Source organism: Micropterus salmoides, unplaced genomic scaffold, assembly GCF_014851395.1.
Source record: "Micropterus salmoides isolate LMB-PRFRI ecotype aquatic unplaced genomic scaffold, ASM1485139v1 Ms_hic_scaffold_8, whole genome shotgun sequence".
Taxonomy (NCBI): domain Eukaryota; kingdom Metazoa; phylum Chordata; class Actinopteri; order Centrarchiformes; family Centrarchidae; genus Micropterus; species Micropterus salmoides.
In genome coordinates this window covers 28,001,836-28,122,272 of record NW_024044570.1, presented here as the reverse complement: position 1 = coordinate 28,122,272, position 120,437 = coordinate 28,001,836, and the positions used below count along the sequence as shown (strand labels likewise).

General features: G+C 40.4%; 3 protein-coding genes across 10 annotated transcripts; 2 read left to right on the top strand and 1 right to left on the bottom strand.

Moving 5' to 3' along the window:
* Window positions 1–383: 383 nt before the first annotated feature.
* Window positions 384–30,231, top strand: zgc:173742 (DNA topoisomerase I, mitochondrial). 2 transcript variants are annotated; one of them, XM_038707215.1, is made up of 20 exons: window positions 384–548; window positions 817–947; window positions 2,222–2,276; window positions 3,789–3,835; window positions 8,972–9,091; window positions 11,670–11,757; window positions 11,879–12,006; window positions 12,160–12,275; window positions 13,783–13,904; window positions 17,082–17,204; window positions 17,343–17,530; window positions 17,870–18,014; window positions 19,622–19,765; window positions 20,328–20,513; window positions 23,476–23,544; window positions 27,290–27,404; window positions 28,088–28,215; window positions 28,372–28,472; window positions 28,727–28,876; window positions 29,883–30,231. In XM_038707215.1, exons 2-20 carry the CDS (start codon window positions 832–834, stop codon window positions 29,983–29,985), a joined length of 2,244 nt encoding a protein of 747 aa, XP_038563143.1. In that variant the 5' UTR covers window positions 384–548; window positions 817–831; the 3' UTR covers window positions 29,986–30,231. The 2 variants fall into 2 exon arrangements, with proteins under 2 accessions (XP_038563143.1, XP_038563144.1); XM_038707216.1 differs by having other exon boundaries at window positions 396–486.
* Window positions 30,232–30,592: 361 nt separating this feature from the next.
* On the bottom strand, window positions 30,593–33,378 carry hsbp1b (heat shock factor binding protein 1b). Its single transcript, XM_038707225.1, has 4 exons — window positions 33,230–33,378; window positions 31,926–31,992; window positions 31,555–31,681; window positions 30,593–31,105 (listed from the first exon to the last, which is right to left on the bottom strand). The coding sequence occupies exons 1-3, from the start codon at window positions 33,272–33,274 to the stop codon at window positions 31,560–31,562; spliced, it is 234 nt and encodes a 77-aa protein (XP_038563153.1). The 5' UTR covers window positions 33,275–33,378; the 3' UTR covers window positions 30,593–31,105; window positions 31,555–31,559.
* Window positions 33,379–33,438: 60 nt separating this feature from the next.
* On the top strand, window positions 33,439–99,553 carry si:dkey-246g23.2 (solute carrier family 66 member 2). Of its 7 annotated transcripts, none has more exons than XM_038707219.1 (6): window positions 33,439–33,630; window positions 37,209–37,455; window positions 38,071–38,204; window positions 72,541–72,757; window positions 86,358–86,475; window positions 97,343–99,553. In XM_038707219.1, exons 2-6 carry the CDS (start codon window positions 37,247–37,249, stop codon window positions 97,406–97,408), a joined length of 744 nt encoding a protein of 247 aa, XP_038563147.1. In that variant the 5' UTR covers window positions 33,439–33,630; window positions 37,209–37,246; the 3' UTR covers window positions 97,409–99,553. The 7 variants fall into 7 exon arrangements, with proteins under 7 accessions (XP_038563147.1, XP_038563149.1, XP_038563146.1 ...); XM_038707221.1 differs by lacking the exon at window positions 33,439–33,630 and adding an exon at window positions 33,725–33,850; XM_038707218.1 differs by lacking the exon at window positions 33,439–33,630 and adding an exon at window positions 33,725–33,877.
* Window positions 99,554–120,437: the final 20,884 nt, after the last annotated feature.

Here is a 120,437-nt window from a genome sequence, read left to right as displayed (position 1 = left end):
CAGTGACGACACAGGTTTTGCCAGTCAATGACAAGACACATCATCTGTTCAAGTTACATAAAAATGAAATTGATTGAAATAACTTTTAAAATTTGACATATTAACCTGTCCCACTCTTACCACATTATTGCCACACCAATCCATATTATAGGCATCATCCTTTCGAGTTTTGTCAGATCCGTGATGTCACAGAGATGTTAAGTGTTTTGGAGACTCCAACCAGTCGTCTCTGTGACACCTAAACCCAAGCCCTGACATGTAGTCTTATGTTTTATGCATAGACTGTATATAAAAAGGTTTCATGCCTAACCCCAAGGGGAAACGGACGTCAAATACAAGGACAGGTTACAGAATCAGACGGGTCACAGAACACGACGCAACACCACTCAAGCTGGCAACTCTGGGAAGTTCCTCAGCCAATCAGAGTTCAGCTGGAATTGACGCCTGGTCAGCTCAATGCTAGCGCAACCCGGGCGCGTCCATCAAGTAAATTAAACCGCCTAAAACGTTTGTGTTTGTTCAAGGAATATAATCCAGTCTCACAAGTGGTCAGTGAGTCTTATACTATTACATATTTTCACTCGCTAGCCATGTTTTTTTTAACTTGATACGCCAACGGGGCTATATATTTGCTTAATTAGCTAACTAACCGTTTTGCTCTGGTGGCGTTAGCTAAAGTTAGCTAGCTAATTGGCTAACTTAGAAACTTAGCCAAAGTTCTTGTGTTTTTTTTGTATTGTGAACCCGGGTTTTTTTCCCAATCCGTTAATGAAAATGTTTTTTTGCCAACCATTTATTGTTCACTTTGCTCCACAGAGGTGCGTGTGAGATATGGGACGAGAGAAGGATGTTAAAGGAGAAGGGAAGCCCAAGCACAAAGCAAGGAAGCTGAAAACGCTGAGTGATTATGAAAGCGCTGCTGCAGGGGGAGATGCGACCAAGAATAGGTGAGGTGTGTGTGTGTGTGTGTGTGTGTGTGTGTGTGTGTGTGTGTGTGTGTGTGTGTGTGTGTGTGTGTGTGTGTGTGAGAGAGAGAGAGAGACAGATGATGTAGCACTTAGTAATTATTCCATCGAGAGCAAGTCAAGTGCCACTACCATTATCAAGTAAGGTGATTCATGTACGGCTCCCTGTCATAATTTCCAAGTTGGAGCATCTACCTATTAGGTTATATATGCATGTGACCTGACTGCAGCACATGATCCAACATCTGTTCAGCATCACTGCAGGCCACACATCAAAGTTGCTATTTGCATGGATCCCGCATGTAGCATTGCCTTTCATGCTGTTCAAATGCGAAGACAAATTCCTTTTGATAAAAAATTTATACTTGCAATGGTGATAAACCGGATGAGAGTGAGAGCCATATGGCAGTATGTGTGTGCTCCTAAAGAACAGACAACAAGGCGCTACTGAGAGACTGCCACGCTGGCTGAACTGTCCAGCAGGCTGGTGGTATTGAGTGCGTGCATTCATTTGAGTGACTACAGTGGGTACTCCATCTTCATATGAATAAATTAATTTACCTTGATTTCTGATGCGTTTATTACCATGCATATGTGAGCAGACAAATAAATGTGGAGTGATCTGTCATTGGCTTGTGTAACTGATGAGAGCAGGGAGATGAATAGACACCTGTAAGCGCCACTGGCAGTAGAGCAGGCAGCTTTCTGTGACAGCTAGCCTCCTGTTATTTCATGGCACACTGACTGAATTACTGATTAAGGATCAACTTATCCTCATCGGCTATAAGGCTCACCGAACACATTCCTGTGAGCATGAAACCCCCCCCTTTAAATGTTGTACTGTCTTAGTCTGATGTTCAAACCTGGGAATTCTGAATAAAAAAAGAACAGAGCTGAGGGATAATTGCAGCTCAATGTCATGTTAAATCCATGGGTGGAAAGGTCAAACTGAAAATAAACCTGTTCAGAGCTGTAAGGGGATCCTCTGAGACATTGCTTGTGTGATTGGTGGCATTTTATAGTGTTGCCTAACTACAATGATACTAACCAGGTAAAGACATGAATCTAGCATCAGCCATGCACTTGATAAAAGTGCAGCTCAAACTGTCAGTCATGTCACTGTAAAAGGGGAAGCAGCGTTCTCCTCGCAGTTCTACAATATTTCTCCAACTGCTCACGTGTTACAAATTTTGCATCGCTGACGAGCCTTTTCTTTTCTTCTCATCCCTGTCCCATGTTGACATCCTGATGAGCAGTGCAAAGACAACTAAATCTACAGAGAAAACTGATATTGGAAAGTCTCATAAGAAGGTAAATCACTTATTTTCTTCTCTTCCCCTGTGCTTCATGTGGTCAGATGTGGCTTGACCAGATGTCCTGTGTAGTCCCCAATATCTCAATGGAAATTTGGTGTCATCTTGACCAGGGGAGGGATTGTGTTTGCTATTTGAGTCCATCTATAACTCTTGCCCTATCTGGAATTAGCACATGAAATACCAGGGTGAAAATTCCTGCCCCCGTTACCCACTCACTCCACCTCCAGACTGTCATAGCTACAGTATGTGCAACAGCTTGTCCTAGTAGGTTACATTTATTGTATTTATACCCCATAACATTGGCAGGGTTTGTTAATATGCCTACCCATAGCCAGACCAATGGGAGAAATTCTCTTACTGCTGTGTTTACTTGCCCCAATACACTGAAAAACTGTGTAGCAATTTAAATATGTTCACAAGATCATGCTCTCAGCTCCTAACTAAAAGCCTCAGGTCAAGGACATGTTTACTTGAGTCAAATTATGATATGCAACAGTTGTTCCCTCCAGGAGTCCTGCGAGATATGACATTACCACGTGTTAGGTCTGAATGATTTTGAAAATAATATCTAATTGCAGTTAGTTTGACTGATATTGCAATTGCGATATGATTTGCGATATGAGAGGGAATGATCATTTTAATAGTTTATTCACATTTTCATTGACAACAATTCTTAAATGATTATGGTGTGATTTGTTTTTGCAAGGAGCTGTAGTGTTTCCCACATAATGACAGACAACTAGTAGCTCATTTCTTATTTCACTATTTCAATTATACTTCATTCTCCACCTTATTATAGTGTTACTCACTAATTTAATCGGCTCCCTTTCCCTTCAGTTCTCTTTTCCCCACACGCTCACACATCTGCTGGAAACACAGCAGCGTGCCCCTCCTCTTTCTGTCTCTTTCACTGTATGTGTCGGCTCTGTTGACTTTCTCCATCAGCAGTAGGCTATACTTTTTGAAGCAGCAGGTGCGCCGCATGTGGAGGAGGCTTGTTAACGACGTAGCCTATGAAAATGAAACTAATGTGGTAGCAAGCGAATGACATCTGCACTGGTATGTTCACTATCGCTGTACTTGGTCCTGCTTGTAAAATGTCCACCTTGTCTACTTCTTGTAACGTAATAGATAACGTAATAGACAACACTCTGTGTTTTTAGCAAAATGCTAAAATTAGTCACCACATATACTTTGGTGGCCAAAGTCTAAGTAAGGAAGCCAAAGTAGTCTGTGTGGGAAACACTGATCTGTACCAAACAAAGATGGTTTCTTAAGTCTGTAGAGTGTTGGCCAGGACTTCTCTGCATGACGAAACACATTTTACACATCTTGCCTTTTAACAAATATTGCACCTCCTGCGATTTAAAAATTCCTGTAGGCCATATTGCATATTGTTTTTAATTAATTGCTCAGCCATACCATGTATGTTTGTTTGTATGTTAATGTTGAATACTTAATGCATACTACATTTGCCTGTGTTGAACTTAATGCATTTCCTCTTCAGGTCAAGACACTTAAAACGGAGATCCTGGAGTCAGACAGCAGTCCCAGGTAGGGATGATGTCCTATTACCAGTACACTGTATCTTTATTAAAGGCCGTGATGATAAGGATGATCCGAATGTTCGGCTACTGAAATTCATCGGCAAAAAATGGCAAAAAAAGCCTAGTAAGTCAAAAGACCGAACAAATTTTACTGAACAATTACATTGACATGTTGGCAGTGTGGAAGCATTTTTAAGTATCCGAGAAAGATGGAAAAATCACCGGACACTGTTCTGCTGAATCGTCTTCTAGCACATCCACTCCGTCTGTGGCTGACTTCTTAGAAAAGGCAACAAACCATATGACCTGCTTTGACTGTTTCTGTCACTTGTTTGTGAGGAGACGAGACACACCTAAATTCAGAGTGCACACATATTCAAGCCTTTATGGTAAATAAGCTGACAGGCAGGTTAGCGACTTTATCCTGTCATTTTCTCTCTTTACAAAGACACGTGTTGCAGTATGAGAGTCCTACCTGAAGAGAGGCTATGAAGTCTTCATTTTACGATACGAGAACCACATACGACATTATATATCAAATTGGGTCGGATTTGATGAATTTAGTGTGATGATACACATGTGACAACGTCCGGTTTTCAAAATAAGGTGTCTATACAGTATGGAAATGAGATTAATTGGATTATATTCACAGAAAGTATAAAACATATTACATGTGTCCATTAAAAGTAAATGGACATGTAATTTACTTTTAGTCTCTCCAAATACTGTGGGAAACTCTGAGTAAAAAGAATAAAAAGCACATTTTGACTATTTAATTTATGCATTGGTAAAAAATGGCCAAAATGTGAATGTTCGGCTTCGGCCAAGAATTTTCATTTCGGTGCATCCCTACGTGATAATAAGCTGACATGCTACTATTGAGCGATTGTGTCAGGAAATCTTATTTTTCTCTTTCTTTTTTTCTTCTTCCCTCCTCCTTCCTTTTGGTGTTCAGTGGCCGTGGAACTAAGCCATTCCCATTTTATACATTGTGTTAATCAGTCTCACAGAAAATTAATTTTACTCTGCACTGAAGACAAATATCTGTGACCTGTCAGGAAAGTAGTAGATGAGAAGTCATGCTTTGAGTAGCTTGATGCTCAGCAGGGACATTGCCTGGGCTGGCAGACTTTGGCTGAAGGCCTGCTGTGACGAATCTGTCTCGCAGCAGCGTCTCCACACAGTGGTTAATGGATTGTTTCGCCAACTGAACTTACCAATATGTTGAGTGACATTTCAAAGGAGATGCCAGTTGGAAAAACTAAATAAATTCTGGCTTTTAATATTTCTCTTAAAGGTTTTTTTCCTCCAGAAAGTCTGAGGTGGTAACTGTACTAGTTGAGTGGGTTTCATGCAGGGAGGAAAGTTAAGGCCTTGTAGCAGAGTTAGGGAAGAAACATAAGGCTATTAGAACCACTGACCGTAAATGTCAATGGATGCAGTGACCCACCCTCCTTTTGTATAGCTTTTTATGGATTTTTCTCACCGGGGGAGTTTACCAAAAAAAAAAACATGACCATTTCTACCATATGTTTTTTCCCACCACATTGAACAGTTGAACTGAACAGCTTGGCCACAGCACACACTTGGGTTTCCAAAGTAAACTAAAGAGAAAGCAGGGAGAATGTTAGACAAAGGCTTCTCCTATATGTCTAATTTGCAGTGAATTTAAGTAGGTTGCCTATTGCAGTGGTTAAGAGCATTTTGTGGGTCAGTATGAATGTGATTGTGAACCATTGTGACACCTACAGGCCAGCAGTGGGGTTTCTGCATTTTCTTTTCACATTTAAAAATCCCTTTGTCGCTAATGGGAGGTGATGCACCAAGCCTTAAACAAAGGGAATCAGTTGGAACTAATTTAGTCTCTGTGGCTTTTTTTTGGCCTATACTTTCCCGTACATTGTAGGTTTTTTGTCAACTTGATATCTTTAATGAAGAATATCGTAAGTTTGATTAAGTACTGCAGTCTCTGATTATGTTGTCATGCGCTTGTGAGCAATGCAACTTCTGTGAGAAGTAGCTGGAAGAAAACAAGTACTGTATACAAAATAATAGTGCATTAATTAAACAACATTATGTTTTGATTAAAGAAACTGTGGTGCATAAAGGTCAGTGTTGAAATGAAAAGGTGGCCCCAACAGTCACCTTGTTTTGTTTTCTACTAACATACAGTACATTACATAACATACAGATTCTGTTGGGCCCCATTTGATCTCTGTTTTCAACAGCTCCCTATCTACTGGTTGTGTCCCTGATTATTTTAAAACGGCTTGCGTGAACCCACTTTTAAAGAAACCTGGTTTAGATCCCTCCCTCCCACATAATTTTAGACCAATTTCAAAACTGCCTTTTATTGCAAAGATTCTAGAAAGAATTGTGTCCAAACAGCTGCTCACTGTACTGGAAAATAACAAATTATTTGAAAAGTTTCAGTCTGGTTTTAGGAAGTACCACAGCACTGAGACTGCCTTGCTTAAAGTCACCAATGACCTTTTAATGTCTGCTGATGAAGGTATGTGCTCAGTCCTTGTACTCCTGGACCTTAGCGCTGCTTTTGACACCATTGATCACAACATCATGTTAGACAGACTGAGGCACTGGGTGGGGATCTCTGGTACTGCCCTAGAATGGTTTTCATCCTACCTGTCAAATAGGAAGTTTTGCGTGTCTGTAAACAACTATGTCTCCTCATTCTGTCCAGTTAAATATGGTGTGCCTCAGGAGTCGGTCTTAGGACCCATTTTGTTTTCCTTGTATCTGCTTCCCCTTGGACATATTATCCATAAACATGGCATTTCTTTTCATATTTATGCTGATGACACACAAATATAATGCCCGTCAGATCCACAGACCCTGGAATGCTGAGTTCACTTAACAACTGCCTTTGTGAAGTTAAAAAATGGATGTCAAATCCAGCTGAACTCAGACAAAACAGAAATCCTGGTCATCGGGTCTCAGCAGATGGCAGTACAAATACTGCCATCTGCTGGTTCCCTAGTAAATCACATTAAGCCTGTTGCAAAGAACCTTGGTGTTTGGTTTGATAGTAATTTAAATTTCGAGCAGCACACCACAAAGCTTGTTCAATCATGTTTTTATCAACTTAGAAATATAGCAAAAATTCGATCTATGTTAACTTTTAAGGACACCGAGACCATTTTACACGCCTTCGTCTCATCACGCCTGGATTATTGCAACAGCCTTTTCACCTGTTTAACCCAAAAATCTATTGATCGACTCCAGACTGTCCAGAACTCAGCTGCCAGGCTTTTAACCAGAACAAAGAAATATGACCACATTACTCCTATTTTAGCTTCATTACACTGGCTCCCAGTATGTTTTAGAATTGACTTTAAAATTCTATTGATCACTTTTAAAACTCTTCATGGCCTCTCGCCTTGTTATATTTCCGAACTTTTAGTCCCATACACACCAGCACGTACCTTGAGATCCTCGGGCAGAGGTCTGTTGTCTGTTCCAGAGTCTCGACTGAAAACTAAAGGGGACAGAGCGTTTGCTGTCAGGGCCCCGAGGCTCTGGAACAGCCTGCCCGAGGAAATCAGGTCGGCTGAGTCAGTGAACTCTGTGAAGTCCCTTCTTAAAACATACTTTTATAGGAGAGCCTTTCCCGATCTTATTTGACTTTATTTTATCCCTTTTATTTTATTGTATTTTACTAATTTTATATAAATTTTTCATGCTCTTATCTTGTTTTTTTTTTTGTATTATTCTTTACACTTGTTAAAGCACTTTGTAACTTGTTTTTGAAAAGTGCTCTACAAATAAGGATTATTATTATTATTACATAATGATCTGCACTGCAAGAGTGATCCTGTCATTATGTTGAAATAGGCCTTTTTCTCAGCAGACATTTTGACTTATCATAAAAAAGCACACATGTTACTAATAATATTAACAATGTAGCAGTTAGCCGTTACAGTGAGCCAGCATATACAATGCCAGCACTCTGAAACTAAAGCAGCTAAATGGAAAGCAGCTGTCATTAATTTCATTACTTCTACCTGTGCTTTTCCAACTGTGACCTTTGGCAATGAAACTGTTTTTTAAAGTGTATAAAAATAGTCTTATTGTATTTTAATCCTATTTTCTTACAGTAAGCTGTTTCCTTTGTTTGATCTTTTGAAGTCCAAAATGTATTTTCTCTAGAGGTAAATCAAAGGTCCCATATCATCTTTGTTTTGCGTCTGAACTTGAACATGTACAGTATTCACTGCTCAAAGCTCATTACTCTCAATCAGAAGCCATCGGAGGTCATACTGTGGAAGTGAAGAGAGAGTGCATTAGGCCCACACAATGTGTACCAGGTAGCTGCCGCCGTAGTGGCTTGTAATTGTGACTCCGTAAGCCAGTTTGACAATTATGTGCTACAGTTTTTCCCATTTCCGTCTTAGCTTAGTGAATGAAAGGAGAACACTGTTATTTATTAGCAGTGGTGACTAATTTGTTGTTTTTTTAGTTTGGGCCATTTCCCTGCCCACCAGTTCCTCACTCTGCAGGGAAATCCTGCAGTCTGTGATTATTATTTTTTGCAGTTGCTGTAATTATATCATTGGCTATTACTGTTTCTATAATGTTGCTTAATTACCGTCATTATATGTGATTTCTTATGGTCAGTGTGTCATCATTGGATTTCTCTCTCTCTCTCTCTCGCTCTCTCTATTCCGCATGGAGGGTAATTTTGTCCTAACTGTGCAGCCAGCAGTGGGGCAGACAGCAGTGAAAAAGAGCCATTAAGCTTTTATTCTGCCTTGTTATTAGCTTGTTAAGTAGGGGCTAATTCAAAGTCAACAGCTCAAGTGAGCTCTTGTAGGACAAAATTAAGAAAAAAACAGAGCAGTTAATAAGATCTTAGAAAGTTTGTTTGTTAAATTGACATGAAAAACAGTGCTGGAGTTTTAAGAGCAGTGAATGTTATTTTACCATGAGCTCAACTTCAAAGCTGCAGTCTACCAAGTGCCTTTGTGTGTTTAGACATAAAAAGAAGTGTTACTGCATGAGGCTACAAAGCAGACTTGTCATTGTGAAGGAAAAAAAAAAACATTAACAGTTTTTACAGATGACACGTTCACACAACTTTATATTATGTATGGACAATGACTGTCCTCTTCTTTTTGTGGTTTAGCGAGTCGGTGAAACAAGAGCCAGAGGATGACGACTTTACTTCAAAGAAGAAAGGATTGAAAAGGAAAAGAATTAAGGATGAGCCTGTGGACGGCCCTTCAACATCCAGCGCCACACCTATGTAAGTCTGGCCAGGTCTTTGTTTGGGTAATAAAGTTCTTGTGGCACACAAGTTCATATTTGTGTATAATACAATGCTCATCATTTAGGGAGCATTGAATCATCACATTATAACATCAAGTCAGTTAAACATCAGGGATATACATTTTTCCAGTTAGGAAGCATAAGCAATTGTGAATCAGTGTCACTTGTTTTAGTGCAAATGAAAGTGACAACAGGTGCACGGGAGAGCCAACAGCAAGACAACCTGCAAAAAGGGAACAGTTTTGTAGGTGGTGGCCACAGACAGTTGATCTCTCTTTATCCTTCCTGACTGATTATTCTTTAGTTTTGCGTTTTTCTAGTGTCCTTGTCACTACTGGTAGCATGAGGCGTTTCCTTCAGCCCATTCAGGATGGCACATCCATACGTGTGAATGTTGTGAAGGTTTGCTGTGTCTTCCAGCACAGTCTCAAGAGCATGGAGGAGATACCAGGAGACAGGCCAGGACACAGAGCTGGACAGCGCCGTAGAAGGGCATCAACCCAGCAACAGGATCGGTATCTGCCCCTTTGTGCGAAAGAACCGGAGGAGCACTGCCAGAGCCCTACAAAATGACCTCCAACTGGCTGCTGGTGTGCATGTTTCAGACCAAACTGTCAGAAACAGACTCCATGAGGGTGGAATAAGGGCCCGAAGTCCTCTAGTGGGATCTGTGCTCACAGCCCAGCACCATGCAGCTTGATTGGCATTTGCCAGAGAACACCAGAACTGGCACCATTGGCGCTAGGGCTGAATGATTTTGGAAAATAATCTAATTGCGATTTCATTTTTTACCAACATTCCGATTTAATATGCCATTCATTTTTTCAGCTCTTTACCTTCTGTATTATTCAAAACAGACAAGCAATAAACCAGTGTGTAGTCTGACCAACAGATAGATAGATTAAACACTGTTCTTTCTTGTAGGCCAGGCCTGTGTTATGATGAAATTAGGTGATGCTTTAATTGCATGAATTATTATTCTCAGCAATGGTGGAGAAGACTTATATAATTATTATAATATGAAAACGCTAATTTGAAAAACAAAGTTTACCAGTGTGAACTGTATTATACAGTAAGCGCCCAATACAAAACCCACAGTTCAACCACCAATTAAGGTTCTTATCTCAGTTCAAATCTCCTAGGAGTCCATCTCTCATCAAAAACCTCAAAAAATACTCAGTTTGAGGTTCAATTGAAAAGTTAAAACGAACGAAAATGAAACCAAGTGATGCCTCTCGTGTTTAATAGACAAGCTTAGTAATTCTCCGACAACACCGGAGTCCCCCCCCCCTCCTCCCCCGCAGCCTCCAATGCTAGTAAGCATGGCCTCTTCCGGACTTGTGGGTTTGGTTTGAAACGCTGTTACATAGATAGTTACTGAGCTGGCTGGTGGCTGTGTGTGTGACACAGGCGCCGATCGCCACAATACGCTTACCTTACTACGCATGTCTTTCTGTTTCTCCTGTCTGCCTAAGCGGCAGATGGCCAGACAATTTCAACCACCAGCATCACCAATCTACCCGCAGGTAGCAGGTGCTACTTTCATTCCCTGTGTGACACTAATGTTTCTGTTGTGTCAGCTACTGTTGAGCTTAAGGCCATTGTACAACAAGAAGGCGCAAGGTACAGCGTAATATTCGAAGTTGATGCTTCCTCTGCAGACTGGTTTACTCTCTTGTGTCATGTGACCAGAGCGTAGCCTTTGCGATTAGAAAATCTCGTTTTATCATATCGCAATAATAAATGCAATTAATCATTTAGCCCTAATTGCCGTGTGCGTCATGTTCTCTTCACAGATGAGAGCAGGTTCACATGTGAAAGAGTCTGGAGACGCTGTGATGAACTTTATGCTGCAGCATCATCCAGCATGACTGGTTGGCGGTGGATCAATGATAATCTAGGGGAGGCATATCCTTGGAGGGTTGTGCAGATCTCCTGCATGCCCAGCTTCATGTGTCAAAGTGTGTAGGCAGTTCCTGGATGACAAAGGCACTGATGCCATTGACTGGCCCTCACATTCCCCAGACCTGAACCCAAATTAAACTTCTGGGATGTTATATATTGGTCCATCAGACGCTGCCAAGCTGAGCAACAGACATTCCAAGAGCTCACTGATGCCCTGATCCAGGTCTGGGAGGAGATCACCCAGGACACCAATCGCAGTCTCATCAGGAGCATGCCCAGACATTGTCGGGAGTGCAAACAGGCACACTGTGGCCATACACCACTAAGTCATATTATGAGTTGGCGTTATGAAAATCATGCAAGTTCAACCTGTGATTTCATTATTTTTAGGTGTGATTTTTGAATCTGGCCCTCAATCGGTTTGTGATTTTGGTTTCCATTGACCTGTTGTTATGCTATTTTTTCCCCAACAAAATTATACAATGTACAGTAAATTTGAACTTTTAACTATTCATCATCTAGATCTGATGTGTGAATTAAGTGTTTCCTTAATTTGTTTGAGCAGTGTATTTACTGTTGTTTAATGAACATCCATGCATTTATTTCATATTGTATAAGCTATTAGTATTCTGTCTTCTGTTTACCTGCAGCCCAAAGAAAAAAAGAAAGCAACATGGGCAGGAAGAAGAAAGAGGCGAAGAAGCTCAGAAAAAGAAGTCAAAGAAGAGAACAGAAAAGGTAAATATCTGCCTTCCTGAGGTAATCTGTCTCCATCAATAAAACTTGCGCTATATGAAGTTTGCTGCAAATGCAGTTCATGATGGGAGTGTTTGAATCTTCAGTGTTTTTCTTGGTACAGGCGGTAAAGAAAGAGGAAGGAGAGCAACCAGTCACTAAAAAACCTAAGAGGACAAAGGAGGAGATTGAGGAGACAAGACAGCTGAAGATCAAAAAGAAGAAGGAGGAGGAGCAGAATCGCTGGAGATGGTTGGGAAATGCTACTCTCTTCATTTTGATATGACCTGGACCCACCTCCAGCGCACACACACGCACAGACACACACACATGGGGAAACCAGAGCACAGCGATTTTCACTTTCCCAAATATGTCCTCATTTTTTTCATCATCTATCTTTGTCAGGTGGGAGGAAGAGAAGTACGAAGATGGGGTGAAATGGAGGTTTCTTGAACACAATGGACCCTACTTCCCTCCTGACTACCAGCCTCTGCCAGACAACGTTCACTTCTTCTATGGTGGTCAGTTGAGCATGGAAGAAAGTGTGAATGAAACATGCTTGAAAGGGTTTTATACAAGTTATTTTTTGACACTCCATATATTTTCTTTGACAGTAATTTAAAATCTTGGCACTTCACGGGTGTTTTTTTTGAGTACAAAGTACAAAATTCATAAATTTCAAGTTCTCCTATGTAACACCTCTATTTGATGTTTTTCCAGCTTTTTATGAAGACTTGTTGATGTGTGCCTTTTACAAGATCAGCATAAAAGCAGCCAAAAAGAAAATAAATACACAAACATAATTTAAGATTAGGTTAAAAAGAATGAATTGGTGGTACAGAAGTAGTGATACCAACAAACAGCGCAATTCATCAAAAATACATGGGAATTTGTATAAACACAAGTTAAAGCAAGTAAAGAAGTAAAACATAGTATTTAAAGACTTGGTGTAAGACATACAGTGCAGAATCAGTGACATACTGCACATTAATTGAAATATATCATCTTAATGATACGAAAGCCTGTTTTATTAAAAAAGTGCTCAGAAGCAATTTAAAAGAGGATATTAATTTCTCAAGTCACATACACACCCACCTCATGCTGTGATTGGCCAGCTGTGTGAAGGTCAGAACGGAGCCAGGGTTTGAACTTCTCTCTAGCTCCTTTTTTCCCCCTTTCCTGACACAATTATTTTTGTCACTTGTTTCGGGTACAGCTGACCGTACTAATGCCTTCCAGGAGAGCCTGTCCGAAAATGTGTGCTGTTATCCCCATATTTAACTATCATCGAGCCTCCTCCATATATGTTGTGCACAGTAGAAGAGGAGTCATCCCCCAGCAGGACAGTTGGCCTTTTAAAAATGCATCAAAGCAATGCTGACTAGTTTTGACATTGAAGAAAAAGTGTGAAATTGCGTGGCTTTCACTCCAGTGTCACAAGGCCACTTTCCTTTTGTACACATTTGGAAACGGGACAGACAAATTATGCTGTAACATCAAAAGTAGCCCATGGAGCTTTAAAATCGTGCTGGAATAATGTAGATTCTCAGATTTGTGGGCGGATCTTTGGAGGCTAGCATACAGGCACACACAAACACAAGACACACAGAAATGGATCTTTAGGACACAAAAGGTGTACTGGGTCAGGCACTGATTGATGACTGTAATTGCTTTTGCTTTGTTTAAGAGTCTACCCACAATGGTATCCTACAGGGATTTGATTTGATCTGTTAATTCCTGTGCCTGCATGTACTTGTTTGGAGCTCACCCTTAGTAGTGGGACTGAATGTAAATCTTTGTCCTTGTCTCTGAGCCTCTGTTAATTCATGGATTAGTCAGGACTCTAGAGGAGCTCAGGGTGGCTCTTTCAGCATGTGGGGTTTTGATCTGAGCCCCCATAGGTGTGTGTTTTGAGTTTTGTCATTCATAGTTGTTTTTGTTTTTTTTGGAACATACAAGTTAGGACTTCAAGGTCATAAATGTTTAAGAATGCCATGTTGTATTGTGTTGTTGTTTTGTGTATTGCAGGTAAGAAGGTGAAGCTGAGCCTTGCAGCTGAGGAGGTGGCGTTGTTCTTTGCCCAGATGTTAGACCACGAGTACACCACCAAGACGGTGTTCCGGGAGAATTTCTTTAAAGATTGGAGAAAGGTAAAGCAAGAAGGCGTCATAGATCTCAGTCAGTTTTAGAAGGGGGTGGGGCTCACTCCTTACTGACCCTCTAAGCCAGTGGTTGGCAATAGGCGGCCCATGGGCCAGAACCGGCCCACCAGCAATAATGTGGCCTCCGGCCAGATTGCTTTGATAGCAGAAAAATAAAGAAATTGATAACGGCTAGTGCTGCAATAGATCTCAGTCATGACAGCTACAGTTACTCACACAATCACTTCCACGTGATTTTGCCTCTAAAATAAAAGCGTGACAACATCTTTTCAGCAATGTTTCATGTCGAGTTTATTAAGAGCTTTTACTTTGAAGAGTTCTGAAGGACATTCAGAACAGTCTCTTGACACACCTCTGAAAAAGCCGTCAGTAAACGTGTGATTGGATTCCCCTGAATTCTTGCAGGGAAATGTCCATAGGTTTATGAATGCGGATCGAACGTGCACACATCACTGCAGCACATGCTTTATTGTGAGCATGTGCAAAAGTGTCCTTTTATTCAATTTGTTTAACAAGGGAGAAAAAATATCTGCAGTAAGGTGGAATTGATCTTACAACCTACCTAACGGGAGTCCCGCCCAATACCAACTGAGCTAAACATACACATGATTTGAAATCATTTGACTTTGTTCTGGCCCGCCATGTTATTTGCCGACCCCTGCTCTAACCTGACACGTGCAGCTCAGAGGTTTCTCTAGAACTACAATTGAAATCAAGTTAAATGAAATGAATTTACATATTTACGTTAAGACAAACACAAATACAATATATTCCCATGTTTTTACTTTTATTAACTGTTAATTCAGGGGAATCATGCAGCATCAGCCTCCCATAATGTAAGCTCCAGCAACCTTGATAACATTCAGTTACAGTATTAGTTGTCTGTATTCCAGCTTTGTCTTAAGACTGTGACTGGTACCTGGTGTCTGTCAGGGTGTCCTCTGTATAGAGAAAACACTGTGCCAAGCCCCAAGGCATATCATGCAGAATTAATTTTGCGCTGCTTAGTGCTCAATGCACTTGAAAATACGATTTGTGTGAAGGCATTGATATGCTAATCCATACAAGTAGCTCCCCTGCATATGAACAAATCCAATTAAACTGTTTTATTATAGCCGGAAAAAACTCTCCTCGCTCCACTGCCCTCAGTGCCCGCCCACTGTCGGGTGTCACTCATGCTTAGACACGCAGGCTGACTGCGTTTCCATACTGTCAGTGTTTTGTGTACAGAGGTGCGCGTGTGCGTGCTGATCTAGAGGTATGTTTCTGCATTTCATCTCCTATGACCCTTGATGACACAAGTGGACCAGGTCAGCACAGCTCTCAGAAAAGCTTGATGGTTGAGAATGGTTTCCTTTAACCTTAATGAATGTGTTTAGGTTAGATGCTCCTTTTTGTCTGTCAAATGGTGTTCCCATATAAATCTTCCTTATATTATGATTTAAGCTTCAATATGATAACTGTTAGGGTCGCTGTGCTGTTTTTCATGAGCACTGCTGTAGGGCTGCAGATATTGATTATTTTAGTGATCAAGTATTCTACAAATTATTCAATCAGTTCATCGAGTAATCTGATAAAAAATACTTTTGTGCCGACTGTATTTCTTAAGGAAGCTGAAGAAGGCCGAATTCCCGTGCCAAGTCCTTTTTTAGCTTTTACAGAGGAGAAATGGAAAGCATCCTGACTGAAGACATTGCTAACTGGCATGGGATGTGCACGTCCCAGGACCGGAGGGCTCTGCAGCGGGTGATTTAAACTGCTCAGATGATCATTGGTCTCTTGAATCAAATCACATTGACTTCACTTGTCCACAGCTTAAGCATGATGTGCGACTGTAGTCGTGTTTGCGGAACAGTGTGCTGTATATAGTTACATGAAGCGAAGCATTGATGCAACAAATTTGCATTGATGCCTATTAGTAATTGAGTTACTCCAGTTTCTCGATGAATTGTTTCAGCTCTACACTGCTGTAGTGATGAGTGTGCACAATAACATAAAGATGTCCAGCTCATTGAAAGCCCCGTTCATTGTTTACTGTTACTGTTAGAGCCTGTCGAGGTCCAGTATGACCTTTAAAAATAGACATCCAAAAAGGGATTTTGCTCTACACTGGGAAATGTTGGCCTCTATTTTCTGCTGCAATAGCTCTCTTGCCCGACAGCAGGAGGCCATATTAAAAGCCACTCATGTTGTCATGACATTTTAGCACCAGAAACTTCTGAGATGAACCATAAAGCCTCCGCTGAAGTTCTCTGTATTGCTGCCCTGTTAGCGACCTCTTTGATAGGGTGACCCCTTGTGCAATAACTTCAGAAAGTTGACAATTAAAGTTGAAACTCGGCTGCTCTGCTGCATTGCTGTGTCAAGACTGTTTGTTTAGCTTCCTTGGCAGTGGCCTTCTCAGGAGTAAATGGTCTATACTCTGGCCTTTCATAACAATACCACTTGATTATTTTTCTGCCCACACCGCCTCCATTAAACAAGTAATTAAACAAAAGGTCGCTGATCTGCTTTGATCATGCTCGTTTTACATGATTTTTATGAAACATTATTGTTGTGACGCCCTATTTCACAGACCAAGGTTCTATACTCTTTATTATTAGCTCTTTGTGTATTGAATAAAGCAGTCGTGTGCACTGCTGTTGTCTCTTTCTTCTTTCAGTACAAGATTTTGACTCTGCACATAGGAAGTGTTTAGGTGTGAATGCTTTCTGTGATCAGGATTGAGGTTTTCAGTTAAAAATGCATTTGGTTTTATCAGTATTTCCCCACTGTAACTATTGAACTGTGGATAAAAATATATTAATCCAACTGCTGTCATTGATGAAGTTTAATTATTCTGGCATTCAAGGATACTTGGGCTGCAACAATTATCTTCATTATAGATTAATCTGATTTGATAAATTGGAACCTGGCCTCTACGTAAGCAGTGTAAAATGGATGGATGACTCAATACATTTTTTTCTGTCAGAAAATAGGGTAAAATACTCATCACTTTCACAGAGGCATGTTTCATTTTTGCTTCATTAATGACTGAAGACATAAATGATCAAAAGTGTTGATTCACCTCTAATTGTGTAATTGTTTTATCAAGGATATCTTTATGCAGCTATAGTGTGTGTGTGTGTGTGTGTATAAGTGTTGAATACTTTTTTGTCTGTTTAGGAAATGACCCATGAGGAGAGGTCACTGATACAAGATCTTAACAAATGTGACTTTGGAGAGATGCATGCTATGCATAAAGCCAAAGTGGAGGACAGGAAAAACATGACCAAGGAGGAGAAACTGGTAAGGTTCAAGCTTTCTTTCCTCTGCTGTTTTACACTTCCTTCTGTTAGTGTCTAAAAAAGGTCAGTGTAGACAGTTTAGGTTGTGTATAATTATTTTAATCAATTATTATTTGTTTTTGTTTTATTTCTGTTGTAGGCTGTGAAAGAGGCCAACCAGAAGATAGTGGACGAGTATGGTTACTGTCTGCTGGATCACCACAAAGAGCGCATCGGCAACTTTAAGATTGAGCCTCCAGGGCTGTTCCGGGGTAGAGGCGAGCATCCCAAACAGGGCATGCTGAAGAAAAGGATCCAGCCGGAGGATGTCATCATCAACTGCGCCAAGTGAGAGTTGGGCAAAGGGATCACACTGCCTACAGAGATGTGTGACTGTAGTGATGCATAGGTGAAGTAAAAGCTGGTGTGACAAAAAGCTGGGTTTTAGTAAAACTCCCATCACCCTCGCCGCTACAAACCCAGCTGACCTTGTAGCTGGGCAAAGAAGTCCTCCATGTACAAAGGGTTTAAAAGCTTTCAATCATTGGGAAATAATTTCAGTCTTTTCAAAATGTACATTACCATGTTTCTTAGTATGCAACAAAGTGTATCTGTGTTTGACAGCTGCACAGCCATTGGTAATACACTGCTACAATGTATGTACACTGCGTTCTCTTTAATCCACAGAGAAGCCCGTATCCCCGTGCCGCCTGCTGGTCACCGTTGGAAGGAGGTTCGACATGACAACACTGTGACATGGCTGGCCAGCTGGACTGAGAACATCCAGGGCTCCATTAAATACATCATGCTCAATGCCAACTCAAAACTCAAGGTAGCCTGTCCGTCTGCTGCAAACAGGCAAAAATGCTCCTACATATATATCAAAGGAACATGAATCATAACCAACTATTTATTTTTTTATTTGACCAGTTGTTTTGTTGCAGTTCAGTGACAGGTAGGCAGTCTCTGTTCAGTGGTATGTGTGATGATCATGTGGCTTTAAAGAACTCAAATTTGATTGAACACTAGGTTTTTAGATTGGGTGTTCAGTTAAGAATTACATTTACCCAACCTTCCCACAAGCACCTGAATGCACCATTCAAGTGTTGCCATAGCAGCATCTGTACTGAACTGCTCCACTCAACAAAAATGGAACTTTGACAATGTGACACGTCATGTTATTCACTGCAATGGATAATATATCTCAAAATGAGGCCGCACCAAGGCCCGAGTCTTGCAATAGGATGCTGCAATCGTTACACAAAAATACAGGATGTGTAAACATTTCCACAGCAATTTATGCTCATTCTGAATCTAGTCCCTGTACAATAACGTTTTTGTAAACCAAGGTATATATTTTTTTAAAACAATTGTTAAGCAATTCTAGTAATTTTAATTTAAAGGTTAAGGGCATAAGATTTAGTGACATGTAGCGGTGAGGTTTCATACGCTGTTTGAGGTTTCAAACTGTGTAGGACAGCTACAGTGGTTGACAGGACAAAAGATGACGTCATCTGAGACAGCAGAGAGTTGCCAGTCAAAAAATATTGTTTCTTTAGATAGATTTATTAAGAAATTATATTTACTTAATTATTCAGTAAAACCAAATGTTATTGGGACAGATAACATGGAAAATGTAAGCCAACAGTGTGTCACATTGTCACATTTTCTGCATTACAGTCCATTATAAACCACATAATGGATGTAGCTTATACAAACATTGACAAGGGGAACACGTTACTTCTCTCTGTGATTATGGACCCTCGCCAAAACTGCCTCACAGCAATAATATGTGGCCCGCAGCCAGACTGTGGTACTTGGCGGCAGGAAATAAAAATAAATAAATACTTTGATAGCGGTGCTGAATTAAATCTCAGTCATGACAGCAACAGTTCACATAATCACTTCCTTTTTAGTGGATTTGTCTGCAAAATAAAAGCGCAAGAGTGTTTTTTGCAGAAAAGTTTTTTTTTGAGTGGAATTGAGAGCTTTTACTCTGAAAAATTGCATTTCTGTGAATAGATCCTCAGAAATATTACACATTGGACCCTTACAAACAAACTATAAACTATTTACAAATCTAGAAAGGCCAAGTTTTGTTTTAAGTGTAACCCTGTGAGTTATCCCATTTCTGTTGTGCTCTCCATTTGCTCACTCCTCCTCTTCCTTCTTTCCATCCTTCATTTAAAGGTTAAGTTATTCCACTGTTAGTCTCTATGACAATATGTGTGTGTTCACTGACGGTGGGTTTAATTGTCTGAAGAAATAAACAGCACACGACGGGCAAAGAGTATTTTGTCTTTAAAGTTGTGTGTCTTTATATTTGTTACCTTTTTTTATGATATAACATCCTGTATTTGTGTCATGTAACAATATTGAATAATGTTTTGATTTAAGGCTTTTCAAGTAAAATTACTTTGTTGTCACCTATGAACGCAGGGAGAGAAGGACTGGGAGAAATATGAGGTTGCTCGGAAACTGAAGTCATGCGTGGTCGACATCCGTAACCAGTACCTCCAGGATCTCAAATCGAAACAGATGTGCACGCGGCAAAGAGCTGTGGCCCTCTACTTCATAGACAAGGTCTGATTCTGAGCCGTTTGCTCAAAGAAAAACTTTTGAAGTAAAGATGCAGCAATTAGGATACCAAGTACACACCAGAGCTAGAGATAAACTGCTGTCAGTTTCACAGAATCTCCTTGGTGCATAGCTCTTGTTCCGAGAGCCTCGTGAACAAATTGGAAATCAATGCGATGTGTCTTGATTGCCTTTTCTGTTTTGTCACATAGCTGGATGGAAGATATTTCTGCAATGAGAAAAATGGATTATATGTAGCCATTTTATTCTAGTGACCCCAAGCTAATTATCTCAGTCTGTCAGTGAAATGACAGATTGACTGTGTGATTGCTTTTGGCTCATGCCAAAGACTGTTAAATTCAGATTGGTTTTGTTGTGTTTACAATGCAGCTCTTTATTCCTGCTTCATGTAATGTGTGTATGTGTACATGTATAGTAGTCATCTGATTGGCACACGCTTGTTGTGTGACTTGGAGGGGGGATGGTGTTGAAAGTGCAGGGGAGAGTATGCGTAGATCTGACATGTATTTATCTCTGTATCTCCTGCCCCCCTCCAAAAAAAAAAAAGCTTGCGCTGAGAGCTGGTAATGAGAAGGAGGAGGGAGAGACGGCGGACACGGTGGGTTGCTGCTCGCTCCGTGTCGAGCACATCACCCTCCACGAGCAACTGGAGGGCAACGAGTGCGTGGTGGAATTCGACTTCCTGGGTAAAGACTCGATTCGGTACTACAACAAGGTCCCCGTCATCAAGAAGGTAAAGGATCAACAACAAAAGACACTTCTACACACACATCGAGTCCTGCTTTCAAGTGTTTGCTTGGACATGAAAATATTATTCTGGAAACAATAATCTGTACATTCTCTGTAGAAGACCTCAGTAAAAGAAGCTAATATAGAGGCCGGCCAATGCAATACACAGCCAATATATTTCATTATAATAATCGAGGTTTTGCCCTTTGGGTTTTGGCAGAAATCCCTGCAGAGAAGGTCACTTGCATACATATCGACAAGCACACGGAGCCCGAGGCAGAGAGGGACCAGAGAAATGTCCTCGGGGCACAGTTGTAGATTGGATTCCTGCGGCTCTGGTGGTTTCATTTGTCTGTCTGTTAGAACTGTTGAACTGCCCCTCTTTTCCAGTCTGCTTCTCTTGGAATACATGTTCACGGAGGTGAATTCTTCCTCGTCGTCATCTAAGCATTATGAACTAGTTTGAATATTCTGGTCATCCAAATACTTCTAGTACAGGTCAAAACACTTTAACACTGTTTCCTATAATGCACCTCAGCTGCATCTGTCATTAGACCTCAGTCTGCCTGTGAAGTGCCCAGCTCTTTTAGTCCACACCTCCGGTTTGTAATTCAGGTTTTCTGTTCAAACTTTGAAGTCCCAAGCCCAAACATGACATCACAATAACCACAGGCCTAAGAAGACATTACACAACAGTATACCAGAGGCTGAGTGGTACTCCTTGTGATGTGTAAACTGAACTTCATTGTTTTAATTTGTGCACCTTTTAAGATCTGCAGTGCTATTGCCATTCAGAGGTGCTTTTCAGTGTGCAAAGATTGTTGTAACAGGAGGCCTGTTGAAACTTCCAGTTGCAGGACTTGAGGTTGTTGCTGGGGTTTGTGACTACTTTCTATATTGAAATTCAGTCTTTCTGCTTCCCAGCATCAGATATTAGGAAAGACTAAATAGTAAAGAATTAGTTGGTGTTACTGTATAATTGTAATTTTAGTTTAGGACTAAGCTTTTCTTCGGCAGTGCTTCATGCTGTCAGGTGTCTTCATAGTGTATGCTAATGTCAACGGGACAGACTGCCAGCAGTGGGTATTTTAAAAAGAACAAAGTAATTAAGTATTGCAGCAACCCTTGTCAGCTGTTAGTTTACCTGATAAAGTAATTGCGTACTGCAGTGAGCAGGTTGGCTAATGTCACAATACAAGAAAACAAAAGGTCTCTGTGAACTTTTTAAAAAATGTTTTAATCTTGTTTAGGGGTGTGTGTGTGTGTGTGTGTGTGTGTATAAATTTCCATCCCCTCCTCTGGTGTCAGTCCGTGCTATCTTCTATTCCAGAGATGGAAAAAGAAATGTTAGCACCTGACAGCCAAGTGTTTTGTTTCCTGGCAGAACCTATAATTATTCAAATGAGAACATTCAAAAGCAACACATTAGCTAGAATTAATTAGTCCCTTGCATATTTTAGCATCATCAATTCCCAGGGATATCAGTGAGATTGCTGCTAAATGTCACTTGGAATAAAATGGAACAGGGATGTAATGAAGGAATTTCCATTTCTAACCTCTGAAGGGGTTCGAAATCGTTGAATTTAATACTCAGGGTTATATACGTGGCTTATATACTGTACGTAAAATTGCTATTTTTGCAAAAAACTATCTGCATGCAGAGAACATAGGGCACAGGAAACGGATAGAAAAATGGCAAAGTGGAGGCTTGCTATGCATGATATGGGCCAACAGTACTGTCTGTGCCATGTGTAATTAAATGGAAAGAAGACGTTAAAATCACTGTTTCTCAGCAGAAACGGGTGTAACCATAAGGGTTAATAATAAGCCATCCAGATGAACACTTGTGTGCATTTCCCAACCATGAATGCACAAGGCAATGACTGATCACCATCTTGGTGCATCTGTTTATTGTATAAAAGCAAGTATCTACTTATTACTCAATTTGAACACCAGTTTGAACGCTTAATGATTTAATCAAATAACCCCGGAGTGTGGGGACACCTGCAGATGCATAAATGTACTGTGTTGGGTATTTTCAGCCTGCTGAATGTTTAGCTATTCATTCCGAAAATGATTATTTCCATTCTTAAGACACACATGCACCCAAACACATCACTAAACCAATTAGTCTTGCTCACTTTGGTGTCTAGGCTTCTCTGAGACTTTTAGACAGACACTGATTTACATTTTCATCCCAAAAACACTTGCACTTTGCTTTTTATATTTTCAGTTTATTTGCCATGGGGGACAAAATTGCCACACACGTCAGCCACTGAATATGTCAGTGTATTTTATTAAGCAACACATCTGTTGCTATTAATTGGTGTCTTGCATATTTTACTAGCTTATTTGGGGAGCGCTGCATCTGTGGAACCCACAGAGTTGCTGGAAATGTCAGATGTAATTGTGCCAATTTTACTCCACTGGCTCTTCTCGGAGATGGACAAATGATGCCAGGTTCTCTCTCTCTCTCTCTCACACACACACACGTCTAACATGCATTATGATGTATTTGGATAAGAATGTGATTTTATCGGTTATGGTGATTCTACATCTGACTTGTTAACTAGCCTTTAAAGGATACCTTTTTGCTTTTTCCGTTAAATGTATTTACATATTGAATGCAATTTAACCTCTACTGTAATATTTCAGAACAATGTCCTAATTGCCCCACTTGGGCCAGTGATGTTGGCAATTGATGACTACCAACTGCTTGACTGGTTTACTGTGTTACAATATTAATGCATGAATGCCCTTACTACGATATTTATAGCGCTCTAGTAAAACATAAACTTTACAGTCATCGGTGCAACACCAAATTTCCATTCCCATTTTCAGTGGTTAGTAGATAAGGTAGTTAACCTTGGATTGGGGTGAGACATAGCAGATAAGTAAATGTTAATTTTTATGGTGTACATTTGGTAGAAAAGCCATTTGATCAAATTTGTCTGGATATCTTTCAGGTTTTTAAAAATCTTAAACTGTTCCTGGAGAATAAGGAACCTGGAGATGACCTCTTTGACCGTCTAAATGTGAGTGTCTCATTAACTCCTACTACATTTATTTCTTCATGTTTTCAGTGATTTTAGGCATTTGAACCTTTTGTGAAACATTGTTACAGCGAGTGCACTATATTTTTGGTGTTAAAGGAATTAATTAAAAGAAACAAGTATAAGTGAGTGCGCTTTATAATTGCCAAATTTGTGTAAAAGAGTATTTGAATGTTTTCAGGGCTGTGTCAAATGTGTGAGAAACTCCCCTGAGGTGTGTAATATTAGAAGAAAAGGTAGAAAAAGATAGTGAAAGCAAAATACAATTACTTTTACTTTTTCTTTTTTTTTTTTTAAATGTTTTCTGGAGACAGAAGGCTGCAGTAAAGGAAAAGCAGGGACTAAATTGTAAGGTGTAAGAGATGAGATTGAATGAGGATGAGCCATTGGTGTGAGGAGATGAAAGGAGTAAAGTGAGGAAACGGGAGGTGAGGAGAAGGGAGAGAATATTGGAAGCGGGGAGACTGAAAGCAGAAAAGGAGTTTCAAAAGAGAGAGGGGATGGACTCTAGCAGATAAAACTGAAACGGCGCGAGTGGAAATTGAAAGTGAACATGCTGGGCGGATGAATTTCCACACACAAAAATCTGGCATCCTCTCAACCTCTTCCTCTAGCTGCAGGCAGCAAGGCCACACAGAATACAGGAGTTGTACACATGGTTATTTCACTGCAGGGAGACGCGGGGCTTCTCAGGGTGCACTCAGTCTTTATAAAACAAGAGCATTATTTGTCTCTTTAAGGCCAGAGCCCAAGATTATCCTTGCCGAGGAAACATATTCAGAACCACTGAATATACAGGCTTCTTCTAGTGGAAACCAGACTACTGCTACAGCAGCTCACAGCCTGGTGACCTTGGGTTAAGTGCCATGATTGCTGAGAAACACCTTGTCTTCTGATGCACTCAAGGGAGACAGTGTTGTAGGTTGGAACGTATGCAACAGATGAATGGTCACATCGCAGGAGAGGGGTTTAATGAAACAGAAGGAGAAAGGGATGCAGATAAGAATGCACGAGGAAGGACTGAGAGCCAGTCACGTGTTGATATACAAAGATTGACAGGCAGGGAAAGGACAGCGCAAGACAGGACAGGAGCAGAGAGAGGGTAAGATGAAGAGATGGTGCAATTGAAGGGAAGGAGTGCGGTGCCTGCCTCTGCTCTCTGCCCTCTAGTGTGTCAGGAAATGTCAGGGTGTGTTGGAGGTGGAATGGTAATGGCTGCTGTGGGCAGGACTGATTGACACCCGCAAAGGCCAGGCCACTGAGAGAGCGGAGGTAGAGGGCGTGTGGAGGAGTGGACAGAGCGGTAAGGAAAGTGACAGCTGGTCCAGGTGAGGGGAGGTTAGGAGAGAGAAGGTAGGAGATGGCTGGGAACGAAAAAGGTAGCTAGGGAGAGAAGATGGAGGGAGAGAGAAAGCAAGGGGGTACAGTTGACAACCAGGCAATGGCTGTAAGGCCGAGACGAGGAAGGGGAGGAAGATGTGGATATAGGATGGAAGATGAGTGGTGGAACTGTAGCGTGTGCTGCTATCCTCACCTAGCCTTATGTAGAGAGATGGTGGGAAACAAAAGCCGAAAATTGGGCCTGAAAAGTAAATAAAAAGATTCCAAGACATATTGTGTGAACAGCCTTTCTGATGTTTGAAGCTAAACCAACTAGCCTGGTGAGTGTGGTGTTAAGTGGTCCAGTACTGCTCACTAGGAGGTGACACAGGAGTGGATTTTAACTCTTGCCCCATCCCACTCCCACAAAAATACTTCTGTCCCGTCCCTATCCCTGAAGAATGACTCCTATCCCATCACATTCCTGATTTATTTTTTTATCACAAAATAGCATTTATTCATATTAAAACAGATCTATGATTACCGTCCTTTCCATCCATGTTAACCTTTTACTCTCCCAGTTCCGTGACAAATCGTGAAATTGCCTCCAACCCCGTGGGAATCCCACAGCAATCCCATGACCCACAGGATTCCCGAAAAAATGTCAGCCTCTACCGCTCGCATGTATGATCATGATCATTCAAATCCAGCACAGGGCTTTGTGTCCCCTCCCTGTCCTGCTCTGTCCTGTCTCTGGCCACCTTTGAAAACCGTCATACTAAAATGCTGAAATGCTGTATAATGTTATATTTATTTTGCAGAAATAATGTACAGTGGAGTGCAATATACATGGTGGTGGTGGTGGGCATGCACTTACACACAGGCACTTACACACACGTCAAGTTGAGGTCTGAGTGCCTGATCTGAGCTGAACATGCAGGCGTTTTTCTGAAAGCCTCCTCTCCAGAGTCCACATCATTAGAGCTACAGGACGCACACTGTCTGCAGTTTCAACTGTAACCTCAGCTGAATTTCTTTAACTACATCTTAGTCAAATAAATTAAATTACAACCTGCGGTGTAATATAGTCCCTATGAGTTGCTTTATTTGGGCACATTTCATTATTTTCCACTCTATTGTACCCCTTTCACCGTTTATTAGAAAGGAGTGTGTGTGGGGTTGTGGTTGTTTTTTTTTTTTTCTTTCAGGGAACTGATGCAGAGAACACCCAAATTGGACCCAGTGAAAAATGAAAAGCAGATCATCATAGCTAGTTTAGAATGGGAACCATCAGTATTTCTCACTAGCATTAGTTGGCATCACTGTAAATTGGCTAGCGGTATGTTAATGAGAAAGTCTAGTACATAGCATCCTGTATTATAAATAGGAAATTACAGTTGCAGTAATCACAAGTGTGACAAGTAATGCCTGAGGAGATGACATACACAAACAAACACACATTTGTACACACACGATACATCATGCCAAGAGAGTTAGGGGTGTCATATTTGCCTCTCAGACTTGCAGACACCATCATTAGCATTGCAGGGGCAGTGTTAGTTGCTGTTGTGCCTGCCTTGCTAATGAGGTGTGTGTGTGTGTGTGTGTGTGTGTGTGTGTGCCTGTGGTGCTCTCCAGTGCATGCAGACTTACATATACGTGACACCCGTCCCTCATCCTCATGTTTCAAATAGGCTCCTTCAGTGAGATACACACATTCATGCAAGTCTGTGGCTCCAAACAGGCGGGTCCTGACCCGCTCTGATTAAACCAACCACATCATCATTTTAATCTTCATCAGGCTCGACCAAATGATTTTTTCTTTTGCCAGAGCTGTGAGCTCACCAGCAAGCTCATCTGGACGCGTTGTTTCAAGCCTGTGTGCATTTCATCTATGTTTAGAAATGCATGTGTCATCTGACAATCAAGTCCATGTGTTTGCACACCATATCTGTGTGTGTGCAGTGAGCATATGTGTTTATCTTGGCGTTCACACCAGTGTGTGCCCTTACAGTGTTCTCCAAAACTCTGTTTTATCTATTTGATGTTCTGTTGAAGCTGCAGCCATTTGACAGGAGCTAATGGCTATCTAACCGCTGTCTGTAACAGCTGGAACTTGTTATAATACCTACAGAAATGTCAGCGAAATGGTACTGTGATCTTTTTTAATCTTAAAGCTGTAATGGAATATGATGATAATGAAGGCAGATATTTTATGTGTTTTGTTTCTTATGGTATATCTCAGATGCTTTTAAACACTGCTGTGGGACAATGCCACAGTGCCACCTAGTGTTAGAGTTTTGATGTAGCTGGTATAATGGTTTTGGGATGACAGTGTATTTGTTGTATAGCACACTAATGTGAATGTGGTGTTCTTTGTCTTTCTCCTTACTGTTTGTCATTGCAGACAAACATGCTGAACAAGCACCTGAGTTCTCTAATGCCAGGTCTGACAGCAAAGGTCTTCAGGACATACAACGCCTCTATCACCTTACAGGAGCAGCTCAAAGAGCTCACAAACAGTAAGCTGCACACACTCACTACACTGTAAAGCATTACTAACATTACATAAATAGCTTTATAAAGCACTGGCTCATATTCAGCAGCTAGACAGGCCCCAGTAGCTTTGATCAGTCTGACTGTTATCATTGTCTTATTACCTGGCTGCTTGTGTCATGGAGTCCCATGATAAAACTGCCACACTTCTGACATGTTTTATTTTTAGCTTGCTCGATTGAAGATATCCAAGATGTCACTGAGCTTTTCCAGCCATGGCAGGAGTACATTATCACTGTACCCAGTGCTGTGCGTCTCTGCCTCACTCTTATCAGGGTCCCATTGGCTGCCTCTGCCACAGTTTTTCATTCAGAGATAGACGTGTCACACACTCTTCTCATCTCTGGATTGCCACTGAGAGCCAATCTGCAGGTTGACATGTGCTTGTTGTGTGGACCCCAGGAAGATAAGATGAAGCTAATAAGGATCTGAATAAATGAAATGGAAAAAGTAGCAGCCTATAATTGTGTGTATGTGTGTGTGTTCAAGGTTGTGATTTGTGGTGCAGATGGTGGGTGGGCAATAATAACACGAGGGACACCAGCGTGATTTTATCTTTTAAATTTGCGTGCATAATTCTGGTCTGATATGTGTTCTCAGTGGGATCTCCCTGTTTAAATACAAATTACTGTTCTGTCACCCTCCAAAGAGTCAGACAATGTGGCAGAGAAACTGCTGTCCTACAACAGGGCTAACAGAGCAGTTGCTATTCTGTGCAACCACCAGCGGGCACCACCAAAGACCTTTGATCAGTCTATGGCTAACCTTCAGGCCAAGGTAAGAACAGCTTGACTTGGTTTATTGACTTGGTTTTTTTCTCCGTGTAATATTTTCTTTTTTTAAGGAAGGCCAGGGCAGAATTCAAGAGACTGTAAACTTTTCTAACCTTTTCATATGTAAAAGCTTGCTCATGTACTTATGTGCTCCACCCAGATTGATGCTCGAAAGGAACAGCTGGCCCTAGCAAAGACGGAGCTGAAACAGGCCAAGAAGGAGGCCAAGACCAAAGGCAGCTCAGATTCCAAGCTGCAGACGTACGTGTTACAATAGTGCATGAAAAAACCCAGCAAGCTGTGGACATTAAAACGATTAGAAATGGTTGAGAACAATTGTAAGCTGCATACGCCTCTTCAGTGTAGACTAAATCACATGCTACACACAAGTACTGACAGAAGGGCACCGTGTAGGTTGTTAGGTTGTCCCATGTGCTTACAAATCAGGAGCCCTATTTCTGCCAGAGGTGTCTGACTCTGTTGCATCTGCCTTTTTGTATATATTTTTTTGTCAGGCTGGTGGAGCGGAAGAAGGCAGCAGTGAAGCGCTGTGAAGAGCAGTTGCTGAAGATGGAGGTCCAGGCGACTGACAGAGAAGAAAACAAACAGATTGCACTGGGTACCTCAAAGCTCAACTACCTGGACCCACGCATTAGCGTGGCATGGTGAGTGAAACATGGACACAACCTGCACAACCTTGGTGAAAGTTCTTACACATACACTCCTAAATTCCTGCATCTGTGTGCCTGTGGATCTGGATTTTCAAGTAGAACTACCTGAACCACCTCCACCTTTGGCCTGTGTCCCAAAGAAAGTTTATTGGGACAGCCAGCTGATTTTGGGCTTGCCAATATTCTGACCCTGGTTTACTTGTTATCAGTGCAAATCACCATGGTAACCTGAGATACACGACCAACCAGGCAGGTTCAGCTCAGTGGATCTGATCAAAATGTGTAAACAACCCACCTACTGACCAACTAATCTCTCTGGATAAACAGAGTCAGCAGTACAGCATTTATAGTAAATTAATAACAAAGACAAAGCAATGTGTTTACAGATCATTAGACTCACTTTGCTTTCTATGATAATTTATTTAGAGATATAAGGAATGTTGGTAGTATAACTGTTGGTCTACTCTTGCTCACAAATAGCAGGGGGTGACTTTGTAGAGAATCTTTTCTAGACTCAGTAAGATGATGATTGTGGATGAAACATAAATGCTGTAGCAGATTTATGCTCTGTATATTTATGCTTTGTTTTTCTTTCTTGCCTCAAAGCAAAATGTTACTTTACGCTATAGTTTTCTTCAGATGTACATTACAAGCACTAATCTCAGTAGTCAGTTTCTTTCCTAAACACACGCTATACTAAACAAAGTATACAAACAAAGTAGCCCAAAAGGTCAACTGTATATATAAGGCGGCCCATAAAATAATTTACGTAATCATAATAATGTACTCTTTTATAGCCCATTCCTTGTATTAATGTTATTTCTACAGTGTCTGTAGTTTGTATTCTGTGTGTGTGTGTGTGTGTACTCCATCTGGATAGATCTCTGCTGCTCTTTCAGAGAAAATATTTTGAGACTCATTAGAAGATTAACTGGTGGGTTTAAAAGAATATTTATTTTGCAGGGAATACTCAACAATCTTTTTTTCCCCATTTGTTCAGGTGTAAGAACATGGAGGTACCTGTAGAAAAAATCTACAATAAGACCCAAAGGGACAAGTTCGCCTGGGCCATCGACATGACTGAGGCAGACTTTGAGTTCTAACTTTAAACCTCCCATCTCATAAGCCGATACTAATATGCAATTGAGGAACCATTCACTTAATACATATAAGTACTTTAATATTGCATTTATAATATGTTCATATGCCACTGATGTACTTGATGAGATTGTGTGACACGATTTTTTCTGTTATATGCTTTTGGCACTTTATTTTGAAGCTCGCTGCTGTTTTGTTTGTAAATTTTGTGTTTGCATTCATTTGAATAAAGGTTCCTACTATGCAGTGAAGTGAGGAAGGTGTGGTTACAATTAGCCTAAAATGTTACTTTTGAGTGGACAGTTTTTGCAAATCCCTGATTCCATACACATTAAATTAAAAACATGTTATTGAGCATTATAAAAGATAAATTCCAAATTTCCCAGCTTAGTTGGCCCTTAAGTGTAATAGTAAAATGACATATCAATACATTACACAATACAGACCGAAAAACATGCAACAATGAGACGTTCCAGATCATTTGCATTTTAAAATACACCCACGGCTTGAAAAAATAAATACAGGAAAACACTGAGCACCTCAGTTAATTATTTCTAAGAATTCACTTAGCACCTGGCCAAATATTTCTACGGTAATACATGACAAACAGCATTGTTCTTAAATAGCTTTAATAGAAGAAAATCGGTCAGAATTGGAATGCATCCCCCACACCTTGGTAAATAACAGTGTGGTTTGTAAAATGCTTCAGATGTTCACTGTGGTCATTTCACATCAGTGGAGGTGGAGGTTCAACCGGCCTGTTAGCCTGCGAGTTATACTTATCACAGGCACACAGCACAGGCTTCAAAACTTTCCCCATCACCTCATGGGATTTAATTAATTACAACAGATGATGGCAGCGAAATAACCTCCAGGCTGGCGCACAAAATCCATAAGTTGCATTCCTGCACGTGAGCATTTTTAATTTGTGAAGGGCATATCACACTATTCTAGCTTACAAATAACTTTTCATGTCATTACATAACTGTAACCGTTTATCACAATATTCAATATATAAAAAAGCATTTTACACTACTACACACCAAATCAATATGTCATTTTCAGAATGGAAAAGTCTGCTGCTCCTGAATGTAGGACTGACTTCACACTGTGTTACTTAGGAACCTGTGGGAAAGACAAAAGAAATGTTGTAGGACACTGGTTCAAAGACAGTTTATTAATTCATAAAACACATAAGCACGCTTTTTGCCACATTTAAATGCTCTTGTATAGTGCCTTTCTAGTCTTTTCGACCACTCAAAGCACTTTTACACTACATCTGCATTCACCAGTCATTCACATTCATACACTGAGCCTAAGTGCTCAAACGGAAACTAGCATTCACACTCATTCATACACTGGCGGAACAGCCGCCAGGAGCAAATCGGGGTTCAGTATCTTGCCCAAGGACACTTCGACACGCAACCAGGGGGAGCCAGGGATTGAACCGCCGACCTTCCGATTAACGGCCAACCCGCTCTACCTCCTGAGCCACAGCCGCGATTTACATATGAAAAGGCATGAATAGAAGCTATTAGCTTATACTGGTGTTGAGTCTCCCACTTCCTTCTTACCGTCATTATGAACCTTGACCCTCTTTAGCCTTTTCCGGTGGTGCCTCAATCTCTTCAACACCAGCCTGAGTCATCAGGTCGGCGATGTTCTTCTCCAAGTCATCAATACGTGTGCTCATCTCATCAAGTGGACAGGCAGTTAAGGCACAAAATTAACTTAAGGACTCACCAAGTTACTCTTAGATGGGTGAAATAAAACACAAGTCAGTCTGACAGTCTATACTGATTATGAAAGTAAAACTGTAGAAGATGTAAAGAGACATGAATGCAAGAAATCACCAGTGAGACATCAATCCATTTAAACTAAAATTCAGAACCGTAATGCATTTAATTAACGAAGAATTGCTTGATGGCACTTTAAACTAGGATATTCCTCCCGATGATCTGGTCTGACATGGTCTGGAACTTGTCCTGCATCTGTTGCAGCAGTGTCTGGACCTGCAAAAGAAACCGCACAAATACTGTAAGTGCACCAGTGAAGCCACAAACAAATAATTCTACTGATCCCAGTTGGTTCACTGAAGATGGCAGCAGTACATTAAATTTACCAGTTTAATCTGAGGATGACATAATCAAGAGGATTTAAATAGCTCTCAGTGGACTATTCACTTTAAATGCTTGTGCCAGTGAAAAACGCCAACTCTAATGCACCGTGCCTGTGGTCTGAATGATTTAGAAAAGCAGCAGGACAATAACAAAAGTACCTAGTTTCCTTGGCAACAATGTAAAAGCTCAGTAACCATGGGAGATGAATCTCTAACTCACTGTGACAGGCATGTGTGCAGAACAATGAATGCACCATAAATTCATACTATGATGTATTGGTCAATTTTCTGCCGATCACATAATGTATTTCTGTCTATTATAGTGCTTTACAGTGGGGCGTCTGTGCCCCCAAACTGATCAATAGTTTAATTTCACCAAATGTGTTGATAAGAGGAACTCGTGAAACCCCAAATATAAAAGGTACACTGAGCAATTGTGTTACTTTCACCAAGTGTGTATTTCTGTTAAAATTAAGATTAATTAAAAACAAATAGAAAACTAAATAGTTACATTTACACAACTTTTTGTTGGAGTTTTTACAAGACAAGGTCGGTAAATATAGAAGTGTACGTTACAGAATAAAATTAAGAAAATAGGAAAAAGAAGCAAAAACTACAAGAGGTGATAAATATGTGTGTGGGGGGGAACTGAAGCTTAGCGTCTCTTACTGATGCTAATATCCAATATCCATGACAACATTCAGAAACATTAGCCTGCCTCAGCTGCCGTATGCTATATATGCAAAATAAAACTGCACATATTGACTGAATTGGACACATTACTATTAGAGCAGGAGTGCAGAAATATCGCTACACGGCCGCATAACTTCTGTAACGTTAATGCTACGCGGTTTACTCGCTTGTGATTTGGTGATGTAATTTAAAGACCAACTGAAAGTTACATAACGTTATGAAGGAAAAACTAAAGTCAGGGCTTAAGTGAACAGGCTGAAAAAACTCCATCAACATGTTTATAACACGAATAACTACCATGAAATGCTATGGGTGCTCATTACTATGCCAAATCTTTGCTAGTCAGCGAGCTAACGATAGCTTGCCATCATTAGCATTGTTATTGCCACTGCGAGCTAGGCTACTGTAGCTAATGTTAGCCTTTCTTCACGACTCACCACGTTAGTAAGGTCCTGCACCGACTTGGGGTCCGTCTCAGCCATGCTGTGGTTTAAAATATTATCAGTCACTTCACAGTACTACAATTCAAAAAGCGATTATTTTTGCTATCAGGCTCGAAACTGTTCAAAATAGATAGCAGTCTAGCAGTCTCCCGCACCACCCACCGCACAGTCAGCTGTTCTACAACACAGCCGAGTCTCGCGAGAGCTGTGTTACAGTGCTAAGAAATGTGGAAGTTTGAGTTTTAAATGGGCAGCATGTACAGTAGAAAGTTACGTTTACTGCTTATGTCCTCGAGAAGACCATAAAAGGCTCTCATTCATAGTATTTGTTCGCCAGAGTTAGGATGCACCCTATGAAGAGCCCCACCGACCTGCATGTTTAATGCTGGAGTTTGGTAAGGCTGCAAATTATCCTGAACAACGGTGTGTGCCAAATGAGTAAATGTAAATGTAAATGTGTCTCTCAGTGCGCGCGTGTGGGTTCCTGTCTGCGCGTGCATGCCTATCCTCTGTTGAGAAGGAGTTGGGATTTGAAAGTTGGAGCTGCCAGGGAACCCATGGTGTTTTGACGCGGAAACATTCGCGTGCGTGTGTGCGGGTTGGTGTTTTGATAAGGTAAAGGGAGGTGAATGAAGGAGACTGGTAAGTAAAGTTGGAAGTTGTCAATGTTTTACCTATAATATGTTGAATGTTCAATTTTGCCTCTTAACGGAGATAAATGAACAGACATTGTGTGTGTTGTGAGCGCGCTTTTTAAAGCTCTTTTAAAACAACACGCATGCTTTCTCAGAGCACGTTTGTTTTGGGTTACAGAGAAATGTTTAGCTCAGAGAAATTGTGAATTAGGCACGCTAAATCTTCTCCTTCTAATAATGACTTATAACGGTGTAATAGATGTGTACTGTGTGTGTTCAGGCATGTTAGTGACCCAACCCCATAAAGCTATGCTTTGCTTACATAACAGAGCATTTTCTTTACTTAGGGTGGCACGACACGTTTAACTTAGGCTACTATGCTGTGATGGTTTACTCCCACTACCAGGTAGAAGGAAATAGCGGAAGACGCATTGGCTTGTTAAATCCCGAGTAATGTTCAACTGCAGGAAACCTCTAAAAGAAAAAGTGGGTTGTGAAGGGCTGCAATTTTGCATTCACATTACATTGTTAATACGCTTAATTTTTTGAAAAATGCTCTAAATGCTCTGTAGATAAACTTTGCTCCATCTGATCCGTCGCCTGGCTCCATCCTTCAGACCAGCGAGGTCTTGGCAGGAATATTGCCATGCTTATGTCCTTAGCTGAGTTAGGTGGAATAACAGATGTCTCATGAGCAATCAGACACCGTCCATCTTCTGGATAACTCTCTGAGCTCCAAGTACAGCTGCATTTGATGTTGTGTTGAAATAGCCTGTTATCAGCAATCAAACCCTGTGTGTGATAACAAGTTACCACCAGAGAAGCTGTTGGTGAAGGTTTTAAATTTGGTCATGACTAAGTATTTCTTATTGTGGTTGCTCCTGTTGACTGCCTCTCTAAGCTGTACCGAGTGACTTGCAGACTGACACTAGCAGGCAAACATGTAAGTGGAGTTTATAATGATGCCGGCCCTTTGTTTTAGATTTGACAATGAAAATCATACTGTTAAGTGACACTGTTATTAATACACAGCCACAAGAAGAGTCATACAGTCACACAGGAATCACACTTCTCACCTGCACTTCTCACTATTTGCTCAGAATTTGTCGTGGTTTTTGTGTACACAGCAACATTCTGGCTCTTAATTCAAACACGTCCACTTGGCTTTTCCACTTTCATGGAGCTGTTTTCAGTTTTAGAAAATCACATTGTCTGAAATATAATGAACCACTGTGTTCTTTCTGTAGGGTGCTCTGAAGAAAGAGACTGTCCTTGTCCCTTTAGAAATTGGTGTTGTTATTCCCTCCTCAAGAATGCCTGCTAACGCCACAGTTTTAACACCACTAACACCACTAATTTTAAGGAACTGAGATAGTTGTAATGGAGACAAGACAGCTGTGTAATGTTGTATGTTTAACTGTGTGAACACTCAGAGTGAAGAACCTGTGTTGTGTTTGCAGTCAGTTAGGAGGAGAAGACACTTGACTGGCATTTTAACTCGTTATCTCCGCACTATGGCAGCTAATGCTGACCTCCTAACTGGCACACCTCAGCAGTGCCCCCAATATCTGGCTGTCATTTCTGCCTTCACCGGCTATTGGCTATTTAACCTTTCTTGCACTCCACTTCCTCTCTCTCTCTGGGACAGATCTTTAACTTCATTTCCCCAACTGTCATACCCGCCTGGCTTTGTGGTTTCTAATTCATCAAACATACGTGTACTTTTCTGTTAATGTGTGATCCTGTATTACTGATCATGTCTATGTAATTGTAGAAAGAAGTAATTTCAATGGTCTAGGGGCAGGTGTGTCCCGCATAGCCAAAATATATCTATATAAAGTAACTACAATTTTGCACTCACATGGTAGTTTAACAGCGTTTAATGTACACACAGTAGACAGACTAACGCATGGTCAAGAGCTGAAACATGTATACGGTTTTGTTGCTGCTGCGTTGCACATTAAAGATTGATAACATTTTCTAGTGTTTCTAGATTGAAACGCTGATTTTTGACCCAAACCATAAGATCCCACTGATCAAGCAGCACCTTGGCTCTCTGGGCCCTTCTGTCAAATCCAGCCTCAGAAACCTAGGGGTTGTGTTTGACCAGGCCATGTCCCTGGAGACACACTCAAAACAGGTCATTCGAAATTGCTTTTATCACCTTAGGAACATCTCTAAAATCCGCAAAATGTTGTTAAAGAAGGATCTGAAAATGATAATTCATGCTTTCATATCGACAAGACTCGACTACTGCAACGCTGTTTTTACCTGTCTGAATAAGTCTGCTTTGAACAAATTGCAAATTGTTCAAAATTCAGGTGCCCCTCGAAGTTCTCATATTACACCAGTCTTATTGGACCTCCATTGGCTCCCTGTAAAATTCAGGATTGATTTTAAGATTTTAGTGCTGACTTTCAGAGCCTTAAATGGTCAGGCCCCACATTACATCCTGGACCTTTTGAAGCCGTATTCCCCTGACCGCACTCTTCGGTCCTCTGGCCAGAACCCACTTGCAGTCCCTAAGACCCGTTATAAGACCCGAGGGGACATGTCATTTCAGTCTGTTGCTCCCAGACTGTGGAACACTCTGCCCCTGTCCATGCGTCTGGCAGACACTGTTGTCTCTTTTAAAAAGGATCTGAAAACATGTCTGTTTAAGAAGGCTTTTGGTTGATGGGTTTTCACTAGTGTCATTTTAATTTATATATTTATATACATTTTATACTGTTTGTTTTTATTTACTCTTGTACAGCACTTTGTGATTTTATCTGAGAAAAGCATTTTATAAATAAACTTTACTTACTTACTTACTTACTAGTGTGGATGCTATAACAAAATGTCTTAGATGAAAAGGGCTAGTAGGTCAAGGGTTAGGGTATTGTTAGTTATGTTAAATGTACATTTTATTTTCTCTAATGCTGGTTTGCACATTTTTGGCCATTCTTAAGCTATTGGCTTGCTTTAATTAGGTTTTCTTGTGGTGAGAGAGAGTTTTGTGCAGTCAGCAGAGACAACAAACTGGTCCATACATAACTGAGGCACTCACATCTAAGCAGCCTAATACTTTTTACTGCTGTTGGTGCTCTTGTGGAATGTTAATTTCAGGCCCTGGTATTGCCATCTGGCTACTTCAGGACATCCATCAGTGATAACTAGGGCTCCACAATTAATTGAAATATTATAGAAATTGCAATATGGCCAAATGTAAAGGTAAAATGTGTGACAAAACGATGTTTATTTGGTACCTCAACAAATGTAACATCATCATGATTATAATAGCTTTTTTAGGGAAAATGAAATAATAATTGCAATATAATTTTTCTTTTGCCTCCCAGGAGCAACATCTGGACGCCCCTGACTGTCTCTTGGTGTGATGGATGCAGAGGTGTTGCTGCAGGAGGAGGACATGGAGGGCTCGTGGATGCTGCTGTCCTGGCTGGCGTCCTGCATCATGGTGTTCGGGGGAGCTTTGCCCTATGTGCCACAGTACCAGGAGATCCATAGGAGCAGCACCAGTGAGGGCTTTTCCACCAGAATCTGCCTGGTGCTGCTCATAGCCAACATCCTGCGCATCTTCTTCTGGTGAGGAAGGCCTGTGTTGTGTTTTTTTTCTGTCTACTTTCTTGCTTTCTTTTTTTTTGCCCTTTGGAAGCCACAGGTCATTTTCAAGTTCATTCCTCAGATCAGACTTGGCGTCAAAAATTAATGGAATAGGAAAAGAATCACATAATACAATGAGATTGATTATATCATCTGAGCCATATGCAGTTCACTTTGAGGCTTCTTCCCAAATTGTTTTACACATCAGGCAACACAGGTCATTGTTCCGATTTGACAGACAGAAGAGGAAATTTAAGAGATTCTTTATGGAATTTGGGTATAACGTGTTGCCTATAAGGCCTGTCTTTGCTGCTTATAGCCTATAAAACATGTCCTGTAATAAAACCAGTAAAATATACAGTATATATAATATATATATATATACAGTATGTGTGAATAATTATACCCATAAAATTAAATAGAATAATATTGTGTGTTAACTGTGCTGTTTGCATTTTTTTCCTTATTATTTTTATTTTTATTGCATATGCCATATGAATTTCTTGTCTAACTGTATTTTTAGATTGCACTCTATAAGTTCTCTCCTATATATCTAAACTCTGGAATGTGATTGTTGTTTCGTTTGCGTCCCTGCAGGATAGGGAAGCAGTTTGAGCTCACCCTGCTGCTCCAGAGTGTGGTGATGATCCTCACCATGTTTGCCATGCTCCACCTCTGCTGCACGGTCCAAAACGCCAACCGAGTGAGCACCAAGCAACACCGACTTTCAGGTGACTTGCTCTCTGACAAAGAAACATCTTGGCTGACAACAGTAATCGTTTAATCGCTGTCATTTATGTTCAGTAATTACAAAGCGGGTAATAAACAACCTGTCCAGCATGCCACTTCTCTGTGTCAGCAGTTTAGATGCCAAGTGCTTCAACTCCTACTTCTTGCCAAAAGAGGGGGCCATTGGAATAGCTTAAATAGCAAGGCTGCTGTTTTCAGAATGCCTTACCTCTGACAGCCACTAACCTGATGTTCATTTGCCTTATTCTTTATTGAATAGTTACTTTAGGCTCTCTTTCTTTGTGTTTACATGTTAAAACAGATGCAGCTGTATACTTCACTAAACAATCCATATCCACATCCACATTAATTAATGAAGTCATGGATATTAAGATATGTAGGAAAGTGCAAAGCAAAGCACAAATTCCCTCTGGATATATTAGTTACAGTACTGTCACACACAAGATTAGTCTATTCTGAGCACAGCTGTGTGTGTGTGTGTGTGTGTGTGTGTGTGTGTGTGCGTGTGTGCGTGCGTGCGTGCGTGCGTGTGTGTGGTTAAGGAGGAAGTGGATGAGCCATTGGTGCAGGGTAAGAGAGAATTGGAGAGGGGATGTAGAGGGCTAAGTTTAAGCAGACCAATATCAGCATCCACTGTGCATGTGTGTGTGTGTGTGTGTGTGTGTGTGTGTGTGTTTCATGTATCTTGAGTTCAGAGGGAAGGAACCCATCCAAGATTATTTTCAGGGTCACTCTTTATAGGCTTCTGTCTTTTATGGGTAATTGTGTTTTTCTTTTTACAGACGTTCGAGTCGATTGCTTTTGCAAATGGGCTGACAGAAACTCAATCCATATTACAATTTTTATTAGATCACAGCCTATGAAGGGAAATTGAATGACGGGATCTTGTAATACTCCGATCGTGCAGAGCAGAATGCGTTATTAAAGACATAAATTATGAGTGTAAATAATGAAGTACAGTGTTTGATTTTATGCTGATTGATTTTCAAGGAGGGAAATATTTCTTTATTAGGATAAACAGAATGTGTGCCTGTTTGTGTCAGTGGCCATTCTTCTGAAGTGAGTTTTCAATGAGAAACTAGAGATTGCCTTGGTGTTTGGACAGTTTGAGAGTAATGATCATCGCTATCTTAGGCATCTGTGCTTCTCTTGTCTCAGCAAAGAGCTGGTGTATTAGTCATCGGATGCCCTTTTTTTTTTATTAAGGCCCACGCTTAAACTTCTCATGGCGAATATAATAATTTATGGCGTCTGGTGGTGGATTGCGTGTTTTCTCTGAGGGTGGATAATTTTCATTGGCTTTATATATCTATCTGTGCACATACATTGTAAATTAAATCTGCCTGTTAGCCATGTGTATTCTCTACGTTTAAACAGGGTTAAAAACAGAGAGAGGATCAAATCTTCACACCTGAGTTTGTCCGTTACGACCCCGGTTACTAAAACGCAGCATGACCACCCTCATCAGGGCCCCTTCTCTGAAAGGCGGGCCTGAGGTCCGGTTTCACCAAGCACGGATACGATGGGGGATGGTGGGGTCAGCCCAAGAATAGATCAGAACAGCCTTTCGTCCCAACTGTCCGCTCCGCCCCCTCCGTCCCTCCATCGCAAGTCTTTCCATCAGATCAGGGTCATCTCTATGTAGTTTCTTCTCCCCAAGATGCATGTTGGCATGATTTCTATTTTTGAAAATCTTTCATGCTCAGCTCCCTTTCCTGTCATTCTCCTGCCACCCACCCAGCACCATTCTCTGCTCTTTATCTTACTCCTTGTCCACCTCCCATCTTTTTTCCCACCTTCCTCCACTGTTGTTCTTCTGTTCTCTCTCTTCTTTGTGTCCTTCTGTTGCTGTTTCACCTGCTCCCACCTCTTCTCCTCCTCTTCCTTCCCCTAACTTCTCCTTCCAGAAGGGCCGTCTGAGACAGTCCACATGTCCTACCTACATGTGTCATACCTGGGAACACCTGTTCCCTACATACTGACCTCCTTTTCCAATTTCCGAAAGACACACACACACAGGTACAACACAGACTGAAAGAAAAGTTTGAATGGAGATGTCACTTGTCTGTGTAACTTCTGGTCATGCTGCTGATTCCTGTTACATGTGTTGTAACTGATAGTGCTGATATGTCACCATTTCTGCTTCCTTTTTTCCATACATCTGAAGGCATCTCTTGCCACGTGTATATTAGGTGTTTTCCATGTTTTACTAATATATGTCTGCTGAATTCTGTTCTGTGTATCACCTATGGGCCCTGCGATGGCCTGGTGACCTGTCCAGGGTGTACCCCGCTTTTCGCCCAATGTAAGCTGGGATTGGCTCCAGCCGCCCACGATCCTGTACGCAGGATAAGCGGTTGACGACGGATGGATGGATATCCCCTATGGGTTTAGTGTGCAACTCATGAAATCTGGCTTGCTGTCTTCCTCCTGTATTCAGGTGGGCTCCGACCAAGCTGTTTCTGCAAAATGCTGCCATCCCATGTATTGTCCTAAATGCTTTGGCACAAGTTGAATGCGCTTAAAAGAATAATTTTTAGGCCTTTTTCAAAATTGGGTTTGTTTGTCTGATTCCCAGCCTGAGTTTAATTGTCTCCTCTCCCCCAAACCTGCTGGTCTGCTTTCATACTTGCTTACTGTTGTTTCTGTCCATGCTATGTTTACGTAATGCTTTCCTCAACAAATTGTAGGCGTTTACCATTGCTGCCAGGAAACAATGCTGGATCCCTTTCTGGTGTTCTGCTGGCAAAATGGAGAACAATGTACAGGTGGAGCCGTGCTCCTCGTCCACAAACCTCCTAGGAAAGAAATGTTGTTTTGCATCAAGTTGGAGTCGTGTTATTTTACTCTCACATACCAGCGAGGTATTTTATCTCTACTGTTCTGCTGTTAGCAATGAAAGAACGGCAGTAATGTTATCATGACATGTGAACAAGAATGTATTTCTTTGTATTTCATTCAGACTCAGCAGTCAGGCTGGAAGTGATCTCAGTCCACCTTTTCAGGTTGAACAAAAATATCTGGGTGAAAAAAACTCACATTCTGTACCTTACAACACACGCATATGTACATAGCTTGTTGATGTTCACGTTGAACATTGTAAATTATGCACAGCCAATTTTCTTCTCTTGACCACGGAAGCACAAACTGCCCGTAAGACAAACTTTTTCAATCGTTGCCTTTTCATTTAAGTGGAAGCTGAGAGAGAATCAACATAATTAGACTGGAATTGAATTTTCTAGCCAGGCCACATTCATTATCATTAATGAGTTTGAGCAGGTATGGACTGGGTGAATTTAACCTGGTGATGGTGCTGTAACTACAGAATGAAAAGTCAGCAACAACAGAAGCTACTTTTGATCAGTGTCAGCATTGTTACAGAGCCCACAACAATGTTATTCTTTACATAATCACCAAAAGAGGTAAAACTCCATAAATATGTATATATTTAATAGTGAAAATCAAATCAAAATAGTAGAGCCCTTGTGCTTCCACAGAGTCTTGGTCTCTACACTGAGCTGACTCAGAGTTATGACTTTGCAGTGACTTCCAGTGGCTGCCCAAGGGTGCCACGTTAATAGTCCTGGCCTTATGATACAGGGATTTGGAGGCTGATAGGGGGGTGAGGGGAGGGAATATGTTCAAAGGCAAATGTGACCTCAGGCTAAGTGTCAGGCTTGGTGCTGTGAAAGTGGGAAGTAACTTTGAAAAAAGTGGAAATAGAAAGTTCAAGGACTGGGGAAACAAAGGGCAAACAAGGACATTCATATTGCTTAATTCTAGTTTTCTACGAATTATTTAAGTGTCAGAAATTAATAGAGTGATTGATATATCCTGAATAAATAAAATGACCTTGACTTGACTTGAGCAACCAGAAGTAATATCCAATAAAGAGTGGAACAACATCCTCCTCTATTGGTTTGATTGGGTAAAGTAGAACCTGACCACTGAAACACATTTCATCTGAGCTCTTAACGATTTTTTGTTACCTGTGAAAGCAGTTTATAGTCCTTAAATTTTTTTACCCAAATTTAACCAGCCAACACTCTAAGCTCTCTCATACAACTCCGCTTTGTGAGTCACCTAGCGAAGAGCCGCAACTGCAATAAAACATCCTGTTTGTGAGAGCCAGCGAGAGCTTACCACACCATAAACGGAGGAAGAGATGGGAGTCTTGATAGGTGATGTTGACCCAGCGGTCATCCTTAAAACCATTACCACTCAAGTCGTGAAAGCAATTTCAATTTGTTCTAGATAACCTCCTTGCGAGAGGTTAGACAGGGCTGACATTGGACGTGTGATAAGAATTGTTTTCCAGGATGTGTGCTCAGTCAGTGGTTAATTCATTGTCTGTAATGCTGCAAAAACTAACTTTCATTTACTTTAATATAAACCAGACAACAACAAGTGATCACACATTCTGTTTGCTAGCTTATTGCCTCATAAATTCACACCAGTTATCTTCCGTGCGCTGAGCAGTGGTACCTCACTTAAATCATTCAGGCTGAATATTCATTGAGGACCAACTTAGTTAATGTGGCGTATAGCCTACTTTTGAAATAAATGACTGAATCAACAGATACATAAGCCTAACTACTTCTGGGGGCTCAGTGCTTTTTTCTCATAATGAGGGAAAGCTGAATATTTTACTTTTTCACTTCCAACTCACCAGGCTGCACCCGAACTTGTACTTGCTTCCTGGGGTACACTACGTCCACATTACAGCCTTGTACAGCATTAGTGAGTTGTGATCCTGAGTCAGCGTACCACTTTGAAGGTGAAAGTGTTTGCGTTTCCTCAGATTAATGTGGGACCTTTGACAGCATTTGAAGACAAACATTTGGGTTGAATCTATATGTGTGCCTTGTGTGTGTGTGTGTGTGTGTGTGTGTGAGAGAGAGAGTTTCCTCGTGTCTAATGTGCTGGAATTGTGTGTCTTGCATATGTGTGTTGCATTTGTTTTTAACTTTGACCCAGTATACTGTCAATGTAAGGTCATATTCTAAATGGTGCAGTGCAGAGTATGATGGCTCTGCTACTCACTCTTGTCTGCAACACTTTGGCAGCACTGCAGCGGGAACAATCAGCCTGCGTAACAAACACAAGCACTGTCGCTCACAGTGACACAAAGTCAGATGCTGTGCATCGTGACCAATTCATTTACAAATCGTACAACACACAGAAAAGTGTTCTGCTTACTTTCAACATCAAGTGTGTTTAATTAAACTCCTGATAACAGACAAATTTAATTAGCAAGTCAAATGAAGTCAGACAGGTGAGAGGTGCTTTATTAGCAGTCGAGCATGTTGGATTACTTGGGCAGAATGTTTAAAAAATGGAAATAAAATAAACTCAGAGGGAGTATTGTGGAGATAATTTTTTTTTTTACTTGGATGTTTTCACAGCAGCTCACAGAAGAGCCGCAATGTGAAAACATTTTCCTAAACCAAAGATAAGTCTTGTAATTACTTTTTGGATGCTGGAAGTTGTTTTTCCCAGTCATTGTTTTGTCTGGTTTGTCGCCAAAGTGTGTGACACATTTGAAAGTAGGAGCGGCTGCATGTTGGTGGATATTAAAACTGTCTTGATGGCTAAGGCTGCTGTGGAGCCCTGAAGGTCTGTTTGTTGTTTTCATGTCTTGAAATGAATTATATAACTTTGAGGAGTACATCTGATATTCTCCCAAGTGTAATACATAATATTATACATAAACCAAAATAAATGATGGCTGAATTTCATTTCGCTGCTTCAATTTCAGTGTCCTGGTATTGTTCGTGCTGGCTCACTGTCACTGCTTACACTTAAACAGAACAAAGCCATCACTAATATTAGTAACACCTGTGTTTTTCCTTGGAGTCAAAAAGTCTTTGCTTTTTTAAGTTTTCCTTAGCCACTCTGGTAATATCTGTGTAAAGGTCTTATTTTTGACCATATATAGCTTGTGAATCATATAGCTCGTTCAGTGAATTCGCTGCTGCCCATTCTCAAATGACTAACATTCCTGCAAGCACTTAATGCACCAATCAGGACTTCGAAAATAAAAAGTTTGGACTTTCAAGAAAGTTTAAACCAGTTGAATTTGAAAGCCCTTAGCACACATTAGACTCTAAACTTCCTTCATTCTGGTCACTTTCTATGCAATAAAATAACCCTATCTAACAGCAAATCAACTTGTGGTAGAATTGACTTTAGAAAAGGTGAAACAGAAACAAACATTTTTCAATTTAGATAAAGGAATAATGGTATGCTTTGCATAATATGACATGGTTAAATATAGTTTATTTGTCAAGTATGGTTGGGTATCAATTCAATTTTATCGATTCTGATTCTATCGATTCTAACTCCTTCACTACTAATCCTGTCACTGCTCGATGACTTTCATCCACTTTCTCCTTGCTCATCTTCCCCTTCATGGCTAATGTGAAAGGAGTTTCTGTACTAGAGGGGTGTCTCTGGGGATTCGTATCTAAGAAAAATATATATTGGAATAATTTGTAGATATCATTCATTTACCTTCAATATGAAGTAGTAAAGTGAAGGTCAGCTCATCTGTGTTTTGTACCTGAGTGAGAGACATTGCTGTTAGCGTTCTGGGGCGTCATCATAGCTAGGAGACCGCACCATAATGAACACTTTGCATTCTTTCAGATTTACACTGTGTTAAATTAAATGCTTTATCATACTGAAGGGGCTTCCTCCCAAAATATCCTTACTGCAGGTGTTGTATTTTGCTGTGTTGTTATCTTTTTGGTGAATATAAGCTAAACTTTTGAGCATTTTCTGTGGTCCGCCATGGTCCAGGAATGTAAACAGAAGTACTCTTGCATGCTTAGTTGATGTTGACAAAGTGTACGTGGCAGGTCCTGGCAAATAAGTGCAACTTTTATGGACTATAAAATGCTCTGTAGTTCACAGAAATCTGACCCGCTCTATCTCCCGAGCCGCAGTCTCAGGAGATAGAGCGGGTTGCTCGTTAATTGGAAGGTCGGCGGTTCAGTCCCCGGCTCCTCCAGGCAGCATGTGTGTCCTTGGGCAAGATACTGAACCCCGAATTGCCCCCTGGTGGCTGTTCCACCAGTGTATGAATGTGTGTGAATGTTAGTTTCTGTTTGAGCACTTAGTGTGTGAATGTAAAAGCGCTTTGAGTGGTCGAGAAGACTAGAAAGTTGCTATACAAATACGGAGCATTTACATATAAACGTGTCTTAACAAATCCACCGTTCTTTGAAACTTGGAACCCAATGTGCTAAAACATGCAAAACACTGGTGGTCCTTTAATGATTTGTGAATTCAGAGGGTGATATCTAATTTAAAAGAACATTCACCCAGAATCTCCTGATCAGTCAGTTTCATAGGTTAGCCCAAATCATTTATAAAATGATTTAATAGAGATACTTTTCATTAGACAGTTCACGCTAAGTGTGAATCTGAATGTGTCCCACCTGCTTGAGAAAAGGTCACATCAACCAGAATAGAAACTTGCTAAGGGAACATTTAATGTGGAGAAAATGTCTCAGCCTCTCTCGGAGGGTCTGCTCTGATACCTTGTGATATTTATGGATGTGGGTTAGTAATTTCTGAACTTGTCTTTGACCCTGCTGAACTGGTTGTGTCAGTCAGGACAGTGTGTCACCTCGTTAGACCAGAGAGGGAGGACATCTCAGGACATGTTGTGCATCTGTTTGTCTGTGGATACCGGATTGTGTGTGTGTGTGTGTGTGTGTGTGTGATGTGCTGATTAAGACATCCATATATCGGGGCTGCCAGATGACTGCTAACTGGACATGAAGTCAATACCTAAGGTTAAGTTAATGAAAGTCCATCCTCAGCTTGTTCAGTGTGGCAGAACTGTCTCTTTAATATGACAAAAATATCATATCACATTTTCTTATATGGTTGCCTATCACCGTATGTATAAATAATGCTGCTGTAATTATTGAAAAGTATCCTGATACTGAATGAAGCTTGAAGAAATCGGAAGGTTTGTTTAGACTCAAAATATATTTTAAGTTACCGTAAACAAAAACAACATGAAAAGGACTGCAACCTAGATCTTATTTATTATCAGTATCGATTCATCTGTTGATGCGTTTTTCTTTTTCGATTAATCATGTTGTCAATAAAATAAAATGACTGTTCTCAGAGCCCAGGGTGACATCATCAAACACATTGTTTTGTCCAACCATCAGTCTAAATCCCCCCCATATAATGTACAAATTCCGAAAGTGCATTACCTCGATCGAAGAAATTATATTTTTGTTGTAGTTTCCTTGTCAGGCCAGGGGCAGTGGCTTGTGGCATCCTGGAGCAGGGGAAAACACACATTTCCCTCCTCTCTCTTACTCACATTTTTGCAATATTATTTCTCATCTTCTCTTGAATTGCTTGACCTCTTCCTCGCATCACTGCATGCTTTCCTTCAGTGAGGAACCAAACACCTGATAGTTTTAGAGGTTTGCAGCTTTTCTGTTAGGCAAGCTGGTTGAAACCAAAGGGAATCACAGCACAAAGACAGATGATGACTATGACTTAAATGCATGAAGTAGTTTACAACAAATCTGCTCATTATGGACAAGCTGTACCTCTTCTGTCAGTTGAAATTGTAGTGGCATTGTCATACCACATAGTAATGTCTATAAAATGCCTCCAGCAAAGCATACAACGTGAATGAAATTGTCCAATGACTTGTGCAATTCTTGGAGGGTTAATGCGCATTATTTAGTCCTTGACTCCACAATGTCAAGGAGTCAGCATGATAGACACAGATCCCTGGGAGGTTTAATCTCATTATTACTTCATTGAGTCAAACTAAAATGAGATTGGCCTCCACCTTTGCACCTGCGCTCTCTCACAGCTTTGTTGCTCAGTGTGTTGTGCTCTGATCAGACCCGATCAGAGGGAATGAGTGATAGAGTTGAACGTTAAAAACCCTCTGGCTCCCTCATTAAGAGAAAACTCATTCTCCCACACAGGCCGAGAGACACAAATACTTAGTTGCTGCATTGCTGTATAGTCCTTATTTCAGTGGATAACTGGCCAGATATACATTATCTAGGGAGTTTAGCTTGTGTGGGCTAACGCTCCCAGCATCACTAAGTTTGTGAGTCACTCATGAGTTTGAGAGACTCTAGGTTACCCAACTTACAACTCAAACTTGCCATGAGATAAAAACTCATCCTCCCATAGAAAGTTTTCTAACTCTAAACTCCACAGCAATTCTGGGATGATCTGTTTTGTTCAGGAACAGGAACTCTCTGCTGTGTGCATAGTAGTGGATATAGCTGCTTTCCCGCTGTCCTAATTGGAGAGGTGATGCTGTGCCCTGGGCACTCTGCCATCCATGCGACACTAGACTTGCACAGACTTCTCTGACTCGTCTCCAACATGTCACACCGTGCTTCCTGAGAACATCAGTGCCTGCAGGACTGCCCTCAAACCCAAACACACACACACACACACACACACACACACACACACACACACACACACACACCTGTAAAGTCAGACCATGACAAACATCCAAAACTGGCTAGAAAAAGTTAGTCTGTTGTTTGCTGACAGTCTGTCTCTCTTGCACGCTGTTTTGGGTCAGTAATAAGCAATAAGTTCATGTTGGAAGCTAAATAAATGGACATTTGCAAACTCCGCCATAAGTCTGCTTTACTTAAGTCCTGATATGGTCAGTCACCATCAGATGGATAGAGCAATAATCAAATTGGGTACACATTTTTAATTGAGTTAGAATAGAATATTCAGCCCTTTAACAAACCAGCAGTCTACTCTGAGTAGCCAAGGTTCCTCACTGCTCCACAGATGACCCATGCCCCCACTGACGTGGAGAAGTATTGCTGGAAAACATGCCCTATTTCCCGAATGTAATTAACACTTTGACTCTGGAACAGTGGGCGCACTGAATGATAAGCTAATGTCCCACTGCAAGATGCTGAACTCTCATTCAGGTAGCAGACTCAGTCAGACTTGAAGTACGGGTAGCATACATCTTTCAGAGTTATTGGCCTCTGTCAGCAAGGTTTTGCAAATCAAGCGTATTCGATGTGTACAGGACTTCTCTCAGATGTGTTTGCACATTTATGAACAGCAGGACACCAACCGTCTCACAGCAAGTTGGCATTTAGACCTGCCAGGAAGTGTGTTTTAATAATCTGACTTTATCAGTAGTCAGATCAGCTCCTCCAGGGAACATTTCACTCTCTCTGCTCCACCCTCTTTTTGTTTGTCATTCTTAAACTTTATTCATTTACTCTCACTACCCTGTCTCTATGTAAAACCTCCGAACCTATACAATTTTCTTCTGTCTGAACTGTTGAAGCAAGCAAGTGGACACTGATGCAACCTCATAGCAAGAACATGCTTGCTGATACTCGTAGTCCATCTACATCATGTTATAAAAACAAGCACTGAAAGCCAGTGTTTGGTCATCTACAAACAGGAAGTACTGAATCTGTGAGAAGACATGTCCAGATGTCCATACATGGTCAGATTCTGTAGTGTTTTGACTAGGCCCGGTCAGGCCCAGTGCCTGTTAATTAGGCATGTGTGTGACAGTGTGCAACATCAATCTGTGTTGACTGCTGTTTGCCTTAGATGGTAAAATATTTAGCCATGTTAGCCTTCCATTGCCACTCACCCAGTATTATAATTGCATAAAAATCTACAGGTATAAACAGTCCCAAAAAGGGTAATAGACATTATCTTATAGTGATAACAACACACACACAAGGAGAAGGGAACAAAGGAAAGTTGCCCGTTAGTGAGGAAGGTCAATGGACATTCTGTTTAAACAATGACTTTTAATGAGGCACTACTGTGCTAATTACTGTTGGCTCAGCTGGGGTGATGAGGTAATTGTACCCTGAGGAAGAAGATGAAGATGTGTTTGTGGCCGTGCCACTTGTATGTGTGTCAAATCCTAACAGAGACTAGACCACAACACAGTTATCCTCTGTTCTTAGCAGAAATTTCTTCCTGCACACATACACTGCGTGTCTGTAATGTCAGTGGCAGTCATGTAAATTATACAACATCCATCGCTTATCCTGTGTACAGGGTCGCGGGGGAGTGGAGCCAATCCCAGCTTACATCGAGCGAAAGGTTACCAGGCCATCGCAGGGCTACACGTAGACAAACAACCACTCACACTCACACCTAAGGACAATTTTTAGAGACACCAATTAACCTAGCCTGCATGTCTTTGGATGGTGGGAGGAAGCCGGAGCACCCGGAGAGAACCCACGCGGACACAGGGAGAACATGCAAACTCCACACAGAAAGGCCTGGAATGACCAAAGTTTGAACCCACGACCATGAGGCCACAGTGCTAACCACTGCATCACCGTGCCGCATGCCTTAAAAAATCAAAAGATGAATATCTGACAGACCATAACACTGCCAGCTACTGACTATTACCTTCCATCTCAGAGCACACTGTGAGAAAAATAGCAGCTTTTTATCTAAGTGTAAGTATTTAGAAGAATTTAATTTAGGATAAATATTTGTTTACCGCACGTACTGTATGATGATGTATTTGGAATTCACATCCCTGTCATACATTCAAAGTCCAAGCCCATTCCCGGCACTGTGACTAAGCAGGATATATAGAGGCCTGTTCAAAGATTTACAGCATTGACCACACTGAATCAAGTTCCTAAGTGAGACAGCTCATGTTTATTCATGCATAATTTATACAAATTTAAACTTGATCAAACAAAAAGTTTGCAAAAATATTTTGGTGCCATCTGTCATCTGCCTTTGTTAAATCTCATATTGTCTCATGTATCACTATGTTTTTATGAAAGTTGAGTGTGTTGTCATCTAAACACGTCAGATTATATTTACGAACACACTCATCCAGAGTGTAGTGGGGCATGGTACACTACATGTTAGTGGGATGGATCATAAGCACTGAGTGATGTGAATAAAGGGAGCAATAGAGTTTATGAACACTGTTACGTAGTGTTGTAGTACTCGAGGCTGGTCTTGGTCTTAAGACCACTTTTTAATGGTCTTGGTCTCATCTCGATCTCGACCACATTTGTACTCGGTCTTGTATGGATTTTATATCAAGACCAGTCAAGACCATAACTTTGGGAATATCAATAAATTGTTTTTGCATTGTCTGATTTGTTAACATCCTAACTTTGATTGAAAGTAAAACTTATTGCTTCAAATGCAACTAATAACCCTAATTGACGACTGTCACCCCTCCCTGCGATGCTTATGTTGATTTCAGCTCTTAGTGTTTGTATGTGGGTGTTTTAATGGAAATGTGGATCTTTCAGATCAATTTGAGAAGTACCTATGATCTTGTTCCACATTTTATTGCGTGCCATGCAATGCAGGGAACTGGTCTTGGTCTCGACTGCGCTCAGCCCCTAAAAGTCTTGGTCTTGTCTCAGTCTCGATAAACTCTGGTCTTGGTCTTGACTTGGTCTCGGTTTGGGCGGTCTTGACTACAACACTATTGTTATGTACTCGAGTGTGAGTTTCTTTATATCTACGGCATTAGGAAATGTCAGCATGTGCCCTAATACGCCCAATAATTACATAATATTATTTTCACAAGCCCTGGGCAGTCGTTGTGTCATCATGCTTCTAATAACCTGCTATAATGCTGTGTATATCAGGCGAGCATTTCAGCTACTCTGGCTGTCGTTGTGGGTTAAACTATAAATTGAACTGTCAATGTTCAGACCATAAAAACCTCACAAAGAAAATGTTTGTTAAATGTGAACTCTCTTTTAGCAAAAACCACAGACCACATCACAATCCATCATCACTGCTATGTTGACGTACACAATGTAATTTGCAGCAAATAATTGCTTCACCCCATTAACTTTTATTTGCACTGGCTTATCTCTATAGGAGTAAAGCCTCCCATTGATAATATGTCTGCTGTTGTATACCCTAATAAATAGTTTGGACCCTTTTGGTCTCCTGTGCTGTTGTCCTTATCTGGACCTCCCGACTCTTCCATCTGGACAACAGCTGATTATTATCAGACCAGTTCACCTTCACCCACAGCCAGGGAGGGATTAATTCAAAACACTGCTACCAAAATGTTTAGAATTGGTTTTCAGATAAATAATATTGGATTTGGAAGGAAATACAACAATGATATTTTGGTCAAAAACCTGACACATGTAGGAAGTCCATACACAGCAAAATACCCAACTTCCAAAAGCTTTATTTTCATATTTATTTATTTATTAACCTCGTCCTCGCCCTCTGTTGTCTTCAGCACTGTTAGGATCCATTTTTCAAAGCACACGGACATGCCTCTACGCCCTATTTATTGATCCTGTAATTCTAATTGGTGCATTAACAATTTTCAGTCTAAGTGTTTGCACTTGGAGAGAAGTGTGTTCCTTGAGTTTAGGTTGTGATGACTTGAGCTAAGTATATTGAGAGCCTGTGTTTCCCGAATGAATATATAGTTCGATGAATGATTTATTTGGCCATTTTTGTGTTAGTTTTGAAGAAAGGGTTTTAAATAATGAGACATGTGTGGAAACAGGTGAATTATGTTTACTGTTATGAGAAATGTGTGTCTGTGTTTTTGGGAAGGAGGTAAGGGTATAGGTTTTGTGCTCAATGAACCAGTTTCTGTCCAGACTTGTCATACGAGTCATGTAGGTACAGATGGGGTTGGAGAATCACTTGTTTGACTTAAGAATTATTAATGCCTTGGTCAAATATAATTTGGAGTTCAAATATGTAACCAGTATCAATTAAAATGCAAACTTAATGACAAATTATCAAAGGTCACAAAAGGGTAGGTCCTCATGAACACGTAGCATTCATCAAGTTAAAACATGGAGGTAAACCATGACTCATTCAATGTGAAATGCCACCACACATACGCAGTATAACATAGACATTTACAAGAAAAAGCAGGAATAGCTGAACATTTTGATCTATGACATACAGATGCATTTGCAAGTACCAGGACATGAAAAACTCTTTGCACACAACCAATAATCTCCTTGTCCTGCTGCATTGTCTTAAAATTGCAGAATTCATTCATTGTTAACATAATATGGACACCCTTAACACCCTTAAATCTGAAAGCCAGCACGTTAATCTTATAGTTATTGTTTCATTTCTAATCCAATGTGGTGGAGAAGAGCCAGAACAATGAAAATGTGCCACTGTTCACATACTGAGTGGCTGCATTGTATGTAGCTGCAGTTATGAGTTATCCCAGCCTAAAAAGATGAACTTCTTTCCTGTTCACTGTCAGCTCAGTGTCAGTGTGCTGCTCTGATGTTCTGTTATCAAACAAGCATTCACAACAGTCTGACAGCATCTACGTGCAGCCAACACTGGTTTGAAAGCCTTAGTTGCCTAACCCTAATGAAAAAGGCCATGGATGTATTGTCTCATCTGAATTTCCTGATGCTCCTCCAGCCCCTTCAGCCATTATTCTACTGCTGGTGAAAACAAGAGTCAGATCAGGGTCAGTGTCTTTAAAGTTTCTGTGAACAAAATTATTAATACAAAATTGTTACATATGTAGGATTTTGGGGACACAGGGTAGTACTACGATTAAGTGTCTGTTTGCAAAGATGAAAATAGCCTCAGTGTTTGAGGTTAGGAGATAACAGCTCATCAACTAACAGTTAAAAAATAAATGAAAAAAACATCCGTACACTCATCACGCCGGATATCCTTTAATAAACAAATGACACGGAAGAACACCACTTTCTTTGAAACAACGTCAAACTTTCATTTTGCTGCAGACAGCAAATCCTAATCAGGAAATAAACTTCAAAAAGAGACTGAGCTGAAGCTCAGCTGAGGCCAAACCTCCTGCAGACACACCCGATCTTGTGTGATCCTGAAAAGATTTGAGAGATTTACGGATTTTGTTGGCATGCAAGGCAAGATATAAAGGCTTATACGGATGCTATCAGGACAAGTAAAGGACAATGCCAACAAAGGGCTTTTTTATCTCTGATTTTCTCTGCGTAATGGAGCTTACAGTACTGGATAGGTGCAGCAGAAGAAGAGTACGGGGAGGAGGTGCTGTTACTGACAGAGTGAGAGGGATAAGAGTTTTAAAGAAGACAGCAGGAGAGAACTCAGTGTAAAGAGAGATAAAGAGTAGAGCTCTTGTCTGGTCCTCTCTGTTCCTAGTAACTGAGAACAGACGTGGGACCAGGACCTAAGTCGAGGCTGGTTCCACATCCTCTTATTATTGTTATCCTCTGGTCTATTTGGGACTGGTTCTAACCAAACCTATGAAGATCTTTTAGTAAGGAGACAAAAATGCCTACACACTCTGCCAGTCATTATCATGTTATTAACGTTGAGAACTTTTTTCCAATGTCAATATACCATATTGAATTCCAATTAAACATCTCACCATATAAACACAAGACAATAACATATCTACTAGACTCAACATGCATAGAACCAGATACCAGTCACCATCGATGTATATACTGTATTAAGAGTATGTCTAGTCTTTAGTTTAAGTTCAGTTTGTATTTTAGATTTCAGTTATTTATGGTTTAATTATATTATTTTCTTATTTCTCTCTTTGTGAGTCATTTATCTATGTACTGCGTATCATGGTATGGCAAATGTTTGCACAATCATACAAAATAATAATACTGATTTGCTGAATGAATGTTCTGCTGTTATGTACTAATTTGTAACAGTACTCATTTAGTCATTTTTAATTAGAACAAACTGAATTACAAAAGAATACCATGAAATGATCATGTTGTCATGATGTGATTCCACTCAAATTCAATAAAAAAATCATTTTAAATTATTGCCTTACAAAAGTCCATAAAAAGGACACACGCGCAAACACAAAAGCAAACACATGGATGTATACATACAGACAGCCCAGTCACGGCAGAAGCTAACCCTGGATGAGTCTTTTTTGGGGACTGTGGCATGCTAGAGGCCGACTGACTCACTCTCATTTATCTCAGAGCTGCAGGCGGTAGCCAATGACTTTTAGGGACGACAGTAGACGGAGGCGCTAGAGTGAGAATTAATGTTAAAAGGTAGATTGGATGGCCATAGTGGATGGATGGATGCGTGTGTTTGACAGTTTGCCAAAATTGTCAATGGACTTGAAGCTGAAACAAATGTTGCTAGTCGTGGAGACGTCATGCAGTGACTGTACTGACAGTCAGCATGCACATACAAACAAATATCACACAGAATTAGCTTCTGTCATGTGCTGATATGCATTATGTGAAGGTATATCCTGACTTTGATATTAAGCTCTTTAGGATCAGAGAGTTATTCTTTTGGTAAAGGGGTACAGATGTGAAATCCTTCATAACATAACGTCATCTGGTAACAGAATTGTTGTTGTGGGTTCTTAATGCCAATAGAGCTCATTAGCTAAGCCTTCGTCTGGGTCAAGAGGCTAGAAAAAACACACGCATGCACTCAGTGAGGAAGCAATCAGTCGTGGAAAAACACAGTCATGGTTCACTTGCAAGGTCAAAGCTGTCCATTTCAGAAGTGCTACTGCAACAGAAACGCAGAAGAAAAAGTGTTCCTGACCAAAGAGTAAGACAAAGCAGACCAAGAAAAAAAGAACATCATACATATGAAATATATAGTAGCTACACAGTACATTAACAGTATATTTGTGTATATGGTAATATAAATGAGGCAATAAATTGTTAAATTATTATCACTTAATACTTAATATTTAAATCCAAATTTTAGATCAAAAGTTATTATGAAATATGCTTTTATTCATAGTAATATTGTATTGGAGTTCATGAACAGTGGTGCAGACATCACTATGCTGTTCTACAACTATGGTGTAAGCGTATAATTATGTTTGTCTATTGACACAATATGATCGCGATGATAGTGCAAACCCTACACGAATACTGAAAGTATAATTTGTGCTTTAGCAGGTTCAGCATCTGAGGAGTCATTTGAAAAGTGGGATATAGCAATAAAAATGGTAAAACTGACTGACATTGTTAACCCCTTGATGCCTGATTTTATTTACAATAAAAGAAAATATAATAATTTCTGTTTTCATTTGCTTTCAGGTTAATGTTAAATTAAGTGGAAATTGTTAATTTGTCTATAGAACATAGAAAAGATATAAATTCAGGTATGATGCAAATTTGCGACAACAGGCATAAATGACAAACCAGTGCTTGCAAAATGTTCCCAGGTACTTATCGAATATGCACAAACAGGCATTTGGGGAATACAAACGCTATCTCAGCTGCAGTCTGAAAGGACTTTTTGGTCTGAAAGGTCTTTTTGCGAGAAGCTGATTCTCACCTCATAAATATCCAGTTATTTGTGCTTCGTTTAACTGCCCTAATATGACAATCATTTATGTTTCAACCTTGCAGCACATTCTTTGTAGTTGCCAGTTGGAAACCTCTATTAAAGGGCACATAATGCATCACAATTAGGCATTCAAGCGAGCAACTGTAAACTATTGACTTGTGAGCGTATAACATAGATGTTTCTGCATCAGTGACTGTTTTAATACACAAAATATGCAAATGAATGTGCCATTCGGCCCTGTGAATAGATGTGCATTAGAAGATGCAGACAGGCTTTTTTGTTTTGGCGGATGTGACCAAACAGAGCATAGAGAGACCACTGTAGTACTGTTAGGGACTAATGAAACAACTTGGCCTTCTGTTATAACTTCATTTATTTTGTTAATTTACTGCCCATAAAAGAAAGAAATAGAGGATGTAGTTGCGACAAACAGGGCAGTGAAGCAACAAATCCAATCCTGGATTAAATGTGTAAGCTAAAAAGATAATTCAACGCAAGCAAATAAAAACTCAAGACATAATGTGGTGCACAACCTATTACAATATTCCCATTAACCTGTGGCAAACATACACACAGAAGCTATTGGACTTACAGTAATTGCACTGGACATTGTGATTCCCCAGTGTGTATTAGGGCTGAATGATTTGCGATAATATCGCAATATGATAAAACGAGATTTTCTAATCGCGAAGGCTGCGATTACTCTCTGGCCACATGTCACGCGGAGTAAAGCAGTCTGTAGAGGAAGTATCAACTTGGAAACTCTGGAAAATGGACGCCTTGTTTCTTGGTTTTACCGTGGTAAAGAGTTAATATCTCTAAAAGAATACACCGTGAACGCCTTGGTATTGCAGTTGTTACACATTTATAAGAGGGATATTCCACTGACACAAAAGAGGAGGGAAGACTAGATTATGTGTGTTGACTTAACAGGAATGATATTAAATAAGTTGATCTACAGGTGAAACATATTTAAATGCAAATAAGAATGCCTGTGAGACATAAATAAAAACATTTCCACCAGAAATTGTTGCAGAAATTTTCACCAGAATGCAGGAAATGAAGTCTTTGATGCTCGAAATTTTCAAGTCACACACACACACACAGCCATCTGTCAGCTCAGGGAATATCTGTGACGGCTTTTCAAACCACCAAGAGGCATCACTTACTTTCATTTTCATTGGCCAACTTTTGTATTAAACTTCAATCTGAGTATTTTTTTCTTTGCTTGCTGGGATACAGAAGAGGAGCTGTTGAAAGAGGGACTCTTGTGGAGATTTGAACTGAGATAAGGACTCATTAATTGGTGGTTGAACTGGACACCGAGACCATTTTACACACCTTTATCTCATCATGCCGGGATTATTGCAACTGCCTTTCACTTGTTTAACCCAAAAATCTACTGATCGACTCCAGACTGTCCAGAACTCAGCTGCCAGGCTTTTAACCAGAACAAAGAAATATCAACAACATCACCCCTGTTTTAGCTTCACTACACTGGCTCCCAGTATGTTTTAGAATTGACTTTAAAATTTTATTGATCACTTTTAAAGCTCTTCATGGCCTCTCGCCTTGTTATATTTCTGACCTTTTAGTCCCATACACACCAGCACGTACCTTGAGATCCTCGGGCAGAGGTCTGTTGTCTGTTCCAGAGTCTCGACTGAAAACTAAAGGGGACAGAGCGTTTGCTGTCAGGGCCCCGAGGCTCTGGAACAGCCTGCCCGAGGAAATCAGGTCGGCTGAGTCAGTGAACTCTTTTAAGTCCCTTCTTAAAACATACTTTTATAGGAGAGCCTTTCCCGATCTTATTTGACTTTATTTTATCCCTTTTATTTTATTCTATTTTACTTATTTTAGATTTATCTTAAACGTGTATTTTAGTCTTTTCAATGTTTTCTTGCTTTTATCTTGTATTGTTTCTGTATTATTGTTTTTTGGGTATTATTGTCTTTACACTTGTTAAAGCACTTTGTAACTTGTTTTTGAAAAGCGCTCTACAAATAAAGATTATATATTATTATATTATATAAAAATCATCCAGGTGGTTTTGGGGGGCGATAAATTATAATAAATATGATAGGTTGCAGCCCTCCAACTTTAAGAGTGAGAACTTCAAAGGAGTTAAAGTCATCACAGCGTACTTGATGACATTTAAAATTTTTCCTGTACACGCTCACTAGCCCACCACCATGACCACTGACCCTCGGATGACTAAAATAATCATATTGAGGTGGACACAGTTCAGCTAGCTGGCTATAGTCATTCATTTGCAACCATGATTCAGTTAAAAACATAAAATCTAGATTTGCAGACAAGATAAAATCATTTAAGATAAAAGTCTTACTTGACAGTGATCTCACATTGAAGAGAGACATTTTAAATGAGTTTGTTCTGGGTGCTGGAGTTGGTGCAGTTGTCCTAATCCTTATAAGATTACTATGATTTCTGTGTGGGATGTGCACATCTTGGTTTACTGGTCTATGTGTGATGATGACAGGAATAGAAGTCTTTGGAACAGCGCTGGGAGCAGACGGCTTTACATGCCAGCCGGTTTGAGACAGTTGTTTGTGGCAGTGAGGCAGAGATCTGTTCAGTGAGCGGTGGTGTGTCCAGGTGTGCTGCATGAATGATTAGTCATTCACGTAAGTCATGTGTGGACCGCACCACAATGCTGTATGTGAGCAGCTAACATTTCTGAGCCCCGTTTGTTTTGAATTCCGTATGTCTTAAAAAAAAAGAGATTCTTTGCCAGAAAGTATTAAAGTTATTGACATAACACACACGGTGAGCCCTGCAGGTGGACTGGAGCCAGTCGTGGAGGCCAAGGAGTCTACTGAAGCGGCCAGCACCACGACCAACTGTGGGAATGGGACCAGAGATAAAAACGGACTTTCTACACTGCTTTAAAAAGTTAAAAAGACGGTTAAAATCTGATTTTGTCAGCTCAGACTGCTGAAGAGCTGTGTCATTTTTTCCGACATGGACTATCACTCTTGTGATGGACGATCCATAAAGCCAGTCAGCAGGGAATCTTTCTCTTTGAGTTCCTCTGAAAGTCGTCGGATGTCTTTCATAAGGTCAGCAATCTTTTTGTTCGCTTTCTTAAGGAGTGTGCAGTCCTCATTGGGCAGAGTTATCTCGGCTAGCATAACGTTAGTCGCCGGAGCTTTGTTGTGATCAGTAGCGTTGATAGCATTTTTACGGTCATCTAGCTTAAAATCCATGTCGGATGACTAAAATCCTTAACCCACATAAAACTTAAGTTAAAAACTTAACGTTAAATAAAAAGGATATAAAAAATGTAACGCAAAAGTGTGGAATAAAACTGGATAAGAGTCAGGTTTAAGACGGAGCTTCCGACAGGTAGCTACAGACACCAACGTATGCTCACCAGTAACTGGTGAATGAGAGTTGTCCATTCTTCACCCATTGCCAGTGTTGGTCCAGTCTGACATTGTGCAACATCCCCTCCAAAAAATCCTCTTCACTGGGAAGCAGCTGAACAGTTTAGCAGGGAACGTATGATGTGGAGAGATGGTAGATTGTGGGCTTTGTCATCATTGTTTAATTTTTTATTTCCCTTTTATATGCTTTACTTTAATTAGGTTTGTGTTGACTCGTCAGTGTGTGGATTGTTCTGTGCCCTGTTGTATTTAAAAAATAAAGTGGTTTGATGATTTTTGATCAGCAGTCTACAAAGCTCTACAGTACAAGATTTTCACTAAAAACACATATGTGAACCGGAGAATTATTTACAGTGTGCAAGTAAAGAGCGGGTTTGGCTGGCTGTTTAGCTTTATCGAGTGCCTTTTGATGAAACAGATTCAACTTTTCATTAAGCCAATGCACCTGTCAGTATCAGTAGACACTTTTTCTACACAAGGATTTAACGAATGAACAAAACCTACACCAATGAAACGGCTTTAGCTGGAATTAATATACTAATGGAAAGCTACATTGTAAACTATTATATCAAATTAGAATTAATGTTGTAATCATATAATTACTATATAAATATTAAACTGACAGCATACTAAATGAACATTATACTTTTTATTTATTGTTACAATATACTAAAACACTATTCTAGTTCCTCCTCCAGATTGTGGATAGAGCCTCTGCAATGGACAGATGTAGATTTGGCAGCCAGGATGCCATTGCGCCAAAATGTGCTCCTTCAAGCCACCTACTCCTTAGAGCAACATTCTCCTTTTGTTCTATTTTACATCTATTTTACTAAAGTTATTGTTATAAATATTGTTCCATAATCTTGGTTACAAAAGTGTGGTGTGGGTTGTGTGAGTGGTGCTGGTGTATCGTTGATCCATTCCTGGTTCAAAAACTACAATTTATTCCCACACGCCACAAGCTGCAGTGTGCCACAGTAGAGTTTTCTGTGATCAGTGTTTTAGAAACTGTGTTCATGTTTTAAAAGCTGTTTTCAATGTGTCAAAAAAAAATCAGTTTCAATATTTTAAGAAGCTCTGACAATATTCTAAGGCCAATTCCGAGCGTCCAGATACTTATTCACTTCCGTAGTAATTGGCAGCACACAAGAAGGAGCACACACACAAATATGGTAGAAATACGTATGTAACAAATTGTTTGTTAATAAACTCTGTGTTAATTAAACATGTTTCACTGTCCTTTGTGTTCTCATGCTTTAGGAACACGTGTGAAAAAGTTTTTGAAAAAAGTAAAGGGCGAAGTAGTTGAAATGCTCAGTCAGCATTACTCATATTTGCATTTACTCATTTGTATTAATAAATTATCCAAGTGTTTTACCAGAGAAGACAGTTGTGTAATGAAGTTCCTCCACTCCCAAGTAAATCCACTGGGAAGGCAATTTGTTCCTATGTTTGCTTCTGTGTGTTACTTTCCCAAAGTAACTTAATGAGTGGACATTATTATTAGAAGCTTTTGTATTATTCAAAGAGCTGACAGAAGAAGACAGACATGCAGAGAACAGTGGATTATTTCTTGTCTTCACTCAGACCTGTTCTGCTGGTGAACCACGTTGTGTTTTTGCTGCAGAAACAAGCACTTCTTCACTCTTTTCAGTTTGTCAGGGAGAGAGTGACATTCTGTCTGTCCAAATGATTGCAGCGTGCCTGCAGTGTCCCTATTAAAGCTTGTCGCTTGTCAGTATGGTGTTGGGGAATTTTTGGTGGTGTGTCTGCTGTCAAAACTCTGAGCTGTATTCATGAGCTGAAAAAGCACAGGCAGTCTGTGGGCTCAGCTCACGGATACTGTGATATTAACCTGGATCAGGTTAGTAGGTTAGTCCTGTCATGGTTTGGATTTTGAGTTTTGTTAGTTCCTGTTTTTTATTTTAAGTTGTCTGCCTCTGGCGTCCTTGTCTAAAGTTTGTGGTCTGTGTTCATTGTGTTTCCTATGTATGATGTATGCATCTGTATATAAGTCTGCTTTTTCTCATTGTTTATTCTCGTTCTTCTTCATTTAGTGTCTACTGTCTAGTGTGTCTGCTTTTTACCCTCGCCTGAATGTTTGTCTGCTATGTATGTATTTTGTATATGTATTTTGATATCTTGGTTCTCGCCTACCCTGCCTTGTTTTTACCCATTATTATAACCTGAAAAGTCCATTAGGCTACATCCTACATGTCCTACAAGAAGTCGCACCTTTCTGCAGATTAGATCAGTTAGTCGAGCACCCAACAGACAGCCTACAAGAGATGTCAAGCATCAACTTTCACACAACCTGAAATACACAGAGCAGACTCCACAGAGCTGAGTCGTCCTGCTCGCAGACCGACAGTGCTGAGTCAGCATATCTCGAAGCTCTCTATCTGCCAGAGTCCATCCTTGTCTCTGTCTCGGAGTCGCTACTCTGAACTGTACTTTCTCTGCGCGGCCTGCTGGGAAATGCAGCGACATTAGTCCCCATATATATTCTTGACAGACTCAAGGCTACTCTCTCTGTCTGTCTGACTCACACAACCTCCATCCCTCTATCTCTAATTCTCCTCTGCCTCCTGTGTGCAGCTTGTGTGAGACTGTTGTCTCACACAAGTCTTGATAATGCTACACCCCAGACAGTCCCACTAAGGCTGTCACAATTCTGACCTTACACCTGAACAGACACACACATACAAAAATTGATTGACTCATCCTGCCTGAGCAACTTCACACACAGGTATTGACGTCCTCGGGGCTGCTTGCTCGCCCGTTTTAGTAATTGAATTGTTTGATCTTGAATGGGCTCTGTGTAAACAAAGAGTCTGTGTTAAGACAGAGTGTCTCGCCTCCTTCGGGCACTCCAGGGCCTCTGGGGTGTTTGAAGTGCAGCCCAGGCCTCGACACACACCAGACAGGAGGATGCTGTTTGGAAAAGGCCAGGCCACCTGTCCTGTCCTTAGGTGACAGGACAACAGCCACAAAGGAGGAGTGCGTGTGTGTGTGTGTGTGTGTGTGTGTGTGTAGACAAATTTTTTGTCTGCAAAGGGGGGGTAAAAAACTTTTTTTTAAGCAGTGAGAGGAAGGAAGTGAGAGCTGTTCAGGGGAAAGGAAGCAGAGGATGATGCAGGAAATGAGAGGAGGACAAATAAAAGTGATGACACCATGAATGATGCATAGCTTTCTCTTTTCATTATACTCCTCCAGGCAATTTGATTATGCAGGTAAATATACAAGGCTGTATAAGTGAGAGATGAAAATGGCTAGAGAGAGAGAGAGAGCATAGATAAGAGGAGGGGGAGTGGGTGTGTTGCTCTCTGTATGAAAATGGATTGCTTGGTAAGAGGACGAGAGAAAAGTGTTTTTGGTGTCTGACTGTGAATGTGTGTGTACTGCTGATAAGTGGGAGAGAGGGAGGGGAAGCTAAATTAAAAATGGAGAGATGGAAATGTGAGAGGCTCAGTGGGAGGCTTTATACACTAACAGTAGTTTTGAAATAGCACTACTCTTGTTATTGCTGCTGTCAGCATGGTTGTACTTTGCCACCTTGGCCTCATTCAAACGGAAATTAAAGGACTTTTGTGTTACTGATAAAGGGTAGCCTCTAAGCCTCTCCTGACTCTCCAGCCTCCCTCTGCCAGCCGCCAGCGGCTGCAGTGACTCAGGTTTGATGTTGTGTTGAAGTAAGGGGGCACCAGTAGAAAAAAGGGACCTGTGAATGAAAACTTAAGTGGCTCTTTGTTTCCAGCTCTTCGGTTTAAGTCAGTGTCTCAGTGTCATAGTTTGTGAGAACAGACAAAAGTCATGTCCTGAGAGTCAATATATCAGGCTGTGTGTGTGTGTGTGTGTGTGTGTTTGTGAGAGCTGAGAAGCTGTTGTGTCGTATGGCTCTCCTCTCCCACCTCCCACGGGCATCGTGTCTTTTGTGGCTCTCGGTAATAAAGCCATCAATCAAGTTCGCTGTTTGCCACAAACGTGCCACCCTGCACTCGCTGCAAGATCTCTCACTCTGTCTGTCCCGGGATGCAACAGCAGATGCAGCTCACTGGAGTGGAAGGGGAAACGTCCCAGCCGGGTGTTGGGGCTGTGTGTGTGTGTGTGTGTGTGCCATATATGTACAGTATGTTAGATGATAATAATGGATAAGGACCTTTGAGAGAAATGTTCTAAATGGAAAACACTCCTCTTTGAGTGAGAGAGAGGTGTTGGGGCTACACACTGGGTTTTCAATAACTCTTGTCACCCATTACCAGGCTAATTTGAGACTTAGAAATTGAATCCCTTTTTCCATTACCAGTACCAGCTCGACTCGACTTGACTCTACTCGACTCGGTTTGGCCGTCCTCCATTTTCCATTGCAGATAGTACCCAGAGACCGTACCCTTCAATGTAGTTGTCGTAGCGACGCCGCACACAACTGCTGTGACCTAATGTTCAATGCAACACACACCTGCGATCCACACAGCTTTCTCTTAATTTAAGTTAAATAGTTTCAACATTACTCAGAATGTAAAGAAAGATAAGCGGTATGAAAACCTTTCAGCTGTGTTTTCCTCTGTCATTGTTGCTGCAGCTGTCTGTGTGACTGTGGGACCAGAAGGCTCTGTGAGCAGGCGGCTGGCCGGTGTCGCTAGGCCCACAGGTTGCCGCAGGCAAACAAGCAAACCAAATAAGCTTAATGAGGACAGAGCAGACTAAAGCAGAATGATCAAAATCAGATTAAATAATGAAAATGGCAGAGATCATAAATGTCTGCAGACAGACAGAACCCAAGCATGATGGTACGGAAACTAATACATCAGACAGTAACAGAACTGAATAAGAACTAAGGCAGGCACCAAAATATCAACAGGACAGATCAGACCAGAACAAGCAGAAGACAACATAGACCAACTCCACAAGACACAAACCGACAGGACCAGATCAAAATGCAAACACACACCGAGAAGACTGGATACAAGAAAACAGACAGATACCAAACTGATCAATAAGTAAACTCACAGAGAACTAAACTCAACAGAACAGATGATAGGACTAAAATGCAGAACCAAAACCAAAACCTCAGAATCGGAAACCAAAACCCAGAAACAGAGAAACAAGCATCAAAACACAGAGAAGGCACGGCCAAAATAATAAAACGCAGACAACCTCAGGACAGAATCGTGACATTTAGTGATGATATAACGTATGAAAATTGTAAAATATAAAACTTTCTGTTGCTGGCCTCTGTCTGGTGCGAGCAACGGTGATGCAGGGAATAGTGACAATTCTCTCTGACCAATCAGTAGTCTGCTTTTCATGTCACATTTTAGTATCGCCTCAGCTCGCTTGGAACCTCGACGGAGGTGATACGAAAAAAAGTACCTGGTAGCACAAGTACAACTTTTACAAGAAAACCAAAAAACGGCGAGGCGAGTTGAGCTTGTACTATGCAGTGGAAAAGGGGCTATACATAATTCAAAATTTTCACCTCACCTGACAAAAACCTCGAAATGTTTTCAAAGCTTTAAAAAAAAGCCAGTAATTGGACTTTGGAGTTAAGAATTTTTTTGTCAACAACAAAATCTGTAATTAGTTGCACAGTATGGTTACAATTAGCTTATGTTTTCACAGTAATACCTGTCACAGCCTTTTAGTGATATTTTATAACTTCTCATTACTATTTGATGAACAGTCCAAAACTTCAAAGGTATTCATTTGACAACAGTAAACATTTAAAAAAGCAAGCAGATCCACACGTTTAAGAGACCGTAAACAGCAAATACTAATTTCTATAATTCTAGTTGATTGTCAAAACTGTCATTGATTCATTTTTGCAAATCTATTCATTGTTTAATTGTTTGAGCACTGGTCTACAGTGCACTTCCTAATCCAAGTCCTGACCAAACTGGTGCTTGATTACCCCTTTAATTAATTAGTTGATCGTAAGTAGTGCACCACCAAAAATGCCAAAACATTCTCTGGTTGTACCTTTTCAATCAAAGGATTTGCTGCTTTCTCAGTTTTGTACCTCTGAGTTTTAGAATTAGACAACAAAACAAAAAATTATTTGCAATCACCTTGGGCTCTGGAAAGTTGTTTTTCACTATATTCTGACTTATTTATGTCTTTATAGTTTTATTTATATATTTTATTCAGTATTTGACAGTGGACACAGAGCAGGAAGTATAGAGGGAGAGAGCAACAAAGGCCCTCAGTTAGATTCAAATGGAATGTTGCAATCACATTTTAAGCATCTGGTCCACAAAGAAACTAAAACTGCCACATTTGACAGTATTTGCTTTCAACATTTGTCTTTCATCTGTATAGAAATGTAAAGACACATACATATGCATGCAAATGTACAGTAGTAGTAGTAATAATAATAATAAAAATAATAATACATTTTATTTAATGGTGCCTTTCGTAGCACTCGAGGTAGGTAGGTTTATTGTCACAATATAACAAGTTATATATACGTGTGTGTATATATATATATATATATATATATATATATATATATATATATATATATGTATATATATATATATATATATGTGTGTGTGTATATATATATATATATGTGTGTGTATATATATGTGTATATATATATATATATGTGTGTGTATATATATATGTGTGTATATATATATATATATATATATATATATATATATATATATATATATATATATATATATATATATGTATATGTACTCAAGGTCACCTTACATCATAAGATCAATAATAAGAAATAAACAACAAAGCATCAATAATAAACAAATAATTATGTAATGGAGTCCAGTATGTGGATGTGAGGGGGAAATAAGTTCCAAGTTTGTGTGTAGCATAAGAGAAGGTCCTGGAATCCATTGTGTTGAGGTTGATGGCTGGAAGTGCCACGAGACTTGCTGCTGAAGACTGCAGGCAGGGAGCGAGACGGAGCATAAGTCTGAAGGAGGTTTGTGGGATAAATTGTGAAGAGCTTTAAATGTTAATAATATCATTTTAAAGTGAATCTGTTGTGACAAAGGGAGCCAGTGTAAATGAATCAGCTGGGGAGTGACATGTTCCGTGTAATAATCCATGCTGCAGAACCCTGGATGAGTTTAAGTCGGTGAATACGTTTATTAGGGATGCCTGCCACACATTTCAGCATTTGTCCACCGCTGGAACTCAGACGTGCAGTGGTCAGGCTGTTGCCAGTTGCTCAGCGTTCTGAAGTGGATGTCCTCTTGGTTACTGGTGGCGTAACTGACTCGTGTGACTGACCTCTGAACTTTGTTTGTCATTGGAAGTAATGAAAGTTCCGGAAGTTCATTTTAAACGAAATAAAGTTTTAAAAGAAACTTGATAGTTTCTCAATCAAAAATTGCTTAAATTTAACTACCTAATAACTTTTAACAAAATAAAAGATAAATTCACAGAAGGTTCGCAAGACCTCGTGAATAGCTATAATTAATGTTGCTGTAAGACAAAGGAAAACTGGCAGTCGCAGAGGTTCTCCAGGCTGCACTTTTGGGAAGAGAGAAAGACACTAGAGCAAAGCCGATTTTCGACCAAAAGTACCGGGGACTTTTAAGTCCCCAGATCTCTTTGCAAGGAACTAAAAGGTTCCTTCAGCCCATTGTTGTGTGCGTTTCCACCGTGGTCTAAAGACTTGCAAAGATTAGGCAAATTAACCAGCTGGTGTAGGCTGTAGGCCTATACCCTGTACAAAGCGATGCACAGGCATCATTATTTAGTAACCACTATCCATGAGCAAAATTTATAAATGAACATCAGATTTGACTGGAATATAATGAAAAACTATAGGCTATGCTTGACCATTAAAAACTGATTTTTTGTGTGGGAGTATAATGAAGAGACACACAATAAAGTTTGTTACACATTTAATAACAAACTGGATAAAGCAGGGACTTTTGGGGGAGTAAAATAAAGACCCTAGAACTACATTTAGACACTGATCTCTCCGGGGGAAATGCAATGAGTTCCTCCAAAGGTTCCTTGTTCCGGGGTATAGTTCCTTTGGTCGAAACGCAGCTCAAGAGACAAGAGCAAGAGCGAGTGAGCTGTGAGCTGTTTGTCACTTTCCTGGGGCGTGTCCCACGGTAGGAGTCACCTTTTGTGGTTCGAGGTTTTAACTTTAATCTAAAGTAATCTTAGGGCCTGTGTCCACCAAAGCGTGTTTTGCCAGCTGAGAATGCCACCTGCTGTTCTGAACGCCTAGCTGGGAGCGCTAGAGTGCGTTTTGGAGGCGCAGTGTTTTTTTTCGAGATGCTGCGGTTGCTATGATACATCATTTTTGTGGAGGTGATGTGCTGCAAGGCCCAGGCTCCAGGCTCCCTGCTGGACCCCCTGCAGTTTGCCTACAGGACTAACAGGTCAGTGGATGATGCTGTCAACTTGAGTCTGCATCACATCCTGCAACACCTCGACTCTCCAGGGACATATGCAAGGATCCTGTTCGTGGACTTCAGCTCGGCGTTCAACACCATCATGCCGGACATCTTCAGCACCAAACTCACCCAGCTCACTGTGCCAGCCTCCACCTGTCAGTGGATCACAGACTTCCTGACTGACAGGAGTCAGCAGGTGAGGCTGGGGAACATCACATCCAGCACCCGGACTATCAGCACTGGCGCCCCCCAGGGGTGTGTGCTCTCCCTCTACACCAACGACTGCACCTCAGGGGACCCATCTGTCAAACTCCTGAAGTTCGCTGACGACACAACGGTCATCGGCCTCATCCGGGACGGTGATGAGTCGGCCTACAGATGGGAGGTTGATCAGCTGGCTCTCTAGTGCGGTCAGAACAACCTGGAGCTTAACAAGCTCAGAACTGTGGAGATGACCGTGGGATCCACTATATCCCAGGACCTGAAGTGGGAGTCCAACACTGACACTATCATCAAGAAGGCCCAGCAGAGGATGTACTTCCTGCGTCAGCTCAGGAAGCTCAACCTGTCTAAGGAGCTGCTGATCCAGTTCTACACAGCCATCATCCAGTCTGTCCTCTGCACCTTCATCACTGTCTGGTTTGGATCTAGCACCAAAAAGGACAGGAGCAGACTACAACGGGCAGTCAGGACTGCAGAAAAAATAATCGGTGCCAACCTGCCCTCCATTCAGGACGTATACATTTCCAGAGTTAGGAAATGGGCAGGAAACATCACTGCAGGTCCATCTCACCCGGGCACAACCTGTTCCAGCTCCTCCCCTCTGGTAGGCGCTACAGAGCACTGTACGCCAAAACCAACAGACTCAGGAACAGTTTCTTCCCACAAGCCATCACTCTGATGAACAGCTGATTTCTGATTCATAGTGTCAGGAACAATTCCTGTGCAATAACCCAGTAACTCTGTCTCTAATCAGCACCTGTTTACTGGTTTCCACTTATTATTTATTTATTCACCATTCTCTATTTCAGTGCTGTTCATACTATGTCATATTGTGCATACTGTATACCAATACTCCTACCTCAGCTCATAGGTCTTATTTATTTTTTCCAGCATCCTTTGCACTATGCTCCATCACACTGTGCACATGTGTACATGTATGTGTACTTATATCATATCCACCTTCAACATGTACATAATGAGAATAGTTTACTCTTGCATCCTTTGCACTACTGCACTATTTGTCAGTATGTCTATATTGTTTTGTTCATAGTGTGTATATTAGTGTTGTCTACTCTGTAGTTTGTGTCTGATATTATTATTATATTATTATTTTATTATTGTATAAGTAAGCACATCGTGAGCAATGTACAATCCTGAGTCAAATTCCTCATATGTGTACACATACCTGGCAATAAAACTGGACGTCTGGCGATCAGTTTGCACATCAGTGCGAATGGAGGAGGGGCCGTGTTTGTTGTGTGTGAGTATGTTGAAGTTTCAGTTTTATGGCTTCTGACCATTTTGTGTGGTAGAAGCAGGACAAGAAAAAGGGGGTGTGCCTTTGGTCATCCGGAGAGTGTCGGCAAGTGACACCTTTATGGCCAGAGTGGCCTACAATGGTCCCAGAATAAACATTTTAAGTTTGGTATTTCTGCTTGACTTTAAGCAGAGGTACATATCACACATCAGAGGCTTTGTACTTCCTTTGTATGCAAGAGGCCCAGTTTTTGGATGAATCCAGGTCTATAATAAACCAGGCCCCATCTCCTCTTGGTTTCCACTGATTGTTAACTACACTTTCGATGTCGATAATTATCACAATAAGTAACAAATCGTTAAAGTTTAAAGGCTGATTTTTGCTCCTGAGTGAAAGTTGAAGGGACACCAAAACCTAACCTGGTATTTTCCCCAGAAACAATGTATTAAACAGAGACTGTTTTCCTTGATGATGTTATAGGGTACATTTTTTGTATAAATGCAAAAGCATAAGTTTTATTTGAACACTGGAGGGGGCATTTTGAGCATTAAACACAATATTTCCTCCATTCCAGTGAAAATTTCTGCATCAATTTATGGTGGAACTATTTATTTATATAAAAGTAAACACAAAGTGTATGCCACTGGTGTAAATTCAAAATATATACAATTAATTAATTAATTAACAGTTAATAGAATATAATGCAGTGAGGCTTTCAGGCATTCTCTAGCTATTGCCTTTTAGAATGTCTTTTCCTGTAGATCAACTTTCCTCATTTAATAAAATCCCTGCTGAGATAACACACATGATAGTCTTTCCTACTCTTTGTGTCTTTATTTGGGGAAGTAACCTATTTAAATGTGCATGTGGCACCTTTGACCATCAGTGACAATGACATCATTCTAATCCAGTTATAAACTCCTGGACTTTAGTAGCTGTTGTGTTTCAGCAGGTTTTCTGCTCATGTTCAAAACTTCCTGCACACTCAGAATCTCTCCCACATATCTGTGTTCTCTGACATATTGAGAAAAAAGTTCTAATATTACAAGACTAACATCATGATTTAATTAGAATTCATAATATTTTTGCTACTCTGTGCATTAGCCTGCGTTATTTCTCGGCTGATACAGTCAGACAGACGAAGCCAAATTTGTAGTTCCTTTGTGCTACACACACAACATATGATTAAGTGTGGGCCAATATTAAAATATGGTAATAATATAGAACAATACATAAAGTTATTTATATACATATACACATACATATATACACCCCGAACATTCCACAGTGCATTTTTTGAATTTGCATCTGGGGTGAATGTAAACTGCAGCAACCAGATGATAATATGAAAGTTTCATTTTCACAATAAACAGTCTGACATTTGACATTTGGGAAACAGAGTGCATCTTGACTGTGTTTGTGTACCAAGCATCATCAAAGTAAGACACAAGACCTCCTCTCATCTTGCTGGAGTCTTGCGCTGACAGCTTGGAGCATGTCGAGTGCTTGATCCGGGATGTTGATGGGGCAGGTCTCTGTAATGATGTGGGCACAACAGTCTCTGAATTCCGTTGCTTGGTCAATATGAGTCCCATTTTGTCCAGACCGGCTCTTTAGGAGCAGAATTAAGTCCAAGCTGGGCCAGCATGGCTCCTCTCCTGGCTCTCTTTCCTCTCCTCTGAGCAGTCACCGCACCCGCCGTGGTGCCTGGTCTGGGTGAATCTCGGTCTGCTGCTCTTAAATCCAAAAACCCTGTCTTCATTTTCCAATGACTGTATTTATGTCATAGGTAACACATGTTTTCATAATAAAGCCGGAACAAAACAGATAAAAAACAAGTGTAGCCACATTTGAAGGAGCTACCAGCTGCTGCTTCAACAAGCACTGCCGGGTGCCATATAGCAAATATCAGCTGGGCGGAGGTGATTCATGTAGAGTCGAAAACTTTCTCTTGTGGCGCCCTCTGACATTTTGCGCCCTAGGCAACCACTTATGTCGCCTATCCCACACCAGTCAGTGTGAAAGGTAACCACAGCAAATGTGGAAGTCAGGTGCTTAGCAGTATGCAGCGTCACACTTGAGTCTCCACACTAATTAATGGGCTCTTATTTAGCCATCAATCCCCTTTAGCTGATGTCAGCTGGTTTTCCACAGCTCCATGATCATACATAAGCAATGAGAGATCGTCAATCATCTCACGTTATGGTCCATTTGAGGAGATGGCTGATGGTGACGAGAATGTAGATGTAGTTAGCCTATAATGTTTCCAGTCATAAGCTTTCCTTGGCAGCTCTTGAATCAGCCTCCAAGCGGATAGGAGAGACATCTTTTTAAGCTGCTTTACCACTGTCAGTTTTTAAATGTTGGCTCAATTCTAATTCAAAACCACACTCTGACTTTTGTTGGCCACCTCTTCCATTAAAGATGAGTAGCCATTTTAGGGAATAAACAACAGATTTATGTGTGGTCAATTTGTAAAAGTCACACATGATAAATAATTGTGTCAGTGGAAAGATAGCTTTATACAAAGGTAATAAACTTTCTAAATGTAGCGCCTGGCCAGGCCAGGTTATTCCAAAGTAATTGAAATGTAAAAGCTTTCAACAACCTCATTTATCTTTGTTCCATTCACTTGTACATGTGCACAGTATTGATTTAGGAGTGCTGTCTTTGCAGAATTTGCATCATTAAATGAAACACTCTTATTTCTACTCTTTCCTCCTCCCATCTTTTTCCTGCTATTTCACCCTCTCCTCTTTCAATCTCCGCCTGTCACTATTGCTCTTCTGTTTCCATCTTCACATACTGTAACATCCATCTCACCCTTGAGCACTACACACACACACACAAACACTTCTTCACTGTTACTCTGCTTCTTTATGTTGGCCCCACACTAGAGGATAATTGGACAGATTTTGGGTCTGACTTGCCTCTCCCGACAAGCGTGGGCATGTTCCCAATTCGAGACTGGTCTGAAAAGATTATTTGTCCAAATGGTGCTATAGTGTGAGGGGTTTACAGACATAATCTAATGCTACAGACGAGATCAGCGTCTCCCCGTGTTTGATATTTACGATTCAAAGTCCTATAGTGTGAAACAGCTATGGAAGCCATTCTGATACTCAGACACAACTTCATTCACAATTGTTTTTTCTCTTTTCTTTTCAGTGCAAAGTGACTGCAATCAGCGAACAGTAACAGTCTGCCTCCATGTTTGTTAGTTTTCTAAAATCACATTTGATCGCGCAAGTTACTGTAAGATCCTTGTCCCTTTATTAATTTCATAAACAAAAAGTGTGTAGTCCTGCCTCTTGACAGTGTATGTATGTGTGTGCATTCTTACAATTAGAATATGAATCTATAATCTCTCGTTATGTCTGTGGGTCCCATATATTTATATATATATTATATATTATATATCCTGCGACCTGATCCCGGATAAGCGGATGAAGATGGATGGATGGATATATTATATATATTATATATTGAAATCCTGTAGTGTGCACCAGGCATTATTTTATCATTTCTTCAGGCTCTTCTGTCTGTTTTCTTTCCTTTAAATCCTCCAACACTTTTATCCCTATCTTCACTTTCCATCCTGTGTCCTCTCTCCTTTGCCTGTCACATGTCTCCGATTTAGTTTTTCCAGACCGTTAACAATACTGATGAAAAGTATCGAGCACAGGTTAAATTGTTTCTCTGTATCTGCTTTATCCTTTTCCCTCTCCAGAATTGGACTTTCGCTACTTCTGGAAGTGGAGCGCGTTTGAGGACTACCTGCTCTTTTGCTTCGGCTTCACTGTGCTGTGTGCGGTGGTCACCCTGCTGCTGCTGGACTCTGCTCTGTTTGTGGAGACGCTGGGCTCCCTGGCCGTGATGTTTGAGGCCATGCTGGGTCTCCCTCAGCTGCTGCAAAACTTCGACAACCACTCCACCAAAGGCATGAGGTACAGCACTCTTTGAGGTCAAGCAGAGCTTTGCATGGAGCTCCTAACTCACTGTACTCACACTTCAGTAGCACATGGAAAGTACTCTCATTAACCTAAATGTCCAGGGAGTACAAGTAATTTATGTTCTTGTGAACAAAATAGGCCATTTATAATTATTAGAGGCTACATGAAGAAGAAAAAAAATCAGTGAGTCAAGGTTTTCATACAGTACCTCCTTTCAAGGCCTCATGTTTAAACTGCACTGATGGCAGAAAACTAACAAGAGTAAACTAGAAAAAGTTGATGATACATTTGTTACGTCCCCAGCTTGTCTAGGGGCGTGGGACTAACAAGCAGATAAATAAACCGGGTGGAAAAACCAAGGATGACCCAAAACACGTTCCACAGTTATTGTATTTATTTCAACAAAGTAACAAAATGTGTTTACCAAATGAAAGCGATCTCGGCTCACGCCAGAGACGATATGAATTATGTTATGTAAAGTAAATTAAGTGACACAGGGTATTCAGTGGATAACACGATACACGGTCTCCACGTCTCCCACCACGCTGGTGAAGCACACGTGGTGGTCACCTGCCGCTCACCACACCGGCTTCCAGCTGGTCAGGAACACTGGGCCAACGGCTGCCTCCACAGAGTCACCGGACGCACGGCGCGGGGTGAAGTTAAGGGTCGCCACCCAGCAGGTCACATCACGCTACGGGCCACACAGAGCACACAGGCTGTTGCGAGCGAGCAAGAAAGAGTGACCGAGAGCACTTCATTGGCACAACTTATATGCCCCACTGATTGCCACTGATCAGCTCTAGCTGTGGGATTCACACAGCGTCAGGCTCAGGACACAGGTAACAACCTGCAGAAGAGAGACAGAGGCACCCACAGCAACACAAGCACAACACACAGAGCAACCCATAGACCTCACAGGTCGTAATAATACTGTAAAGTAACCTTATCCACCCTCTAAAAATAAAGAATCAACTTATCTCCTCCTAGAAATGTTCTTGATAGTGTTATTACATGTCCCATTTTAACTTAATTCCCAAGGTTTAAACTATACCCACGTTAAATTCACGGTTACCTTGAATGGAGGGGGAGTAGAAATTTTTTGGGGGGGCTTAGCTTCCAATATGCATGTTGTTCTTGTCAAGGTTATGGCAGCGTGTGAAAAGGTCAATGTGTATAGTAATTAGCCTCTCAGGTAGAGGACTGTGAGATCAATTACTCCCCTAATGGCACGTAACCTCATACTAATTATGATCATTATTTCCTCATTATGTCTCTTGTCTGTAATCACTGCAAAAACCATACTGTGTGTTTGTGTGTGTAATGAAGGCTCATGCTTTGCTTGTCACTCATCTCTATAAAAAACCTGTAGAGACAAAACAAAATATTTTACTTTTTCTTTCCAGGACAAAGCAATTGTCATTTGTTTTCAGTAGATATTGTGGAAGTATACAACGCAGATATAGGTTAACATCATTGGGAGGGGGGGCATTCACAGCCCACCCTCACCTACTCAATCTGTCTTTTTTTTGCAACCTCATTAAGCAGCAAATAGTTTAAATACTAAAAACAGGATCCAGAAAGTCTTGCTTGGAATTAAATTGTGCAGTAAACAATAGAGTTGGAGACCATGCTATTATTTTAGCGCCATAAATGGGATATGTACTAGGTCTTATGTGTGGCTGGCATATAATTCAGACTGATTATGTATTTGTCAGGCGCTGATGAAGACCTAGAGTCGATATGCATTGGTCTGTTTGATTGCCTATATGCTCGAAAAATACATTTACAATTTTGTTCTATGGTTGTCTGCAGCAGTTACTGTCAAGCAAGACTTCTTGATCCTGTTTTTTGTACTTTCACCTGCCCCACTAAAGAGCACCTGTCGAATCAGCCAGAGCCATGCAGCACTTCCTTTTTCCATTGTGAACTATTTTAAATACTAGTCATAGTGATGCAACTGCAATACCAGTGAGTAAAAAAAGGGCTCAACGTTAAACTTTTTTGCAACTGGCCCCACCGGATCAGTGGGTTTGAAACTTACTGGCCCGAAGACAATTTTTACTGTCCCTCCTTCCAAAAGTGTTTAATTGTTTATTAAATACATCCTGGATATAAAAAAAGCTAAACAAAAATGTAATCACAGTTAAAATTATAAATAATAAAAAGGTTAACAAAACAATTTATTTTTAAAACAAAACATACTAACAGACTCAAACATGACGTGCTCTCCTGCTGACAGCCATCTATGAAAAATGTACACAGAGCAGACACGAGTCGCCTCTATCCTGATGAACAGGTTGCTATGGTAGCAACCCCTTCAATCACAAGGTAGTCCCGTCCAAAAGCATACGCTGAATTATCGTCTATTTTCTCCTAAATAGGACCATAATATACTAAATGAACATCATGCTGTGTTGAAGACTTGAAACTAGCCACTGAGACCATAAACTCATTTAAAAGTGTTTACTGAGGTAATAAATCAGCTGAGAAGCAGCAACATTTTACCATTATTTCTAATGAAATCGCCCCCTGCTGGCCGTTTGACAGAATGCAGGTTTAAGTTCAGTCTGCATTGTTTCACTTTCGACCCAGAGGTTGCCGCATGATTGAGATTAGAGAAATAACATTTGACAACCTCTCGTCACGTAACTACAACTCTTGATTGGACATCGGTGCGCGCCAAGAGCTGCAAAACAACTGCAGGATGTTGAGTTTCATTATTATTTTTTTTTAAATACTAATGTTTTTGTACTGGCCCGATTGGGTCAGTGAGTTGCCGGTTCAACTGTCCCGACGTCACGTTTTACTGGCCCTGGGCCATCGGGCCACCGTTATTGTCGAGCCCTGCATTTCATTATGATTATTTCTCTATTAATCAAGTAATCATTTGGTCTATTAAATGTCAGAAAATTATGAAAAATGCCCATCACAATTTCCTGTAGCCCAAGATGATGTCATCAAATTATAAAGGAAAATAAATCAGGTAATTAATACAAAGGTGTCTCATTTTATAATTTGATTAATGCCCACATTCATTTTTTAATGTATTTTTGGTGTTTATAATTGGATGTTTATTTATTTATGAGCATTTATTAATTTCCGTGTTCATTTTGTTTGCGGCAGACATGGTCCTCCATATGCCTTTAAGCATGCTAACATTTGCTGATTAGCACAAAACAGATGCAATTTACAGTTTGTCTTTTGCAGATAGATTGATCACTTATCCTCATCTCTCCTTCCACCTTGTTGATCCCTCTATTTTTGTGTTTTTGTTCTGTCCTAGTTTGCTATATTTTCCTTTTTGTGATTCCCCAAAGCATAAGAATACCATAGAAATACTTTACACTTGAGGGAATAAAGAGGAGGTGAGAATGGCCTTGATTCATGAAGGTTGTGTGCATGTTTTTCCCTTGAGAGATAATTCTTTTCACCACAGACAACTGACAGAAGTGTCATCCACTGTATATATTCTCACATACTGCAGTATTCACTGTAGATCCACAACTCTTCTTCAGGTGCCCCTGTACGTTTTCTCTGGATTAACTGTCACTACTGTCACAGTAGCTTTTATATTGAAACACACGTAGAAGAAAATCCAGTCAAGCCTGCACATATCTTGCCTTATACCACACATGCATCCATGAACACAAGAAAAGCTCTGAATGCACTTTAGTTTTGTCTTCAAGTAGTGCAGTAGTGTAATTAAAGATGCTGCAGTATAGTTTGCTGTCTGAATGACCAGACGTTCTTCTGTAATATGCCCCACTTCACAAGTGTCCTCAGGGTTTACATCTGGACTTGCACTTCCTCTGAGCACCCATTCAGCTCAGTCTCAACATCATGCCAAACATTAAATACGCACTATTACTATAGTACACTATACTATATTACACTATATTACATCTCTGAGATGTGTAAATGGAATGTAGAAGCACATTTGTGTGAAAACCATGTTACTAATCATTCATCAATATATTTGGCAAATATATAGACAGCTAAAGTTAAGATCACAGTGTTAAGACTTTGTAGCTCTATGTGTGTGTGTTTCTCTGTGTATCTGACTGCCCGGGGTCAACAGAAGGACCTGCGTGTGTGTGTGTGTGGGCAAAAGTGTGTCAGGCAGAGGTAGAGGAAGACACAGCAGAGTGGGGGAGTACTATGAGAATGGCAATGCACAGGCAGCATTTGATGCTATGCCACCAGAAAGTCCACCGCAAAGCCAGGTGTGGCTGAGATGTCATAATCAGCATGCCAAGGACACAGTAGGTTAAAGAAGCGTACAGTCAGGCAGATGTCTTTGATCTGCTGACCAGCCGCATGGTGAAACCACGGCAGCCACTTGGCTTTTTTGAGATTTTCAACAGAACCAGGTGCAGATGACACAAGCGCATGACCTGACCTTCAACATGCAGGTCTGTAGAGTAGCTGGCAGAGAAACTGCTGACTTCAACTAGAAAGAGAACCAAGGGATGAGATCATGCTTCGAAACAGAGCTATAAAAGGAGGTCCAAAAGAAGTGGAAAATCAGTTGTTACATGCTGTCATGTCAACTCGAGTCTCTGTTCTCCGATGGAACTTTTGTACTCTAATTAGTGTCTATTTTTGCTGGAAATAAAAATGTTGGGAATAGTTCAGGCTTTTTCATCTGGCCCAAGTCTTACATTTTTACATGACAGATGACAGATGATGGTAAAGTCCCTTCATACTCAGTAATATATATAATCTTACTATAATATGAGCCACCAAAAAAATCACTTCAGAATACTAAATGACTCTTTCCAGAAAATACTGTTATTCAACATGAGTATTTTCCTTCGATCACTGTGGCCTAATTGGATGAATGACCCTGCTGGCTTGAAATAGCCCATTCAGCACTTCTCTCTGTGTGTGTATAACATGTTTCAGATATTTTGACCCTCCTCACGTGTACTTATGGATTCTCCCATCTGTTCAGTTAACCTTGAACAGACTGATTTCCAGATATAATGATGCCACACGTAATCTGCGCTTCCTCTCGTTATCCCATGTGAAACAAATAATTTATTTTTAAGTCAGATTTCCCTGAGTCCTATTACTGAGGTGTGATGATGAGTGTATGGATCCATACGATCGAGGACTGCTCACCTTTTCCAGGTCGCTGTAATGATGGCTTTCAAACAGATGCAATTTTGTGGAAAAGCAGAGCGGGAGTTAGAGAGAGAGAGGTAGAGGCACCCACACAGGCACATTTAGTCGCACTCAGCATAATTATGCTTCCTAGTCATTATTGACAGTTTGTGTGTGCACACACATTCACACTCATAACACTACTCCTGGGAAACCAAGGAAGGGAGTGGCGATGGAAAGATACAATAAAAGAGAGAGAGGTGTGAGCCCTCTTTATTTCTAGTTTAATTTTTTAACTTGGTACTTTAAGGTTATTTCATACCTAAGCTGTTTGGGGTTCAAACAAACTCTGGTTGATTTGCATATTTAGTTTGGTTTGTTTTGATGGCGTGAACTTTTTCGTTCGAACTCTGGTGCAGAATAAACAACTGGTAGTGTGAAAAGAATCCAGACAGATTATATGAGATATATATATATGAAAAGTGCAATTAGTTTTCCTTAATCTGTGCACTGATGGTGGAAACTGCAAAGTTATTCAAATTATCTCCTAAGCAATGTATGATTATACTGATCATTTAGTGACCATGTGGGTCTTTATAGTGTGTTGAGCTTGTGTCTTCCATGTACTTTGGCAGTGAAACATACCATATAATAGTACAAATACACCTCCTTTTTTTTTCCCTCAATATTTCTATTATATAAGATTGGCACATTGGAGGAAAAAACACTTTAATACAATGAGAAAGAGGAGGAGGACCTCAGATAAATTGATACGGGCTCTATAGCTAACGCAAAAAGTAAAGGAGACAAGGGACAACCCTGTCGAGATAAATAAGTTGACTGAATACCATTGGTGGAGATACTAGCTTGCCGGGATGTGTAAAGAAGGCGTATCAAAGAAATAAATGCATCACCCAATCCAAATTTATGTAATACAGCAAGCCGGTAGTCCCATTCAACCCTGTCGAACGCTTTTTCAGAGTCAACTGAGATCACCACTTCAGGGGTTATGGTGGAGTGTTTGGAATAGATAATGTTTAAAAGGGTGCGGACATTGTAAAATAGCTGACGCCCCTTTATAAATCCAGTTTGTTCTTCTGAAACTATGATAGGAAGAATTCTTTCCAAGCGACTAGCCAAAGCCTTAGCAAGAATCGTAGCATCCACATTTATCAAGGAGAGGGGTCTGTAAGAGCTGCAGAGATTCAGATCTTTGTCTTTTTTTAAAAGCAGGTTTATAGAGGCTTGTCGTAAAGTGGGAGGAAGAGAGCCATCCTGCAGAGATTCCTTATATACAGAATGCAATAAAGGGGACAATTTAGATTTAAATCTTTTATAAAATTCTACTGGGAATCCATCAGGGCCAGGAGCTTTATTGTTTTGCATGCTATTTATGGCTAGATTGATTTCCTCAAAGGTTAATGATGAATCAAGATCTTTAGCAACATCTGAGTTAATGCTTGGGAAGTTGAGACTGCTTAAGAAAGCATTAATTTCAGGAGTCCCAGATGGAAATTCAGACTTATACAGGGAGGAATAAAATGAACGAAAGACTGAGTTAATGGTATTATGGTCTTTATGGAGTATGCCAGATGAATCTTTTATTTGAGGGATCATGCACGAGGATGCCTGGCGACGTAGTAGGTGGGTCAAGAGTCTGTTGCCTTATCGCCATGTTCATAATATGGGGAGCGCGAACGTAGAAGAAGGCGCTATGTATTAAATTTGTTGTCTGACAAAAGCAAAGTATTAAACCTCCACAGTGTTAAATACGGGAGTTGAGGGGAAAGCTGAATATTCAAAGAAAGCAGAGCATAGTCAGAGATTACAATAGATGATATTTAACCACTGACACTTTGGAAATAAGTTTGGCGTCGATGAAAAAATAATCAATTCGAGAGAAGGACTTATGCATCTGCAAAAAGAAAGAATATTCCTTAATACCGGGATGTAGAATCGCCATGGATCAATGCAACCATTCTTGGACATGAAATCAGAAAGCGTTCTTGACATTAGTGAGGGTGTCATGGTCTTGGGAGCAGAGCGGTCCAACCTAGGATCAACTACGCAATTCATATCTCCTCCAAATATAAGGAGTATAATGAAGGGAGACGCTTAGAGATGCTTATTCATGAAGTCTGGGTCATCAAAATTTGGGGTGTAAATATTAAACAATAATACAGGAACATGCAGCAATGTACCCAAAATATGAAATATCTGCCGTTTTCATGTGATATTAATTTGGAAGACGAAAAGTGAATTGACTTACCAATAAAAATGGCAACCCCTCTGGCCTTAGAATTTAAATTAGAGTGAAATACCTCAGAAATCCATGGACATTTAAACCTAACCTAGTCTGTGGTGCGTCACATCGTGTGTTGCAGAGTTAATAGTCAGCCATTTCAATTCTGAAGACGTATAATCAGCCTGTTGTGTTATCAGTTCTCCTACTTGATCAGTGTCTTAATGAAGGCTCTGGCTTCCTCCGGGGATTTAAACTTCCTCTCGGTGCCGTCATGTGTAACGCGGAGGCGTGCCGGATAAAGCAGACCAAACCATATTCCCGGTATCTCACGGATCTGGTGGAGGATGTCGTTGAAGGCGGCACGAGTATGGGCCCTCTTCGAAGTATGATCGGGAAAGATAGAGATAACCATATCACCAACCTTCATCCGTTGTTGGGCTCTGGCCCACCACAGGATGTCCACACAGTCTGCATGATAGTGGACTTGGGCGATTATGGGGCAGGGGCGCCGGGTTTACGCTTCGGCTGTAAAGTGCGATGAGCACGGTCCAGAAGGGGCTCTTTGTCCAGCTTAAAAGCCTCTTTAAGCAGAGTGGAAGCAGCTTCTGGTGTGGCAGAGCTGTTTGAGTCTTCAGGGACACCCACGATCCTTAGATTGTTGCGTCGCGACCTAGCCTCAAGATCCTCACATTTATTTTCCACTTTCCACTTCCAATTTGGCAGACACGTGCTCCACTTTAGCCTGTAGCGTTGCGATGTCATCACAGCAGGTAGAGAGTGAAGTTTCCATTTCACCCACGGTATTCTTCAAGGTGCTCACATCCAACTGAATATTCGTAATACTGACTGTCAATTCTGATTTTACAGTCTGTAGCTCTGCCTGGAGCAGAGCAGACAAAACGCTCCCGCCTTTGTATTTTGCTGGCATTTTGGACATCAGAAAGTGAAGATTAAGGTTTTGGACACGACTTACACCAAAAACATTCCACAAAAAAGTGCCAATAAAATAATATTAAAGGTTGTTGCAGGAACGTTGCGTCTCACTGCTGCTCAGCCGGAAACCACCATACACCTCCTTTTTGCCCTGTTTATACCTCGCTGTCATTAGTTGTGGCATACAGGGTTAGGGATTCAGGCCTGTGACCGGAAAGTCGCCAGGCCTTAAACTCCATCTGCTCTATTGCAGCTTCTCAGTGGCCATCAAATCAGACTGTGGTTGTCATGGGCAGCTTCCAGGTGTGAATGTGTGTAATGGTGTGAGAGTGCATCCATGCAAAACAGTGCATTACTCTCAGTGGAACAGTGGAAATACTGATAATACAGATAAACTAAACTAATCAATAATTTCTTCATGAGCTCTTGGTGACCACCAGAGGATACAAGCATAGGCCCAGGAAAGTACAGCATGCTTGCTGTCATCCTGCAGCGTAAACTTGGTTTTGATTTTCCCCCGTGGGTTCATGTACTGATGCGGAGTGACAGTCACCAACATATAACACATCAGAGCTTCTTTGGTGTGGAGTAAGTGAACCAAACTGCAGGTGGGAAAGCTTTCTTAACTACTGCATGAATTTACTATATTGCACATTTAGCCCTCCAGCTTATTTCCATGACTTCATATTATTTCAAAATCATTGCAAAACCCAGAGTGTTACATGCTGTTAAGTCAAAGAATAGCGCTGAGGTTTTCATCAGACAGCGTTCAGTCGTTGAGTGATGCTGTCACCCGCTTGGCATTTGAAATCACTGATTACTCCGGTGGAAGCTACAATTGAATGGTAAAGTTGCGATTTGTTTATATAAACAACAATGTGTTTTTGTGTGTGAGTGATTGCTCGGTGCTCTCTGCTCAGCTGCCTGGGGAGCCCGCCTGTTTTTCTCTTCCCTCTCATTAAGCTTTATCTATTTTGCCTCCTCTCCCAACTCTGCACCAATGCTGCCAAACTTCCCAATGTCACTCTGTGACAGTGGAGGGGACATTGACGGTGGCAGTCTGTCTGTCGTGCTGACTGAATAGTGTGCATGCAAATACAGCACTGCTTCCCTTCTCAACATAATTCTCTCTTTAGACTTCTCCTCTGCTTTTCTTTTTATATGCCTCTCTCAATTCAGTTTATGATTCTCTATTGTCATGAATGTAACAAGAATAGTCAAACTACATCCAGTCCAGCAAAAATAATAGAACATACATAAACTCCTGTCCCATTATTGTGTGTGTGATGCATATTCATCTCCCATTACCTCTCTATGTCACTCTGTCTCATTCATACATTCACAGCTAGCAGCTTGTTTCTTGCTCTCAGTTCTTGGTAACACCCTTCAAGCATTAATGGTGGTCTATTGCCATGTCCCTTCAGTAGCAGCCTAATGGTGGTTTCACATTTCTCTTGGGGCCATTTCGTACAAAGGGCCAGTACCTTTACAGTTTGGCCCTGGGGGATATCATGCAGACACTGCAATAACCTCAAAGCACTTTGGGACCTGTGAACCTGAGTTGTGAGCCTCAATAAGGAGCACATCTGGAAGGTGAGTCTGAGGACAGTGGCTACATATGGTACATGTGCACACTGAAAAATATGTATCTCTTGTGGCACCCCAGGGGACTTACAGGCAAGATTCACAATAAAATAGGAGACCCGGAGACAGTTTGCGTGAAACAAAAGTTTTCCTCAGTAAATTTAGGGGGGGAATTTAGGGGAAAGGTGAGGGCGTCAAACTCGAAATGAAGATTCCTCCCGCCCGTCTGGGGTCTTTTGTCCTTTTATCCCTCTTTCTAGGAGGTGTTGTGCCAGTGTCCTGCAGAGTCGAGCAGAGAAGCAGCAAAGTGTGTTTTCTTTTTGTGAATACCTTTGTGGTAAGAAGATTGAATTGCAACTAGGCAGAGAATTTCTGATTTCGATAAAGTACAGCCATAGATACCAGTATGTGTATATATGTGTCAGGATATCTGATAATATAAAAACATTTCCAGTTTGTTGTAAACAGTCAATTTCAACTACAGCTAACAAAAGCTGAAACATTTAGCCAGTTAATCAAAACCTTAGATAAACAAAAAATAATTCACAATATTTTAACGGTTTAATCTTTTAAATTATTTATCTAGAAAAAAATGTCAAATATTCACTGGGATCAACTCTTTCAGTGACTGTACTGTACTATAAATAAATAAGTTATGTTCCTTAGTTGCAGCCCTATTTGAACATATTAAAGGTGGTGTTTATATGTGGCATCTCATGAATCCAGTGCTTGAATAGCCTGAGTATTTCTGATGTGTTACTGTCCATAATTATGAAGCCAAGTCTTGTTGCTGGAGCTGACAACAGGAAGTTTGATGTTATATACAGCGGAAAAGTTTAATGATTTACTGTAAATACAATTTGACAAGATCACTGCATTTTCTCTGTGAACCCTTCCATTACACTAATTGACATTATTACATGTTTTCATCCCACAGTCGCAGGTTACCAGTGGACACTCAGGGATTAAGCCCTTGTGTGAGATATGTGCATGTATGCATGCATGAGAGTGTGCATGCATTTCGTGCTTAAATAGTATATAGTGTGTAAGTGAATCACATATAATAGTGCTTGCCAGGGTGTAGTTAACACGATCAGAGCCATTTTATAAATCAGGGCAGCAGCTCTCACTGTTAAATTAGAGTCCTGTCTGTCCTGGGGCGAGACAAGACTGTGAGAGATTGTGTTTGGAGACCGCACACTTTCTTTTGTGTCTGTGTGGTAGGGATTTGGAGAAGAGAAATTTGGGGTGTTTTTGCTGTGTCAAGTGTGTACTAGATTGTACTGTGTAAATGAATTTATGAATTTATTATTCTTATTTATGGAGTAAATCTGTAGTAAGTAAGGCATCGTGCAAACTATGAATGCATTTGGAATTTATACAATCCTTCATTTACAATACTAAATTATTTTCCATTATGGCAATGAATTATCTTCTACGTAAAACCCAAAGCACACGCCATCACCTTTACTTTCTTTATAACAATGAAAAGCACCATTTTCTTCAGACTCGTCCTGGGTCCTCTGCCTTGACCTCTTCTCACCTCACGCTATGGGCCATAGCACCTTTTCTTCTACTGTCTTGTAGCTATCACAATGGTGGAGGAGAAACATATTGTTGAGGTCGAAATATACCTGGACCTCTAACCCAGAGATAATATCAAAAAAAGACATTTCCTGGGGAGCCACACTATAGCTGGATAGGCTGGCTCTTCACACTGCAGATTCGCTTTAAATGTTTATATTATTCTTTATGTGGCAGGGCTAGTTTTGGACTAAAGGCAGTGGAAGAACAAGAGAGAGAGATATAACACAGGACCAACACTTTGTTGTACTGTTAAATTAATCAGCTAGTTTTCCACAGTTTTCTCATGAACCACCTTCAGCTACTTGAATGAACCTGGCACATGTATTTCATGATTGTCTTGCTATTTGTATTCTAAAGGTCGAGATGCAGATAAAAACGTCAAAACATTTTCTATATTATTGGATAATAGAGGCATAAAAGTAACATGTACAACCAAAGGTACTGTTGTCTTGTCTTGAACCGCACAAGAACTGAAAAAAACATATGAACCAGTAGAAAACATCTGGACTCTGTGATTCCTCTGTGATGCATTTGTGAAACAATTTGGACAGAGCCTTCTCAAAGATGCCTTAGACTGTTTAGACACCACTAGATTATCCCTGTTGCCTAAGGAAACCACACAGGTAATAGGACTTAATAACTTAACTTCAGTGCCTTGTTGCTCTTTATTTTAACATGTGTAATCATAATGTGAGCTAAATGAAGTAAATGGGTTACTTACTTTTTGCTTTGATCTGGAAAGGCAGAAGAAATGTTTCTTCATTGTTTCATGGCACATATTGGCTGTAAATTTCATTTTATCTATTACATACCATGGGAACATTTTGTCATTTTGTTTATCTGAATCCTTTTTATGGTTTCCATAAGTGACAGGGATCACCCACTATTGTCTGTACTACAGTGTTTGCCTTACTTTGCACACTGAAGAAAAGTTTTGTACACCTCTCCATAAGTGAGGCGATTTCACTTCCTGTTGGTTCCTTTTAGAGGATTGTGTAGCCTTGCTTGTATTTTATTTTCCAGAAGCATTCATAACTGACTATTTATTTAAGAAACAAATCTATGACAGAGTATTGTAGAGTATTGCATAAGATTATAGATGTAATAAATTTTCTGAAATAGCCCGTCACCAACAGGCCATCTAATCTATTCTGGCTTGTTTACATTCTCTAAAAAAGTCTAAAATATCCTTAGGCAAACTCTGTGTGATACTCCTTCTTCTCCTCACCTCCCCTCCTCTTCATTTGGTGAAGCAGAATCCATCTTTTTCTGGCAGGTTGGGAACTTTTTCGTTGTTTGCCTGTGTGCAATCGATCAACATGCATAATTCATAGTTAGTGGGTTAAGAGCAGCTCGGCTCCTCTCTCACTGGGCCCTTTGATTTTCGTCTCTCTATCTGAACCCCTCAGGGAGAGCTACAGCCCTGCTGCTAAATCACCTCGCACACACCCTCATGTGTGGGCGCACGCATCATGCCAATGCACACATGCATGGTTGCTCTGAAAAAGAGGTGGAAGAGCTGATTGAAGCTCTTTGAAGCTTTAAACATCAGCCCATGCAGCTCAAGTGTGTCTCTTTCCATAGAGTTGTGTATTAGTATAATTAAGCATTCTTATTGTCTGACCCCTCTCTGGAGACTTTTTATGTCTCACATCCAAAGTATGATTCCCTACATTAAGCTTTAAGGCTGCACCTTCTTATCACCACAGCAGTAGTGGAAATGTATTCAAGAAGATACATTTGGTCACAATAGGTTCTCAGCCATGAGAAATTCAGCACACAATGGAGACAAATCTACCTACCCAAAACCCCAGTTATTACAGAGTCAGTTTCGGTGTTAAGGCAACAGACCAGTACACCTAGTGTGTCTCTGCCTTAAATGGAAACGTGGTTCCTTCCAGTGATTTCAGTGTTGTAGAATTTAGTCCACATTGTTTCTGTAAAAGTTGCACGGCAGCTTTGTCATTGACTAGACATTGAGTCATATTTGTACTCTGGACTGCAATCATTAAATGTACATATACTTATGCACAGTACAAACATGGTAGCAGTCTGCTTTGCGCCTGCGAGAAACTTTCAGCCATCTTTCTTTCAAGTTTGTTTTTCCTTCATCCCAATATCCATCCACCCATCCAGTGGTCCCTTGGGCAGTGGACAAGGTGAAAGGCAGCAGAGGAGGCTGGGACAAGAAGATAACGAGACAGCAGCTGACAGAAGGAGCGGCAGAGAAGGGACGGAGGATGAAGATTTAGAGGCAGGTTGGGTATGAAGAATGATTACAGAAAGAGAGATAGACTGGTACACAGATAAACCAGCAGAAGGACGTGGTTACGCTCTGGGTAATTTGCAGGGAGGTCAAAAGATGCGAGGTGGGCATAGAATAGAGTTTATCTAAACAAGTACCTGTTCTAATAAAGTAAACCTGTTGCAATTAATCAATTAGCTGCAGAGATCCTGTTGGCTAAGATCTACTGGTGTGACCAATGCTTGCCTGCAAAGCAAACTGAATATTGTGTAAGGTGCAACGTCTGATTATTTTAGCTATGAATTACTTTAGCATTTTGTGGAGGGATTAATCAATTAATCGTTGAGTCTGTATGCCGTAGCCATGTACCCTACCTTGTAGCCTGACACGCACCTGCCCACAAATGTAACTGCATGTCGCAGCAACACAGACCACAAAAACTGTGACTGGTCATCTTGGTAGCATCACTTTTCTAGCTTTTCCTTCTTTTGCCTCACCCTGTTCAAGTGGTCATACATGATACATACCATCTCCTTCAACGCCTTCTCTCGATTTTAGTTTTTTTACTAAAAGTAACTGCTGTTCAACATTGATCAGCTCCATCTCCAGCGTGATCTTCTCAGTTTTAGTTCCCATCCTGTCTGTCTGTCTGTCCACATACTGGTTCTTGTCTGTCTGTCCTGAATCATTAGTAGAATAAGTATCCAAAGCTAGAACTAAAAAAAAATAAATTTAGAATAAATCAAATCATCTTTACTACATTGTTTGTGGTAGTCTACATCAGTGAAGAAGAAGAAATTCAGCACAGTGGAACATGGAAACCCCACTGCCAACAAGTGTTTTGCCTCTTTTTATTTTTACCATGGTCATGTTCTTTCCTTAACCAAACATTTAAAGGAGCCCTGTGGAGTTTTCTTGTAAACAAACAAAGTTATGTTTGCATTCAGTGTTGCTCACCAAAGTGCCTTATGTGTGTCCTTGAGATCAAACAAATGTGTTGAGTTCATTTCCTTTCTAGAATTGTCCAAGAACAAGCATCTGTCTGGCAAAAGGATTGGGCCTATCTTCTGTTAAGATATACTGTAACAAACAGATAGTATTCTGGATTTAACCATTATAAAGGAATTAAGCAATGATGACTTTGGTGTTTTAAATGGTTAAAGTCACACAGTAACACAAACTAAGTAATCGAAGCATCTGTAGACCAGAGAGGTAAAATTTATAGTTTTGTCGAGGGAGTCTGGTGGCTTTGATGAGAGAGATATAACAATCTGAACCTGTGGCCTAATGCAAGTATTTTAGTGGACGTACTTGGATTACATTGCAGCCCTGTCTCGCTGCTGCTGACTGCAGAGCACTGGCTCAATACTGGACCTATTTTTAAAAAATGCTTTCCCAATTAGTCACATAGACACAAAATCATGGGGGAAAAGGGGTCTAGGTCGAAAAATATCGAAGTTACCCTTTAAGATGCAAAAGTGACATTTAAAGATGCATCAGGCAACTTTGCAAATATTTGGGTCGTGAAATCACAAAATTTCACACACCACACTCATGTCCTTTTAATTCTCTCCCTCCCTCTCTCTTTTCTCTCCCACCCCCCATCCCTCCCCCCCTCCCCATCTCCCCTATCTCTGTCTGTCTTTCTAAATGTCACTCAGCCCTGTTTCCTGTAGTAGTGTTCCACTCCCACCGCTTAGAGGAGCTAATAGCTGGCTTGACAAAACTTGTTCAATACACAGCACAATTACTGCCTGGCCCACCATGCAATCAGACCCCCCTCTTGTTTTCTACGTCGCTCTCTCTCTTGTCCTGTCACTATCCAACTATCGTTTCTCAACCCTCTCTAGATGTATCGTCCCTCAGCTCAGCTGCATTTTACATGCATCTCTCATCATTTTCCCGTTTACCTCCATCGTCCCTCATCAGTCTCCTAGCTCCCGTCTTTTCCTTTCCAGCCCTGAAGTATGGAGTTCCCCATTTCACCCTTTCACCCTTTCCTCTCTCATCTCTTGCCACTTGGCTCATATGAAGGTGTCAGGTCAGTAGTAACAAATGAGAGACTGAACTGAGTCAGCGTGTCATTGTGTTTGTGTGTGAATGCTTTGGTGTGAACGTGAAGCAAATGAATAATTTTGTGTTTTTGTGCAAATTGAAGCAAGCTGGCACACATGCTGGTTGAGGGTGTGTGTGTGTGTGTGTGTGTGTGAGGGACTGAGGTAGTCGGTCAGTCAATATCCTCAATCAATACCATAATAACTCCTTCTCCCTGTGGACGCTCAAAGCCTCATTCAGAAACAAGTTGACCTATTTGTTCTGTTTTTCATCACCTGTCAACTGTCAACAAGTCCCACAATTAATGGTATCTCTGCCAGATGGAGCTACATGAGACTAACATGACAAACAGAGTCTGTAAATGTGGGAAATATGTGAGTGCGTGTGTGTGTGTGTGTGTGTGTGTGTGTGTGTGTGTGTGTGTGTGTGTGTGTGTGTGTGTGTGTGTGTGTGTTTCATGTTCATATATCCCAGGAAGAACCCATGGGGCTTGTGTCACTGTGGAGACAAAAATTGAAGACCCCATTAGTAGAGACTGTTTTTTTGAGGGTTGACGTGCAAGAGCGTAAATTTCATCTAACATGTTGGGAGGGACACTAAACGTAAAATTGAGAATTCTCAAGATTGTACTTGTATAGGATACGTGTACACAGAAGAAAGCCTTATTACTATTATTAGTGTAGCATGGAGACTGTGATGTTACCAAATTGCCATGACTTTTTGTACTTAATCTCTTTCTTTTTATTTGGCCAACAACACACAGCAAAGGTTGTTTAAATATGACTTAGGTTCATAGGTTTACCATCTGTCATATTATCCTAATTATCTGGCATCTTCCACATAGTGCTTTAGATTTCCTCTGGGACAGAGGACATCTCTTACTTAGCTGTTCAACTGCAGCAAGCCAATTGATCATCATACTGAGTAAAACCCAACACAACGGTAGTTCCACTATATTAGCCTAACATCAGTTCACACATAGGATTATCACTGTGTTAGTTGTAGTAAGAGATGCACCAATTGCATTTTTCCTGGCTGATTCGAATTACAGAGTATAGAAAGGTCTGACCTGCTGATTCCGAATATTTCTTTCTAACAACTATAACTGACAGCATACACAAATATCTTTGTACCAGCATAAACGTTGGCTATTCGCACTGGGGTCCATTCAATTGTATGACCATAATGAAACATTGATTATTAGATAACATTCGCATTTTCACTGGAGGGAGCTGTTTTGTAGCTAAAAATAAAATCCAACTAAATTTTAAAATGTATTTTAATTGAAAATATTTGAAAGAATACATTACCCTATTTCTAGTATTTTATATCTGATCTCACCATTTTAATTCTACTTCTCCACCTTATTTTAGTGCTTACTCGCGAACTACAGTAATCTGCTCACCTAGCTTTTCACTCCAGAGACACAAGCACACACTACACCTGTCTGTCTCTCTCTGCCTGTATCTGTCCACTCTGACTTTATTTGTCAGCAGTTTTATGAAAGACGTGTGTATATTTGTGCGTATTCCTTCCAGAGATGAACGACCTCAAACTTGTGTTTTGTCTCCATTCCACTGCACTGCTGTAGAGACTGCTTTTGTACAGATGACCCGCCCTCCTTAATTACATTGTTAATGACTCCTCTTCGTTAATGATGTTTGCCGTCTCTTGAGCAAAGAAATTAGCCAAAGAGAATTTGTGAGGCTGAGGGAGGGCAAAGGAAGGGAGGGAAGGTTAGGCAGAGGAGGAGAGGGTAACAGAGAGAGACTGAAGAGGCTGAGTGGAGGATAAAGAATAAATGAAGGTTGGAGGGCTATTGAGAAGAACAATGGAGACAATGTTAAAAAATAAATCAACTAAAATGAGAGTATAAAGGTGCCTATATTTGTGGTAGAAAAATCATCTCCACTGAATTAAAAATCACCCCTAATATTTTTAGCTGCAACATTTCAAGCATCAGGTCTGGATATAGATTTTCTCTTTTTAGATGTCTCTTTTTCTGCCTCTTCTTCCTCCTCTTCACTATTATTCACTGAGCACATTTACACGCTAATCTACTTCTTCTTCTACTACTGAGAGTTACATGGTTATAAAGCACAAATTAACCACAAATGTGAAAATAATATTAATATAGATGGTATGCAACCCCCCCGCCCAGCTGGACTGAGCGGCAAAACATCCGTTAACCATGGCTGGAAACAGTGAAACGGAGTAAAACAAGCGACCATTGGCTAAAATTAAAGGCAGTTGGACTCGACAGTGATCCTTACTGCTCACCAAATAATCAGTGGTCCAGCTCTTCCCCATTTTAGTGTGTTGTTTGTGTTTTCCCTGATTCAAGCTAACGCTGCCACTCAGTGACCATAACTATCCTACCCGCATACCCTCTATAGGGTAGTTTCCATATCCGGACACCATACAAAATTTACTCATCTTCTTTTGCAAGATTTGTTTTCTTCAAAATATTAAATCTGGCCAGTATCACAGTTGTTTCACAACTCTTTCAAGAAATCAAGTTGAACTAACAGGTTTTCACACCAAAACCACAAGTTCGATATCACGCAGAGGAAAAAATAACTTATTTCCAGTGAGGAAAGAGGCTGTGCTCTGCACCCATTTTTGACTAAAAGTTCAACTAAATTATGGGCGGGAGGGGGGGGTGTTCAAACCAGCTAGCTTACTTTGCTGTGAAATGCAACTGTATTATTTTACTTTGACTTTTTCCCTTTTATAGAGAAGAGCAAAGCAGAAGAGCAATAAAAGGAAATATGACAGTTGAGCGGGACAATGGGGGAAAAAAAGAAAGCTTTATAGTGAAAGGACAGGATGAGAAGAGAGATGAAACAAAAAATGTGAAGTTCAGCAAAGGATGCTCGCTGAGGGGGGAAAAAATTCAGTGGAACATAAAGCAAGGATTTCCCCTGAGGATTACTGGCAGCTTAGAGAGAAAGAAGTAAAAAGCATGACGATTTTAAATTCTTTAGCGCACTTATTTTTGGAGCAGTTCAATCAAACCCCTGAGTGTTTATCCCAAGGGTTTAAATTGTTAGAGCAGCAGAACACATCAGTGAGACTTGGATGTGCTCTAAACAAGCGCTCTTTGGTCAGCATTTGGGAGAGGTGGAAATAGCCTGATTCTTACTAAAGCCAGAGGTGGTAAATTTGGAGGTGGGAGTGGAGTTTGACCTAAGAGGGAAGAAGCAGTGAGCTGTGTTGACTGAAGCAGATCAGCTCCGACTTGATGGCTTTTTGTTTTTTCATCTCGCATTTAGTGTAGACCAGTTCTAGCTTTGGATTGAAATAAATGAATTTAAACAAGAATACTTTTGTTGACCAAAGCGCTAGCCACAAGTGACAATTACATCTTAAGGGTAAAAAATAAAACTGTTTACAGCAGTACAAGTAGAGAAGAGTCGCAAAGAGAGTCAAAGTGACTCAGTTGTGTCTTTTATACAGCAATATAAATTTTCTTAACATTGGCTAACATAAGCTGCCATAAGCTACAGGTCATGCCCGACCAAGTAAGTTGTAGAGGCAAAATCTCTGAGTGCACTGATCAAGGTTGCATTTTCTTGCTCATGCTTTCATTTGTAAGAGGAATAATGTGTTATTTCTTCTGTCAAAAGTTGTTGCTGAAATCTGAATTCTCTCATTTTTCAAAAGCAGATTAAATCATTTTTTGACATATTAGTGAAAACAGCATCTAAGCGTAAAGCTCCCCATGGCAACAGCTAAATGACTGACGTCTTACACTTACACACGCAGGCTGCCATATGATGAGGTAGAGCCATTTATTTGATAGATAGATAGGTATGATAATAGATAGATCATAGCAGAGGACGGATGAATGCCCAAGAAGTTCTGGCAATGACATGGGTGAGGGAGAATCAGATGGGGGAGCGATAACGGTGGGCAGGAGTGTGTGAGTCGCTTTCTGCATGTGTGAGGAAGAGAGAGCAGTCGGGTTCTTTATTCCCATTGCATAGGCTAACTAAAACTGAAATTTATTAACCTAAACTTTGTTTTTAACTTTTGTTACGGCTAGGCTAGTAGACACAAGTGTAGGACTTAGAAGGGCGAGGAGTTAGATAGAAGAGGAATATTTTTTGCAGGGATGAAGGGATTTGATATTGAGCCGGGGAAGATCGAGGCCGAGTGCAAGACTAGATGCGTGGAGAACCGGGTTGGTAGCTGCTGTGCAGAGCAGGGGGAAACCGTAGCTGAGAGTCCAGCGAGAAAGAGGCTGAGCGAGCAGGTCCGGTGCAGAATCCAGGAATATTTTAGACAGGCACAGGTCCAGAGAGAGACGGGATAAGCGCTATTTTTGGTAGCACACTAAAATAAGTTATTATATTCACTTTGAACTTTGATTAATTTTAAAAGGTAAGCTTTTTGACTTTTTCAATCTGTAATGAAATAAAGCATATGTAAAATGAATACAGCGTGAGGTTTACTGCTGTGAGAAATCCCAAAATTGAAAATCGAATACCTACCCAACGAATGAATATTCGAATATTCGTTTATTGGGTCCAGGCCTAATCAATACAATTGTTTAATAAGTATAAACATGTGGAAAGCAATATTTTAATCGGCTCTGTCAAACAAAGCACGGCATGCTAGCTCTGCTAACAGCGAATTGATATAAACAAGCTGAAACAAAAGCTGTCTGTATGTGGCCTGTTTAGCTTAGTTTGTCACATACCTTAAAATTTTTCAAGTCATTGTAAACTCAGCTGCTGGCTGAGACAAACCAGCTGCTCCTCTCTACCAGCAGCAGCAGAGGGAGGGGGAAGGACTGATACCGACTGATTTCTGAGTTCGATTATTCTTAATAAACTCATTATTTTGATGTCAAATATATAACTTATTTTACTGACATTTTTGATTTGTTTGTAGTAAGATATTTATACTTACTATATTTATACTTTAAATAGTGACATTGCTGTTGTAAACATTACATTTTGTTGCAGTTCTGGAAACATTTAGTCATAATAAAATATTAAGTTCTAATCCTGGTCAGAATTTCTTCTCTTTTTTTATTAATTATTTTAAAAAAAGGCAATATAACGAATGTTGTTTTCCCATGATAACGGTATAATTTAAGTAAAATAAAATAAGACGTATGAGTTCCAAACCAGAAGCAAAACCAGCCGCATGGACATGAGGGCCATTGATCTTAGAAAAATGGAGAGAGGTCCTCAGGAATGTGTTTCAAGCAGGCAAACTGCTACCAGCCATGTCTCCACACATCATGGGAATATCCGGCAAGATGCCGACAGCGGAAACAGCTGATCGTGATGTAAGTTACAAGTTCGCTACGCCTTATTCTGCAAAACTGTTTCCATCTCCCATTGAGCGCATTAACTGTTTTTCCACAGAGACAAAAACCATCTCAAGCGAACGTAAAAACATTTTTGCAAAATTAAAGTGTGTTTTTTTTTTTAATTGATACTTCAAAATGTGCATAAAAAACTTTGATGGAAACACGGCTACTGATGTGCTACTGTTCTTATGAAGAAACTGTTTCACATGCTCACAATAAAGCACGTGCTGGACTGTCTCCATCCCGGTGATTGGTCCACATTCATCAACCTGTACTTTTCATTATTCCCAGGCAGAGGAACTCTCTGTGCTTCTCATTCAGGTTGAATCCATTAAACGTTACACATTTCCTGATGGCTATTTCGGAACCTTTGAAATAGCCGTCAGGAAATGTGTGATTGGATTCCCTTGAATCTCTTCAGAACAATGTTGCTGAAGAGAATAATTTAAAAAAACACAGAAAAGAAGAAAAAAAAATTATTCAGAGCAGCAGTCGAACACGCAATCCTTGAACTACAAGTCCTGTGCTGTACCAACTCAGCTAACCAGTCACACTGGAAATTTTTCTGAAATAACCTAAAAAAAAACACACCTGCTGATCTCGGTATTTGTTATCTCGAGATCACGAGAATGGATGGCCACTTAGGGCTTCCGTAGTTAAGTGTCTATGTGTCAAACTATTTTTAGTGCCATCCACACAGACACTGGACAAATAAAATTACAAGTACTTTCTTTAGTCTTTTCTTCTTTCTCTCTGGTAATATACTGACATACCAAATAACTACTCAAGTAAAGAAAAAAAAACCCACCAAGGATATAAAAAGATTTTTTAGCAAAAATACATTTTAATTTTATTTTGACCATTTAACAGGTTCCCTTACAGTGATGATTGACCATTTTGCAACAGTTAATTTATGAATGCATCAGCTCGGATATGATTGACTATTAAAGCATCCGGATGTGAAGCTTGACTGTCCCATGTATTGTTGCAGAGTTTACCTTCAGTTATTCTGTAGCTCCTCCAGCACAGCCATGTTTACAGCCTGCATCAATCTCAGACTGGGATGTTAATCACATTTCAATACTACACACAGTGTCTAGATTTAGTACATCCCTTGATATGTTGAATAATAATGACCTCATTTCCATGCAAGGGAAAGACACTTTACCGCAAATGTTTCGGTACCTCGTCAGGGCCTGAAGGGAGCCCAGGGGAGAGTTAGGAGTTTGACATGACTTTGCAAGGAGAGATCAAGGATAGTATGGGACAACTGTCCCCATAGTCATTAGGCTGCCTCTACCCCCATATGCACTCATCATCCATATCTATCTCACAGAGGTCTCCTCCCCATTCACAGAGGTCCCTCTCTTTCTCTCTGGTGGGTTTGTTGTGTTAGCGCTGTCTCTCTTACCGCATGCTAGATAAATGCTGTCCTCTGCTGTCCGCTGCTCCGTCTCTCTCCTTTCCTTTCTCCCTCACCCGTCTGACCCTTACAATATGTCTCATTGATGGTCCAACCCCGTCTCCAGGCCCAGTGAACCCTAATAAATAGAATACTCATATTACATTTATACCTATGGGACTTCAATGTCCAGAGAGCAAGAAGTATAAAGGAGGGAGTAGGTAGAGTAGGAGTGAGAGCAGAGACTGTGAAGGGTAAGAGTTAAAGAAATGCGACAGTTGAGATGGCAACAAAAAGTACAGAAGTGGGGAAAGGAGGAACAGCACAAGAGAGGAATGATAGCACAGAGGAAGAAAAGAATGAAGGATGAAGACAAGTTAGAAAGTGATGAGTGGAGGAGTATAAGAAGCTGTGATAGGAGAGGATCCTTTCTGTACTCTGTCTGATACTTTCTATGATGTTTCAGAAGACTCCTTCAGGGTACTGTGTTGGCATCAGGCCGCTGGCATGGTACATAACTAGTGTCTTCTTCATGGTCTTTCTTCTCAGCCTCTGTGTCTCTCAGACAGGCAGCCTTCTTCTGTCTTTCTCTTTCTTTCACTTTCTCTTGTTTGATGTGATCAATTGGTAGTTTACTTCACCCTGTGCACTGATCTTTTACTGTCTCCCTGCTGTTTCTTACACAGCAGCAACTAAACCAAGACCAAAACACTTGAATGCAAAAGGGATCAAAGGGAGCAACTACTTATTTTGGTTGATGTGCTGCTGTTATTTTGCTTTTACTGCACTTTTACTTCGGCTCATCACCAGAAAGATTGCTCTAAATTGTAAAAGAAAAAATCCTGAATGGAATGGTTCGACAATTTGAGAAATATGCACATTAGCTCTTTGCAGAGAGTAGGATGCAGAGATTGATGCCACTCTCATTTCTGTACGATAAGTATGTAGCTGAAGGCTTCACAGATTAGCAAAAAGACTGGAAACAGCCAGCCTGGCTGTGTCAAAGGATGAGTTTGTGGACACCTCACCTGTCGCCTCTCTCTGCCCACGTCTTGCATTTGGCAACGGGGTTACCTGCAGGGGCTGACCTGTCTCTCTCCCTCTCTGTTTGTGTGCTGTCCTTATGCTTTATTTCATCCTCCTCGTCATCATCCACCTGAATATAACCATCTGACCTGCTGAATGTAGGCTATCTGAGTTATGAAATGATATTGTGCTTTTGACGGATGTGAAAAAATGCAGAGCATGAGCTGTCCACGTGAAATGGAGTATGTCTATAGACTGAAGTGCATGAAGATTTCTTTTACCTTTACAAGCATCAACAACGATTGTTTGCTTGTTAGAGTTCAGCTCTAGCTCAACCTGCCAATTTTCACAGTGGTGAGCGGGAGGTTGGCTGTTTGTCCGGGGAGAACTCGCTGGGAAAAATAACATTACCATTCACACTTCACTCTAAAAGGGGGGAAACTGCCGGTAGCCTAATTATGTGCGTGTATTTTACAAGACGAAGCGAGCATGCACGTTTGGGTTTATGTGCCATGCTATGCTTATACTTGTACTGTGCTTGTACTGCTTGTACTTCACACAACAAGCAGCTGTTAGCTAACATCACAGGTGTTCTGCTCTGTTTGAATATTTGTGTGACTGTCTGCTTTGCATAAGGCAGAAAATATATTAAAATGTTTAAATTGCACAGATAAATACATGCATACTGCATCTAAAGCGCAAACCAATTGGTCAACACCAATAAATAGTCAGCGCCATCAAGTGGAATAAACTAAATTAGCTGCCAGCTAGCTTTAATGCTACTTGAAAGAAAATTTAAAATAGTGGACAGCCAACCTATTTAAGTGCTCTATTTTCTGTATATTTTCCTGCATTATGTCTTATTTCTTTCATCTGCAGTGTTAAAATGACCATTATATATTTTATATATATATTTTTTGTACGACAGTAATTATTGAGCTTGAGATTTACTGATAGGCGAATTTAGTTTCCACTGTCTTAATACTAAGCGTGTTTCTTCAAGAGAAAACTCTATTCTCTCTGTCCTCACACCTTCACTGTGTCCCTCTGTGTCTCCATTGCTCCAGTGTGAAGATGGTGCTGCTGTGGATGGCTGGCGACGTCTTCAAGACAACCTACTTTGTGATGAATGAAAGCCCGACTCAGTTCTGGGTTTGCGGTTCAGCCCAGATCCTAATCGACGTGGCCATCCTGCTGCAGGTCGTTTTCTACAGCCAAGACACACGGGCCAAGCTAGGTTGAACATGGCTGTTGCTTTGGGCAACATAAAAACCAGGGCTTGTGTGTAAATTTCTGCGAGGCTTTTTAATAAAATGAGCTACAAAGTTGATTATAAGGATAGTTATTATCGGAGACATGTAGCACCATCAAGATAGATCTTTTGGGTCTGTTTTTAGTGTTCAGCCTTGATTCAAAGTATTCTGTCATATGTGTATATTTCATGAAGATCCAAACTATTTACCTTCAAGTGCAATTAAGCAAACATTTTTTTTGGTGCATTTTTAGCATTTTATACTATTTATTTGTTGTCTGTTGAACATTACTTGTATCCTGAAGTGTAGTGGACATGGAAACTGTAAGAGGGAAACATTACTCACATTGGCAGCACACTAACAGCAGATCTGTGCTGCTGTAATGACAGCTGTAATAACCAGTAGCCCTGCAATGGAATCTACTGCCTGACTGATGAGTCTCCCACTTCACACTCCACACCTCACTGGACCTGTTTTCATACATTGTGTGTGTGTGTGTGTGTGTGTGTGTGTGTGTGTGTGTGTGTGTGTGTGTGTGTGTGGCATGCTGGCTTGCTGGTGTGTCTTTACAGCTGAAATTGATTTTTGCCGTTGGCATCCAGTGCCAAGCCAAGGCCACAGAATGTACAAGTAATGGTGACTACATAGGACATCAATCTGTGTGTTATGACTCGTGCTCTTTTGCTTTGTGGTTTTAATTGACAAGCAATCCAGGCCTTCCACAAAAGAAACGAAAAACAACGTAACAATAGGGCCACGCTGCAATGCTTTGCACTGTACACGTCAGACTTCGGGTCAAAATATGTAACGTAATGTAACAGTATTACTGAATATTTGCGGCATTGTCAATCAAACATGTCATCGTCCCAATACTTGTTTTTAGTATCCCATCATTTGCTGCAATGTCTTTTTGTTCTTTCAAGTTTCGCTATTGCTTAAAGATTAATCATTTCATTGAAAAATTGTATTGTCATTATAAGGCATTATAAGGTCAAAGGAGAATCTAACAAAATTGTTAAAGGAGAGGCACTCCCTTCTGTTCTTGTATATTGTGAATCAATTTGCGTCATCTCTTTGTGTACATATCAAAACACCTACTCACAGGGAATGTTGGAATATCTTGAGATGATGTGTTTGATGGATGTATCTCACTGTGCCACATCATGTATGAGTCTTTGCATCCAGAAACGCTTTTCTGCTGATGCTGTAATTCATGTCATATATTTGGGGATTGGTCAAAATTATATTTATAGAAGTCTCCCCGGTTGCTGATACTGCAAGTTGGCGGCTTTGTTGTTCTGTGACCTCCCACTGTGAAATTCACTCCATGTGGATATACATGCATTCTTCAATGCTAGTTATCTCATATTTCATCTTTTGGCCAGATTGTAAGCTGTATGTGTCTTATCTCCTGCACCCTGAATACCCCAGTTGTATTGCAGTTGCTTTATTTCTTATTACCAGATGTATATCTTTATATTATCTCCCTCAGTAGAGACTCAGAACGGCAACCTCATTGGACGTAGTTTAATATTGGGTCTCCCTGTAGCCTTTTCTTCTCAAGGGCAGTAGGACAGATTACTGCCTGGTTGTGATAATCGCTCAGCCAAGTTATATTACAATAAACGTACGTGTTGCCTTACTACTACAGTACTAATAAGAATTATGTGGTTTGTCATTTCTGAGGAGGGAGAGGGTTGGACTGTTACTTCTACTAGATGCGATATATATTTCATGTGTATTATGAAACAAGTTATTAATTATCAGTTATGGCAAAAAAAAATTGTGTGAATTTTAGTTACTGTTGTAATGTTCGCTGATGTTTCTTCAGGTAATGTATTCACAGGATCTTTGAAACCAAAGGTGTAACCAAAAGTAAGTGTTGCCTTTAATTATTTTATAGTTTACCAAACCAGACTTCTCATATCATGTAACACTATGAGGGTTACCACAGGATATAAAGGTATATGGACATGTCGAAAATGAATCATGTTATTTTCTCAAATATAAACTATTTATATTTCAGCATGTGGTCTTGTGTGGTTACTGTTACATGGAGCATGTTAAGAAGAAAAAAGTTTGAAAAAAATCTGATTTGATCTGAGCCCAGCAGGCTGCTACTGGCTGGATTTAGACAGGATTTCTACCCAAAATCAATCATATAAGGGTAAAAAAAAACATGATTTTTTTTTTACCCTTAAAAAAAAAAAGGGGAGGGGGCTCTTTTGTCCTGGGAAAACCTTGAATTCCTCTATTTGAAAGGATTGAGAGTGTGTACCTGTGCACCAAATAAATCATGAAAAAAGATTGAGGCTGAGCCGGACTGTGCCTGCTGCTGGACACACAAGAGGGAAATTGATGAGTGGGGGTTAATTAAGATATGTATTGCTTCAAGGATTTATCCCCTCTGGCTAATGCATCATCACACACAGATGCATACACCAAGACGGCTGACAGTCAGTGCAGAGAAGCACTGCTGTATAGATAGTAAAATATTAACATGGATACAGTAGATAATGGGAGGCTCTCTATGGTTTATGGATGAGTTGGACAAGGGCAAACTGTGTTGTCCATCCATTAATAATAATACATTGCCTACAACACAGACCGGAGCCTCTGTGTACTTGTACCTGGATCAGAGAGTCTGCCTGATTGTATTCCCTCTAATGTTCAGCCAACAAAGACACATGTCTGTGAAACATTCAAGGTATTTCATAGTAGATCTTCGTCATAATGGACCCCGTCTGGCCTGCCATCTGTGTCTCCCTGTCCTTTTGTCTACCCATCCATCAGCTGACCATCCGACAAGACTGTCTATACAGTGGCTTGTTTTAATGATTTATGAGGTGGGCTAAAATAGTCCACCTGTACTTCACGTCTGTGATGTGCTGCACTGCCCTGTCCCGCACCATTTATTAATGACAGTGTGTCGTCATGCTGGGAAAGAGAGTAATGTGCACTTTTCATCCCCACTGAGTTTTCTAAACTTCAGTTCATAAGCAAATCAATTTTAACCAGTCTTTACTACAAAGAGAAATCCCTTTTACTGCCTATCAGTTCTGGAATATTTATTTTGAAAAATTATCTGTTAGGAAAAACATCTAAAATGCTTTTATTCTCAGAAATGTAGATTTGAGGAACTTTTTCAGCCCAGAGTGGCAGTCTGCAAACCTCTTGCTACTGCTTGTAAAGCTTTAATGCTATGAGCGCATGGCAACTGAGATGAGCATGTTAACATTTCGATCAACTCAAAAATTAAAGGGACACAGTTTAGTGGTATGTTAGTGACTAAATCAAACTCAAACTGTGAAAGGCATAGCATAATGTAAAATATGTTTGTGGCTATTACTTTTATTTTAATAGATTATAAGATCTGCAATGGACTGGCGACCTGTCCAGGGTATACCCCGGTTTTCGCCAATGTCAGCTGGGATTGGCTCCAGCCCCCCGCGACCCTGTACACAGGATAAGCGGTTGACGATGGATGGATGGATGGATGGAAGATTTTAAGATTTTGAATGCAGGACTTTTTACTTATAACATTTTTTTTTTCATTGCGGTATTGCTTTTACTTAAGTAAACGATCCGATACCTCTTTCAACATTGTTGTTCAGTAAATCGCAGCTAAATTGTTTGATAAAACAATGTTGATCATAGCACTTGTTTATGACTTACTTCCAAGAACAATTCATGCCGTAGTTGTGTGGCCTTGTTTACTATAATCAACAGCACCCGGGTGTGTATATTTTGAAAAAAATGTAAATCAATTCAACTTAGATGGACTTCATCCATCTCTTACTCATGTTTCCACAAATAGCTTTAGTTCTTGGGAACCTTTTGTTTTGCCAGCACTTCAGTTATCACTCCACATATAGCCATCCATATTTTTGGGAATGCAGGCCCCGTAGCAGGCAGATGGTCTTATATTAGTGGGCCCAGGTAAGCAGCAGAACCAGCCTAAAAGCACTTCAGCTGGAGAACGGAAGAAAATTGATCTCTTGTCTTGTCATCAGAACTAATAAAAACATTTTATTGCTCATTTCTAGTCGGAGCTGCTTCTGAAAGTGACCTTTGATCCCCCCCCACAAGAGAAGAGGCTATGATGACAGAAGGCAGGACAAACAGAGGAAAAAATATCTTGGTATTTTGGGAATTTGACAACCAGATGGTCTTCCAATCCAGTGTTGTTCCTTCTCCATGCAGGCACGGAAAGCAGGAGAGGAGAGAGGGAGACTTAATATGAAAAACAAGCTACAGAACTATGCAGTTTATATTATTACAGTCAGTGCCAGCAGTAGAGAGTGGATGCAAGGGTTAACAGTGAAATCACTAGACAAAAGAACTGAATATGAGGCACCAAAGGGAAAGACAGAATGTAACTGTATACTTTTGGGAAATGTAGTGTAGCCAGATGGTCCTAGCTAGTCCAGGACAGCCAGCCCCCCGACCCCCCAGGCATGTAATGACAGGCCGGGCACAGAAGGACAGGATCAAACTCTCAAAATGGATGTTGCATGTATCTCTTTTTTTTTTCCTAGGTCACAGACTGCGGCAAACAGAGGAATTTGAAGGGAGGAAGAGAAGAAGACAACATAGAGAGTGGGACAAAGTCTGAAGAATACTCCAGTATCGTTAAAAATTCCAGTGTTTGAGAATTTAGGGGCATAAAAGCATGTTTTCAATTTGACAACAATGTACTTTGAAAAGTCTTCGTTGCTTTTATTGTATTTGGTTCCTGCACCAATATAAGAATATCTAATTTGAAGCCTTCACTTCAGATTTTAAAAGCATGTCTAATAAGAAATGTGAAGTCACATCACATTACTTTATATGTCGTGCAGCTTCTCGGTGTAGAGTGTACTTTGTGCATTTATTATGTATAGGGACTGTATAGGGAACAGAGAACAGATTTCTTGCTACAGTACATGGAACAAGGGGAATAGCTGTTGCAGATAATCCATCAAAGAGAGAATTATTATGACACCTCTGCAGAATAATCCTGCCTCCTATGTATCTTGTACTTTTTCTTTGTTTTTAGCTAAAAAAAACATCAATGAATTTGTTCATCAGCAGAAAATTTATGAACAAGTTTGAAAATTAATTAATCAAGTAACTATTTTAGCAAAGAAATACCAAAAATTCCAGCTTCGTTTTGTATCCAAAAGTGTATATTTCCCGGTTATCTTAGTCTTCTATGAATGAGATATCTTTGGGTTTTGTACTTCTTGGGAAATGTGGATGTTGTGACGTTTTTTAACCATTTCTCTGACATTTCATGGTAAAATCAATGAATGAAAAATGAGTGAATAAAGAAATGAATTAGCAGATTTATCAATAATGAAAATAATTGTTAGTTGCAGCCTTTTTCACCACCTACTGCTTATACTAGTCGTATCTGTCAGTGAGATTGCCATAAGCAAAAAGCAAATTTAAAAAAGCTATACAGTCTTTAGTACCAAGCAAGCAGCCACTTGTAATTTACATCAATCAATTTACACAAAAAACAGGGCACTTTTCATTTAGGTATTTATTTTCCTCTTTCAGCAAAGCTCAGTGACTGTGGAAGGGGGAAACAAGGCCTGAAGCAGGCAGATGGTATAGAGGCTCAGTGCAGTTTCAAGCCGCACAAAGAGGAGGGAATGACCCAGCAGGATGGAGATCAAACCCGCTCTGATGGATGGTCTCATCTGGCCTGCGACTTCAACCCGGGAGTCCAGACCACAACAGAGATCAGAGCAGAGCATCACAGGTCACACATCCTACCACAGGCAAAATGTAAAGACACGCATTACAGCTGAGACAATCTATAAATGAATCTATATGCAGTGAACTCTGCATGGGTTATTCTACAGAAGGGATTCTGCTGCAGTAGGTTTTGCAGGAAAGGGTCTGTTTGAGGCTCCTGCAGCCACTATAACTGTATAGATAGGAACATGTTTCTAAGGCCCCATCCACACTACTCCGTTTTTGTTTAAAAATGGAGTTTGGAAACGAATACAATCTCCGTCCCCACCAGTGTTTTAGCTGCGTTTCAGAGTTGATGTCTGTCTACATTAAAACAACTGAAAACGCTCGTCGAATGGCCGTTCACATACGCTGGGCATGCGCGTGCCGGTATAAGCATAAAGCAGATGGTCTCGCTCTTCCGTATTTACAGAAGATTTGGCGAATGTATAAAGTACTATAGACGAAGAGCTGCACAAGATATTTTTTTTTGCATGGATCAGTAACGAGCTGGGACTGTTACTGAATGTAATACAGGAGGCAGAAAAAACTGACTGGGAGTTGTCGCAAAGTAAATACAGTGACATACACAGTGGTGCTATAGCCTAAGTTTTATTTGCACAGTACAAAATATTTTAATAAAAATACCAAATCAAAAACTCTGTCAGTAGCATTGTGTTTGTGCTTTTCATGACTTATAAGAACCATTCAGAGAGCCAAACGTGAGCGTCTGCATCATCGTAAAACGCTCTCCGGAGTTTCAAAACGATAAACAGGGTCGGCAGCGTTTTCAAACTTCTCCATTTTAGGTCTTTGTTTTAGCCGTTTTTTTGTCTGGAGAGGAGGTGCAAACGTAGCAAAAGGTCTCCGTTTTAAATAAAAAACTCAGTGTGGATGGGGCCTCAGTCTCTCCTTGAGGATGCCCTTAACTTACACCAACTGCTCCCCTGTGGAGCGCATGTTTTCCTTTGCTTCCGCTGACATTTCTCCATCTGAAGTCCACAGATGGCCAAATGGCTCTTTTTTACATCATCTTGTTCTCACTCAAGATTATTTTGGAATCATTAGTTCTGTGAAGGGTTCATCTCTCTGTGAGGTTTTGCCAGCTTGTCCGTGTGAGTGTGTGCGCTCGTATTGACTGCTGCGTGCCTGCGTGTGGGTGTGTTTACATGAAGTCTATCACGACGAAGAATGCAGCACAGCAAGTGTCATGTTACATAGAACAACGACATCAGTTACTATTGTTACAGTGGAGCCAGAAAAACATACCAGCCGGCCAGTAAACAGATAAGCAACGACAAAGGCTCCTGGAAACTCCTGGAAAGGGAAGATGACAGAAGAAGTGTATACCAGTGAGTGCTGTGGAAAGAATTCCGCTGGCACAGAATATCAGCTCAGTGGGGTTTACTGCAGAAGGAACAATGCAGATAACAATGTCTTTCACAGAAAAAGTGAGCGACAATATACTTCTATATTCTTTCTTCTGCGTATCGTTTAATTTTACTGTTTAATTGGAAATTTCACACATCCCACAAAACAGTGATTCAGACACATAAATAGAACAACAACTCACAACAACATTAAAAACACTAACATTAAACTCAGGGAGTCAAATAAAGGCAAAGGACTAAATGTTCTGGAGAGTGATGCTGAATAAGTGGGAGTGAATGGTTGGGAAAGGGCAAAAGTTCAGTGTTGGAGTTAGGATGGGCTAAGATATTTACTGAAGCTAATTTATTTCTCATGTAACTTATTTAAACCCTTGTTGAGGATGAGTGCTATTGTGTATGGTAGAATGTTTATTTGGCATTACCGCAATCTTTACTGTATGCTATTGGAAAAAGCAAGAGTTTTTCTTTTGAATTGGATGTAAAAAATGTTATCATTAAACATAATCAGTGGGGATGTTCTTCTCTGGTGACTGGGTTACATAGACAGATGTGTTTTGAATAGTGGTGAAACAATCAGTCGGTTGAGTCTGAAGCAAGCGGGGAACCTCCGGGTCTGAAAAGTGAAGCCACACGGAAGTAACTTAAACCTGCATTCTATCAAACGGCCAGCAGGGTGGCGACTCCTGTGGTTGCAAGAAGAATTAGAAATAATTATAAAATGACCCTTCTTCTCAGCTTATTAGTAAACACTTAGTAAACACTTTCCTAATGAGTTTATGATCCCAATGATTAGATTCAAGTCTTCTTCAACACCGCATGATTCATTTAGTAAATGATGGTCCCATTTAGGGGAAAATAGATGATAAAGCAGTTAATGCTTTAGGGCGGGACTACCTTGTGATTGACCTGTCAATCAGGCTAAAGGCGAATCGTTTCAAATGCACTGTGTAAAGTTAACCAGTGACGTTGAAAAACCTTATTAGAAGTCAGCTGTTAATTTTTCCAGTAAGTACGTTTTGTTTTAAGCCTGTTTTTCACTGGCAAAGTTAAAGGGAATTACAGATGCACCCAGCTAACCAAGCTAGCTAGCTCCACCGTCTTGTCCAAATGTCCCATTCCTAGTTGCAAAAAATCGACATGGTGGCGGCCAAAAAGCCAAACTTGAGCAGTCTGCAAACCAACAGGTGACATCACGGTGACTACGCCAACTTCTTTTATACAGTCTATGGCCTGAAGACTGCAAGTGTGAAAGTGAAAAAAATCTGACAGAGCTAGAATAAAGTGAGCTTAGCAGATGTCCATAGCATGTTCCTCATCTCTGCTTAAGGCTAAACACTTGAGGCTATATTAGCCACTACTAGCTTAACACACCTGAAACTATGACCAAACTGTTGATGGTCAAGCTTTGAGGATAACATAGCTGCCAGGTTTTGCCAAGGAAGAAGAATGCATGAAATAAAAATAATGATATCTCTGGTTCTGCTGCATCAATTTTGATATATTTTGTCCACCTTTTGTAACCAATGTTACATTATGCAATGTTAAATTGATGAGGTGCAATTTTTTTAGCCATTGTTTATTTACCATAACCAAAAGTAGTTAACCACATGGTAGTTGCCATGCACAGATATTGTAGAAAGTGTAACTTTAAACAGAAAAACTTAAATTGAATGTAATTAGGGCTTTGCAGAATCGTCCAATATCAACGTTCTTGTCTTGTGATAAGTCGATTAAACGATTAATCGATTAGTTGAGTTACAGAAAAAAATTTATATAATTAATTAAATAATTTCTGTTTTGCATCATTGTGAAGTAAATATTTTGGGATTTTGGACTGTTGGTTGGACAAAACAAGCAACATGAAAAGGTCATACACTCTAAACACTCATTATGACGGCATCTTGTTTTCTTTTTCAAAACTAAACTATAAATGATTCCATAAGTTAGTTTTATAGAGAGAAGTGCAGTCCGAGAGTGAAATATCCACCTTGTCACTGTGCCACAGCTGGCCCCCAATTTGAAACAGAATAGCCAGCATTTTGTGTTGTTTGCCCATATGTTCTCTGGCTCAGAGAGGTGTGTGTGAGTATGCGCAGTCCACGCCCCCTTTTTCTCAATGTTTGCCTCAGCAGCACTCTACTGCTTTCTCTCCTCTGTTCACTAGTTTGCATGTAAGGTCACGTAACACACTCATATACACACATTTACTCATCCCCCCCACACACACACACACACCAGCTGTTTTCTCCACACTAAGACAAACTGCTGCAGCAAAAGCAGCCGACAGGAAAGCCTCACTAAAAACCTCAGTGGCATATTTAACTATAAATTCCTCTGCCCTTGCCATTCTCTGGTTAGGGTTAGATGAAGACTGCCAAAAGCCTTTTTCACAATCTTTTCCACACTCTCAATCCCTCCATTCCCTCAGCAATTAGCTCAGGATTAGATTGAGGTCATTACCCTCAACTCCAGTGCGTTCCCATTTTGTATAACATTTTAATCAATTCCAATTCTTTTCCCATCGAAACCAGTTTCTTTGGCACCTTCCTCCATCTTTTTATACTCTTCAGTTTAGATTCAAATTAAACCACCTCTAATCTGGCAGCTAAACTGGGACTCTATTGTAGCTTCTTGGACTACTAATCTTCCGGTGGAAGCTATTTTCTGCTCTTAGGTGAGGTAATTATAATGTATTTTTATATGGAAAGAAGTTTATGACACAAAGGGGCTGCACATGCCACTGAACACCAGCCTCCAGACTATCTATTGGACAGGTGATGTAAGCAAGAGGGGTTAATAATGCTGATGATGCAGACAATGATAAACTTGGCCATGATGAAGATGATGATATGGGCCATTACCCTCAGTGGCACCAGTGATGAACCAATTTCCTCCCACAGTTACTTGAGGGGTAGAAGGCAGAGCCTCTATCCGCAATATTTCTCAGTCCAAAGGGTTTACGCACCGTTACTGACTACCTACCTATTAGCTTGATGATCTCAGGCTTTACAGCACATCTCAGAGCATTTGGATGATGGGGATTTAACCAGAGGTCATCTGTGTGATCTGACTGCCAAGACAACGTCAACTTCTACAGAGCTTCTTGTGATTAAGTCTCTAGTTAGTTACAAGCTGGAAAAGAAAATAGATACATAATCTCATTAAACTCATTTGGAATTCTAAGGTTCTCTCTGGATAATGATGAGAGAGGCTGAATATCAGCTAAAAGATTTTACAGCAAAGTGCTGAATGATAATAAGTGTTAGTCACAAAGTCTTTAATTCTATAGGGTGGTTTGGCTCTGACAACTGCTGCTGACAACCACAGACTTCCATTTGAAAGGCTAACTAAATTAACACATATAGTGTAAGCTGCACATGTAGTTTAAACCCGTCATTGGTGCTATTCACTGTTTTGGTGGAATATTTATTTGGCATCTAATGAACTAATTCAATGTTTCACGGCAGTTTTGGTGAATAAACTAACCACCTTAAAGGTCCAGTGTGTAATATTTCTGAGGATCTATCGATAGAGATGCGATATAGGATCCATACCTATGTTTTCAGTGGTGTATAAAGACCTTACATAATGTTTTTATTACCTTAGAATGAGCCATTTATATCTACATAACTGCGGGTCCCCCCATCCATGGACGTCTAAAGTAGCTGCAAACGGACAAACATCGCTACAGAGCACATTTCGTCACTGCATGCTTCTTGTTCTACTTCTGGTAGAATTCAGCCAGTGTAGACACTCATCACTATGTTTAATACAAACGTTCAAAGAAGAAGAAGTACTAATAATATAAGCTTTGCATCGGAGCAATACGTTCAACCATTAGATGGTGGATGAGACTATAAGACATAATAATGACTTGATGTTGTTCAGTTAGCTAAGTTGGTAAAGTGCAGGACTTACAACTCAAGGGTTTAGTGTTTGATCCCACCTTGGAACAACTTTTTTTTTTCTCTCTTCAACAAATGGATTCTGCAGCGAATGTTTCTCAGATCAAGGCATGTGCTGCACTGTTTGTGTTTCGGTGTCAGTATTTCCAGGTAGAAGACAATTACAGGAATGTAGTTTTCTGCCGGCTCTTTCAGAGGTTTGTCAAGCAGGCTACAGACTCTTTTAATGTCGTTCAGAATTTTTCATAGTAAATGCTCAGTTCAACTCCAAATACTGCATTACAGTAAACAAGCTTCTCTTGCTTTTATTTTGTAGGCAAAACCACTGAAGAGGAAGTGATTATGTGAGTAACTGTTGCTGCCATGACTGAGATCTATTTCAGCAAAGCTATCAAAGTATTTATTTATTTATATTTTTTGCACTGTCAAAGCACCATAATCTGGCAGTGGGCCAGATATTATTGATGGTGGGCAGTTTTGGTGATGATACATAATCACAGAGAGAATTAATGTGTTTCATTTAGCAATGTTTGTATAAACTTTATCTAATGTGTGGTTTATAATGCACTGTGGTGTAGAAACAGTCACAACTTTACACACACTTGGCTTACATTTTCCATGTTATCTGTCAGTGGCCAAATCGCAGTAACATATGGTTTTACTGAATAATTAAGTAAATATAACTTCTTAAAAAATATACCTAAAGAAACCTCATTTCTTGACTGGCTACTCTCTGCTGTCTCAGAAGAGACACCAGCTTTGGCAATGTTGTTGTTTCACATTCATGCCAATAAAGCTGAATTGAATTGAATTGAATTGAGAGACACTAACTCAATAGCTGCATATTGATTTGAAATATATTGTGTATAATGGCTAAACGAAAAATCTAAACTGTATCTTATATGTTGCTACACAAAAATCAGACAATCTTGCCAATAGACATAACTACAGTAAGATTAAACTATCACTAAGGTAATGCAGTTAGGTAACTAATGTTATTAGTCCATTTTGTCTCTAAGTCCCTATCAATTTTGTATTTCTATCACTTACCTAGACCTTACCTTTGATCTCTGGAACACCTAAACAGAAATGTACCTAAATTAAGCCCTTAATTTAAGACAACACTAGCACTAGAGGTAAATTCAGTTGTAAAAGTTGCTAAATGTACAAAGTACAAAGAGAAAACATACCAATCCTTTCTCATGTCAACCTATTTTTCAAATACAAACCCCTCACATTTTAATATTAAAATGTCAGAATAAACCAAACAACATGCAGAATCCATAACTTAACCTATTACTGGAAAAGTAAAGCACCACTGTGGTTACAGCAACAATCACAGTGACAGCGACAGCTAATGTGTCACCCCGTGGCTGTAATCATGAGCCCGGCTGCAGCCTGTCTTATTCAGGCTCAGCAGCAGTTGTGAGAGAGCTATAGGTTAACTAGCTGCTAGTTATCTATCTAGCTGCAAAGAGACAGACTTGCATCTGAGCCAGCCACAGCTGAGGGTGTGCCCGCTACTACATAATACTATATATTCTGTTTATACAGTGAAGTCTTTCTCTATGGAATGCAAAACTTATTGTGAGGGAATCCAAAACTTCATACTTTAACTTAACCTTTCAGGGGCTCTGTAAATTTGTAATGTTGCGCAATGCAGTGAGTTTGCTGTGTGTGTCACCTTCCTCTGTAAGAAAGTAATTATCCAGGCACAGATGTTAGCAATGCTCTTGAGATCCAAGGCAGAGGTGTCCTCCCCTCCCTCACCCTGAGGGAGGCACTTGATGGCTAGTGGGTGAGAGGACAGAGAAGGGAGGAGGTGGCGGGAAGAGGAGGAAGATGAGTCAAGAGGAGGAGAGGCGAGGGGAAGACGGGTGAGTCTGACTGTGAAGAAAAAGACTAGAAGAAAAGGCTATGTGACAGAGATGGGAGGACATATAAGAAGGAAAAGATGATTAAAAGAAAGGGAGTTAAAAGGCTATGAACAGGACCACGTACATTTCTGTCTCCTCATTAGAGTGTGCTGGGATGTTAAAAAAAAAGGTGATGGAAGTCTGTTGAGAAAAACGGCCTCTCCATCACAGTAAATGTTTATAGTAGCAATATGACGATAGCATAACAAATGCCTTGTATGGCAGCTGTGCAGTCCATGAAGCCTTTAATTTTACAATTTCATGCCTAATCACACCTTTCTTCCAATCAGCTTACATGAAAGTATGTGTGGCTGTCACAGATTATGTTTACAGTTTTCTTCTGTCAGGAAGTCCCTTTTACTCTGTATGTATCACAGTGTGTAATGATTATGTGTAATGTACATGCAATGTATGTGTAAATTATTTCACATTAGTGCAACTCACTTTCTATATTCATGCTGCTGACTTATGAATGATTGCTGCATTATTTCTGAGCAGCTGAACTCAGTCCACCAGTGCTTTGTGTCCACAGCACACCATGGAAGTAGCTTGCTGAAAGGTGTTTCCAAGTGCTCACTGATTGACCTTGACTCTGCTGTAGAGATGTTAAAAGGGTGAAAGAGGGAAGGGAAGTGGGAAGGATTTTCTAAGCCTTGAAAAGCTCTTTTGTTGAGCAATGTAGTGCTACATGAACATTTTCACATGTTTACTATAATAGAGAAATACTTAAAGCTGCTCGAATAAGTATTTTTACATCAGCAATGGGTCAAATGTAAAAGGTTTTTGTTCGTAGCGCCCAACCCACCAAGAATTATCACCCAACTTTTCAGTTCCCCTTAGCTCTACAAAGCATTTTAGCCTTTTTTCAGCTCATTGTTTTGTTTTTATGTCCCGCAATATTAAAGTTTTGGTTCCACCTCATAGCTCTCATGAGTCTCGTTTTATGCTGCAGCAGGCAGTTTATTTCGGCACTAAAGCTCTTAAAGATCCACTATACAATACCCGCCCATCACCAAATGGCAGACAAAGTTAGCGATTAGCTAAGTCATGGAGCATTTAGCAGCTAAAGAGCCACATATGTCACTCAAAAGTTGATGGAGCCCAAAACAGAGGTAATATTACAGTTAAAATTGGACTCCATATTTAGGCTGATGTTGTTCCTGTCTGCTGAATGTGTAAATAAGCAACTGTATGCTATCAAAAACAATAAAACCCCATTAATATCGATGTAACATTTGAAACCAAGCTTTTTCAACTAGGACAACCTCATGAGCAAGTAATAAACAAAAACAGACGTTTTTCTTTTAAATCACTGTTAGTGGGCCATATGTAAAAATGAAAACAGAATCAAGTAAATAAACAATGCAGTTACATTAGGAGTCTGTATTACAATGGATAAAATCTATGCAAAACACACATGCATTCTGCAACTTTGAGTGACCAGGGTTATTTGAGTGGGGCTGTCTAAATGAATCTCGTCTTCACAAAATCTAATCGTCTTTTTCCACCCCAATAAATTCCTTCTCTCAGACATGACAATGGATGGGAAGGTAAACTGAGAATGTAACAGCAACATGATAGCTGGAATGGAGACAACAAACCTGAAGGAGAAGCATGCGAGAAAGAAGATGACGTGGATGAAAGCGAGACACGGATGGAGAGAAAGATTAATTCTTGCTTTTCGAGTCCATTGTTTGTTGGATCTAGATGTGATAAAAGAAGGACAAGGAAGAGAAAACATGAAAGGCAGTCAGATAAACACTGAGGGAAAATGGTAATAGGAGATCTAACAAGCATTTCACTCAGTATGCTTTGCTTCTGTAGCAGTTTTGGTGTACAGACAACATTAGTGGTGCAAAAAAGTCAAATGTTTTCGGGGTAGCTTTTGGGCCTAAAACATATGCCCTGCTGTTAATCATTTGACTTATGAATACACTGTGCATGCTGTTTAGAAAACCAAACTGCATGAGGCAATGCTGGGGAACTCAAATTGTGGAATAGCAAGAGTGTAGCATTTCTGCCATAAGTATTTTAAGAGGCAAAATGTTTAATAAAGAGGTAAAACCAAACCAAAATGGAAGGCTAAGGGATGTAAAATAGGACATTAATGGATGATTTATAACATATTACAAATTACAATATAATGCATTACAACAGTGAATTTCACATTTCACTTTCAAGTCCATCATTTTACGATATACAGTCTTGTATTGAGCAGCTCCGGCAGCAGGAAGCTAAACTATGACTAAATTGCTAAAAGCTATCAGCAGGGCCTTGTTCTCCATTGACTACCATTACTTTGATTGACGTGATGAGAACAGGCAAAAGTGGCCTTCTGTTTTTGCTAAGCAGGATGCTCTCAATGAGTTAAAACAGTAGGGGGAAAAAAGGAGAGCCTTATCGAGGAAAGAGGATGTCGTCATCATCAGTGGCTTTGCGGGGGTCATTTTTTATATATATATATATATATATATATGAATGATGCATGGATTATCATCATAAACACAGGTGTCAGGCATGTGCATGTTTGTCCACTGTAAGGCTTTTCACTGAAAAATACCCAATTTTTTTTTAACAAGACTCAGTTTAAATCAGCCCAGTATACCTACAAATTACATCCATATTGGACAAAAATATCCACGTCACAATTTAACACCAAAACAAAAGGACAATACCCCTGCAGGAAGCAGTGTGGCTTATTTGTAGCAGGGCAGAAAGCAAGGGTGGTGAATGGGTGTCAAGCTTGTCTGCCTTTTATGCAGCATTTTTGTTTCAGCGGTTTGCTGGGAGAATTTTGAAAAGGTTGGCATTGGCCATTAAATAAAAGCAAACAAACGCCCAGCACCCACCCAAAATTAGTAGTTTTCTGCACTGGCCAGCGTAGGTTCCAGTAAATGGGCTGATAGAAATTGAAGAGAGAGAAAATGCAAATGAGTTGCTGATCATGCACAATATTCTAAAAATAGACGAACCTATCAAAGCTCACACTGGGGTAATGGACTCAGAAGGCACGACTCAAGGTGGTTCACAAAAGAAAAAGATTCAAGAAACTTGCAGGCAGTAGTACAAAATCATAGGGCAGAAATCATAGTCAAAAAACAGATGCTGAGGTCAAAACACACTAAGGCATATACAGGAAAATTGCTGGAACACTGACACAAGGGATCAAGACAAACTTGCACAGGCACAAAGGGAACAAGGGTTTATATACACTGGGCAGGGGAGACAATGCGACACAGGTGGAGCACATTAGGGCGGGGACTGGTAATCACACAGGAGGGAAGGCAGACGAAGACCTGGAACGAGACACAAGATGAGTCACTGAAGCACAACAGGAAGTAGTAACAGACAAAAACTGAACACATAACCTAACTGCAGGTGCTGGGCATGACAGAACTACATTTTTGAAGGTCACCATGATCTTTGAAGAGCTGATTTATTATTATTTTTTTAACCCGCTTTTTTAATATCCTAAGCATAGTACAGTATACACTGGTCAATTCACTGATACTATATTCATATTGTATACATGGCGAACCCACACACACACACACACACACACACACACACATCACACAGGGGGATGCCCACTGCATCTCCTCTCTGCTGGTAAACAACTCCTCAACCTTTTTCCACTCTCACCTTCTGTGTGACTTATCTGCCCACATGGAGAGTTTGCATGGTTGCATCACACACACACACACACACACACACACACACACACACACACACACAGTCGTTCTGTCTTTCTTTTCTCTCACTCACTGTCTCTGTTGCTTTCAGATACGTGGCACAGAGAAAAGAAAGAGAGGGTGAGTGAGCTGGAGACAGACTTTTCTCCTCCCACACACCTAGCTTTCTAAAACAGGCTCCTCTCCTCTTCTCTGCTGTATCATTGCAAGCCTTTATGGACCTCTTGTTCCCAGTGTGAATTATTAACTATCGCTCCACAAGCCCAGACAGGCTGGTGGAGAGGAGAGCAGCACTCAAACACTCAGCTTAAAAGAAGAGAGCTTAACTTTTGTTTTTAGCACTGCTTCCCTCTCACTTTCCAGCCAGCAACACTTGTGGAAGAGTCCTCTCCAATACCGTCTGCTCATAAACTGCCGAATGTGCAGGAGCATCTCTTATGCTGCCTTCTCTCCTTTTAATGTAAATAATGAATGTTGTGTATGGTAAGAAGAAACCTACTGCTGACTGATAGAAGAAACAAAAATCAATAAGAATTTATCCAGGTGTGTGTGTGTTCATGCACATGTGTTTGCTTGCGTGTGTGAGTGAGTGCAGTAGTAGGGATTATCCTGTTACTGTTACACTGCTTTAAAGCATCAGTCTCTGATTTCTCTAAGCTCCTCCAGCCAAAGACTCTCAGCATGCTGAGGAATAGGTTGAATGGGTTTGTGATCTCCTCTCCAGCTTCTGTCATGCTGTTTTGCATAGCAGAAGCCCCACTCATTGCTCACTACGACCACAGCAAATGGTGTATGGCCCAAGATGTCATGAACGTGACTAAGAATTCAATTTCAGATAAAGGTAATGATAGTAGCGCTACAGAAAAGGTGATTAACAGAGACACTGATGGGGTTATTATCTTTGCAGGTATTCATATTACATTTAACATTAAATGTTGCCATTTTAATGAATTCCTGAAATGCATCACCAAGTCTGTCAAGGGAGGTATTGAACCACCGCATGCAAAGAACTGATTTAATGAAGAGATGAGCTTGAAGATGACTTTTTAGATGGGAAGACGCAACATACACAGCTCCATCGCAGTCTCCTCTGGTGCATCGCGTCTCCAAGCTACCATCAAGGCCGCAAAGTGCAAACGCTGCATTTACTGTACGACAAGGCGAGCCTCAGGTTCAGAGAGCGGAAGCGATTTCATCATCTGATTATTATGGATCCCCAGTTCCTTTCAACGTATCATTTCAAGCGTGTGATATGTGACTCTGCCTGTTCACCGATGGCCTCGAATAATCAAAGAGAGGGACTGCACAGACGTGACTCAGACAAGAATGGGCACTGAAAGTTGGCTGGTTCTGCTTATTTGGTTTTACTGTATGTGCCGAGGTTTTGAGATATCCGACTCCGAGATTTCTGCCATCACCTCGTAACAGTGGAATTTTAGGACTACCTTCTAAAGACAATAATAGTCCCTAAGAAAACTGTCGACAGCTTGATGTGGATTATCCAGAGAAATGATCACATTGTTTCTGGAAACAGATGCTGTAGAATCTTTTTTTTGTATTAATTTCATATTTGTCATTCTAGAGAGCAGCACCACAAAATTACAGTCACCTCCATTTGTATTGGGATGGAGGCAGAAATCTCACAGACATGAAAAAAACCTGGGCATATAAAACAAAAACATGGACGCTGCATGGAAAAATAACAAAATCAGATACTTAGCGCTATGATTTGAATGTAATGGTAATCAATGAGAGGCACACACAGAGGTAGTTTCTACCTGCAGTTAATGATTGTTTTCTCTTTTAGGTGTAATGTGGAGTTAATGTTGCAATTAATGCTTGTTGGAGACATGCTCTGCATATACACAGTCTTAGATTAGATGTAATGTATGTACATGTAGGTTGGGATTTTTGATATTGTGTTGCTGTTTGTTTGGAGGTTCTGTTGTCTATACAGGATACAATAGACCATCATGGAGGACATTTTGACATGTCACTGCAGGAAAAGAACAGGTGTAAATAATTACATGAATGATGGCTGAATTCCATTCAGTTGCTTCAGTTTAAGGGTATCGTGCACACTGGCTCACTGTCATAGTGTCATGGCTTAGCGGGACAGTTGACTAAAGCAGAGCCGTCATTAACGTTAGTAACACCTTTTTCCTACCATGACAACACAAAAGGTCTGTTGTGGTGCAGCATTTGTTTTATATTTTATTTTATAGATCGTTATTATATTTATATTTTATATTTAATATGATTTTTTAAACATTTACTACATCTACATCTTCTGTATGTTTTTTAAATCATGTTTGCCTGTAATGGACATTAATGGTGATGTAATACCATTTGATGTAAACGAGGTTAAAGATGTAGGAGCCAAGACCTGCTCAAAACCGCAGCTTTGTATTTCTTTTTATTTATTTATTTTGTTACAATTACACATTCGCTGTGTTTGTTGTTGTTTATTTCTTCTGGTGTTCCCAATGGAAACTGGATACCTCTGCCTTAGGCTAGACGCTTATTCAAGGTAGACAGCTCATCATGATGACTGACAAACGCTGGGGCAGAAACTTGACCATATGAGGGGGAGGAGGGCAGGACTGAACATACCTCCTTCCTCAAAGTGAAAAGTTGCGAATCGCACATTGATGGGAAGTCCTCTGGCACACAAACATGGCTTTTAGCCAGCTTGTGTATGATTTATATAATATCAAATATAACATAAAAAAGCTGAGAAAAATGAAAAGAAGAAGTGTGCAGCAACACTACAAGTTTGCATCTTTTGATTGGCTGTGGGATGGTAATTACTGTATTCCAGAGTTGCAAACCACACAAACACAAAGCACAAGAACAAACACATACACCAGATAGCTACAAATGAGCCAATTACTGTGGTCTGCAAGTTTTACTCTGAGATATTGTTTACTTTATGTGCTTGGAAGAGGAACAAAAGCTAATTTGTTTTGAGAATAAGAATGAAGGGAAAAGAAATTATGCAAAGTGAATACCAGACAGCTGGAGAGAGTATGTAACTCAAACAGTCTTTCCTCGTCTTTTCAATCTTTCTTCCTAAACTCGTGAACCAGCTAGCTTGCCTGCAGCACTGTGTTCCCTGCAGCAATGTCTTGTGTGACAATTAGACATAGTTGGCCTTTGCCACCTCTCAGAACAGCTCTGCCCATCCATATGTTGATGCGCCGCAATATCTCTGTACCATTCAACAGTACACAATGATTGTAGGTTAAGTGTAATTCAATATGCCTCATTCACTGCCATGTGCACACTATATTTTGAATAAATAAGAACAATAGGCAAGTGAGCGAAATGTAGTTAAAGAGAGAAACCTAGTCAGTGTTGGTCAGTGTCAGATGACAATAAAGACTGAAGATACAGACGGAAAGAAGGATTAAGTGTGACCTCACTACAGTATATTTTTCTGTGGGCTTTCCTTTCGGACACTCTCGTGCACACATGCATACACACACTTTATTTCTGTCAAACAGCTCTTGCTAGCTTTGAACAGCTTCCAATGCCTGAGGTCAAAAGAGCACACTTCAAACAGGAAAAAGAAATGATCGTCCCCCTCCGCTTATACAAGCTACCGTGACACATATAAACACAACTATACACAAGGGTTTCAATACTATTTCAAATGATTTTTCGGGCATATATGTCTCTGTCCAGGAAAATGAACACATGCATCATTTTAACAAATCACCACAGAGCTTTTCAAGGAATAGTTTGACATTATAGGAAATACGTTTATTTACTTGCCGGTGCCTGTTGCCAAGAGTAAGTTGAGGAGATCGATACCACTGTCATGTCTGTAGGCTGAATTTGAAGCAAGAGCCAGCAGCTGGTTGGCTTAGCTTAGCGTAAAGAGTGGTAACAGCTGGAGGACTGAAGGGAAAAGCAAGGTAAGCAAAATTCATTATAGTATATATATATATATATATAAGTGTGTCCAGAAATCAACATACCATATCTTAGATAAAATAAACCGTACTATGGAATGGTTGAATGTTCAGGTGTTAATATTAAAAACATGTTTACAATATGTCCAAGTTCTTTTTTGTCAACACAGGGTTGTCGGTACAATAAATGCTTAAACATCTTTACTGATTATCCAGATGTTATGGGGGAGGAATAATTTGCTTGCCCAGGCAGATTCTGTGTATAGGAGACACAGGGATCAATTATTTCTGCTCTCCAGTTTCGTCTTATGGTTTCCTGTTTGCTATAGAAGCAAGGTACATTATTGATGACTTCATGAGGGTCCTCATAACATACAGTTCATTTAAATAGCCACTGTACTGAACATTGCTTGCTGTTGAAGCTGCCACTGATCTGACCGATGACAAAGCCAGATTCATGTTTTTTTTTCTGTCTTTTTCTGCTTATTTCTTCTCCCGTCTCTTATTATTCTGCTTGCAGCTGACACAACTCCCCCTGCTCGCTCCACTACACTCCTCATGTCGTGTTCTGAGGTGGGAATTAAGTAGTGCTGCTGTTTGAGCTTAGGATGGGAGAGAGGATGGAAAGAGAGCTGTGGACGTGGATATGGATTTGATGAGAACGTTTGGATGTGGATGCATGTGTCCTCTTGCTGGCAAACACACACACACCTCCAGTTAGTCTTTGGAGGCAATGGAAAATCTTAGCCCTACCTTCGGTCAAACACTGACTGACATGATCACACTCACGTTTAATTAATCTACACTGAGCAAAATTATAAACACAACGCTTTTGTTTTTGCCCCCATTCATCATGAGCTGAACTCAAAGATCTAAGACTCTCTATGTACACAAAAGGCCTATTTCTCTCAAATATTGTTCACAACTCAGTCAAAATCTGTGTTAGTGAGCCCTTCTCCTTTGCCGAGATAATCCATCCACCTCACAGGTGTGGCATATCAAGATGCTGATCAGACAGCATGGGTATTGCACAGGTGTGCCTTAGGCTGACCACAATAAAAGTCCACTCTAAAATGTGCAGTTCCATCACACAGCACAAAGCCACAGATGTCGCAAGTTTTGAGGGAGTGTGCAATTGGCATGCTGACTGCAGGAATGTCACTGTCATTGAATGTTGATGTTCATGTTTGTCCATGGACATGATGAACGCTGCATTTTGGCTGCTGGATACTTCACGAAGGAGTAAGTCTCTGGAGCTCTTTAGAAAAGACTGACTTTCTCTTCTCCATGACAGTGAACCGTGAGCATACTGACTGTTCTGTCAGAAAGAGCCACAAGCAACTTGCCTCTGACTTATGTTACATTTTAGTGTTTTACAGATGTTGGCCGGGGCTCGGGGCACGCAGCTTGAAACCAAATCACATACATTTAGACTATTCTGTGTAATCTCCTTTTGATAAAGTAATATTTTTTCAACCAATTTGACAAAATATCAACAAACATTTCAAGGCTCATGTGTAGCCTACAGCCAACTAACACTGTCAAACTTTGAAAACACTGTTTTAGATATTAAAGACTGCTCCAACTATTGATTTATTCAGTGCAGCAATTAAGACATAAATTTTGCCACTTTAGTGACATTTTTCTTTCTTACTGAGTTCTTAAATATTGGTATTTTGTATTATCATGTAGCAGCTGCAGTCTGATAATCAGTCAACACTGAGTCGTGGAGACGCTCAATGAGGTCTACAAGCTTTGTATTTTGTGCCTGAAATTTGGAAAGTTGTACATTTCATTTCCTTCACAGTTGTTTTTGTTGTCACCCAAGAACCTGGGCCCCAGACTAACAAGCGGAAACCAGTTCAGGTTGAGTCCAAATGAGCAATGAGTCCACAAGCTACAGCACTGCCAGAGAAACAAGCTCCAAATTGCCTCTGTGGAAATATTTTCTTCCCTCCTTTTCCTTTTAAAGTCATTTCACGCAACACTCCTGAAAATGATAAGAATGGTTATGGATAGATATGACTCTAGTGACTGTAACTGAGTATTGTCACCTTCATCATGATGATGTTGATAACGGTGGTGCATATGGCGTTGGTGTTCGTGATGACTCACCCACTTATTTTATCTTTGTTGCGTCCTCAGATGATGTAGGCGTTTAAAATGGAAAGACACAAGAAGTGTTAGGGACAGTTTGTTTGGTAATGACAAAATATCTGGTTTAACGTCTGTGTATTGTGTTATAGCGAATGAAAGAGAAATGGGCAGCAGTAGAGGGGCAGACTGATAAGGTAGACGACATAACGGCAGAGTCATTGTTCTCAGAGTGAGGCAGACTACTGGCCAGCTAATCCATTTCAGTTG

Excerpts from the sequence above, each read along its gene's own strand:
- zgc:173742 (XM_038707215.1), top strand. The coding sequence starts at position 832 with ATGGGACGAGAGAAGGATGTTAAAGGAGAAGGGAAGCCCAAGCACAAA. Across the intron at positions 23,545-27,289 it reads ACCTCTTTGACCGTCTAAAT|ACAAACATGCTGAACAAGCA; the intron begins GTGAGTGTCTCA and ends TTGTCATTGCAG. Across the intron at positions 28,216-28,371 it reads TGGCTAACCTTCAGGCCAAG|ATTGATGCTCGAAAGGAACA; the intron begins GTAAGAACAGCT and ends TGCTCCACCCAG.
- hsbp1b (XM_038707225.1), bottom strand. The coding sequence starts at position 33,274 with ATGGCTGAGACGGACCCCAAGTCGGTGCAGGACCTTACTAACGTG. Across the intron at positions 31,993-33,229 it reads TGCAGGACCTTACTAACGTG|GTCCAGACACTGCTGCAACA; the intron begins GTGAGTCGTGAA and ends TTTCTTTTGCAG. Across the intron at positions 31,682-31,925 it reads AGACCAGATCATCGGGAGGA|TTGATGAGATGAGCACACGT; the intron begins ATATCCTAGTTT and ends CTGCCTGTCCAC.
- si:dkey-246g23.2 (XM_038707219.1), top strand. The coding sequence starts at position 37,247 with ATGGATGCAGAGGTGTTGCTGCAGGAGGAGGACATGGAGGGCTCGTGG. Across the intron at positions 38,205-72,540 it reads CAAGCAACACCGACTTTCAG|AATTGGACTTTCGCTACTTC; the intron begins GTGACTTGCTCT and ends TTCCCTCTCCAG. Across the intron at positions 72,758-86,357 it reads CACTCCACCAAAGGCATGAG|TGGTCCCTTGGGCAGTGGAC; the intron begins GTACAGCACTCT and ends CCACCCATCCAG.